This window comes from Kogia breviceps, chromosome 14, assembly GCF_026419965.1.
Source record: "Kogia breviceps isolate mKogBre1 chromosome 14, mKogBre1 haplotype 1, whole genome shotgun sequence".
Lineage (NCBI taxonomy): Eukaryota > Metazoa > Chordata > Mammalia > Artiodactyla > Physeteridae > Kogia > Kogia breviceps.
This window is the reverse complement of record NC_081323.1, coordinates 89,352,044-89,490,959: the sequence shown is the minus strand read 5'-3', so window position 1 is coordinate 89,490,959 and position 138,916 is coordinate 89,352,044. Positions and strand designations below refer to the sequence as shown.

The following is a 138,916-nucleotide window of genomic DNA, read 5'->3' as shown; positions in this document are numbered from 1 at the left end:
AGTCAGTCGGAGCCGGGCCGCCACACTTGCCGCCGCAGCCAGAGGGCTTGTAGGGTGGGGATCGGGTGGTACCGCTTCCCGACTCGGCGCCCACCCACTGCACTGCGGGACTAAAGCAGCTGCTCGCTGCGCGGCTCCCCCGTGGAGGGTGGGTCTCTTGGGGTTTGCGCGTGTTTTCCCAGCACAGTATTTCCCTCTTAAGGGGTTCCTGGTTCGGACTGTCGGTACTTGGTCGCCCGGTCGGTTAGCTCCTCTGTGCGGCGGCCTCGGACGGCAGCTGTGCGCGTTTCCCGAGCGCCCGTGCTTTGCTCCCGCCTCGTGGCCTTTGCGTGCGTCCCCTCCCTGCAGTGTCGTTCACGTGGGTGCTGTGCTTCCGGCCACGCGGGTGTCGTCAAGCCCGCACACGCAGGGGCCACCCTCCCCGCCCGGCCCCGCCCGCGTCCTCTCACCCGCTGCGTGTTTTCATGGTGCTCGACGATACGCGCTCACCTTAGCCGCTGTTGCGGGTCCCTTATCCCCTTTTACCGCTGGCGTGGAGCTTTGCAAGGACAAGGGCCTTCTCTCCCGTTCTGGGCTGTGCTCCCAGCATCTGAAACTGCTCAGCCTTCAGTCAGGATTTGCTGTCTGAATTGGGCTTTGGGAAAACATTTGCCGTTTCTGTTTTTAACTTCTTGAAAAGATCATCATCTCTGTCTTTAGCAAAAGATTTGAGGGTGTGTCAGTGGAGGTAGAAACAGGATTCTGCGATCGCAGGAGCAGGCGTGGCCCCGCCAGTGAGCGGGCTTCTCGGCCTGGGGCCTCCCTGAAAGGGCACGAAGCTGTGGCTGTGCACAGGCACTTTTCTGGGGAGAGGACCCATTTCCTCTGGGGTCTCGGGAGAGATCCATAGCCTGAGAAATTGGTGGGGCTCAGAACTTGTGTCTGTACAAATCACGCTCTGCAGTGTCTTGTTCACAAGTTCAGCATTCTCACACTCGTGGTAAAACTTGCTGAGGACGCTTCTCTCCCTTTACGGACTATTTTTATCGATTGAGGTATTGACGGTTGAACCAGCTCGTGCATGTTTACAGACCGATTAGGGCACTTCTGTTTAACGAAGTGATGAAGTTTTAGGAACGTGGGCTTTGCAGATGTCACTGGAAACAGTGTCTTGAGTAGTAACCCTTGCATTGGGATCAGGATCTGTTGACCGTGCCCGTGTCTAGTTTGTTCAGAGGCCACCTCGGTGAGGCGTGCCCTGACACCTGACAACCCTTTAGACGGCCGACCACGCGCTGTTAGCTGCTCCCCGGGTGCTGGTCTGCAGCGGGAGTTCACCAGGGCCTAGACGGTGGCACTGCTTCCTTTATCCAGCTGCGCCGGCTTTGGTGACGTGCTTGATTTCTGCTCTGGCACACGTGCTCTGTTAGCCCAGTTCCTAGCGGCTGCACACGCTGCGCTCTCCAGTCAGGTACATGATTTTAGGTGGCTCCCAAATACCAACGACGCTGTCTGGCAAATTATGGGCTCTCGAACGGTTGTTGAACGTAATGGTTAATTTTGTCACTTCTGCCAGCACTAAGGAATCCAGGGCCTCTGCCTCCGGGTGTGACCTGGTGCGGGGGTGCGCAGCTCAGCGAGGCCTCTGCTCTCTTCCAGGTGGACAACGCCTATTGGCTGTGGACTTTCCAAGGCCGCCTTCTGCAGAAGAACAGCAAAGACCGCTTCTGCCAGCTGCTGTGGAGGCCTCGGCCCCCCACCCTCCTGAGCCAGGATCAGGTCAAGGTCTGGTCCCCGTCAGGTGTAGGGCTGTGCGAGCGACTGACACTGAAAGAAGCAGCTGCTTCTTCCTGTTACCATTAGGGTGATGATGAGTGAGGAGTAGAGACGTGACATTTACGGGGGACCCTGGGAAGAGACGCAAAACAATTCAAGAACCCAAAGGAAAAAAGTAGTTTCACAGCAGAAACTTAGATTTTCAGGTTAAGGCCGTGTCAGTACCGTTCCAGGGAGTTTGCACGAACTCGGGGTGGGGGGGGGCGGTGGCGGGGAATGAAAAAGGTGGCAGGGGCAACTAAAAAGCCCTGATGGGATTTACACAGTTATGGAGAAACACGCTGGTGGCATCAGGACAGAGCTGAGGGGGCGTGTAAGTCCCAGGGGAGGAGGACAGGCCGCTGGCGCACGGACGCTGCGTTTGAGCCGCTCTCGGAGGCTGTGCTTTGCTCATCATTGAGGAAGTCGGTCCACGTTGGCAGCTCTGAGGATTACATTTGTGTTGCTTGCTTTGAATCTGTAAATCCTGAGTGACTTGTCTTTGTTTCAGCAAATTAAAAAGGATCTGAAGAAATACTCCAAGATCTTTGAACAGAAGGACCGTTTGAGCCAATCCAAAGCCTCAAAGGTTAGCCTTGTCCCCGGGCCTGAGGGAGGCGCCAAGGACAGTCCCCTCATGGCAGAGAAGGCCAGCAGCAGGCCATGGGGACAGACCGGCGGGGGCGGCTCTGTGCCGCTGGGGCCCGACCGTGGCCCTCGGGTGGCTGGCCCTTCAGACACGCAAGGCGGGTGGCACGGGCCGCATTAGAGGCAGAAGGCGGCGAGCAAAGGTCCCACCTTTCCTGCCCCGAGAGTGTCTGTAGAGTCCTTAGGTCGTCCCGTCAGGTGCACCTACTGCTGACCGTGTTTTCATTTTCATTTGGGTTGAGCAAAATTATGACAGTGATGAGAGTTGTTAGTTCTGTAAGTTCTCTGCAACTCTACCCACAGGAATTAGTGGAGAGAAGACGAACCATGATGGAAGATTTCCGAAAATACCGGAAAATGGCTCAAGAACTCTATATGGAGCAGAAAAACGCACGGCTAGAGTTGCGAGGAGGTAACTTTGTCAGCCAAAGACGCACTCTTCAAAGCTATGGTTAAAGTGTTTTTCCTTGTTTTCATCTTCATTTCCCAGAGTTTTCAGAAAACATCAAGTGTTGCCTGAAGATTCTTAAAAAGAATCTTTCAAAGAAGATTGTGGCTTGCGGTAACTTAGTTCCCTGCCCAGGGATCGAACCCAGGCCCTGGCAGTGAGAACGCCGAGTCCTAAACACCGGACGCCAGGGAATTCTCTCTTTCAAAGTGTCTTAAAGGGAATCTTTCAAAGACTCTTGAAAAGAACTGAGAGTTTCTTGCCGCCTGCAGGTCAAGGCCATAGTCCTTTGCAGGGGACCTTGCCGTGTTCCCATCGGCCTCTTGGCGTGCGTGTGTGAATGAGTTCCACATCTGCACGCGGTGTGACACACGCCCCCGCCGCCCCCTGCAGGTGTGGACACCGACGAGCTGGACAGCAACGTGGACGACTGGGAGGAGGAGACCATCGAGTTTTTTGTCACCGAAGAGATTATCCCTCTTGGAAACCAGGAGTGACCCGGGAGCGCTGCGGTAAGCCTGGGGACGGGGGCGCGCGGCGTCCTGTCTGCTCTTCCTTCCCGTCCGTTGTCCGCAAGTCAGAAGGCAGCCCGTGCGAGGCGGTGAGCGAAGCCCACTTCCAGCCCTCGGGTTAGCCACGCCCTTGCCCGCGAGCCGCGAGGAGTCCAGCGCAGACCCTGGCTGTCGGGGGCCTTTCATCCGAGAGCGCTGGGCCTCAGGCTCCCGTAAAACCCAGCAGGGCTTGGCCGTGGGTGAGAGGAGGGCCCGGGCAGGCACTGGCGGTTGATGCCTGGGGAAGAGGAGGGAGGCTTTGCTGGGAGCAGGCCTCGGGGTGTCCAGCAGAAAGGTGGGCCTCCCCAGCCGCAGCACCCGTTCTGGTCCGTCCCTGTCGGTCTGAGACGGGAGCCTCCAAAATCCCGTCAGGCGCAGCCGGAACGCAGGCGTCAATAACAGAAAAGCCGTGGCGGCTCTGGACCTCAGGCGGACGTGTGTCGGGGAGAGGGGGCCCGGGGCTTTGTGCCTCGGGGGTCGGGCCGTGCTGCCTCCGCGGCAGGGAGAGCGGGGGTGGCAGCTCCCGCATCCAGGCTGCTGCTGCTCATCCACAGGCGTCGCACCCGCGTGGTCCCTCCCGCTCGCCAAGGACGTGTGCCGTGCGCGCCCCACGCGTGCCCGCCCGGGGCCGAGGCCGCTGCTGACCGACCTGATGTAGTTCCCTTGTTACAGGACAGCGAGTGGACGGTGTCCCCTTGTTGCAGCGTCACCGTGCGTTGAGCTGGAACCGAGGTCACCCTCTTGTAGAAAGCCTGCCCGCGCCTGACTTTTCGCCTGCGCTTCCTCGCGCCCGGGACTCGCCGTCTCCACGCGTCGCTGTGCCTTTCAGCCCCTGGTACCCAGGGTGGGGGAGGTTTGCCGGCGCTGCTCTCGGTTTTCTCTCGCTGGGTTTCTCATCGCACCGAAGACTGGGTCCTGCCTCACGCAGCCAGCGCCGTCCACGGCCGCGCGGGGTCCCTCCAGGGCTCCCTGGCCACGAGCAGGGAAGCCGCTTGGGGCGCCAGCGCGTCCCCCGCCATTCAGGTTGTGACAGGTTCTCTCAACCGGCTGAACGTGGAAATAAAAGCAAACCTGTGTGAAAAAGCTGTCTTTCTCCTGTCTTTGAACGTAGATAGCGGCCTTGACCTTCATGCTTCTCCCGCCTGCCACAGTAGCAGCCGCCGCCGGGCTCAGTGCATCTAGCGCTGCGCTCGAGAGGCAAGGAGGGGCCGTCAGCCTCCCTCCGGGTTTCCTTCTGCTTTGCAGCCGAGCTTTGAAAAGTGATGCGTCAGCCCAAACACAGTTTCTTCTTTTTTAGTTTTCTGTTTCCTGTGCTTGTTGGTTCACCTGATGAGAAAGAACCCTTTAGCCTTTGTCTCAGTTACACAGGTCTGGAGACTTACATTGACAGTTTGTCACTTTAGCCACTAGTAGGTGGTCCTGTTTGAATATTTAACTCTTTCCCCGCGGAGGAGGGAGTGAGCAAATCCAGGTAACTCAGCTCGGCCTCACCTGCAGTGTCCTGCTGCCCTCGGTGCCTTGTGAAACGGCAGCTTCTTCCACCTCTGTCTCTTTCTCTCCTGGAACCTGAAGCTTAGATTAAAGAGCAGCGAAGCATGGAAGGACCAGGTGCACTTGGAGCTCACAGCCGCGGCCTCTGTGTACAGCGGACAGACCTAAGGCGACCTCGGGGGGCAGGAGACAGGCAAACGTCTGCCCCCGCAGCCCGGCCGGCTGGTGCGAAGCGGCCCCGCTACCTGGCCTCTCCCGTGTGAGCTGGCGCCTGGCGCTCTTCTCCTCTCCGGGCCGGGCCTTCCCCCGCGGCCCCGCGGCCCCGCAGCCCGCCGTGTAGCCGGCTCATCCCCGCGCCGCGACACCGCAGCCCCGCCGTGTAGCCAGCTCATCCCCGTGCCGCGGCCCCGCGACCCCCCGTGTGGCTCATCCCCGCGCTGCCTCGGGGTCACAGCCATCCCTGCTTCCTTTCACGTTCCTTCAGCTTCACTGTGTCGAGACCTGGTGGTTCTAATTTCATGGCGGTAAGAAGGAAAAGGCACGTGGTTCTATCGCATTAACAGATTTTTAACAGAGCTTTTGAAAGATTAACTTTTCACTGTTTTAAACTGGCTAGTTGTAACTTTTACATAGTTTGTGAATAAAAATTTCTTAAGCAATCGTGCTTGCATTGCCTCTCTTTTTCTGTGAACTGGGTGTCCCAGGGCCGGCCCTTTGTAGAAGAATTTCCCCACCCACCCTGGGGTGGGGGGCAGGCAGAGTGTCCCCAGCTCGGGCATCGGGGTGGGCGCTGGCCACCCGGCCACCCCCGCGGGCCTGCTCGCCGTCGTGTTCAGAGCAGTCAGGATGTGAGGGATCTGCCCTTGTGTCGGAACCCGGTGACGGGGGCTCTCCAGCAAGTTCCCGGTGGGTCAGAGGCCTGGCCTTTGGCAGGGAGCATGAATGTTAAAGGGGCGGCCCTTCCCCGGCCTCGTTCGTGTGGCCAAGAAGTCCTGGAGCCCAGCACTGACCAGGGTGCGGCCAGCACACTCCTGCCTGTGGACGACCTAGTGACGGGGTGTGGCCGTTCCCTGCTGCTGGGCTGGCCGGACTGAGCCGTGGCTGGGGTGAATGGGCTCCTGGGCCCCCTGGAGCTCAAGCCGTTAAGTTAGGTTTCTCAGATCCGAACTTCATGGATGTGGTCTCTCCGTGATTTATATGAAAATGCAGCAGCAATTTACTGCACCTACACCCACCGTGGCTCTCGCAGGCGGGAACAGTGCTGCTGTCCCCTGGCGCCCTGGTGAGCTGCGTGACTGGGCAGGTGCAGCGTGCTTGGTTCACGGTGCAATGACTTCCCTGGAGACTGCGAGGGAGAAGTTGAGCGCAGCACTTAAGCAGTAAATACGCCTGATGGTTAATGGGAGTCGGGCCCTGGGCTGTGGTGCAGACTGGCAGCGTGGGAAAGGGGCTTAAAAACCGTGTCCTAAAAATCAAGAAAAACCCGCAGGTCATTTCAAGTTTGCTTTAGAAATGTGTCTTTGGGGAGAAGTATTCCTAGGGGATTATTTCATCAAATGTTAGCTGGTGGCACGTGTCCTCCTTTGGTGGGGACAAGCCTCCAGGGCCAAGGGCCAAGCCTGGTGGGTGCAGATCTCAGGCAGGCGCACCTGCAGACCAGGTGAGGCATGTAGGAACCCTGGGGTTGCCGTGGCGTTAGGGGAGGGGCCCCACCCGAACCACGTGGGCAGTCCCTGACTTGCTGAGACACTTAAGGACCAGCTGGGCTCCCGGGGCCCTGCTGATGTCAGCCGGGCATGGTGGGGCTGACAGGCAGCCAGGTCTCTCCTGCCAGTATAGCAAGGAGCAAGGAGCTCGTGTCTCCAGCCAGCCAGCCCTCCCGCCGCACTGCCGGCCCCTCCCGGGCCCAGGGCAGCCCAGCCATAGGGAGGTGGGGCCCAGGGAGCTCAGGGCCTGGGCCACACCCCCCAGGTGGAGTGATGTAGACACCCCCTACCCCGGCCCCCGCAGGCCCCCCACCCAGGCCGGTCTCTTAGGTGACGTGGAAGCTCAGCCCATTAGACGGGGGTGAGCAGAGGCTAGGGACCTGCCCCTGACCTGTAGGCTGGTTGTTACAGAGAGACCCTGTCGTATCCCCGTCCCCGTTCAGGTAGAACTGGAAGCTACCGTTCCTGCCAGGAGGAACTTTCCCGTCTCACAGACGAGAAAGCAGAGGCCCAGAAGCATCGTGCTGGCTTGCTGGCGGCTCACAGCTCCTAGCGACTAAGGAGGATTCGAGGCCTGTGTCGGCGCGATCCCAGAGGGCCTCCCGTGGGACTCCCTGAGGACTGGGCTGGAGGTGGGGCAGAGAATGATGGGAAGCAGAGCCCCGGGATTTTCTACTGAGAAAACCAACTTTTGCTCTGCAAGTGCTCACAGCCTGCGTGAAGCTTTGGGTCCCTCGGGTGGTGGGGTAAAGAAGCCGGGGTGAGGTGGTAGGACTCCTTAGCCGCTGTGTGACCTTGGGCAAGTTACTTCACCTCTCTGTGCCTCAGTCTCCCCAGTTCAGACTAAGGAGGGTGACCTGATCACAGTGCTCGTCTCAGCACCATCGTGAGCCGTGAACTGGAAGTCAGCACCCGGTGGGGCCCGGGGGTTCAGCGGCCTTAACCGCTTCGCCAGGAGTGGGAGGCTCCTGGGAGGTGAGCGGGAGGTTGGGCCGGGGTCTCCGTGCTCTGGGAGGACCGGGAGGACCGGGAGGATCGAGAGGCAGCCGCCGCCGTGTCCCGCCAGCAGGTGGCGCTTCGGACCCGCCCGCTCAGCGACGCAGACCGCGAGGAAGGGGCCTCCGTCATCGCCCACAAGGCGGGGACCGGGTGGGGCTGTGTCACCGGTCGCGGGGCTCGCCCGCGTGTGATCGCCTCCCTCCCTCGCTCCCTTCCTTGCGGAAAACGTAACACCGGTGCTCACAGTGGCCGGCACGTTCCAGACACTGGGGTGGAGCCGGGGGGAGGGGGGCCCAAGGGCCTGCCCCCCACGGCCCCAGCTCCCTTCCTGGTAGGGGTGGGGTGGAGTGTAGGCGTCGGGCAAGAGAGAAAGTGTAATGTCGGGGAGCTGACTGCACGGAGAAGAATGGAGCGGACAGAGGCGGTCACTGACGACACGTTTGAGCAGCCTGGGTGGCGGCGCGGGGGGGGGGGGGGTCGGCGGTCTCTAGGGAGGGGCGGTCCGGAGGCCTCTCCAGGCCCTCGTGGCGGAGCGGGAGGGGACGCGGGCGGGGCCGGGTGGAGGGCGTGAGCCGGGACAGGGCGGGAGGGGCGGGCGGCGCTTCAGCAGGTGGGGGCTAGGTGTGCAGGACCCGGGCGGCACGCCGCCACGTCGCCAAGGATTCCTGCTCCTTGGGAACCGGCTCAGAAGCTGAGCTCTCAGCGCAGAAGTGTCGGTGCCCGTGCTCGTCACTTGCCAGCATAAATGCCAAATCTGGGGTAAAATAAAATGGAATCGCATTTCCCCGTTTGTCACTAGAGGGGCAGCTTTACCCAGGATGTGCGTTTGCACTCCAGGGCAAAGGACCCCGGGTCGGGGGATGGGGGCGCCAGGGGCGGAGCTCGGAGGTGACACTGCAGGAAGATGAGCGGACGGTTTGTCTGGGGAGTGTAAACGTGCCGACGCGGCTGGGCAGAGAGGCTGGTGTGGATTAGCGCTGAGCTCCCGGAGACCTAAGCGAGTAAAACCCGTTAGGACCGTTGTTATGTCGAGGGGAACAAAGTTTTGCAGGAAGGGATTTGGCTGAGCTTTGACGAGCGTTTACAGAGATAGTCTTGGCTCTAAGTAAATGCATGACATGACTGCACTGGGAGGCGGGGGGTAGGGGCCGGGGACGCAGGGGCCCGTGTTCTGTACAGACAGGGTGGAGACAGCCCGAATGTCAGCCTCAAGAGTCGGGCAGCTTGGGCGGGGCAGGAGCTGCTGTCCCACAGGCTGACAAGTCTTGAAACTGTGCACCTCACTCATTAAAACGACACAAGTTAGAGGAAGCAGGCAGTGCCCGTGGAATAACTGCTAAGGCAAATAATTTGCTGGAATCCATAGCGGCTCTCAAAGTCATCTCATCAGTCCCCAAATCTTGGCACGTCCCCCATCGTGGCGGGGGGACTGACCTCCCAGGGAGCTCTGGCAGCCCTGGGTGAAATGGGCGGGTGGCCAGGTGGTGGAGCTCTTGCCCGGCCCAGTCCTGCCCCTAAAACTCCCCGGTGCACCCCCAGGCCCCGCACCAGAGTAAACAGCTCCACTGGCCTCCAGCTGCCCCGCCCCTGCCCCCTGGGAAAGGCTCTTCTGAACCTCCCTGTCCCCAGAGGCGCTCATACACCTTACTGAATAATTACATATTTATGTGAGAAAGGAGAGGCCCTGGGGAGGGGGCACCCAAGGCGCTCAGAGAGACAGCGCGGAGCTGCAGAGCTGGATGGGTCCTGCCCCCTCCAGGCACCTGCGGCCCCCTGAGCAAGAGGTAGTAGGGCGGGGAAGGCCTATCCGTAGGGCACGTGCAGATATCGCGGTAGCCAGGCCTCTGGCTAGGTGCCTTTACCATCCGCAAAGCCCCTTTTGCCCACCTGCAGGTGCTACTCGGCGCTCTGGCTGGCGGGGCTCTTCACGGAGCCCTCGGCGCCCAGGCCGGCTGTTCATGGGCGTCTGGGCTGCCGTCCAGGCGGGGCCCGAGGGATTCGGCATCGGTTGGGCGCCGGTGTGTGAGGACTGGAAGCAAAGCCCAGCAGGCCTGGGGGCTCCCAGTCATGGCTTTGGGGCTGCAGCAGCCAGGAGTTGCTGCAGCCGCAGATGGAAGTGGAGAGGCTGCCTGGGGGTGAGCGCAGAGGCCCGCAGCCCTTCCCAGATCTGGGCCGAGCCCCTGGATGCCACGGGGGGTAGAGGCCAGGCCTGGGGTCCTCCCTCCGCCCTGATTCTGTGAGCGGCCGCTCCTCCGACCCCTGCCTCTCGCTGCTCCTACACGGTGGTGCTCATGGGCCCCGGCGAGGACCCTGAGGACACACTGCACACAGCCCGGTCCCGGGAGAAGACGTTCACCTTCGACCAGCACACCTCCCAGGTGCCCGGCCCTACCCACCACCCCACGGCCCCGCTGGGCCAGGCCCCCCAAGGGTGTCCCCATGTGGGAGGACTTGGCGGCCAGGTGACCTCATCCGTGACGTCTCATGGGGTCTCCCTGATGAACGAGGAAGCTGGTGCTCTGGGTCACTCCAGGGACAAGGAGCGGACCCCTTCCATGGATGCCGGGGGCCGCCAGGTGCCCGGGCTTTACACGCATTCTCATTTGTTCCTCCGTGTGTCCACGTGTCCGTCTGTCCACCCACCCATCCATCCAACAGAGCCGTGCCCTGTCTGCCACGGGGCTAGAACACACTCCCTGCCCACAGGGGCCCACACCCCAGCCCGGGAAACAGGCCCAGCTCTCTGAGCAGACAGGTTTCTTCTATTGCCAACATCTTAATGGCATCAAGTAGAAGGACCAGGTCATCGTCAATTATTGAGCAGCTGTTGCATGCCAGGTGCTGCGCTTAAGTGCTTGACACGCCTTGTCTACCAAGCGTCACAGCAACGCTGTAAAATACACGGCGATATTATCCCCACTTTACAGGTGAGGTGCTGGCTTAGGGAGGTCAGCAACTGGCCTGAGGTCACACAGCTAGAGAGCGGCGGAACCAGGACAAGGTCCCAGACAGTGTATGTCCGAGGCTGGAGGAAAGCAGCACCAGCTTTGGAGTCTGTCCAACCAGGGCTCAGATGCTTCTGACTCGTATCACCAGCCAGGGCTGCTGGGACAGTTAAGTGAGATGAAGAGCAGGCCCAGAGGGGGTTCAGGGAAGGCAAAGGAATGGGGACCGTCCTTTCTATCCAGTCCAGCCGGAGGCCCACGTCCCCAGACACCAGCCCTGGAGGTGTCCTTCCTTGAATACCCCTGTGGACAGGGAGCTCACTACGCGCACACTCCTACCGCTACGTACTGCTGCCCTAAATGAAATTCCACCAGCCCGAAACTTTCACTCCCCGGTCCTAGTTTTGTCCCGTAAGAGGAGTCATAATGCCCTTCCCAGATCTCCCAACCCCGTCACTACTTTCCAGTCCTTTGTATTCTTTTGGATTTCTCTCAATTCATGCAGAAGCCCTGGAAAGGACTCATACCTGTTTGGTACCAAACCGGTCAGGCCTCATGGTGGGAGTTTTCACTTACATTCCCGTGCGATCCTCCCTCACCGTGGTCTCGCCGTGGGGCTCGGCGTGGTCACTGTGGAGGTCCCTGTCCGTGTCCAGGGGGAGCAGGGCGTCGGCAGGCACCGCACACCTGTCCTCTCCAGACAGCCAGGTGCCCGGCTCTGGTCGGAGTGCACATTTGCCTGTCTTCCTTCTGTCTGCCCGCAGGAAGATGCGTACCTTGCCCCACCGCGGCACTTCGTGGAAGGCGTCATTTCTGGATACAACGTGACGGTGTTTGCCCACAGGCCCTCGGGTGCTGCCAGAGGCCAGTGTCCCGCGCAGGGAGTGAGGTTGGTGGCAGCGGAGCTCTTCGTAACAGCACGAAGCACCTCGTAGGTGCTGGCCTTGCGCTGGTCCCTCTGCGTCCGTTGGCTCCTTTGATTCTTTCAACAGCCCTGAAAGGCGGGTAGAACGATCCCCCTGTCACAGATGAGAAAACTGAGCCTCCGAGAGGTAAAGGGACTTCCCCAAGCTTACACAGCCGGTAGGAGTGAGTGTGGAACTCAACCCAAGCCTGCACTTTTCTGCCCACGAGAACCACAGATTTCTCCTCTGCAGTTACAAGTTGGCGTCGGCAAACACTCGCGAAGCCAAGCTACCTCTCCGCCTGAAAACTCGAATCCCAGAGGGGCAGAGCCGGACGGGCCTTAATCCCCTCCCTGTGCAGGTGGGGAAACTGAGGCCCTGAGAAGCCTGGTCCAAAGTCACAGCTTGTTGATGGCATTCAATCATTCATCCTTTCATTCAACAAACATTAGGAAGCGCCTGCTACGTGCTATGCTCTAGCAAAGGAAGAGGGCCATCTGGTCCTTCCGACCGGACGAACGGGTGAGGAGGAGGTGAGGATCCTGTGAAGAGGGACTGCTTAGAAAGTTTAACACGCACGTTAATTCTCCTATCATGAGAACAACACAAACACCTTAAAGCGAATTTGGAGAGAAGTACAGACATCCCTTGGGCTTCCCTCTGATACCGTCTGCACCTTCGCTTTGTATCCTCCCGCTTTCCCAGGTTTTCTTCCCCACAGTAGCCACCAGGCTGTTCAGACAGGGTTTTTTTTTTTATTCTTGTTTCCAAAATGGAAACTGAGCACGTCAGAGCAGCCAGGGCGGTTTGCACAGTACAGGCGGCAGGTGTGACCAGGCTCCGGGGGCCCGAGCCCAGATCAGAAGCCCTGCCTTGGTGGGCATCCCACGCCTCCCGCAGGTGCCAGCAAGACCCACACGACGCTGCGCACGGACACGGGGCCCGGCGTCCACCTGCAGATGCTCACTGACCCCTTCCAGGCCATCGAGGAGACCCGTGAGAGCTCGGACTGCAGCGTGGCCGTGTCTTACCTCGAGGTGAGCCGCCCACCCCCTCGGCTGCCCTGTCTGCAAAACGGGCCTGATCACGAGTGCAAAACCCCACGTGTTACCCCAAGGGCCCCCCAGCCTGTGGGAAACCTCGGGGCATCCCAGACTTCTCTGGAGATGCAAAGCCCCAGTGATAAGTAAGCCCCTGTGCTTCTTTTGCATCAGACCTACTGCTTCCAGCGTTTCTGTCTCATCCCAGATTTATAACAAAGCGATCTGGGATCTCCTGAACCCGTCCTCAGGGTTTCTGGACCTGCGGGAAGATTCTAGGGGCAGCATCCAGATCGCAGGCATCACGGAGGTCTCCACCTCAAACACCCAGGAGGTGAGGGCCACAGGGGCCCACAGAGGGACATGTGGCTCCTCCACGGCAGCCACGCTCACCAGCGCTCACAGAGCAGAGCCAGACACACAGCTCCAAAGCTGCTTTCGAGATAAGGGAACAGCAAACTTCTGCACCACGTCCCCGTTCTCCTCACCTGTGCTCAGGGCAGACATCACCAATGGATCATGCACTCTTCCCTCTGCGTCCAGATGCAGGTGGGGATTCTTTTTTTGCAGCACTCCAGGCAGTCGCAGTCAGAGTGGGCTTCAGGTCTGAAATCTCTTTGCCATCTTGATCCTAAGTATGGCTCCCATAACGAGGGTGAGCTGTAAACATTTCTACAGCCCTCTGTCTTTCTCTCTCCAGTCTCTCTCTGTGCAGCCCTTGGGGTGGTCCTCCTATCTGCTCAGAACATTTCAAAGGCTCCTGATTGCCTCTGGACAGCATGGACTCCTCGGCCCCCAGGCCCTGGATGACCGTGTGCTCTAGCCATGCTGGCATAGGCATGAGGCCACTTGCCCTTAGCACCATCCCTCATGGGTTCCAGGTGCAGGAGGGGAGACTTCTTGCCTATTCTTTAATAACAACAGCCATATGAGTCTCTCTCCACAACGCTCTGTGGCCCTAGCATGCCTGGCACACAGTAGGTGCCCAGCAGAGGCTCACTGGCTTGATTTCCACAGCTGCTCACGCACAAGTGGGTTTCAGGCCACCCGCCAACTCCAGAAAATCTGTACAACTGCCTGCAGTTCCATATGTAAAAGGGCTCAGTGGGGAAGAGATGGGTAATCCATTGGTGATGTCTGCCATGGGTAGAGGAGGCAGAAGTGGTGATACAAGTGTCAGCAATCTGCCATTCCTGCTGGATTAGTTGACTCGATTAATTAATCTCTTCACGCCACAAACCAGAAATTGCTGAACCGCTGGATGCGGTTCTGCCATCAGCATCCCAGCCGGGGAAGAGCTGCCCGAAGGAGCTCGGGAGGGCACCTCTCCTTCTCTTGTTCTGCGGGGAGCGTGTGGCCACTCAGGGGCCCTCGACCGTCTGCCCTCTTCTGCCTCTGTCCTCAGACCACGCAGCTCCTCACCAAAGGCAACTGGCAGCGCACACAGGAGTCCACCGCCACCAGCAGGATGTCGTCCCGCTCCCACGCCGTGCTGCAGGTCACCGTGCACCAGCGCGGCCAGGGCACAGACATGGCAGAGGAAGTGCACGTTGGGAGGCTCTCCATGGTGGACTGGCGGGCTTGGAGCTGGCGTCTCAGGTTCCTGTCCTCTTCGTCTCCGTTACTCGCCTTGTGTCCATCTGCCCTTGAGTCTGGGAGCAGGACCCTGTCCGTCCTTGTTGAACACTGTCTCCAGCACCTAGGACAGCACCCGGTCGAGGGGAGGTGCCCGCTACACGTTTGCGGAGTGAATGAATTCTCAGCAGTATTGGGGGTCACTCCGCGGAGCCAGTATTTACGGAGGGCTTCCTGTGTGGCGGGCTCTCCCGGGCACCAGAGACGTGAAGATGAGCAACTCCCAGACCCTCACCCTCGGGGAGCTCAGAGCCTCTGGGCGCGGGCGGGAGACAGACGTGTAGCTGGTAATTACAGCACGGGGAGTCCTGTGCCTTGAGATTCGGGGTCACACAGAGGCTGTGGAGCCCAGAGGAGGGTGGGGCCTCAGGGCTGAGCCTGAAAGGTCATCAGGAGTTAGGCGGGTGGAAGAAGCAGCGTGTGCCTCCTGCGCCCGCGCCCCGGCTCGCTGTTCTTTTTGGCACCCGTTGCTGGGAGTGAGGGCTGCTCGCCGTTGCCCCAGGGGCCGGAGCAGTCTTTGAGGACAGGACCCAGCCCAGCGCCAGGAACCGAGAAGGTGCCTGATGGAGGCCAAGTCAGAACGACAGTAATATTGTCGACCAGGGACCTTCTCACGGCCCTCTAGTGCACCAGGCACTTGGCGTTCACCATCCCCCTAACCCCCCGACACCTGTAGGGTAGGCGGCCTCACGCCCGGTTTACAAATGCACGGCTGAGACGCGGGGTGGTGTGACTTCGCCTGCACAAAGGTATCAGGTGGAGCCAGCCTTTGGACCTGGAGAGATCTGGCCCAAATCCGTGCCTTTCACTGATGATATTTGCCCTCCAGTTTGCAGGCTATGCGCTGAGTCCTTGGGGTTTGTCGGCCACTGCATTGCTTCATTCAGTCATTCAGTCATTCACCTGCCCTGCACCTGGCCCTGGCCTTGGTACCTGGGCTGCCGAAAGGAGCAGAGCCTGGCCCGCTGGCCCAGAGGCCGACAGGCTCAGTGTATTGTATTAATATGGTATGAAATTTGAGGTACGGTGAGGCCAACAGATCAGAAGACGACTGCCATTGAAGACGTAGTTTGCTACTCACAGGTTCCCAGAGGAGGGGGCCGGAGAGGCCAGGCCGGGCCACGTGGGGAAGCGGACACGGGCCACAGCCTCTCTCGTGACGTCCACGGGCAGGCAGGCCGAGCACTGGCCAGTCTGAATGATTCCAGCGGGCTCTGGGGCAGAGGATGTCTTTGGTTGTCTGGTACCTGCTCTGGGTGATGAGGGCAGGTAGACAGTGGCCCAGAGTGTGGCAGCCCCAAGGAGGAGGGGGTGGGGTGAGGGCTCTGGGTTGGCTGGTTTGCTTTGGAAAGGTGTGCTCACGGGTGACTTGTTTGTTATCAGAAAGAACTGGCAACCCTGGGAAGGGCAGCGGGGCCCCAAGATGACCAAACATTAGGAGACAGAAAATAAAAGACACGGTTCATACACAGATGGATGTGGGTTCAGCCGGGTTCACGTAGACCAAGCCGAGTGTGACGGAGCCCTGGGAGTCTGCCCGTGCCAGCTGGACTTGGCCATGTGCTCGGGGGCGAGGTGGAGACCAGCCTTCTCAGATGGTAGCTCTTGGAGAGGCCACTGGACAGGGGTTCAGGCCCGAGGTTCTTGCTCTCCCCCTGCTCCAAATCGCTGTGTGCCTTTGCTCAGGCCCCTGTCTCTCTCTGGGCCTTTTTTTGTTTGTTTGTGGTACGCGGGCCTCTCACCGCTGTGGCCTCTCCCGTTGCGGAGCACAGGCTCCGGACGCGCAGGCTCGGCGGCCACGGCTCACGGGCCCAGCCGCTCCGCGGCACGTGGGATCTTCCCGGACCGGAGCACGAACCCGCGTCCCCCGCGTTGGCAGGCGGATTCCCAACCGCTGCGCCACCAGGGAAGCCCGGTCGGTCCCATTATCATCCCATCTTACGGAGTGGGCAGCTGAAGCACAGAGAGATAAAGCAACTTCTCTAACCCACCACAGCGGGGGCAGAGCTGGCGTTGGGGCCCAGGGAGCCTGGCTCCGGAGTCCATGTGTCACCGCGCTGTGCTGTTCTGTCGGCACTGCTGTACTCAGTGTAAAGGATTCATCTCTTAACGCCGTGTGACAGTCAACGAGATAATGCACGTTAGCGACTTAGCACAGGAGTGGGTGGTGCGAGCAGATGATAGGTGTTATTTTATTATCATTATCACCATCTATCGACAGACAAGGCACGAGCCCCTCCCGATGTGCAGCTCTGAGCGAGGCGCCCCCACAAGCCGTCATCAGCATCCTCAGAGCTTCTGCTCTCACACGAACCCCGAGCTTAGCAGAGGAGAAGGCAGCTATGAGACACGAACCCACCCAGATGAGTGTTTCATTTCCAACGGTGGCAAGTGCCCTAAACGAAAGCCACAGGGCGCCGCAAGGAAGAAGCACAGAGAAGGCCGAGTTTAGCGGGGTCTTCCACCAAGGGGTACTGGCTCCTGCAACGCAGCTGAGCCCCCGGCGCTCAAGGGAGCGTGTCTGCGCAGGCTGAGGGCCGGCCTGCGCGCCTGGTGAAGCTTCAGGTGCGTGTGCCCTGTGGCCAGCAATGTGGCCTTCCACGTCCACCAAAGAGAAACTCAGAGCCACGCGCTCGGGGCAGCCGTGTCGCAGGAAAGCCCCAGAGTGCCCGTTGAAGAGGAGGGGACAGCTGCCTGCTGTGTCCCTGTTCCGGCCCGCTCTGCAGCTGTCACAGAGAGTGAGGCAGACCCATCTGTGCAGGCGGACAGCCTCTAAGACGCATCGTTGGACCAGAAAAGCAAGTTAAAGAACGGCAGCTGCAGTCGGATGTGATTTACGTAAACCCCCCAAAGCTGAACCCACACCCCCAAAACCCCCCACGTGTATCCCTCTAGATACATATGTACGTGTAAGACCGCACAGAGAACGATTCGGAAGGGCACACACCAGAATGGTAGCAGTGTTTACCCATGGGGAGGGTTTTTAAAAACCTCTTCGTGGATTGTTTGAATTTTGGTTTTTTTGTGGCAAAATATACATAACATAAAATTCACCCCTTGAACCATTTTAAACGGGCCAGTTCGGTGGCATTAAGCACATTCACAATTTTGTGCGACCGTCCCCACCGTCCGTCTCCAGAACTTTCATCTTCCCGAACTGAGATCCTGCCCCCATGAAACACGGACTCCCTCCCCTCCCCCACTCCTGGCCCCTACCCGCTACTTTCTGTCTCTGTGACCCTGACTCTCCCAGGGACCCCACATGTGGATCATATGGTTTTTGTCCTTCTGCATCTGGCTTATTTCACTCTTCCTCATGTCCACCCATGTTGCAGCAGGGGTCAGATTCTCCTTCCCTTTTAAGACAGAATAGTACTGATTTCAATTTTCCTGACAAAACGTGCTGGCGTCTTTCTGGCATAAATCCATTGGGTGACAGGTGTCCTTCGCGGGGCAGCCCACTGGCCCTGACCTTGGCCATGTCCCGCCACCAGGTCAGGAGCAACCTGCGGAACGTGTCCTACCACATGGTGCAGTACGCGGACGTCATCTCCGACCTGGGCAGGCAGATCAAGTACCCCAAGGCCAAGGTGGAGAAGCAGGAGAAAGAGAAGAGAAGGACCCCGGCCGGAATGCTCAAGGTAGGGCCGTACATGCACCCAGTGCCTCCTGCTGCTGGGCCGTCCGGGACACCAGAGGCCCGCCGTGTCCTGCCCTTCCTGGAGCGGTGTCTGCACTGAGCTCCCCACACGGGGTGACCGCCGAGCCCGGCCTGGCCTTTTTAAAAAATTTTTTAATTTATTTATTTTTTGACTGTGTCGGGTCTTAGTTGCTGCACGCGGGATCTTTCATTGTAGCACGCGGGCTTCTCTCTAGTTGTAAGGTGCAGGCTCAGTAGATGTGGCGCGCGGGTTTAGTTGCCCCGTGGGATGTGGGATCCTAGTTCCTTGACCAGGGATCCAACCTGCGTCCCCTGCATTGGAAGGTGGATTCTTAGCCGCTGGCCACCAGGGAAGCCCCCCCGTGGCCTCAGGGAGCAGGTGTCTCTCTGCTCTCGTCTAATCTCTTCCTTCTTATCTTTCTTCAGCTTTTCTTCTTGCTGCCTTTTCTTTTCCCCTCCCAAATCAGTTTTTTTAAAAAAATCTTTTCATTTTGGAATAATTTTAAATTTACAAAAAATTTGCAAAGATACTACAGAGTTCCCAGCTTCCCCTAATGTTACGTCTAGGGTCTTCCAGAAAAGTGCATTGAGGCAAAACTCACACAACATAAAATTCACCGTCTTAAAGCAAACACTTGGTTCAGCACAGCCACCGTGTCAGGCAGCAGCGGTTTCTGTCTCGCGCTGAAACGTTTCCACCCCAAAGTGAGACCCGTACCCGCTAGGCAGCTTCCCTCCATCCCTCCCTCCTCCCCAAATCGGTCTGATCTAGACCTCCTTCTGGGGTAGAGCACACCATAGTTTTACCCTAAAATTAATCAGTAAGTTTAAAAGGTGCCCATAAAAAATACCTGTAACGAAGTCAAGTAAACATATGTAAGTACACACACACGCACACGCACACGCACACACACACACGTCCTTTTGGCTTATTAAGATAAGTTTTGGCATAGTAAATAAAGGATTTTTGAAAATCAATAAGAAAGAACCAGCAGCCCAATTAAAAAATGAGGGTGAGGAAATGAATAGGCAATTCGGAGAGTTTCTAGTGGCCATAAACATAGGAAAAGATTCTCAATTGCGTTAGGAAACAGAGATCCAAACTGAAACAATTTTCACTTATTGGACTGGCTAAAATTAAAAGGTCAAGTAGTATTAAATGGATACTATAAAATAAAGTATGGAAGGCAGCCTTAACCACTATTATTGGGAGTCTAAATTAACACTTCTCTTTGGAGGCTGTTTTACCTGCATCTTTTCAAACTTTAAGTGTATGTGTTCCGTGCCCAGCAACTTCCCCCCGACCTACCGGGAGACACATGGGCTCACATGCCCATCAAAGGGGATGGGACAAGCTAACTGGTGGGTCCCTCCTATGGGTCACCCTGCAGGTGCTACAGAGAATGGGGCAGACCCATCTGTGCAGATGGACGGCCTCCAAGACCACTGCTAGATGCGAAAAGCAAGTTAAAGAATAACAACCATAGCCTGATGTAATTTACCCACCAGAAAACCCGTATAGCTCATTACATACAGATATATGTACAAAACTGCACAGAAAATGATCCGGAAGGGCACGTATCAAAACGATAGCAGTGGTTTCCTGTGGGTGGGGGACTGGGGTTGGGGGGAGGGCAGTCAGATAGATGATCGAGTCTTGATGTATTATTCGAATTTTTATCACAGAAACGTGTTCCTGTATTAGATGTGTAAATACATCCTATTTAAAACGTTTCCTGATTATTATAGTAATATGTGTTTATCATTCAAAACTAGGAGTACGCTTCAAAGTGTAAGAAGGAAATAGAACTCACTCATAATCCCACAACTTGGAGATACCATTGTTAGATTTAGCTATTTCCTTCCAGTCTCTTAAATAAATCCGTGCACACACGCACAGCAAAATTGGGAGCTGGGGGGACTTCCCTGGTGGTGCGGTGGTTAAGAATCCACCCGCCAATGCAGGGGACATGGGTTCGAGCCCTGATCCGGGAGGATCCCACATGCTGCAGAGCAGCTAAGCCCGTGCGTCACAACTACTGAGCCTGCACTCCAGAACCCACGAGACACAACTACTGAGCCCACGCACCACAAGTACTGAAGCCCACACGCCCAGTACTTGTTGCTCCACAACAAGAGAAGCTACCGCAATGAGAAGCCCGCGCACCACAATGAAGAGTAGCCCCCGCTCGCCGCAACTAGAGAAAGCCTGCCCGCAGCAACGAAGACCCAACACAGCCAAAAACAAATTTAAAAAACTAAGTTGAGAGTTGGGATCAGGCAACGTCACACATGTAACGAGTACCTACTATGTAACAGGTGCATATCAGTGTTGGGGACGCAGGGAGGGAGCGAGCCGTACACACACCTGGTTCAGAGTCGTCTAGCAGAGGAACTGCACGTGCAGGGGCCCTGGGGTGGGAGTGGGTTTGACGAGTTCAGGGGGCAGAGGGCCGCCCACGTGGCTGGCACCTGAGGAGAGGTGCGTGGTGGGAGCTGAGGCTGGAAGGCATTGAACAGGAGCCTGGGTTTATCCTGACTCTAACTGGAAGCCAAGGAGACCTGGAGCAGGACGGCAATGTGCCAGGAGCCCCCTTGAGCTGTCTATTCAAGAAGTGGAAGTGAGACGGCTCACAGGGCAGGTGGGGGCTTCTCCACGGCTGGGGTTCTGTGTGGAGACCGTGACGAGTTGAGGAGGAGGCCAGGAGTGACCACAGAGGTCAACTGTGAACCCCACGTAGAGGAGGGAAGTAGAAAATGCTCACGCTTTTGTTATGAGGATTTTCCAGCACTCACAGAAGGAGAAAGAACAGTAAAGCGAGCCCTCGTTACCCACTCTCCCCGCCTTTTTTCTTCCCACGCACTTCCCTCAGCCTATTATCTTGAAGCAAATTTCTGTCATCATATCATTTCATTCATAAATATTTCAGCCTATAATCCCTAAAAAATAAAGGCTCTTTACAAACACATAACTACAGTATCATTTCCACACCTTAAAAAATATCAACAGTAACGTGTTTGTATCACCGGAGAGCCAGCAGGTGTTCAACTTTCCAACAATCTCAGCGACGTCATAAATCTCTTTTGTTTTTGAACTAGGATCCCGAGAAAGTCCACATCTTGAATTTGGTTGATAAATCTTAATCTTTTAAGTCTCTTTTATTCTATGTGCTTTCCTGCTCCACTTCTTGGGGGTTTTCTTTTGATCGTTGTTGAAGAAACTGGGTTATTTGTCCCGCGGAGTTTCTTACGGTCTGGTTTTGCCAACAGCATGTTCCTCTGTGCTTCCTATATGTTGCTGTCTAAAGGCTTGAAAGAGGAAGTTTAGAGAACTTTTTTAAAAAACAGAATTGAGAGCACGTTGTTTTTGCAACGGCGGCGATGGTTCAAACACAGCGAAGTAGACGGACTGGAGAGTTGCTGGGGCTGGCGGGGCCGACAGAGCCTGGGGGCCGCAGCTGTGCCTACAGGTGGGACATTCGGGTCAGTGGAGGGTGAGATCTCCGGAGGACAGGAGGCCAAGGAATGAAGGCCCTTGGGTGGCGACTGGATAGTCTCTGAGGACTTTGTTGTCATCAGGAGTGATGAGCGAGAAGCGGTGAGGAGAGAGTCAGAGAGACGGATGAGAAAATTTTCCGTGGAGAGGGGAGTGTGGCCCCGGCATTGAGCAGGCACTGGTGATGGGGTGATAACACGCCCTTCAAAGGACTTGGAGAAAAACACGCGGAGGGAATACACGTCCGGAAGGAGCAGGAGGACGCCTACCTCAGCTCCAGCCCCAGTGGTCAGAGGGGGACAGGAGAAAAAACAGCCTCCCTGGGAGGGCTGCTTGGAGGTAGACACGCCATCATTTTTTTCCGGCTTTATTGAGATATAATTGACACATAACAGTGTGTGAGTTTAAGGGGTACACGACGATGCCTTGCTACCATATATTTCGCATTGATTGCCACGGTAAGGTCAGTAACACTTCCTTCTCTTCACACAATTACTATTTTTTTGTTGAGGTTGTGAGAACATTTAAGATCTATTCTCAGAAACTTCCAAGTAAACAATATTTTTAAGTAGTAGTCACCATTCCCCAGAACTTAGTCATCTGATAACTGGAACTTTGTACCCTTTGACCAGTGTCTCCCCATGTGCCCCACCCCCACCTCTGGCAATCACCCACCTGTTCTCTGTTTCGATGAGTTCAGCTTTTTTTATGTATATTTTAAAAATGTATTTACTTAATTAATTTATTTTTGGCTGCATTGGGTCTCTGTTGCTGTGCACGGGCTTTCTCTAGCTGCAGCGAGCAGGGGCTACTCTTCATTGCAGTGAGTGGGCTTCTTGTTGCAGTGGCTTCTCTTGTTGCAGAGCATGGGCTCTAGGCGCATGGGTTTCAGTAGTTGTGGCACGTGGGCTCAGTAGTTGTGGCACATGGGCTCAGTAGTTGTGGCTCACGAGCTCTAGGGCGCAGGCTCAGTAGTTGTGGCTCACGGGCTTAGTTGCTCCGCAGCATGTGGGATCTTCCCAGACCAGGGCTCGAACCTGTGTCCCCTGCATTGGCAGGCAGATTCTCAGCCACTGCACCACCAGGGAAGTCCCCATACTGTTTTGATTACTATAGCTTCATAAGATAGTTTGAAATCAGGATGTGTGTTGCTGTGTGCTTTGTTCTTTGTTTCTCAGGATTGCTTTTTCTACTCGGGGTCTTTTGGGATTTTTTTTTTTCGACTTCTATGAAAAATGCCATTGGAATTTTGATAGGCATTGCACTGAATCTACAGGTGGCTTTGATTAGTATGGATGTTTTAACTATATTAATCCTTGTGATCCATAAACAAAGGATATCTTCCAATTTATTTGTGTCTTCTTCAGTTTCTCTCATTGGGGTCTTACAGTTTTCAGTGTATAGCTCTTTCACCTCCCTGGTTAAATTTATTCTTAAGAGTTTTATTATTTTTGATGTAGTTATATATGGTATTGTTTTCTTTATTTCTTTATCAGATAGTTCATTGTTAGTGTTTAGAAATGCAACTTATTTTTGTATGTTGATTTTGTAACCTGCAACTTTACTGAATTCATTGATCAGTTCTAATGGTTTTCTCGTGGTATCTCTAGGGTTTTCTATATAAAATCATGTCATCTGCAAACAGACAGTTTTACTTCTTCCTGTCTGATTTGGATGACTTTTTTTTTCTTTTCTGATTGCTCTGGTTAGGACTTCTAGTACTTTAATAAATATGAGTGGTGAGAGTGGGCACCCTTGTCTTGTTCCTGATCTCAGAGAAAAAGCTTTCAACCTTTCACCATTCAGTATGTTATGTTAGCTGTAGGCTTGTTATTATGCTGAGGTGCATTCCTGTACCTACTTTGTTGACAGTTTTTATCATGAAAGATGTTGGATTTTGTCAAATACTTTTCCTGTATTATTGAGATGATCATATGATTTTTGTCTTTCATAATATTAATATGGTGTACCACAGTTACTGATTTGCATGTGTGGAACCATCCTTGCATCCCAGAGATAAATTCCACTTGATCATGGTGTATGAGCTTTCAAGGTGCCATGGATTTTGGGTTGTTAGTATTTTAATGAGAATATTTTCATCTATGTTCAACAGGGATATTGACCTGTAGCTTTCTTTTCCTGTAGTGTCCTTGTCTGGCTTTGGTATCAGGGTAATGCTGACCTCATGAAACGAGTTTGGGAGTGTTCCCTTCTCTTCAATTTTTTGAAAGAGTCTGAGGATTGGTGTTAATTCTTCTTTGAACGTTTGGTGGAATTCACCCCTGTGCTTTTCTTTGCTGGGATGGCTTCGATTACTGATTTAATCACCTTACTCATGATTGGTCTGCTTAGATTTTCTGTTTCTTCATGATAAAGGCTTGGTAGATTGTATGTTTCTAGTAATTTATCCATTTCTTCTAGATTAACCGATTTGTTGGCATATAATTGATCATACTAATTTTATGAGCCTTTGTATTTCTGTGGTACCAGTTGTAATATCTCCTCTGTCATTTATAATTTTATTTATTTGCATCTTCTCTCTCTCTCTTTTTTTTTCTTGGTAAGTCTAGCTAAAGGTTTGTCAATTTTGTTTATCTTTTCAAAAAAATAGCCCTTATTTGTGTTGATCTTTCCTGTTGTTTCCATGGATTTCTGCTCTCATCTTTGTTATCACTTTCCTTCTGCTAACTTTGGGTTTAGTGTGTTCTTCTTTTTCTAGTTCCTTGAGCTCACTGCTATTATTTCGAAGTATTCCTTCTTGGATCTTTTTCTGGGCAGTGCTGTAGACATAAATGTACCCAGAGAGGTATGTGGTATGTGTGCTGCCTCGGGGAGCAGTGGGCAGCTTGTGTCCATGGCTCTGCCAGGATCATTCCTTTCTGAGCATTTCCTAGGATATTACGTGTTCCCCAAAAGCTTTGTTTTAATGACCGCAATGATTTGGTCATCTGGATGCATCATGGTTTATTTAACCAAATCCCAGATGGCTTGATGTTTAGGGAAAAGGAATCCCTTGACCACTGCCCTCAAAGTCAGGGGAACCAGCTGCATGTGACCGGAGTGGAGATATCTACTGGGACAGGCAGGGAAAACCATCGATGAATCACTGGATAGCTGTTAGGTAGGAAGTGATCAGGGCAAACAAAAAGACTTATAAAGACTTATATTCGTGGAACTTATATTCCAGCAGGAAAGGCAGGTGTTGAACATTTACCACGAAATGTTACCAAATTATCGATATGCAGAAGACTGCCAAGGAGAAGGTAGGATGTTTTCAGAGCAAGTGGCACATGGACCCAGACTGAGAGTCTAGGAAGGTTCCCCTGAGGAAGTGAGGTCAGAGCTGAGACAGCTATAGCCCAGCCCCATTCTTCGTTGGATTCCTGAGACTCAAATCCACGCAACCCAAGCGCAAAACGGGCAAGCAGAGAGTCTAAATCCCTCTAAATTAACCATCCAAGTATCCACCCATCCACCCATCCATTCACCTGCCCATCCAGCCCTCCAGCCACCCCTCCAGCCATTACCCACCCACCCACACACTGTACGTAAAGCCTGTCCTTGGACCCGATCCTGGGAGGCCAGGCAGGCATGGATCCAACCCTGGCCTCGGGGGCACCGCTCCGGGTGCAGCTGGCTCTCTTCCTGCCCCCAGCCGCCCTCCCTCCGCCCGACACAGAGGAGGACAGCCGCCTGCCGATGAACGAGATCTGGGCGCGGCTCATCGGGGGGCTTCAAGGAGCAGCTGGAGATGTGACGCAGCCCGGCGGAGCTGGAGAACACCAGCCTGGAGCCGCACGTGGACGTGTCCCGCCACGTGCTGAGCATGGCGGCGTGAGTGCGCCCACCCTCCCAGGGACGGGCTGGGGAGGCCAGCAGGACCTGGGCACCCTGGGGTGGGGACCCCTTTTTCTGCTACCATCCAGCCTCCCTCTACGGCCAGTGGACTTCAGCCAAGGGCACCCTCGCTGCCCTGCTGCCCTGGCCTGTGGCTCACCTGGGCCAGTGGGAGAGGCTCCCAGGCCCCTTCGACCTCCTTCTACAGGTGGAGCCCAGGGCCAGCCCTGGCAGGTTCAGGTCAACCCCATTTTACAGCGAGGACGTTGAGGTCAGAGGGGATGTGGGTTTGCCCGAGGTTGCGCGTCCACTCGGCCAGGGTCTTCCTACCATTCCGCACGCACTCGCGGTTCGTACCTACTGTGAGTGACGGGCTGCCTGGAGAGGAGCTGGCCGTGCACTTTGCCATCCGGACCAGGACCAGCACAGGGTGAGGGGGTGCTGTTAGCAACCGTGCTGGGGTGACAGTGGACAGCCTAGGACACGTGTCCTCTCCGCTCACAGGCCCCGGCGCTGTGACTTGACTTGAGTCCATTTCTTCACCGGTCCTCCCCCACTTCTCCTCCTGCTCCTTCCTTCCTGTTTATTTTCTTAATCATGCGAACGGCAGGGCACCTGCACTCGAGGCATTCTATCTAGCAAAGGCAGCGCTCCCTCCATCCCATCCGCGGCTCCCAGCCCTCGCCCCCGGGTCCTCCTTCCTTGCAGTTTCCACGTGACCCTCGTCGTAGTTTCGGTTCCGTCGGGCGCCCTGCGTGCACCCTTGGAGGTCTCGCCCTGAGCCGGGTGCCCCCGGTCCGTCCTCATGGAGCCCCGGCTGTGCTGCTGTCTCCAAGGTTTACAGCTGAGGGAACCAAGGAGCGTTCCGCGGCAGGCGGCCCACGTCACCCAGACGGCCCTGGGTGGGTCTGGGATTGGAGGCAGGGCGGGCACTTTGTCACTCGGCCACCCTGCCACAAATGCTGACCGATTCTTTCCTTCCTTCCAGTTTTACTCGTGACCTCTTGTTCTTCAGAAGCATAGAAGGCATCAGATAGCAGACCCAGTTCTGCCCCGTTTTCACGCCCACGCCTGCCCGGAGACCAGCTGGGACCAACAGGAACCTGAGACAGGAGATGCCGGGGCGCCCCAGGCGCCCCGGGCGTGGCCTGCGCTCTGACCCCTGACCCCTCTGTTGTGGCTGCAGCTGCGAGCGGGAGAAGACCCACCACCTCGCGCACAGGGACGGGCCCCCTGAGAGGGACAAGGAGCCGGCGGAGGCCGACGGGGACGGGGACTCGGGCCGGTCCGCGCAGCCGCACGAGGTGGCCCTGGCCGAGGTGGGGGGGGGAGGTCCACGTGCTTCTGGCCGAGCAGCGGAAAACCGAGGCCCTCGAGGTGCGGGAGGGGCCGGGCGCGCCACGGTCACAGCCGCGCTGCTGAGAGCTGCTAACGCCTTCTGATGGCAGCCGGTGCGCCAGGGCCTCCTACTGTAGTCCCCCGGAGCAGGGCCGATCACGACCATTCTACAGATGTGAAAACTGAGGCTCAGAGACGAGAGAACTTGTCCCCAACCCCCAGAGAGCAGGACCCGACCTGAGCCTGACTCCAAAGTCCATGGCCCTTTGAGTTAGACTTATGGCTACACTGGGGGGGCGCAGGGGGCCGTGGAAATGGGGCACGAGTGGTGGCGTGGGGTCTCCCGAGACCCCCTGCCTGTCTGTGGGCGCCTGCAGTGGCCGCCCTGTGGGGAGCACTTTAGCTCCGCGCGGCTCTCCACCGGCGTCCCCTCACTCTCCCTGCGTCTGGGCTCAGGCGTGTGGCGCAGGAATAAGGAGCGTGGCCAGAGAAAGCCCAGACTCCAGGCTCCTCTCTGCAGAAAGAGCTCTTCTCACATTCCCGTCTTCGGAGAAGAGCTGGCTATTTACATGAGCTATGGATATAATAGCTGGTTATCTAATAGTCTCACTTCAGAAAAATGACAGAACTGGAGCTTGATGGAGACTTTGGGGAAAACGCCAGTAAAGCTGGCTACTATTTCAGCCCATTAGTTAAACGTTAGCAGGTGTATTTTCAGGCAAGTGGAGAAAACATCTGATGATGTCACGTTGCTAAAACAGGCAGCGTTTATTTCACTTAAAGGCTATTTGCCAAACCAAGAACCACTTAATATTATCGCATCTGCCTGCAGCAATCTGGAGATCACATGATCTCACTGGAAAAGTCTTCCAACATTTAAAAGTAAGAAAAACACCTTTTTCTTAAAGAGATAATGTGCATCGGCAGAGAGTACGGCCTTCGAGAGCCAAGGATAGATGTTGAGCTGTAGCATGTGAACCTGAGTCTATTAATGAATTAATGAGTTGACCAATCAGTCGATAACAAGTCAATGTTTTAAGTGTCCAGCTCAGTGCCAGGCCCTGAGGACATAAAGATGAACAAGATACTCTCTAAGACTTAAGCTGTCAATCTACTGGGAAGAGACACAAACTATGTACAACCCAGTGTGACAGCAGGATAACAGACATAGCAACAGGGTGCTGGGAGCTGGCGGAGGGGGCTGTTGATTCAGCCGGGGGGTCTGGGAGGACCTCAGAGAGGAGGGGAGGATCTTGCTGGGGAAGCTGAGCCAGCTCCGCCCACCGTGGTCCCCTCGGCCTTCCCTGGTGGCTCAGTGGTTGGGAATCTGCCTGCCTATGAAGAGGACACGGGTTCGAGCCCTGGTCCGGGAGGATCCCACGTGCCGCGGAGCAACTAAACCCGTGCGCCACAACTACTGAGCCTGCGCTCTAGAGCCCGCGAGCCACAACTACTGACCCCATGCGCCACAACTGCTGAAGCCTGCGTGCCTAGAGCCCGTGCTCCGCAACAAGAGGAGCCACCGCAGTGAGAAGCCCACGCACCGCAACGAAGAGCAGCCCCCGCTCGCCTCAACTAGAGAAAGTCCGCGCGCGGCAACAAAGACCCAACGCAGCCAAAGATAAATAAAATAAATGAATTTAGAAAAAAAAAACCAAAAACCAAAGTGGTCCTAGAGGATGAAGATACAAAAGGCTGGAGCACGTCCTCTTGGGCTGCTCTGGGGGCTGTTATCCGACCTGCTTCCAGGGACCGTGACTGGGGGAAGGGATGTCGGCAGCTGCGGCCCCAGGCGTCACTATCTGGGGGCCTAGATGGAGTTACACGGTGTGGTGGCGATTTTAGGCGTCAGCTTGGCCAGGCCATGAAATGCTAATCGAGGTGCCGCGGTGAAGGTCTTTGGTAGGTGAGCTGAACATCTACAATCAGTAAAGATGAGCCGGGATAGTGTGGCTGGGCCTCCTCTAGTCAGTCGAAAGGCCTTCCCAGCAGGAACTCGGTTTCCCAGAGAAGAGAAAATTCTGCCTCAAGACTGTGGCATCAGCTCCTGCCTGAGTTTCCAGCCTGCTGGCCTGCCTGACGAAGTTTAGACTCACCAGCCCCGAGTCTTTAAAGCAAATCTGTGTGTGAGTGTATGTATATGTGTGTGTGTGTGTGTGTGTGTGTGTGTGTGTGTGTATATACATGTACATGCAAACATATACATAAATGTGTATATGTGTATTTATATGCACACAAACATATATAAACACATATGTACACAAACACGGATAAATAGATATATGTATGTGTTTCTCTCTCTTATTGGTTCTGTTTCTCCAGTGCCCTGATTGACCCACAGAGTAAGGTAAAGGGTCCCAGGCAGACCTCACAGGCCCCCCAGCCGCTTTTCTGCAGGAGGGAAGCAGTTCCCAGTGGCTGCAGTGGACAAGCTGGGCCTCCTGTCTCCCTGCTCCTTCTCATGTCCTGCTTTGGCTCGGGAGAGCCAGGGCCTCCTTTGCAGACAGGAGGCCTGCAGTGTGGTGGCTGTGGAAGGCACCCCCTCCGAGAGCACTCTGTGAGGGCCCGGAGGGGCTCACGAAGTCCTCATGGTGTGAAAACGGGCGGCCCTGGCCTCCCGGAGCGGACACCGTGGCGAGGGACGAGCGCTGGGCCTGTGTTCTTGAACAGAAAAGGCGAAAGGGTACAGAGAGGCCAGCAGATCAGGAGACGACCGCCTTGGGAAGATCGTTCGTTACAGCTGCCAGGAGGAGGGAGCCTGTGCGGCCGGGCAGGGCCACACGGGGAAGCACCAGGGGTCAGAGGCCGGGGCAGTGTGGGTTCTGCGGAAGGAGCGGACAAGGCAGGGCGGGCAGGCGGAGGACCTGCTGGTCTGGATCATTCCAGCGGACTGTGGGGCGCAGGGCCCGTCCCCGGTTGCCTGGGACCTGCCCTGTGTGATGAGGGCAGGGGGGCAGTGGCCCAGAGTGGGGGAGCCCCGTGGAGGGGGTGTGGGGCCGGGGTGGGCTCTGGGCCGGCCGGTCTGCACTGGAAGGCGTGCCTGAGGGAGAGTGACTCACTCTCTGTAGGACTTGGCCTCCCCTCCTGGGAGGGGCCGTCCCTCCAGGGTCAGCGGGGTCCCCAGATGTGACGGCATCAGAACAGAAAACAAAGGACACGGTTAATGCAGCGTGGCGGCCACACACCCTCAGAGTCAATCCCGAGCATGCTCACGAGTACAGTTCGCAAAGCGGAGCCCGTAAGAGCAAAAGGAGGCGTGGGAGCAGAGAGCCACGTTTGCCCTGAGCCCTTGGTCCCTCCGCCAGGCCGGGCTGCAGCGGCGCCTGGCCCACGCCGAGAGGAAGGCGTCGCAGGTAGAGCGGCGGCAGCCCACGCAGGTCACGGGCGAGGACTGGCGGGAGCTGCTGCGACTGCTGTGCAGGGCCCACGAGCTGAGGTGGAGAACACGGAGCTGCAGGCCAACAGCCTGTGCAGGAGGAACCCGCGGCGCCGGGAGGGCTCCGTGATCCAGCGCCGCCAGCAGCGCCGGCGGCCCTGCGAGCGTGTCGTCCGGGACCAGCGGCAGCTGATTCAGGGTGAGGCCAGCCGCCCCGCCCACCCGAGGCTCTGATCTCTACTGGCGTTACTTTCTGGAAAGAGGAGGCAGCGCGCACGGTCCCCAAAAAAGTCACATCCCGCACGGCGGGCCAGGAGACGTCAGTGTCCCCGCCCACCGCTCCCGGCCACCTGCCAAGTCCCCCAGGCAGGGTCTGTGCGGTGCATGTGTGTGTAAACAGACTTGTTACACCAACAGGAGCGCACCACGCATTCCACGCTGTGCTTTTCCTCACTTACTCGTCCGCCCTAGAAATTGTGTTAAGAGTGAAATCTGCCTCATCTGCAGACATGTGCATGATTTATTTAACCGTCTCTGTTGACAAATACTGCGAATTTTTGCAGCCTTCTGTTGCTACGAGCCTCCCCTCCTCCACCGCCTCTCCAGTGTTCAGACCCCATGCTCCAGGTCAGCACCTGTGCAGGTGGCAAACCCCCTACCTGTCCTATTGCCTCTTAGCTCTGCCCCATCATCACCATCATCACCATCATGACGATGTTTTTACGGTCAACACTGATTTAGGCTGAATCACGAGTGTCCCTTCGGGGAGGCATCTCACAGTTCCTCTTACAATGGGGAAAAGGCACTTAAAAGAAAAACCAATGACAAGGGCTTCCCTGGTGGCGCAGTGGTCGGGAGTCCGCCTGTCGATGCAGGGGACGCGGGTTCGTGCCCCGGTCCGGGAGGATCCCACGTGCCGCGGAGCGGCTGGGCCCGTGAGCCGTGGCCGCTGAGCCTGCGCGTCCGGAGCCTGTGCTCCGCAACGGGAAGAGGCCACAGTGGTAAGAGGCCCACGTACCGCAAAAAAACAAAACAACCAATGACAACATTAAAGAATGTTCTGGAAAAGAAATCAGGTTTACTTATAACCTAAGCCCTTACCAGTCCCTGCCTGTGAGCAGTCAAATTTTGTCAGAGCCATAATTATGCCGGCTTTTAATGTCTTACTTTTTTTTGAGGTAAAATTTACATACCATAAAATTCACCGTTTTAACCATTATAAAGTGTGCGATTCAGCGGCATTTAGTTCGTTTGCAGCGTTGTGCACCCATGACCTCTAGGTTCTCAGCATTCCCACTAGTCCCCAGAGAACCCAGTCCCATCAGCAGCCACTCCATCCCCTCGCACCCCAGCCCCGGGCAACCATTCACCTACTTTCTGTTTCTGTGGATTCACCTCTTTAGGACATTTCCTATAAATGGACTCCTAGAATACGTGGCCTTCAGTGTCTGGCTTCTTTGGCTTAGCATAATATTTTTGAGGTCCATTCACATTTTAGCAGGTGTTCGGGCTTCTTTCCTTTTAGTGGCTGAATAAAATTCCGTTGATATGTCACACTTCGTTTCTCTGTCATCAGTGGGTGGACACCTGGGTTGTTTCCACCCTCTGGCTGTCGTGAACCGTGCTGCTGTGACCATTCATGTACAAGTCTGCACATGTTTGAACACCTGTTTTCAATTCTTTTGGGTATACACCTAGGAGTGGTTCTTTAACTCTTTTTTTCTGGCCTCACCCCGCGGCTTGCAGATTCCCCGACCAGCGACTGAACTCGGGCGAAAGCGCCGAATCTCAACCACTAGGCCACCAGGGAACTCCCGTTCTTTAACTTTTAAATTAAATTTTACTTATCCTTTAGAATTGTTAATAATTTTTTTTTTTTATGATTAGAAGGCAATACATGAACATAACAGAAAACCTTAACGATAGGAACATAAAGAAGATGATCTACAGGTGCTGGAGGAAGAGCTTGCAGTGGGAGGAGGGGGTGCAGCACAGGCAAAGGCCCTGGGGCAGGGACCCACGGTCGTACTACTGTATCGTGAAAAGAACAGGGCCTTTCTAGCAGAAAGATCTACACTTTTTAGAAAAATCTTTTATCAGGGTGGAGCATTTGCCTTTGAGCTTCCAAAAAAGATATTGTCTTTTTAACAAGCGGCAGATGTTTCGCCCCATCGCTGCTTCCCGGACTCCCGCAGACGGTGGCCCTGCGCGGTGCCGGAAGCCCCGGAGCAGCGCGGTGCGGCCTATGCTCCCGGGAGCTGGGTGCAGACACGCGGAACCGCCTGCTACAGCTGCACTCTGTGATGTCCAGCTCCCTGTACGTGACCTCCTGCCCGGCCTGTGCGCCAGCCCTGGGGTCGGGGGGCGGGGGGACACCGGCCCTTGTAAAGGGGAGAGGAGACTTGGAAAGCCCATGAATCAGGCTGCCCGGAGCCAGAGGTAATGGGGGCCGGACGGGGCCGTGCCGTGGGCCGGGGTCCAGGCAGGTTTCCGGTGAGGCATCCCTGGTGGGGCGGTGGGAGTGCGCTGCGTGCTGCTCTCACGGCGGGTCTGTGCACTTGGCTGCCGTAAGGATCCCTCGTGGTGAACGAAAGCCGACGGGAAGGAAGCCTGGGTGCCGGTGGACCTTGCTGCTCCGCGATCCAGGAGAGGTGTCTTCCCGGGGACCTCGGAGGATTCGTAGGGCTTTTCCTGGGCTTGTTGATTCCCCACGGGGCGCCTCCGGGCTCCCGCGCGAGGATGATTCTGGGGACTCACTAGGGAAGAAGGCTGGGGGCGCGGGGCTCTGCGTTCATCATTTAGACAAATGCTGCTGTCAAAGCCCTGCCTGCGCCCTCAACCAGGCCTGGTGCCCCCAGTCCACCCTCTCGGGAGAACAGAGGAGACACTCCCAGGCTTTGGCCAGAGTGGGTGAGGGCAGCTGCCTCGAGGTGTGCTGTGAGGGAGGGGTCCGTGGGTCCCACAGCATCCAGAGCCCCCCCCGCCCCCAGTCACCGAGGACCAGGTGCCGGCAGCGTCTGGAACTTCGGGCGCGGAGCCGAGTGGGTCTGGAGAGCTCTCAGCCGCCGCCGCCGCGTGGCTGCCTCTCCCGGGCGAGCTGGTGTGGTCACCACTGACACGCCCGCTGTCCCGCTTGCGGAATGTTCTTGCTGCGGGGTGTGCCCTCCCGTTCTTCCCACACGCGCGTGTCCCTCTTAAAACCACCCTTTCCTATGGTAAGTGTAGGGGTCCCCAAGACCACCCTCGGGCTCAGGTCGCTAGAAGGACTCACAGAATTCAGAAAGGCAGTTGTACCAGCTGAGACCCTGTCCCCGGTCCACGCGGATGGCCCTCCCCCTCCCCCTCCTTTCTGTCTCTGCGGCCCCTCCGGGGACCCCGTAGGGGTGGAATCACAGCGCCTGTCCTTCTGCGTCTGGCTTATTGCACTGAGCATTGTGTCCTCGAGGTCCGTCCACGTGGCAGCAGGCGTCCGAGCTTCCTCCCTCTTGAGGGCTGAGTGACAGGCCATTGCGCGGATGGAGCGCCTTGTGCCCACCCAGCGTCCCTCGATGGGCACCTGGGCGGCTTCCACCCCTTTGGCTGCCGTGAGCCACGCTGCTGTGACCGTGGGGGTACCCACGTGCCTCTGTGCCCCGCTTCCGATTCGTCCGGGTGCAGACCCAGAGTGGGACTGCTGGATGCTATGGCGGTTCTGTGTTTGACCTCTCGATGCCCCGTCAGCTTTCAAGGGGGCTCTGACAACACGCATCTCCTTCACGCGTCATTTTGCTCAGGTCCAGGCCGCGCGCGGTGGTCCCCGGGCTCTCGCCCTTGCACAGAGCCTGCCTTCTGTCCATGATGGGACGTGTAGTGGAAGAGCTCACGATTCCTTCCGGCGGCGGTGGCCGCTCAGGGGCCCTGCCTGACGACGACACAGCTCACGCGGGTCCGCGGTCCCTGCCGCCTCACTCCGCCCTCTGTCTGGCCCCAGGACGGCTCTGTTCGCAACATCTCTCCCCCGCCGGAGGCGCCCGGCTGAGACCAGCGGGACAACGGGAGGACCTCCCGTGGCCCGGTTTGAGCTGCCGCCCATGCTGCTGGATCCGGACAGGTAAGGGGCTCCTTGCTCTTGGCCGAGGGCATCACCTAGGTTCCCAGAGTGAGGCGGAGCCAGCTGGGGAGCTGGAAGCCCGCAGGTGAGCCCGGGCGCGTCTCGTGAAGTGCAGCTAACGTCCCGGTCCTTGCAGGATTGTTTAAGGAGAATAAACACATCCTAGGAGTTGCTCGCCACACGGAGCAATTGTGAGGTTCGGGAGTTTGATGCTACAAAGACCGGCTTCACTTCACATGTGGTTTCTGTTCACCGTCTGCCACCTACTCCCAACCTCAGTGCTTTTCTCCCCTTTTCTCTTCTTCTTACTTTTCCTTTGGTGTTTTGAACATACTCAGATTTAGACTAGTTAACTGAACACCACAGACTCATCACCTAGATTTCATAGTTAACATTTTCCCAATTTCTGTCACTAGCCTAGCTTGGGCTGCTATCACAAAATACCACAGACCAGGTGCTGTAAACAACAGAAATTATTTTCTCATAGCCCTGGAGGCTTGACATCTGAAATCGAGGTGCCAGCAGGTGGTCTGTTCAAACCAGGATGAGGTGAAGGCCTGGACACGGCATGTGGCTGCAAAATGCCCAGGCCTGATCCATGCCCTTTGGGGTAATGAAAACACCAGGGCTCCAGGCAGACGGAAGGCTGATTCCCTTAGCGCATTCATGCATGTGTATGTGTTTGTGTGCACATGTGTATGCTTGTGTGCACGTGTTTATGCGTGCATGTATACATGCATGTTTTCCTGTGTGCATGTGTGTGCGCATGCGTTCGTGTTTTTACATGGATGTGTGTACATGTTTGTACACGTGTGCTTGTGTGTGTCTATAAACAAAGTGTCCCCATCTCCTTTGATCCAGACCAGATGCCTCTCCCACCTAGTCCTGCCCTGCTGCCTTCCTGCTCTAGGGGATAAGCCCCAGGCCACTTGGCAGGGAGCCTGCGTTGGATGCCTGATGCTTTGTTCTTACACAGTCACTATGACCTGACTTGAAGGAAGGCTGCTAGAAAGGCCCTGTTCTTTTCACGATACAGTAGTACGACCGTGGGTCCCTGCCCCAGGGCCTTTGCCTGTGCTGCACCCCCTCCTCCCACCGCAAGCTCTTCCTCCAGCACCTGACAGGGCTCTGTCACTCTCATTCTTTGGGTCTCAGCTGAAATGTTCCTTCCTCTTCTGTTTTCACCACAACTGGTCTAACACCACTTGGTAGGGTGCAATTCAGTTCTGGCACCAACCCCCCAGAACTGACGTCAGATGCCACCAGTTAAGGGCTCCGTTCTCCATGGAGACACGAGGGGATCCTCGCCTCTGTGCCGTGTCAGATGCCAGCTGCAAGTGGGGTCCCTAGGCCACCTGCGCTTCTGTCCAGCAAGTTACAGCTCTGGGGGTTCCTACGACCCCATCTTATTTCATAATTCACTAGAGTGACTCACAGAGGTCACTGAAACCCCACAGTTAGGATTACAGTTTTACTAGAAAGTGTACACGTTGGACAAAGTCTGGAGGGGTTCAGGATACAAAGTGTCCACCCTCGCTCCCCGTGGAATCAGGGCACATCAGCCTCACGGCGCAGCCCACGTTCGCTGGCGGGCAGCTCCACCGAGGCGCGGTGTCCGGAGTTTTTATCGGGTTTCATTACGCAGCATGATTGACTACATCATTGTCCACGTGGTTGACCCGAAAGTTCCCGCCCTCAAGCCACGAGCCACTGGGTTGGTCTTTATGGGGAGCAGCCCCCATCCTGACATCTACGGAAACTCATTAGCAAAACAAAGACACTCCTGTCCATCAGGAAATTCCAAGGGTACTTCAAGGTCGGTGCCAGGACTGCGAACGAAGACTGTGAGGTCTGCCCTGGCCGCCTGCCCGTCTAAGGAAGTCTGCTGCTCTCCTCTCCTTCTTCGAGTGTCCCCACTGGTCCCATCGCCCACATGTCTGCTGGCTTATTTGGAGTGTCCCTCCCCTCAGAGCGCAGTGCGGTCAGGGCAGGGCCGCGTCTGCTGTGAACTGGTGCAGAGCTGGCTCTGGGTTCCGGGTGGCTCACGGCAGGTGACCGGCGTGCATGTGTTGCATGCGTGAGGGGGCGGATGAATGAGCCGGCCTGGCCCCAGACCACAGCAGCGTGACCTGTCGTGTGGGCCGCAGCTCTGCTCTCCCCCTGGCTGTGACGAAGGACCCAGGGGGCCCCGGCGGCTGCTCTGCTGAGACCTCTGTGTTTTATCTGCAGTGATGGTTACAAGTCATCGAAAACCACGCCATCGAAAAAGCTGGGGAAGCAAGACCCTCTTCTCCCTCTGTCGTCCCTCCGCCTCCTGCTGACGCCCGCAGTTCGCGAGGTTGGTGTGTGCGGCGCTAACTGGGACCCCGGGCTCTGCTGAGGCCTCCCCTGCCCAACGGGGTCGTGGGGCCCCGTCAGAGCTGTGCTGGGCCAGGGTCGAGCACGAGAGAAGCTTCTGGAAGGAGGACTCTCCTTAAGCAGCCGTCACAACGGGGGTGACCACGTACTGAGGCCGGCTAGTGTGACCACGTTAGAGTCCAGGGGCAGCTGGGCTGAAGCACTACAGACCAGGCGGCTTCGAGCTCAGAGGTTCATTCTCTCCCAGTTCTGGGGGCCAGAAGTCTGAGATCAGGTGTCCCGGGGCCGCGCTCCCTCCAAAGGCTCCAGGGGAGGGTCCCTCCGGCCTCTTCCAGCTCCTGGGGGCCCCGGGCTCCTGGGCCGCATCCTCCACCTCTGCTCAGCCTTCACGGGCCTCCTTCCCATGGGGCTCTGCGTCACCCTCCTTGTAAGGACACCCATCGTGGGACTCAGGGCTCACCCTGCATCCAAAGGTCACACTCGGAGGTCCCGGGTGGACTTGGATCTGGGGACACCATTCACCCCACTACAGACACTCCCCCAGCCACGCATGGGCAGGGGTGCTTATTACCCTCGATTTAGAAATAGGAAATGAGACTCATAGAAGCCAGGTGGTCTGGTCGCAGCGTGACCCCTACAGCTGGTCCGCTTCTGGGGCCCAACCTGGGGCCGCAGGGGTGGCCCGGGGACATCTGACCGTCCGCTGCTGCCACTTTCCCACAGAAGCCAAGCTCCCTGAGTGTGAAGAATCGGGTCCCCCAGCCGTGCTCCCCAGCCGGCCTGGAGCTGGGCACTCCCACCCGAGGATGGCAGCAGAGGCCAGGCTGAGCGCCCAGGCCCTCAAGGAACACCAAGAGCATTGCCCTCACTGCGGCCACCCGGTGCTCCAAGGCACGGGACTCCCTCCCCCGTCCGGAGGACGTGGCCCCGGACTTCGGGGACCCCAAGCCCGGCGTCACCCCGGAGGCCAGCCCAGCCGACAGGAGGTGGCCGCGTGCCAGCCCAGGCAAGGACCGCTCCGTGGAGAGGAAGGCCGGGGGAAGCGGTCTCCCTCCCTCACCTGGAGCGTCCAGCTGGTGGGTGCTCTGGTCCCAGGGGTCCAGCCAGAGCAGCAGAGGGGAAGGTCCTGGACTGACCTCAACAAAGTTACGGTGAGTGCGGGAGGACCAGGATGCAAGGGAGAGAGAGGAGAGCCAGGGCCCCCACCTGCACCTTCACTGTGACCGCTTCCCCTGCCGTGTGACCTGAAGCCACATGTGTACAGCTTGGGTGTGGTCAGCATCCCGGGGGAAATACAGTTTTGTGATCTGGGTCTTTTCCCTTAGCATCATTTCATAAATATCCATGCACCTACGTAGTATTTGCATTTTAACTTCAAAAAAGGCACATTACTTGACTCTGAAACACGTCAGCTAAGTAATAGTTGTGTGAGAGGTGAGTTGTCAGGCGCTGACAACGAGATGTGCCTTTCCTCCCCGTGTCCGGCACCGGGCCCTCCGTCATATCTGCAGACCCGACACACGCGATTCCATTCGTGGCCACCTTGCGGGTTTCTGTTTCCCGTTAAATGGCCACGTAGGTTATCTTTCATTTTTGACTATCACACACGATGCTCACGCATCTCTGTGGCAACAGTTTTCATTTTGAGTTACCTTCTTGGGCTATTAGACAGTGTCGACCTGTGGAAAAGGCTCTGCAAAAGCAGAGAGCACGTGGCAGAGAGTCAGAGTGACCACAGCGGTGTGGAACGCCGTTTGCCGTGGGGAGGGGCCCCTTTCGGACGGAGATGGTCTTCGCTGGGAGGGGTTTCTTTCTCACTGTCTGCTTGGTTAAATAAACTGGGAGTAAAGGAGCAGCCTTGGCTGGTGGCCAGGGGGCTGACAGAGCTCCACTCTGCCTCTGCTGGCCACACCCCGAGCCCTACTGGACACAGAGTGGGCACTTGCTGATTCAAATAGAAATGACTCTGGCGAAATCTCAGTGGAACCGAAGGTGGGACAGTACCAGAAGGTGGGTGTACTGGCCGGGGGTCTCCCGAGAAACAGGACCAAAAGAATATGTGTGCATCTGCGTACACACACACACACACACACACACGCGCCAGCCAGCAGAGCTGACGTTTCCGTTCGAGTCCGGAGGCGGGAGAAAGCTGCTGCCCCAGCTAAAGGCAGTCCGCGGGGGCAGGTCTCCCGGACTCAAGGGGAGAGTCAGCCGTTTTGTTGCATTCAGGCCCTCAGCGGACTGCATGAGACCCACCTCACTGGAGAGCGCAACCTGCTTTACTCGGTCTACAGGTTGAAATGGAAACCATCACAGGGGGTTTAGATGAGAACTCCCTCCATGGGGGCGGGTGGTTGAGGAGGGAAAAGTGGGGGGACGAAAACCCAGAAGAGCGTCCTTCATTCATTCTCCTTTGGGGCTTGAAGGAGGACGTTAGCAGTGGTTCTGCCCACGGTACTCACTGAGGTACCCACGTACCCGGCACACAGTAGGGGTTTAATCAGTGCATGGCTGCAGCTCAGAATGACCCTGACATGTCCCTCCTTGCCTACCTGCTCCCCATGCCCTGTGAGCTTCCCCGCAGTCAACAGAAACACCTCAGCCACCCTCCGGGGAGCACGTGACTGAGAGCCAACCGCTCCCCGCGCTCCCTCAGCTGTCAAAGTCGCGGGGAAGCAGCTGCCTCCCTGCCATCCCTTCAGCCTCTAAGATGAAACCCAGCCTCAGTCTCCATGCGGGTACAGGATCGATAAAGGAAAATAGCAAGTTGGGGTTTCTCTGTATTTTAAGCGTCTGCCCCTCCTCTCAAAAGTAAATCCTCGGAAGGCGTGACAGTCTGGGCTGTTATCCGTTTTCTGCTCCTTGGTGTGAGTGAATTTCAGGTTTTCTTAGGCAGCGAGGTAACTGGTGTGGTGCCCAGAGAGAGGACTTGTTACCACTGCTTAACCAGGAGGTTAAGTCTGCCGTGATCACCCCTCCCTAACTCCAATCACTGAAGTCGATATTTCTATCTCCTCTAGAGATAAGCCCCATGGAAAGTGTCTGTATCGATGATTTTAAAAGGAGTTTGGGGCTTCCCTGGTGGCGCAGTGGTTAAGAATCCGCCTGCCAGTGCAGGGGACACGGGTTCGAGCCTTGGTCCGGGAAGATCCCACATGCCGCGGAGCAACTGAGCCCGTGCGCCACAACTACTGAGCCTGCGCTCTAGAGCCCACGAGCCGCAACTACTGAAGCCTGTGTGCCGCAACTACTGAAGCCCACGCGCCTACAGCCTATGCTCCGCAACGAGAGAAGCCACCGCAACGAGAAGCCTGCACAATGCAACAAAGAGTAGCCCCTGCTCGCCGCAACTAGAGAAAGCCCACGTGCAGCAAAGAAGACCCAACACAGCCAAAACTAAAATACATAAAATACATAAATTTTAAAAAGGAGTTTGCCTTCCCCTGCATTTTGTTATGAAATTCCTGACACTCAGAAGCAGAGTTAGCATTGCGGCCTCCAAGGCAGCAGCCATCACCTGAGATACTCTGGCAGTTTTGTTTTGTGGTCTCTGCACATTCTCATTTGGTCATTTGTCATTGGTTTTCCTGGAGGTGTTTCGAGAAAATCCCAGATCTTTTCATTTCACCCATAAGTATTTCAAGAGCTCTCTCTAAGGGATAGTAGAGTATTTGTTACATGTCACAGCTAGAAAAATTAAGGCAATTCCCTAGTATCATCTGATGTCTCATCCACGTACAGAAGAAATCAGCCTTTTCCGACGAGAGGGAGCAGCCTGTAAGTGGCCCTCTCAGTTGTTAGGAGAGGGTACACGTCTTCACTGGGACCAGGCTGAGCCCTGGCCCCTGGCAGTTGCCGAGCCTTCCTTGGCGGGGCCCCCTTCCCTCTGTCTGCCCCGTGGGGGGCAGAGCTCTCAGCTCCACAACCGTGTGTCCCTGTGATGGCAAAGTCGATGGTCCTTGCAGATCCACAGCCCAGTTCAGACGGATAAACTGAGGCCCCGAGAGGGGAGGTGGCATCTCTGCGGGCACCGTGTGTGGCGGCGGCACAGCCGGGCTTGCTGGCCCGCGCCTCCCTCTCCCGGAGCCCGCCACCTCTGTGAGCAGAAAGGACACGTTTGGACTTGGCAGGTGTGCAGTGGGGCCTGCAGGTCAGTGTGAAAACAGGCCTCCCCGGGAGCCCGAGAACCATGCGCTCACGGTGTCTGCACAGAGGCCTGGGCTCCCTGGGCAGAGACGCTGGCGCTCCGATCTGACGGCTTGTTCACGGCGAGGGTCACGGTGTGGTGAGCCCCGCAGCCTCGCCCTGGGGGGTGTCGCGTCTGGGGGTGCAGAGATGAGCCGCGGCCCGGGCGCGGCTGAGAGAGGGCGGAGCAGCCGGTGGATGCTGGGGCGGGGCATGTGCGTGGCCTCACTTATCACCCTCAACAACCCTACGGAACAGGTGCCCATTTCACAGAAGGGTAAACACGGAGCAGAGAGGAGGACAGAGCTCGCGGGCCACGCGCACGCGTTTGGGGGCCGCGCGGCCCTGCCCTCCGCGCCCTGACACCCCAGGAGCTCGCGCACCTTTGCTCTGGCTCCCGTCCCGGGCCGGCCGTGAGGCAGGTCTCCCCTGAGGCCCACCCAGCTCGTGTGGGGAGGGCAAACGTTCTAAAACCCTTCCGAGGAGAGGTTCCATTCCTCTACCCGAGGAACCCTTGTCCCCCCAGTTATCTAAGGGCAACTGAATTAACAGCTAGAGCAGCTTAGAATTGTCCCCCCTAAAGCAGAGGTTGCAGACGGGCAAGTCCCAGACCCAGCCCAGCCGCCCGAGCTGGGGGGCGCCTGGTTGACCAGCAGCTCGTCCCAAGATACCGCGAAATAAAGCGCAGGCGCACTCAGCCGGCGCGCTCCTCGCCGCCTTCAGATCCGACTCAGCGAGGCCCCCGCCGCCGACGGCAGGAGGAGCTTCCGGTTTTGTTCATCGTCTCCCCCCCCCGCGCCCGGGTCTATAGGTCTGTGAGCGCAGGGCTGTTTGTTGGTCTCAGTCACCGCTTCGTGCCCAGTAATTCCAGCAGACGCCCAGTAAGGAGCAGTCGAGTGGACGGACGAATGAACGGGGGGAGTGGCCCCGAGCAGAGACCCGCGGAAGCGGGCACCCGGCCCAGCCCGGGCACAGACCCCCTTGTCCCCCCGCCGCCCCGCCCCTGCTTCCTTCCTGCTCACGCTGGCGGCTGATTAAACTGTTCAGGGAACCCGGAAAATCCTCTCACCGCCATGTCAAGGCCCCCTCAGAGCAAGGAGGGAATGGAGGGAGGAAGGAGGGAAGAGCACGGCTGAGGAGAAGGGAGACGGGCCCAAGGCCAGAGGGGGAACGTTCCAGAAGGGCCCGAGCTCAGGAGTTCACAGGGGACACGACCCCTCACAGCGCTGTGGCAGAACAAAGGGGTAACTTCGGGAAAGAGCCGGCACGTAGCAGGTCCGAACACGGTGCATCCAACACTCATTATCCAGTTTACCTCCAGGCCTCACGGGGTGCTCCCCGAAAGTCATAATACTCTCTTCCCTCCGCTTCTCTGTTTGCTGCAAACGCGCTCCACGGGCCGGGGGTCCGCTGCACCTTCCCCAGCGCCGCCAGGCAGAGCGGCTGGGGCCCGAGCAGGGCGCCCCTCCTGCCCCGGGACGTCCGGGGTCACCGCCTGCCTCCCCCAGACACACTCGCCCTCCCCTGTCAGGGCAGCGAAAGCAGAGCATGAGCGCCTCACACGTGACCGTCACCGCGCGCCCCGTCGCCGGGGGAGCTGTGACGTCACGGCATGCGCTCCTCCCGCGGAGGAGGCTGCGGTGGCCGCGCGCGTGCGCCTGCCACGCGACTGGCGCCGCCGGCCCCTTCACGCGGGGAGGTGTGGGTGCCTGAGACGTGAGTGCTCAGCACGTGTCCCCTCACCTGAGGGGGACGGGAGAACACATATGTGTCCCTTACACGGGACAGTTCACCACGCGCCCCCTCGTCTGAGGCGGCTCAGACGACAGCGCACGTGTGCCTCAGACGTGACCGACGGCAGAAACTTCGACATCTGGGCTTCCCCGGTGGCGCCGCGGTGGAGAGTCCGCCTGCCGATGCGGGGGACGCGGGTTCGAGCCCCGGTCCGGGAGGATCCCACGTGCCGCGGAGCGGCTGGGCCCGTGAGCCGTGGCCGCTGCGCCTGCGCGTCCGGAGCCTGTGCTCCGCGACGGGAGAGGCCGCGGCAGTGAGAGGCCCGCGCACCGCGATGAAGGGTGGCCCCCGCTCGCCGCAACTGGAGGAAGCCCTCGCGCAGCAACGAAGACCCAACACAGCCCAAAATAAATAAATTAATTAATAAACTCCTACCCCCAACATCTTCTTTCAAAACAACAACAACAGCAACTTCGACACCTGAGGAGACTGTAGGAGCGCGCAGCGTCCCTCAGGCGTGACCAGTCACCACGTGTACCTTAGTTTGGGCTGATACCACACGTCCCTCACCAGTGGAGCCGTGAGCTCGGCGCATGAGCACCTCAGACGTGACAGTTCAGACAAGTCCCCTCACCCGAGGTGGCGTGACCCCAGACACCCGTCCATCAGACGCGACGGATACGACACAACCCTTCACCGGTGAAGGTGGTGACAGCAGCGAGTGTGCCCACAGACGTGGCCCCTTAACCAAAGGCTTCCCACCCGGAAAGGCTGGGACAGAGTGCGGCTGTAGCTCAGACGTGACCGACACCACAGGGCCCATCACCTGAGGAGGCTGTGACAGCACGCACGCGTCCTTCAGAAGTGACCGGTCACCACGTGGTTCCTCATTTGAGGAGGGTACGGCAGCAGCCATGGGTACCTCAGACGTGACCGATATCAAAAGCTTCTTCACCTGACGAGGCCGTTACGGCGTTGCACGTGACTCTCAGACATGACCAGTCACCGTACGTCTCCTCCCCTGGCCAGGCTGCTACGGCACTGCAGGAGAAGCTCACACGTGACGGGTCAACTGTGTCTCCTGCTTGAGGACGCTGTGACAGTATGCACGTTTACCCCAGACGTGACGGATATAAACGGCTTCTTCACCTGAGGAGTCTGTCACAGCAGGCACCTTTACCTCAGATACGACCGAGCCCACAGCTCTCCTCACCTGAGGAGGCTATTAACTGAATTGTATGTGTTCCTCACACATGACCAGTCACCACGTGTCTCCTCACCTGAGGAGGCTGAGAGAGAGCCTGCACATTTACCTCAGATGGGACAGATATCAAAAGCTTCCTCACTTGATGAGGCTGCTACATCATTGCGCGTGGGTCTCAGACATGACCAGTCAACATGTCTCCTCACCCGAGGAGGCTGTTACAGCATCGCCTGTGCAGACACCACATGACGAGTCACCAGTGTCTCCTCGCTGAACGAGGCTGTGGCAGCGTGCGCCTTTACCTCAGGCCTGACCGATGTAGAAGGCTTTTCACCTGAGGAGGCTGTGAGGGCAGTGCACATATCCCTCAAATGTGCCCAGTCACCTCGTGTCTCCTCACAGGAGGACCTGAGACAGCACGCACATTTACCTCAGATAGGACCGTTACCACAGTTCCCCTCACCTGAGGCTATTACTGAAATGCACGTGTTCCTCAAATGTGACCAGTCACCAGGTGTCTCCTCACTTCAAGAAGCTGAGAGAGCCTGCACTTTACCAATACCACAGGTCCCATAACTCGAGGAGGCTGTTACTGAATTGGACGTGTTCCTGAAACGTGACTAGTCACCACGTTCTCCTCACCTAAGGAGGCTGTGACAGAATCGCACATGTTCTTCAAACATGACCCGTCACCACGTTGGTCCTCACTTGAGGAATCTGAGAGAGTGTGTACATTTATCTCAGATGGACCCATACCAAAGGCCCCTCACCTGAGGAAGCTGTGACAGCATGCACATTCACCTCAGACGGGACCTTTACGAAAAGCTTCCTCACTTGAAGAGGCTGTTACGGCACTGCACGTGACTCTCAGACATGACCAGTCACCGAACATCTCCTCCCCTGAGCAGGCTGTTACAGTATTGCAGGAGTAGCTCACACGTGACGGGTCAACTGTGTCTCCTACTCGAGACTGTCACAGCATGGACACATATGACGAGGCACCACTTGTCTCCTCCCTTAAGGAGGCTGTGGCAGCATGCCCATTTACCTCATACCTAACTGATATAAAAGGCTTTTCACCTGAGGAGGCTGTGAGAACAGTGCACATATCCCTCAAATGTGACCATTCAGAACATGACTCCTCACCTGAGGAGTCTGTGACAGCATGCACATTTACCTCAGAACTGACCAGTCACCACACCTCTCCTCACCTCTGGATTCTGTGACAGCATGCGTATCTACCTCAAACATTACTGTTACTACAGGTCCCCTCACCTGAGAAGGCTATTACTGAATAGCAAGTGTTCTAAAAAAACGTGACCAGTTACCACAGGTCTCCTCACTTGAGGAGGCTGTGACAGTATGCACGTTTACCCCAGACCTCATAGACATAAACGTCTTCACCTGAGGAGTCTGTCACAGCAGGCACCTTTACCTCAGATACGACCGATCCCACAGCTCTCCTCACCTGAGGAGGCTATTAACTGAATTACACATGTTCCTCACACGTGACCAATCACCACGTGTGTCCTCACTTAAGCAAGCTGAGAGGGCTGGCACATTTACCTCAGACCTGGCAAATCACCACATGTCTCCTCACTTAAGGAGGCTGTGGCAGCATGCACCTGTACCTCAGACCTGACCGATATGAAAGGCATTTCACCTGAGGAGGCAGTCAGAGTAGTGCACATATCCCTCAAATGTGCCCACTCACCACAGGTGCCCTTACCTGAGGAGGTTACTACTGAGTCCTCACACGTAAGCAGTCACCTCGTGTCTCTTCACTTGAGGAAACTGAGAGGACTTGTACATTTACCTTAGACGGGCTGATACCACAGGTTCCCTCACCTGAGGAGGCTGTGAACAACATGCACTTTGACCTCAGTCCTCACTGATATAAAAGGCTTTTCACCTGAGGAGGCTATGAGAGCAGTGCACGTATCCCTCAAATGTGCCCAGTCACCAGGCCTCTCCTCATCTGAGGAGTCTGTGACAGTATGCACATTTACCTCAGATAGGCACTATACCACAGGTCCACTCACCTATTGACGAATAGGATGTGTTCCTCAAACGGGACCAGTCACTAAGTGTCTCCTCACTTGAGGAGACTGAGAGAACATGCACATTTACCTCAGACGTGACCCATATCAAAAGATTCCTCACCTGCTGAGGCTGTCACAGCACTGCACATAGCTCACACACGGTGAGTCACTACGTGTCTCCTCACTTAAGGAGGCTGTGACACTATGCACATTTACCTCACAACTGATATAAAAGGCTTCTTCACCCAAGGAGTCGGTTGCAGCATGTACATTTATTTACCTCAGACCTGACCAGTCACCACGTGTGTTCTCACCTGAGGAGGCTGTGAGAGAATTGCACATGTTCTTCACATGTGACCAGTCACCATGTGTGGCTGAAGAGGCTAAGAGAACTTGCACATCTACCTTAGTCGGACCGATACCACAGTTTCCCTCACCTGAGGAGGCTGTGAACAGCATGCACATTTACCTCAGACCTGATGAATATAAAAGGCTTCTTGGGCTTCCCCGGTGGCGCAGTGGTTGGGAGTCCGCCCGCCGATGCAGGGGACGCGGGTTCGTGCTCCGCTCTGGGAGGGTCCCACGTGCCGCGGAGCGGCTGGGCCCGTGAGCCACGGCCGCTGCGCCTGCGCGTCCGAAGCCTGCGCTCCGCAATGGGAGGGGCCGCGGCAGTGAGAGGCCCACGTACCGCAAAAAAAAAAAAAAAGTTTCTTCACCTGAGGAGGCTGTGAACAGCATGCACATTTACCTCAGACCTGATGAATATAAAAGGCTTCTTGGGCTTCCCTGGTGGCGCAGCGGTTGGGAGTCCGCCCGCCGATGTAGGGGACGCGGGTTCGTGCCCCGGTCCGGGAGGATCCCACGTGCCGCGGAGCGGCTGGGCCCGTGAGCCACGGCCGCTGCGCCTGCGCGTCCGGAGCCTGCGCTCCGCGATGGGAGGGGCCGCGGCAGTGAGAGGCCCGCGTACCGCCAAAAAAAAAAAAAAAAAGTTTCTTCCCCTGAGGAGGCTGTGACAGTATGCACATTTACCTCAGACAGACAGACACCACGGGCACCTTCCCGCGTGAAGGCTGGGACAACAGTGTACATGTCCCTCAGACTGCGCAGCCGTCATGTGTCTCCTCACCTGAGGAGGCTGTGACAGCATGCATATCTATCTCAGAATTGTCTGGCACCACACTCCCCGTAAACTGCGAGTCTGTCATATCAGTGTACACGTCCCTGCGTCACGACCAGTCACCACGTGTCTCCTCGCTTGTGGAGGCTGCACAGTATATGCCCGTGGACCTCACAGGTAACTAGCCGCTCACCGCGCTCCTGCCGACGGTGGAGCTGTGGCAGCAGCGCACGCGGACTCCAGGCGTGACAGGTCACCGCACGTCTCCTCACCTGACGCGGTGGACGGCACGCCGCTGTAGCTCAGAGTGCAGCGGCGCCGCACGCCCCTTCCGCTGAGGAGGCCGAGACGGCAGTCCCCGTGTCTCTCGGACCTGAGCGCTCGTCGCACGTCCTCTCGTCTGTCACCGGAAGGGCAGCAGAGCGTGTACCCCCCACGTGACTTAGCGCGCCTCAGTAGCCTTTTTGGCCACCGCCTGCTTAAGTGGACAGCACAGGCCTAGAACCTGATGAAAATCATGCACCCTTGTTCTTTCACTCCAAAGCAGGCTTGCTTGTTTTATGTAACTTCTAGCCAAACCCCTTCCTAGCAGATCTGTAATTTTCCACATTTGCTAGCCCTGTCATGAAATTACGAGTTTACCATAGTATTGGGTGTCCTGCGTGTTAACCTTAAAACACGAGACACGCGTCTGTCACTGTGCCAGTGGCCCCTCCATTTCTTCCTCTTCCCCCTCCTTTTATTGTCCTGTTTTTGTATCTTGAAGCAAGAACACCCATCTGTCTGGGTATCTGATCAATCCCAGTGACAGTTGAAGTCACATTAGCACCCACGTTCATGTCATCCTCGCCCGTGTTGCCTTATGAGGCCCGTGTTGCCTGAGTCATTTCTGGGAATAGGAAACTCCCTCTGACATCGTGGCACCATTTCCTCACTACCGACCCAGCATACAACCGAGCTGTCTGTAAGGATGTGCATAAATCAACATTCTGCTTAAAGACCACCAGGAATTGCTGGCCCTATGCGGGAAGTTCTTCCTTAAGTCTAACCCTGGTCCCTCTTGCTGTACCTTTAAGCCATTCCTTTATGTTACTGTTTCAGAAAAGGTTAAGAGTCTCCCATTTCATGCCCTCCTTTTTAAGGGTTCTTGGGGAAACGGTGTCAAAGGTGTTTACAAAGGTTGTGGCCAGAAGCTCCCAGACCAGAGCAGGATGAGTAACAGCCAATGGTGCATATAGCTGATCTGAACAATGTTTCTTTAAACGTGAGCGATGGGAAACATTCCACTAGGGTTCCCTCGTCCTAACGGCATGTGTTCGCCACACTGGAGACCTTGGCTGAAGGGGTCCTGGGGGACAGGCCTGGTGTTACGAGAGGAGCAAAGGCCAGGGCCGACTCGGAAGCAAGGCCCCAGGTCGGGAATGTGAAGTCCCGCAGGGCCCAGAAGGTTGCCGGGCCGTGGGCAGGCCTGGAAGGGGCAGGAGTCCACACCGGGCTTGAACTGAGTCTGGCAGGAGACTGAGGCCCAAGGCCCGGGCGTCCACGCCAGGCAGGGACCGGCCAGCCGCCCTAACTGGGACTCTGGCTTCGCTCTAAGCTCTTCCCATCTCCCCCGGGGTCTACAGACAGCGGAGGCCGACGTCCCAGCCCACTGCCCCCCAGCCACCCCCGCAAGCACCGGGGCGGCAGCGCCACGAGGCCAGGAAGACCAGTGTAAAGACGGCGGCAGGCAGAGCGGGCTGCAGAGGTTAATCTTGGGGACCGGGGTCTCTCTGCCCCGAAGCTGGCATTTGAGAGACAGGGGCTCTGGCAGGGACGCTTCGGGGGCAGCCCGCCCCAAGGCCCTCCGCTCCCCATCCCGCAGCTGCTCCTAACTGTCTCGCCGGCCCCCTTCAGCGGAGGGAAGCCTTGCCAAAGGCCTCAGGCCTTTCTTGGGGCCATTCCCGGTCATGGGTGCTCTTCCCAGGATCACCCCACGCCATGGTTTCTGCTCTGGGAGCACCTCGTCTACGGGCTGGGACACCAGGGTATCGCCCCGCAGGTCAGGCTCAGGCTGCGGAAGCCACTGGGGTGGCTGCTGGTGAGAGGCAGGGGAGACTGTCCCAACCCCCAGGTAACAGCTGAGGTTCTCCAGAGAAAGAGAACCGGGGGGTGGGGGGAGGTGCGTGTGCGTGGACACACAACGGGGGGGGGGAAACAGAGAGAGAGACTGAGAGGCACCTGAGGAAACCGGCTCACACAGTCGTAGGAGGAGGCAGGTCTGCAATCTGCAGGGCTGGCGGGAGACCCAGGGGAGAGCTGACGCCGCAGCCTGGAGTAGGAAGGCCAGCCACACGCAGCAGAGCTCCCTCTTCAGGGGCTCCCCCGGGGACCTCGGGCTTTTTCCTCTTTCCACACCCAGCTGATTGCACGAGGCCCACGCACATCATGGAGGGTCATCTGCTGCCCTCAAAGTCTACTGATCTGAAAGTTGATCTCATCTACAAAATACCCTCCCAGCGGCATGGAGACTGGCGTCGGACCAAACATCTGGATACCGTGGGCCTGGCCGGGTTCATGCGCACAATTAACGCCCTCGCTCCACAAACCCTGGCCAGCCTGAAGAGGGACACTGGTCACTGCACACAGGGGCTCCCAGGGAAACAGCGGAACGTCCTCCCATCCCCCACTGCGGTCTCAGGTCCCTCTCAACACCCCAGGAATGCAGACAGGAAAATGCTGCTAATTGTTGGGAACGAGATAGAATTGTCAGGGTACGTGAAACCAGCCATGTAAATGGGGAACCCAAAAGCAGAGGTGCCATTTGCATTAGGATTGAATAAGCTTCAGTCATTTTTTCAAGGCAGAAAAAAAAAAATCAAAACACAAAACCAGAAAATCTCTGAGTGCCACCCTGGGTGAGCTGGCTCGTCACCTTCTTTGGTTGTGCTTTTGGCACTTGAGGCAGTTTTCAAACTGGTGGCCTCATCCCTCACTTTCAGGAGCCGCCTTGTTTGGAGGTCGTGGGGTCAGCCACACCCCCTGGTGGCAGGAGCCACCCTGGGCGGAGCACGTCACAGAAGGGGGGTGGCGGCCTTCATGTCTCGTCGCACTAGTGGGAGGTGGGGAGTCTTTGCCCTTGTGGGTGCCTGGCACGTGGCAGGCACCCCACGAGTGTGTGAACTGCACCCAGAAGGCCGTGGCCTGGCCACCTCCTCGTAATGCCTGCTGTCAAGGAAGACATGTTAGGGGCTTCCTCGAAGCCATGTTTTCCTCTCTGGCGGAGTGTGTGGGGGTGGAAACGTGGGTCCCATTTATCTGCAGGGCCTCTGCTGGCTGCTTTCTGCAGATCTGCTGTGTGGGCACCGTCCACTGCCCACTTCCCTCACCTGGAGGGAAGTGCCGAGGCCACAGTGGAGAGAGATGCCTTCTGCTTTCCTGTCCTGGCCCCAGAGTGTGGGAAAGGCAGAAATTGCTGATTGCTCCCTTTTATCTGCTCTCTTTCTTCTGTGATAATAGAACCCCAACTTTTAGCTGGCCACAGCTCCCAAAATACTCTGTCTCCCAGCTTCCTTTGCAGCTGTGCATGGCCCCATGACTCAGTTCTGATCAACGGGATATAAACCAGAAGTGGCTGCTTCCAGGACTCTTTATCATAAAGGATAATAAGCATGTTCCTCTTACCTCTTTTCTTCTTCACTTCCTGAGTCCTGCTGCCTGGAATTTGACTGTGATGGTTGGAACTCTAGCCACCATCTTGGGGCCATGAGGGCAGAGGCCACACCCTACAGAGGATGGAGTGGGAAGTTGGAAGGAGACTGGGTCCTCAGGGAGCAGAGATGTCTCTCAGCATGGTTATTACATCCTACCACCAGACTTTAACCTGAGAGAGAAATAAACATCCATCCAAAGAGGGGACTGGAAGAGGGGAGGCGAAAGTCACAGTGGACAGGAGCTGGTCTGCTCACAAATCTCTCACAGCAGGTGCCCTTTCGTCAAGGTGGTCACTGGGGTGCAGTGGAGCTCTGGCTCTGGAGCCCCAAATTTGGCTTCCAGTCCCAACTCTGTCACTTACGCAGCTGTGTGTCTTTGGCTACTTGGTTAACTTCACTGAGCCTAGGCTACCCTCTAGGTAAATGAGGAGGTAATATGTAGCTATTTCAGAGAGGGTAAGTAAAAATGTAGGTTGTTAATGTAAGAACTGGTTTTTCTTTTAATTGAGGTGAAATTGACTTAAGATAAAACCCACCGTTTTAAAGTGAACACTTCAGTGGCATCTAGTACTTTCACAGTGTTGTGCAACCACCGACTCTATCTGGTTCTAAAACATTTCATCACCCCAAAACGGGGCCTGGCCCCATTCTGAACTTGCTCCGCCTTCCTTCTCCCCACTCCCAGGGAAGGGTGGTGTTTATCTCAGCTCCAGGTCCAGTCCGCTGAGACCCTCCCCCGGCTTCCTGACCCTGAGTCCTGGCGCCACCCAAACAAACTTGGTGCTCTGTTCACATTCCCAAGAAGGCTTCTGCAGGGTGCGATTCTGGCTCCTGGGCACCTGAACATCTACTTCATTCAGAGAAGCCTTCACCAACACCCCCAGGGCCTGGGCCTGGGGAATTCATTACAGTTCACAACATGCTTTATCCTGGCAAAGGGTCTGAGAAGTCTGGCTGCAATTAAACATTTAAAACTTTATTTCCTGTGCCCTGCTCTTATTTGACCAGAGAACCCTTTCATCTTATCAAGGGGGCGCCCAGAACCTTCTCTGCAGGCCCCCGTTTCAGGGGACACGTTGGGAATGGCTGGCCTGGTGGGAACATTAATTGAGCGCCTCTGAGCGCAGCCCTCGGGGTAACTGAGTTCATCTTCATTACGCACCACTTCTTCATAATTAGCACAATCGTGGCTGGAGGAAATTACGTTTTAAAAGTTTTTTTTAAATGGAGGTATAATTTATATATAAGCAAAATGCATCCTTTGGAGTGTAGAGTTTTAAGACTTTTTTTTTTTTTTTTTTTTTTTTGGTGGTACGCGGGCCTCTCACTGTCGTGGCCTCTCCCGTTGCGGAGCACAGGCTCCGGACGCGCAGGCGCAGCGGCCACGGCTCACAGGCCCAGCCGCTCCGCGGCACGTGGGATCTTCCCAGACCGGGGCACGAACCCGCGTTCCCTGCATCGGCAGGCGGATTCTCAACCACTGCGCCACCAGGGAAGCCCGAGTTTTGGGAGTTTTGACAAACATATACAGTCATGTAACCACCACCAACACCACAATCAAGATACCGAACAGTTCAATCACAACTAAAATTTCCTCATGGCCCTTGTTAGCTTTCCCTCGGAACGCAGCCCACCCACTGGGAGGAACCATGAACAACTCCACTGACAGAAAAAGTTCTGTGGACAAACAGTGGAAACGGCTGCACAAAATGTGAATGTATTTAATGCCCCTCGGCACACTTAAAAATGGTTAAGATGGCAATATGTTATGGGTAATTTACCACAATTTTAAAAATCGGTAAGAACCACGATGGGAGTGCTGACGAGGCATCAGGCATCTTGCTCAGCGCTTTACACGCACCCTCTCATCTGGTGTCACTAGCTACCTGCAGGCTGAAGTCACGACCCTACTGACTAGGACACAACCTCAGGGAGGTTCAGTCACTTGCCCAAGGCCACACAGGGTCCGGCAGCAGGATCCTCAGCAGGCAGTTGGTGCTCGCGAACAGGTCCTGTAGACAGCAGGTGCTGCCTAAGTGCTGGCCCGCCGGACCCGAGAGGCTGCAAAGCCTCGCTGGCCTCGGGCGACGGGCAGCACAGGATTGGCTACTGGGAGGGGGCGGGGCTCCCCGAGGCCGGGGGCGGGGCCGCTCCCGGCCGTAAATACGGCGCCACATGGCACTGGTTGGGGAGGCCCGGGGCGGTGCGGAGGGCGCAGGCGCACTGAGGGGGTGATCCTCGGCCTCCGTGGCCTCTCCGTGGACCGCGATTTCTCGCGAGAAGAGGGGCGAGGGGCGGGGCCGGTGGAGGGGCGGCCTTGAGAGGGTCCGCTGTTCGCGAGGCGGTGGATGCGCGAGCGGCAGCGCGAGGTGAGGTGAGGGGAGATGAGGCGAGGGGCGCGCGAGGTGATGCGAGGGACGCGGGGCGGGATGAGGGGCGCGCGGTGAGGTGAGGTGAGGGGCGCGGGGCGGGGGTCCTGGCGGCGCAGCGGGTCCTGCCCCCTCAGCCGCCAGGGCGGGTCCGGCGCGGCTCCGGGCCGAGCCCCCGCGCCGTCGCTGTGTGACCTTGGCCGGGCTCGCACCGTCTCTGAGCCCCGGTCCTGTGGGGATGAGGGAGACCTGGACGGGGCGTGGGGCGCCCGGCACGCCGCCCATCCGCGGTGGGGCTCGCGGCTGTGGTCAGCTGCCTCCGTCGGGGCTGGTCCCCGCCCGTTTCTGGCCGCCCGGCATCTGCCCTGCAGGGGCGGCGGCAGCGGGGGGGAAATCTTCCTTGCACGCTTGTCAGCTTCCCCCATGGGCTGGTTGGGAGGAGCAGGCGCGCGGGGTTCCAGGGAGCCCTGGTGGGGGGGTGTCTCCGTGCGCGGGGACCGAGAGTGGACGCCCGGGCGCACGGGTCCCTCCACCAGCCTCGTGCAGGGGGGAACCCCCGCCCCGGTGCCCTGGCTCGCCCGAGGCCGTGGGCACTTCCCCGTCCCGCTGACCGCGGACCTGTGACTGCAGACCCGGCGGATGCGGGCGCGTCCTGGAAGAGTACCACTCGAATGACCCTTTGCTCCAGAAGCAGCGAAAGGAAGTCATGTATTAGTCGCTAACAGTAGGACTTATATCTTCCATTTGGGCTCCTAGCCACCAAGACATGTCCCGCAAGCTGTTGGCTGGAGCCGAGGTTCCGTCTGGCGCGGAGCGCGACAAGCCATAGTGTTCCCGTGATTATTGAATTATTTATGTTATAATTCGACGCCGGAGAGACTCGGGAGGCCCGGGATGAATGACAATGTGGGTTGGGGGCAGAGCGGATGCGAGCGCATCTTTAAGGGTACTGTCCCCACACGTGTGGGTCCGGGCAGGGGGCAGCTGGGAAACAGCTCAGCTGGTCCTCCTCACCTGCCCCCAAACTAGGACACAGTTTAGCCCTTCTCTGTGAACACCTGGCTTTGGGAAGGTGACTCAGGGCTTGTGTCAGTGTGAAAAAGGAGATATTAGGAAAACTTTCTTTTTTTTTTTTTTTTAGTGGTTTGAGAGGTGGCAATTTTATTTATTTATTTGTCTGCCTTGGGCCTTCGTTACTGCGTGCGGGCTTACTCTAGTTGTAGCGAGCACTCTTCATTGTGGTGCGCGGGCTTCTCATTGCGGTGGCTTCTCTAGTTGCGCAGCACGGGCTCTAGGCGTGCAGGCTTCAGTAGTTGTGGCGCGTGGGCTTCAGTAGTTGTGGCACATGGGCTTCAGTAGTTGTGGCTCGCGGGCTGTAGAGCACAGGCTCAGTAGTTGTGGTGCACGGACTTAGTTGCTCTGCAGCATGTGGGATCTTCCCCGACCAGGGCTCGAACCCGTGTTCCCTGCATCGGCAGGGGGATTCTTAACCACTGCGCCACCAGGGAAGTCTGGGAAAACTTAAAAATTGAAGTATAATTGATTAACGTTGTATAAGTTTAAGGTGTGCAAAGTGTTGATTTGATACACATATATTGCAACATAATTACCACCAAAGTGTCAGCTGACACCAAGGAAAGTGTTACCTGAAGGTAGCACTATGGAGAATTTAGAGGGTGCCTGCATGGACATGCATGGATGTTTATTTTTCTTGCCAGATGGTTTATAAGACTTTGGGCTGTTATTTTCAGGCCAGCGGTGTACTGTTCACCGTTACTCAGTGTGCACCTACTTCACTATCTGAGCAAACGTTGAGCCTCTCATCATTTGTAGGATGCTACGTCGGGCTAGATGCTGGTAATATGATTAACCTGACTATAATACCATGTGATTTGTGCTGTCATCCAGGTGTTTACAAAGTGTGAAGAAAGAGGGAGCAGCTAAACTTGTTTCTTGGTGTTGTAGAAGTTTCCCATAGTGGAGATGACATATGAGTTGGACCTTGAGAGACGAGTGAAGTTTGGGGAGAACATTCCAAGTGGGGGCAGCAGGGTATGTGGAGGCGTGGAAGTGAATGGGACGTTTGCGGGGAGGGAGCAGTGAGTGCCTGTGTTCGTTGTGGGATGGGGTTTGAGGATTGAAATGGAGGCTCAGACCAGAAAGAGGTTTCTGACCAAAGGGCCTTGAATGCTGTGCGGGGGAGTTTGGACTTCTGTCCTTTTGGTGAGGAGTGGTCAAGGTTTTGGGTGGGCTGTGAGAGATGCGTTTTAGAAGAGTAACGCTAGTGAGAACAGAGGATAGAGCCAGGATATCAGGAGGTGGAGACTGAGTTGGGTACATTTGAAGAGAGTGTGGGTCAGGACAGTGGCTGAGAGTTGAGAAGGGCGTCAGCTTGAAACAAGCAGGAGAATCCACAGTGCGATGGCACTCTGTGGGATGTGGTGAAAGGGAAAAGAAAAAGGCAAAAGTAACCAAGGTTTCTCACTTGGGTGCTGAGGACGGGGCTGGTACCTGAGATAAGGAATACTGGAGCAGGTTTGGAGAAGGGAGGGGCTAAAATGCATTTGATTTTTAGACTTGTAGAATATGCAGTATTTGTGGGCCATCCTGGATGAGATGTGCTCTTGGAGAGAAAGAATGTGTCCGGGGATGGAATCCTGGGGAATCCAGCCAGAAAGGGATAGATGGCAGAAGAGAAGCATGTTGGATGGCTGACAGGGGAAATGCAGTTTACTGTCATTACCATACAGTCACCAAGGCTAGTGGGTGATTCTATTCTAGAAGGGTCGCAAGGCTGAAGTGCCATTCCTGGATAAGAGACTGGTTATTGATAATACTGAAACAAATGCTGCTAGTTTATAATTTTTTTTTTAACTTACATCTTTAGTTTCAATTTTTAGATTGTTTCTTTATCTTTTTCTTCAGAAAGTCGTGGTTAGTTTCACGCTTACTTAGTGGGTCTGTGGCCGCAGCCAGGGCTGATGGTTCTCCAGTCATTTGCCAACACATGTGCTTAATGATAACTGACTTAGTAACTCAATACTTCCTGTAGTTAACCAAGGTGGTGGTTTCTGTAACTGTTTAGAGAACTTTAAAAGTATTTCAAAGAGGAATAGGAAGCACCTGGTGCAGCTGAGTGGGGCAGAGGGGCTGGACTGCTGTACGAAACCCAAGAGGATGAAGGGAATGGAGCCTGCTTGGCTCCCAGAACACTCTCAGTCGGTACTTTTCCTTACAAGAAGGAGAATGGAAGAGTCTTTGGGGAAAGTGAGTAGCCTGAGAAAGGACCTAAAAATAGTGACATCAGGGGGTCCACAGTAAAGATGCCCAGTTGGATCACTCACTAATGAAGCTCATAATTAATAACCCCTTTCTAGGGTCCAGAGCTTCCAAGTTCTTTTAATCCCCTACCCCTTCAATAGGAATAGATAACCAAAGACAAGTGAAGACACCTCTGATTTGGAAGATAGAGATCATAACACACACTTGGAAGCAATAGAGAGTGTGCAGGAAGCACACTTAAAAAGCATACTGTCACTAATACACACATGGAGATAGAAAATATTGCATGCCAGAGACAAGAACAGGATGCTCTTTTTTTTTTAAAGGAGCATTCAGAAATCCAAAAAGATAACTCATGGATATAAAAAATACAGTGGAAAAGAAAAAACTTAGTAGATGAAACGTTGAGAACTCAGGAAATAGAACAGAAAAACAAAGAGGGGGAAAATGAGAGAAAAAAGAAAATTAAAGCATCAGATTAGGCAATTGACAGCTGAATAATAACAGTTTCAGCAAGAAATAAAATGGGATAAAATCATCCACAAAATGATAAGGTAAATCCTAGAACCAAAACTTTCTGCACTGAAGGGGCCCACTGAGTACCGGCACCATGGATGAAAATGCAGGTGTCCTTCACCTACCTGTCTATTCAGTTTCCAGTGTGGATATTCAGAGTGTGGGGTGCTCCCTCACACTCTTTTGTATAGGGAGGGAGGGATACCGAGTTTCTGGTAGTGACTAGTAGGAGTTTGGAAGGCAGGTTTATTTGGAAGTGCATCTGAAGCTGTTTCAGAATTTGAATAGTGAGAGTTCACATGGAGAGAGAGACGTGCACACTCACTCCGAGACACGTTGTTGTGAGATTTCAGAACTCTGGGCAAAGAAGATCATGCTAGCTTCTGAGAAAGAATAAAGACAGGCCACCAGCAGGTCATCACGGAGTGAAGCAGAATGGCTCCGAACCCATCTTTAGGAACATTGGAAGCTGGGAGACAAGAGAGCATTACTTTCAAAATTCTGAAGGAAAATATTTTCCACCTTGAATTCTAAACTCAGGCAAAGGAGGATATAATAAAGATATTTTCACAAATGCTTCAAAGATTTGTCTCATGTATTTTAAAGAAGTGACTGGCGGGCATACTCTCCCAAAATGAGGTGGTGAATCTGGAAAGACAGGCTAGAGGAGACAGGGTTAGCCTCAGAGGAGAGGTGAAAAGAATCTGCTGGATGAGATGGAGAGGCTAGGATGCCAGCCAGGCCAGGGACCAGGCATGAGAGCAGGTATCTTGTGACCTGAGCCTCGAAGTTTCCTCAAAGAGATTTTTTGGGGAATGTGAAATTGATGGGGCACCTGATGCTCTGGAACATCTGGAGAGGAGATTTAGGCAGTTGGCAGAGTTGGGGCTGTAGTAGTGACTAAGTACGTAGAAAGCAAAGCAAGCGAAAACACAAGACTGTTAACTAGTTCCAGGGAAAATAAGCCGTTGTGCAGGAAAGAAAGATAATTACCGTGTACTGCAAGGCTCAGCTGTGAATAGCCTTTGTGCAATGATAATAATTTATGTAAACATCGAATATTGCTCTAATTAAAATGATGATATGCCTGTCTGGAGGAGCCGTGGAGATGAGAAGGGCATGGTTGTTTGGAGGGCCCAGGGGAGGAAAGAGACTACCTTTCTGCCAGCTGCCTGCCACTGTTTGGGGAAGTCAGTAGATGATGCTCAAGCTGAACCATCGGTTATCGCCCAGGGCTATTGCTTAGAGGTAGGTGTGACACCAAAAGATTCAGCTAATAAGAATGAGAGGGCTTCGGGCCCGTGAGCCATGGCCGCTGCGCCTCCGTGTCTGGAGCCTGTGCTCCACAACCGGAGAGGCCACAACAGTGAGAGGCCCGCGTACCAAAAAAATGAGAGAGAAAGATGGAGGTGGGTAATGAGAAAGAAAGGGACTGGGGACTGTGTGTGTAGTAAACCCCTGGGACAGTTTAATCCTTTAGCATACATGCATAGTGTTGGTCAAAATAAAGACAAAGCAGTAAGCTTCCAACTCTGATGAAAGAAGAGGCTAGACTCTTGCCTGTTTGGTGTGCAGCTAGGTCACTCACCAGGCTGTCTTTCTTATCAGGGAGACTTTACTTGTTCTTATTTCCTCTCCATTATTAGCATTGTTCTCTGCATCCTGTCTCTTGCCTGTGGTCACATATCAGAGATTTGGTGCTTCCTTTAGCTTTTTACTTTTAACTTGTTATAAAGGAATTGTATCCAAAGGTAGAGATAATAGGGACTTCTCTGGTGGTGCAGTGGTTAAGAATCTGCCTGCCGATGCAGGGGACACAGGTTTGAGCCCTGGCCTGCGAAGATCCCACATGCTGCGGAGCAACTAAGCCCGTGCGCCACAGCTACTGAGCCCGCGCTCTAGAGCCCGAGAACCACAACTACTGAGCCCATGCGCCTAGAGCCCGTGCTCCGCAACAAGAGACGCCACTGCAATGAGAAGCCCGCGCACCACGACAAAGAGTAGCCCCTGCTTGCCACAAATAGAGAAAGCTCTCGCGCAGCAACAAAGACCCAACACAGCCAAAAATAAATAAATAAATAATATTTTTTAAAAAGTAGAGATAATAGTTTTATGAACTCTTCTTTACCTATCACCCAGTTTCAGAAATTATGAAATCAGGGTCAGTCATGTTTATCTGTTTTTGTTAGCATAACAACTCTTTATTTAGAGTACCTACTGTATGCCAAGCACTATTCATAGCCTTGAGGCTACAGCTATGACAGACTTTGAAGGGTCAAGTACCTCCCTTCTAAAGTTGATATTCTAGTGCAGATAGACCATAAGCAAATAAACCAGTGAATATATAATATTGGAGGTAATGACAAATGACGTGGAGAAAAAGCAGGTACGGAGGTTGGGGCATGCAGGGTGTGGAGGGATCAGGGAAGCCCTCATGATGAGGTGAGCTTCAGGCGTAGATCAGAAGGAGGTGCCAGGTGGAGCCACAGGATCCCTGGGGGTGTGCAGGCCAGGTAGTGGGAGCCTGCTTGGTGTAGCGGATGAACAGCAAGGAGGCCATGGTGGCTAGAGTGGGGCCGGTGATGGGGAGTAAAGGGGGTGAGAGCGTGGGATCCCAGTCATATAGGGCTTGTCATGGGCCATTGTAAGGACTGGAAAAATGGGAAGCTGTTGGACTCCAAAGACTGGAGGGTTTTGAGCAGAGCCATGACATGATCTGACTTTTAGCAGAATAACCATGGCTACTGGGTTTAAAGGGGATAGTATGGGCCGGAGAGCGAAGGCAGGAGAACAAGTCGGACACTGTCGCAGTAACGCGGGTGAGAGCTGGTGGTGGCCTGGGGGGCGTGGTGCACAGGAGGTAGGGCGGTAGAGGGGTTAGGGTCTGCATATATTTGAAGGTAAAGCCCTAATCAGGTTCTTAAGTGAATCATAGTGAAATTTATTATCTATTTTCCCTTGAAATAATTTCTTTGATTTGACTTAACTCTGGGAAATTAGTTATTTGGATTCCAGAGTCAAATACCATGCAAGAAATATTTGAGTGTTGTGAGGAATATAGAAGATATAGTAGACATCCCTGTCTCCTAAGAACTTGAAATCTAGTTTGGGAATATGGGACCGGTGTGCCTACACTAATACCCTGCCTACTTGTGAGGTACCGACGGGGCTTAGAGACCAGGGACAAAGACACCAATGTGAGCAGATAGCCAAGTGTGCTGTGGGCCACCTCTGTGGGAAGTTACTTTATTTCAAAGGCCAAGTTTGGGCTCAGTTTTCATTCAGGTCTTCTGGGACGGACATCAACCTTTCATTCTCATCAGTGTGCCCATTTATTACTTATTTTTATTTGGATACACTGTCAGATTTCGTTCTCAGGGTTAACCGAATACAAGTGAAGTAATTTTATGAGCAAACAACCCCCCAGTGCTGGTGACACGGAAGTGAAAATATACCTTACAGTGGGGGTTTTAATCCAACACCAAAGCATCAGTTGCAGGGCTGGGCCATACAGGGTGCAGAGAGTAAAATGTTGCAACCACTAACAAACTTTCCAAATTTCTGTTGACTACAGTGATGAGAACGTCAGTGAATTATTTGCCTTTGCAAAGCTGGAAAAGAAGTAGGTAGTTTCTGGTCTCTTTGCCAGTAGCATAAATGAATAAAACTTGAAACATTCTTGGACTTCTTAATGAAGGTCATGTCACTTGATTTAATGCTCGGAAGTTGGCTATTTGGACAAGGAAAAACAAATTTTCTCAGAAATAAAGGTAATACAAATTTAAGTGTCTAGAAAAACCAACCAATTCTGCATTCAATATTTACTGTAGAGGCTGGTAGACTGTAGTGGTTGGGAAGGTAGGCTCTCAAATCAGTTGTTCAAATTCCAGCTCTGAGCAGTTGTAGCTGCGTGCACTCGGGTCAGTTGCCTGCCTGTTTTGCCCTAACTTTATCGCAATTACTGTGAGGATTAAATAAGTTAAGATATGCAAGGCCTATAATAGCACTTTGGAAAACATATTAGCTATTGTTGTTATTATTATTATTTTTCTTTTGTGGTACGCGGGCCTCTCACAGTCGTGGCCTCTCCCGTTGCGGAGCACAGGCTCCGGACGCGCAGGCTCATAGGCCACGGCTCACGGGCCCAGCCGCTCTGCGGCATGTGGGATCTTCCCGGACCGGGACACAAACCCGTGTCCCCTGCATCAGCAGGCGGACTCTCAACCACTGCGCCACCAGGGAAGCCCCCTGTTATTATTATAAAATTCATTGAAATCATAACATTCTTCTTTGCTGATAACTGACTATTGGTAGAAAGCATGAGTAATAATAAAAATGTTATATTTATATGATACAAATATTTGAGGGCCAGATGAAACAAAGATAAATAAGGCCAGTGGGATAGTCTAAAGAACATGCTTTACTATTTTACAAAACACTTAGCTGGTATGTTCTCATTTTCCTCCTCTCAGTAGCTCCAGTTAGCAGAAAGACCTTGATTGTTCTTGTTTTATAGGTGAAGAATTGAAACTCACACTTCAAGAGATATCCCAGGCCACTCAGCAGAGACTGGACTTGGCCTCAGAATTCCTTTCCTTTTCTTCCCTATCTCCAAATGTCTGTGTAGGACTTCAGTGCTGGTGTTTTCATCCTGTGTTGTAGAAATCAGTGACAGCTGGTTAGTTCATAGTGTTTGTGCTGAAGAGAAAAGTTTTAGCTTCTGGTGATTGACTTAATAAGACTGCTCACATTTTTTTCCCCTTGAAATCAAATGTATCGAGGTATAATTTACATGCAATAAAATGCACACATTTTAAGTGTAAAGTTCCATGATTGTGGACAGATATATCTACCTGTGTAACTGCCACTACAAACAATATAATAGAACATTTCCATCCCCCAGGTTTCCTCCTGTCCCTTTGCAGTCTATGATTTCTGTCACTATTTTTGCCTTTTATAACCTTTGCATAAATGAAATCATGTGGTATGTACGCTTTTGTTTAGTGTAAGGTCTGCAGGATTCATCCATGTCGTCGCATGCACTGATGTGTGAGTCCATGGTTCACTCTTTTTTGTTGTTGAGTAGTTTTCCACTGAATGAGTACACCACAGCTTGTTTATTCATTCACTTGTTGATGGACCTCTGGGTGCTTTTCAGTTTGTAGCTATTTTGAGTAAAGCCACAATGAGCATTCTTGTACAGATCTTTGTGTGGACAGTTATTTCATTCGTGGATATTGTCTTTGATGTTGTATCGAAAAGGCATCACAATGCGCAAGATCATTTAGGTTATCTCCTGTGTGACCTTCTAGGAGTTTTACAGTTTTGCATTTTACATTTAGGTCTATTATCCATTTGGGGTTAGTTTTTTTGAAGGTCTGTGTCTAGATTCTTTTTTTTAATTTTTTTTACACGTGATATCCAGTTGTTCCAGTACCATTTGTTGCAGAAACAGACTGTCTTTGCTCCCTTGTATTGCCTTTGCTCCTTTTTTGAAAATAAGTTGACTCTATGGGGGTCTATTTCCGAGCTATCTGTTCGGTTCCAGTGATCTACTTCTCCATTCTTTTGCCAATACCACAACATTTTGATTACTGTAGCTTTATGGTAAATCTTGAAGTCGGGCAGCATCAGTCTTCCAGCTTTGTTCTTCTCCGTCAATATTGTGTTGGCTATTCTGGGTCTTTGGCTCCTACATATAAACTTTAGAAACAGTTTGTTGATATCCACAAAATAACTTGCTGGGATTTTGGTTGGGATTAATCTATAGATTAAGTTGGGAAGAACGGACATCTTGGCAATATTGAGTCTTCCTATCCTTTAGCACTTTGAACATGGAATATCTCTTCATTTCCTTAGTTCTTCTGATGATTTCATTCATCAGAATTTTGTAGTTTTCCTCATATAGATCTTGTACATATTTTGTTAGATTTATACTAAGTGTTTTACTTTGGGGGGTGCTAATAAATGGAATTGTGTTTTTAATTTCAAGTTCCACTTGTTCATTGCTGATATATAGGAAAGTGGTTGACTTTTGTTTATTAACCTTGTGTCCTGCAAACTTGCTATAATCACTTGAGCCCGTAAAATTTTATAATTGAAAAAGTATTGATAATCTAAGATTTGTATATCATATTTGATGGTCAGTTTGGTCTTTAAATAGAGTCCCTAAGCTTTATTACAGAACATCTACTGTTATGGATCTTACAGAACCTTCCAGGAGATTAAAAATCTGCTTGATATTTTTTAATACAATCTTTTTGACTTTTTGAGAGTCTCAGCATAAAAAAAAAAAACTAGTCTGTATGCAAAAAAAGTTGACATCAATTTTTTTCATAATAGCCAAAAAAGAAAGCTAACTCCAAAGTTCATCAGTTGGTAAATGGATAAACAGATAGTGGTATATCCATATAGTGGGGTACTGCCCAGCAGTGACACAAGCAACAACTTGGACAAATCTCAAAACATCTTCCTGGGCTTCCCTGGTGGCGCAGTGGTTGAGAGTCCGCCTGCCGATGCAGGGGACGCGGGTTCAAGGTGTCCGGGAAGATCCCACATGCCGCGGAGCAACTAGGCCCGTGAACCACAACTACTGAGCCTGCACGTCCGGAGCCTGTGCTCCGCAACGAGAGGCCGCAACAGTGAGAGGGGCCCACGTACCACAAAAAAAAAAAAAAAAAATCAACAAAAAAAAGCATCTTCCTAAGTGAAGGAAGCCAAATACAAGAGGCTACTTCCTGTATAATTGCATTTGTGTGACATTCTAGAAAGGGCAGAACTATAGAACAGAAAACAGATTGGTAGCTGCCTAGAGCTGGGTGTTGGGGGAGGATGAAGGAACTTTGGGGGATGATGAAGATGTTCTATATCTTAATTATAGTGTACATTTGCCCAAACTCATCAGACTGTACAGTTAAAAAGTGCGTCTTATTGTGTATAAATCATACCGCAGTAAACCTGACTTAAAAAGGAAAAAAACCGAGATGCTGAAAAGTGACTTAATCAGGAAAGAACCGCCTTTTAAACAAATGATGCTGGAGTAACAGGATATCTCTATCGGGAAAAAATGAATCTCAGCCTCTCCCTCTGGAATACTTGTATTGGATAGTGGCTGAAATTCTCTGCATTTAACATTCCTTTCCACAGTGGCAGATACATTAATTTCCATTTATTACCACCCAGTTTAATTCTCACTGGTTTGATCACTTGTATCTATAATACGTAGTAAATACACACACACACACACACACACACACACACACACACACACACACACACACACACACACACACACACACACACACCCCAGTCCATATGACAAAATAAATATTGATGTATTAGTGAAGGTTCTCCAAGGAAACAGAACCAATAAGGGGGGGGTGTGTGTGGGTGTGTGGGTGGGTGTGTGTGTGTGTGTGTAAAGAGATTTATCATGAGGAATTGGCTCACAGGGTTATGGAAGCTGAGCAGTTCAGGCCCAGGAGAGCTGATGGTGTGATCCAGTCTGAGTCTGAAGGCCTGAGAACCGGGAAGACCGCTGGTGAGAGTTCTAGTACTCGCCCAAGTCTGAAGGCATGAGACCAGTGTCCCAGCTCAAAGACAGTCAGGTGGAGAGGGGGAATTCTCTCTTCCTCGGCCTTTTTGTTCTATTCAGGCTTTCAGCAAATTGGATGAGGCTAACCCACACTGGGGAGGGCCACCTGCTTTATTCAGTCTGCCGACTCAAACATTAAAATCCTCCAGAAACACCCTCACAGACACACCCAGAATGTGTGACCAGCTACCTGGGCAGCCATAGCTCAGTCAAGGTGACACGTAAAACTAACCAGCATATACCACCTGACTTCTCTGTACGGTCGTGGTCAGTTCTGCTGCCAAATTTTGGGAAGTGCCCTTATACGGGTCTTAGTATGGGTCTGGCCTTGTGGCCCTCTAATCTAGATATGTTAGGACGACACACATCTGAGTGTGACGGAGGTCAGCCCTCAGCTTTCTGCTGCACACCACCCCATCTTCCCGGATTCTTGCCTGCTATTGGTGTGAAGGCTCCTTGAGACCAGCAGCCTTATGTGGGCGGCCAGCACGGGGTGCTTGCTTCCTGGGGCTGCCAAGCTGCCCCTGGCATCATACCCTGCCATGTGTGAGAAGAAATGTTTAACCCCACCTTGAGCTAAGAAACAACTCTGCCTAGCCACAGTGTTTTGGTTTAAACCCAACCTAATTCTTTCATCAGTAGTGTTTACAAGGGCCTTTGACAAAACCCTTGTAGAAAACCAGCCCCTCAAAGATGAAACTTCTGGATAGACTTTGCTGTCAGTTCTGTTGCTGCGGGCAGAAGCCTGAGACTGATATGCAGCAGCCAATCGAAGATCACTTCCTCTGTGAAGGTTCTTCTTGCTCTGCTTCTTCAAAACTTGTGGGACTTTTTTTTTTTTTTTTTTGCGGTACGCGGGCCTCTCACCGTCGCGGCCTCTCCCGTCGCGGAGCACAGGCTCCGGACGCGCAGGCTCAGCGGCCATGGCTCACGGGCCCAGCCGCTCCGCGGCACGTGGGATCCTCCCGGACCGGGGCACGAACCCGTGTCCCCTGAATCGGCAGGCGGACTCTCGACCACGGCGCCACCAGGAAAGCCCATGTGGGGCTTTTTGTTGACTGCGTTTTGAAATGGTGGGAGATTTATTATGTTCGGAACCAATGCTCTATTTTTGAATGAAAAATTACCTTATGAGGTCATCGTTGTTCCCTGACATGTTTTTGAAGCAGAGTCTTCGGTTCACAGCCTGGCTTTCCCCACTGTGCTGCTCTCACCCCCAGAAGACAAGGACGTGTTACCCAGATTGTCCAGCTGGAGCTGCCCAGGCACCTGGGCCAGAAATTCCTAGATGTCCTACTCCCTTTTCAAAAGTAAAACTTGTTGCTGGCGATGCTGTGTGGTAGTCTTGACTCTATTCTCCACTCTTCCGAGAAGCTGGGAACTTGTGCTCCATGCATATTTTAAAGTAGCCACAGTCCTTTCTTCTCCAAGGACTGCTCTCACAGGCCATTTAATACACTCAGCCAGTCTTGTTTCCATGCTGTTATTGTGGCATGTTTGAGGTTAGAAATGACAACACAAAGGACTGCCCTGTTCCTTGATGTTAAAAATGAACCATGGCCTCAGCTTCATCGGTAAACGCTGCCTCAGCTTGGTGTGTAGGCGCTCATCCCCTTGATTTAGAAAGGCCTGGAAGGGGCTGTGACGTGGCAGGACTCCAGGGCAAGACAAGGCTCTTGGGACCAGTCTCCCCACTGAATAACCAGACAGGGTTTTGGCTGTCCCAGGGGAAGACCTGTCTTGCTTTTGTGCAACAGCCCCCCAATTATAAATTTTTAAAACTTTGTTTGCTTAATAAGCAAATTGCAGGTAAAGTCGGCTTGTGGAGCTTTTGCACAAGGTTGTAAGCATAGCTTGTGGCTTCGGCAGCAGGCTCCAAGTTTAGCCTCTGTTACAGCTCTCTACCATATTTAGCTTTGTTTAGTTTTTGCACACTATCCTACATTTGCCTTATTCATTCAACAATACCTCTTGGAAATTCCTCCAAGTCCACTGTTACAGCTCTAATTCATTTTTTTCCCTCCAATTTGTTTTTATTGTGGTAAAATACACTTAACATAAAATTTACCACCTTAACCATTTTTAAGTGTACAGTTCAGTGACATCAAGCATATTCATATTGTTGTGCAACCATCACCATCATCCATTTCCAGAGCTCATTTTATCTTCCCAGACTGAGACTCTGTCCCCATTAAACACTAACTCCCCATCCCCCTCCACAGCCCCTGGCCCCCACCTTCTACTTTCTGTCTCTATGAATTTGACTCCTCCAGGGACCTCATATAAGTGGAATCACACAGTATTTGTCCTTTTCTGTGACTGGCTTATTTCACTGAACATCATGTCTTCAAGGTTCATCTATGTTGTAGCAGGCGCCAGAATTTCCTTCCTTTTTGAGACTGAATAATAATCTATTGTATGGATGGACCACATTTTGTTTATCCATTCACCCACTGATGGACATGGGTTGCTTCCACCTTTTGGCTACTGTGAGTAATGCTGCTGCGAACATGGGTGTACAAATATCTCTTCAAGACCCTGCTTTCAGTTCTTGTGGGTATAGACCCAGAAGTGGAATTGCTGGATCACATGGTAACTTGATGTGGCAATTCTATTTCTAATTTTTTGAGGAACCTCTATACTATTTTCGCAGTGACTGCACCATTTTACATTCCCATTAACAGTGTACAAGGGTTTCACCTTCTCATCCTCACCGGTACTTGTTATTTTCTGGTTTGGGTTTTTTTGTTTTTGTTTTCAGTAGCCATCTTGGTGGGTGTGAGGTGGTGTCTCCTGTGGTCTTGATTTGCATTTTTCTAATGATTAGTGACATTGAGCATCTTTTCATGCGCTGATTGGCCTCAGTTTCTCAACTGTAAGAGGATTATGCTGCACCGCCACCGCAGATTGTGTGCAGAGGGCCTGCAGTAACATACGTGTGTAAAATGCGCATCTTAGTGCCTGACACACAGTAAGAGGTCGACAAATGGCAGCTGCTATTAAGAAGATATTATCAATATATAGCAATTATCCGAAAAATATTTGACCATGTCTTTTCCTTGCAATTAAATTGAAGTCTTATTAAATTATTAGTAAAGAGAGTCAGAGTTTTTACAAAATGTTGTAGGCGCTGGCATTTATTAACGTGCATATGCTACTTCTTGGCTGAAAAATAAGTCAAGGTATTTAGGTTATCAGGCCAGGTGGTTCTGGTACTTAGCATAAGTATGTGGCCGATAGCACGATCCTTGATCTGTGGCTATGCCTGTGTCCACAAGATGTAACTGTGATGCTGCATCATCTCTACTCTCTTTATTAGTCTTGATCTTAAAATTGAAAACTGATCTCTTAAATCACTTGACTTTTTTTGTGTGTGTGTGTGTGTGTGGTATGCGGGCCTCTCACTGTTGTGGCCTCTCCCGTTGCGGAGCACAGGCTCCGGACGCGCAGGCGCAGCGGCCACGGCTCACGGGTCCAGCCGCTCTGTGGCATGTGGGATCTTCCCGGACCGGGGCACGGACCCGTGTCCCCTCCATCGGCAGGTGGACTCTCAACCACTGCGCCAGCCGGGAAGCCCTCACTTGACATTTTAAGTTACTTTTTCCCTTTGCTGCTTTCTCAGCCTTTGGCAAACTTTTTTTTTTTTTTTTTAATATGGTTTCACCTTCATCTTTATAAACTGTTCGCCCTTGCACATCCTTGAGAAGGGATGGTCTTGAAAACTTTAATGACATGGGTGCTTATGATCTAGTTTTAGAAACAGGCTGTAAAATTGTGTGATCCTAACCATTACCATTAAAAGCGTATTAAAAGCTGTTGCAGTGTTGCTTGTTCTTATTGCACTCACACCCACGACCCACTCGAAGGGAATGAGCTAAAGTACCAGCAGCAGTTGTGCAAGAGACAGCAGGACATTTCACCTGTAATCCTGTTTCCTGTTTCCTGATGTTTGTAGCATGGTTATTACCTTTAAAATGTGTAACAATTACGTAATAAATATATAACATATAATAAATATCTAGCTGTGTGACTCTGGCACATGGCCGACAGCCCTGAGTGGGTGTGTGTAGGAGGTGCGATCGCCACCCCTCAGGGTAGGGGTCACCAGAGTTTTCTGCTCTTCCTGTTTCTGTGGGAGCTCATGACGAGCTCTTAGGGCTCAGGAAACACTGCTTGAGGTGATGGTGACCCGAGAATGTGCTCTTCTCTGTCAGATGGTCGCTTCAGCTCCTTATGTGTAAAAGCCCACACCACCCTTTGTCTGCTGACCTGTTTACCCTAAGTATGTATTACTTTTTCCATTTAAAAAAAGTGAATTAAGAGTAAACAACAGCTGCAGAGGTGGATAGAGATTGCACCCAAATTTCTGCCTAATGAACTTTTAGGTTCATTTTATGAAAATGTATTAGATACCAGGTACATAGTCGAATGTATACGCGGAATATAGACTCAGAAGTGTACACTGGGAGATGTGTCAGAGGGTGCACAGTGCGGGACCCTCCCCTAGAACACCCCAAGACGCGCTCTGTCTGTCTGTGCCCTGATGCCTGCAGTGATAGAAGTCCTAGTATGGCTTAAAAAACAGCCCGTTCTGGGTTTTGGCCCACTTATAATTACTAGTGTTCTTTCCTTAGGCTCGACTCAGTTTCTGAGTTGTATCTTCTGAAGCTGCTCTCTCTCCCATGTGACAGCCTTCCAGATAGCTGAAGCCCCGACACGAATCTCACTTCCAGCCTGCACAGCCCCCCCTCGTACAGGTACTGTGGACCAGGAGGCTGAGAGCCGGCCGAAGCCTGCACTGCTCACAGCACGCTGTCGGCCTCATACGGGGGCCCGTCTCAGGTGTTTGTTTGGATGACGTGTGCACAGAAGAAGGGGTTTGGGCGGGAGAAGGGGTGAGTTCAGCATTGCACTGAGCTTTAACTTTCTTGTTACCATGTTTTGTTTCCCTCCGCCTCTCCTTTCATTCTCACACCCACTCTTCACGAGGGTCTGTGTTCCCGCCCGGGGGCTGGTCTGGGTCCGGCCTCCCCCTTTCAGTGCGGTGTAAGGGATCTCCAGTCACCTCTCCAGTCGCACTCACCCTCTAGGCCTTCCTAAGCATCATGGCTCACATCACCTGGAGAAGCTGCAGCCCCGCAAAGTCCACCTCACGGAGGGTGGAGGAGGGACGGACAAGCAGGGCCACTGGGTCTGAGACGGCAGCAGGCACCATCCTATAAGGACCACAGGCTGCGAGAAGACCTTAACCTTTAACTTGGTTTCTGTTGCCTTCCAGCTTCCTCAGAGGGCAGCGTCCAGTCTCTACAGGAAGCTGAAGTGAAAGGATCCGGGGAAGAGGCCCCCGCATCCATGGACACAATGACCAAAAGCCGGTTCTTCCGCCTGTGGCTGGTCTTGGGGTCCGTCTTCATGATCCTCCTGATCATCGTGTACTGGGACAACATGGGCCCCGCCCACTTCTACCTGCACGCTTCCCTCTCCAGGCCTCATATCCTGGAGCCCTTCCCCAGCCCCAAGCCAGGGGACGAGAGGTATTTCACCGCCAGCATTGAGGAGATTTTGGAGAAGCTCCTCAGTGCTCATGCGAAGCAGAACAGCCTTCTGGGTAAAAAGGTGGAGCAGCCCTCCCCGCTGGCCTCCAGTAGGCCTGTGCTCAGCAACCTGGAAGAGAGCGTGAGGGGCTACGACTGGTCCAGCCACGGCGCCCCGCAGAGCCCGGACCCGGACAGGCGGCAGGCCGAACGGAGGAGCGTGCTGAGGGGCTTCTGTGCCAACGCCAGTTTTGTGTTCCCCACCAAGGAGCGCTCTTTTGATGACATTCCCAACTACGAGCTGAACCACCTCATCGTGGACGACCGCCACGGCGTCATCTACTGCTATGTGCCCAAGGTGGCCTGCACCAACTGGAAGCGTGTGATGATCGTCCTGAGCCAGAGCCTCTCGGACCAGGGCACGCCCTACCGTGACCCCCTGGACATCCCCCGGGAGTACGTCCACAACTCCAGCACCCACCTGACTTTCAACAAGTTTTGGCGCCGCTACGGGAAGTTCTCCCGCCACCTCATGAAGGTTAAGCTGAAAAAGTACACCAAGTTCCTGTTCGTGCGGGACCCCTTCGTCCGCCTCATCTCGGCCTTCCGCAGCAAGTTCGAGCTGGAGAACGAAGAGTTCTACCAGAAGTTCGCCGTCCCCATGCTGAAGATGTACTCCAACCACACCAGCCTGCCCAAGTCGGTCAGCGAGGCCTTCAGTGCGGGCCTCAGGGTGTCCTTCGCCAACTTCATCCAGTACCTGCTGGACCCCCACACCGAGAAGCTGGCGCCCTTCAACGAGCACTGGAGGCAGGTGCACCGCCTCTGCCACCCCTGCCAGATAGACTATGACTTTGTGGGGAAACTGGAGACCCTGGACCAGGATGCCACCCAGCTGCTTCGGCTTCTCAAGGTGGACAAGCTGCTCCAGTTCCCCCCGAGTTACCGGAACAGAACTGCCAGCAGCTGGGAGGAAGGCTGGTTTGCCAAAATTCCCCTGGCCTGGAGGCAGCAGCTTTACAAACTCTACGAAGCAGATTTTGTCCTCTTTGGCTACCCCAAGCCTGAAAATCTACTTAGAGACTGAAGGCGTTAGGGGAAAATCCTGAACACCAAAAAAAAAAAAAGTGCTTTTGTGTTGTTACTTTAAACCTGAATGAAGGGCCTGTGGTACCGCGACCATCTCCCGGAGGATGGAGCCGTGCGTTGCCGCATATATTTTTATATGGCTTTGTTTCTCTCCTGGTGTGACACGTCGCAGAATTCCACAGTGCTCCTGTTGGCCAGTCAGCTGGAAACACCTGGAATTGACCACACCCACACTCTCGTTTGTAAAATACCCCACGATTTTGCAGTCTAGACTTGCTGTTTACTCCCTCCCTGTATTCACTGAGTACTGTGTTAATATTGTTTTCTAAGATTAATATATTTCAGATATTTAATATGCAAAGTGGAGAAGGAAATGGTGGAGTAAAAGGTTTCATCTGCCCCGTCCGCCTGCGCTCGTGGTTATTTCGTTGGAGCAACAGAGGCTCATTAAGGGGCTCCAAGCGACGTAATGGCTGACGCTTAGGCCTCAGAATCTCGATTTCAGGAAGGCAGGGTTCATGGTTGTCTTCAGCAAAAAGGAGGAACTTGAATTTGAGATCCGGCGTCACTGTGTTTGTGCAAGGGTGGCAGACAAATCCTTCAAAAGTGAAAGCTCTCTTATTAGATGATACATGTGAAAAGGGAAGGCTGTTAGGAAGGGTTTCATACTTGAGATCCTATCGAAGGTAAATCAGACATCCAGGTCACTGTCACAGAGGCTGGATTTTAACTCCAGCTGCCTCCTTTAATTTGTCAGTCACGGACGTAAGGAGTTGCAGTAGCAGGGGCGGTGTGGTAGGAGTTTATCCCTAGATTGCGTCCCCAGCATCAGCAGGGCGACGCTCAGGTGGGAGTCTCATTGCCAAGCTGGCTGGTTCGATTCAGCTTCAGGGACGTTCCCTCGAGGACATAAATGACACAGGAGTCTTCATGTTCGATGGCCCTGCCTTGGTGAGGGTGTGTGCTAGTCCAGGAAGGCTCTTCTTGAACATCTGGTTCAAATTCCTTTGCAGGTTTTGCTCTGAACCCGTAATTGGTGAGAAGCGTGCGGTCATTTCGTGGCGTTTGGGCATCACATTCGACCGTGTCTTCTTAATCTGTAGCATTTGGTCCTAGACGCCCAGTTCCTGACGAGCTGGCAGAACGCGTGGAAGACGCCCCCCCCCCCCCCGGGTGTCCTTGGCGGGTGGTGGCCCTGCTTTTCCCAGCTGCGAGGTGCTGCTGTGTGTGGCTGGAGCCCGGGCCTCCGGTGCTCACCTTGCAGCTTGGGGCTCCACAGTATTAGAAACCACCACTTCCTTTGGAAGCTTCCCTTCTCTCCGTAAGACAGTCGGCAGCCGGTACACGAACTTGAGGAGTCCAGTCTCAGAGTACTTGTCTGAAGAGGCACCTGCCTCTGTTGGGCGTTTTTCACTGAAGTGTGTTCATTTCGAGAATATTCAGACGGATGTCAAAGCTCAATGGGTTGTGAGCTTTTTAAGGACAGGGCCACATCCCCTTCTTTCTATATTCCTGCTTCTTTGCATAGTTACCCAGGAGGTCGGTTTCTCTGGGTGTCGGGGGCATGTTTGCAGGGATGTTGAGGCCCAGGGACTGTTGGGGTGGATGCCAGCTGCACCCACACAGCCACCCGGATTCCTGTGCCAGGGGCCCAGCTGCTGCCTGCGCCGGAGGCACGACTCAGGATGTGATGGCAGAGAAGGTCCTCCTGGTCTGGGTGTGGGGGGCGGTGAGACAGGCTCCAGGAAGAGAGGGGAAGCCCGCACCTCGCCTTTTTCCGGGGCGTGAGCCTGACAACTCGTTCCTTTTATTCTGTGCCATTTCCCTGACCCACACGGTAGTATCTTGTAGAGGAATTTGGCTCCGTGTTTTTTTCAGCTAAGATACTATAAAATTTTTTAAATTGATGCTGTACAATTAGACAATTTAACCAAACAATTCCATAAACTTAAAATTCTTTATTTTGCCTCCGTCTTCCAGCCCTCATCAACACATTTACCCCCAGTCCTAATAACACTGTGATTTGTGGTACAAAATCCTTTCTCGTGTCATCTCTGAGCCTCCAGGGCGCTGTGCCTGTTCACAGTCAGGGAGAGGGTGCAGGAGAGACTCGCCCAGCACGCAAGGCTGTGGGCGTCCGAGCCTGCCCTGGACTTGGGCCTCCTGACCCCGGTGCTGTGCGTTTTCCACCTCGCCCAGGTGTTTAGCACACTTGTTGGGGCCCGAGGGGGGGGCGGGGAGGGTCAGTGAGAGAGAGATACTGCTGGTCCTCTTGGCTCTGAAAGCGTCTGGTACACTTTTTCACGCATTGATACGGCGTATCCACTTGTGGCTTCTAATGAGTATTTAGGCAGTGTTCTGCTGTATTGCTTTTCCCATCCATTTGTAAGGAATTTCTACTATTTGGAGAATTTTAAGCTTGTTTCTCCGCAAGGGCTGGGGTCTCACTTCTCTCCCCAGTGCGGTGAGTGTGCACCTGCATCCATACTTTGGTGAAGGTGGGACTCTAACCCAGCTCTGCTGCTGACGGGCAGTGAGAGGGGCTGCCCTGGCCTCCCCACTGCAGGGGCTGCCCTTGAGCCGCTGAGCAGGGAGCACGGGGCTGGAAGGGGCAGGGCAGGCATTGCCATCCTTGGGATGGGACAGGAGCCTAAGGGAAGAAGGCCAGGCGTTTTGGGGACAGAGCAAAGCAGAAGCTGTGAGAAGCATGCCTGTCTGACCTGCCTGCCCTGGGAAGCTCCCTCCCGAAGCACATGGGGCCCACCTGAGGTTTCCAGGACTGTGCTTCCCCGGGTTTTATTAGAGGCGAATCTCTGCACTCAAACACGGACACTGATAACCCCTATCACAGTTTGAGTCTCCTTCCCATTCATCCCGTGCCTGGAGCAGGGCCTGGCACGCCGTGGGCACACGGTAACTGTTTATTGAGTGAGTGAGGAGATGATTGATGCTGTTTGAGCCTCGTTCCGGGCTGTGAGCCAGGACGGCTGCCGTCATTCTCCCCGCGTGTTTAATAATAAGGTGGCCAGGGCTGGTGGAGGTTCGGTGACTGACCCTGGGTGGGCTTAGAGCTCACTCCCTGTGACTTCTGGCACTTTCTAAGCACCGTGTTGTCTGTGGGGCTCATGAGGACAACTTGCACTATTTCTGGGGAACTAAGTGTTCACCTCTGTTTCAGAGAATAATAACGTGTTTATATCCCCTTCCTGTATTCTCTCTTCCCTTTGGAGGATGCTGTCGCGTCCTTTTCCTCTCAGAGAGAACGAGGATTGCTGTGTTCATGCTTGGCTCCCACGGCCCTTTGCTGAGGGAGGCCTGTGTCCATCAGGAGCTGGCCAGGCTGCCCTGTCCCTTCCCTGCCCTTCATCCCCCCACCCCCTTGTCACCTCGAGAGCCTTCGTGGGCTGGAGACCAGAGTGGAGGAGAGAAGCAGGCTGGTCCGCCACTGGCGGTGGCTGGGAGCTCATGGATGTCTCCCTCTTGTGGTTCCAAGGCCCCACAGGTGAAGTGTGCAGTCTGTGAACATGCTGTTTCCTTCCCCAACAGGCACGTGGCCCCAGACATCTGCTGCCTTGGCTGCACCTTTGTGGGGGGGGGGGACCTAGCTCTGGACCAGCTGTGCCGGCCCTGTTTATTAAACGTGGCACCAAATGGGTTCCCAGCAGCAGGATTTCAGGGGATGTGCTGACATCCCCAGAGCCGCCTTCTTAAGTTTCTCTGGAAGAAGTTCGGTTTCTGGTGGGATTTGCTCCTCAGCCTGTGCTCTCCCCACCTGGACAGGAGAGCGTCTCAGAGGGGTGGTGTAATGCTCTTGACAGAAGGTCCAGGATGGTCTGTTCTCCTCAACGGCCCCATCCTGCAGAGGAACAGGCTCCCAGATATCATGCAGACCCGAGGGGGTCAACTCACCCGAGCAAATTATCCGGGGGTAATTATTGCCTATTTATTGATCAACTACACTTCCTTTTCTGCCCACCCCACACTCCAAAACCTAAAAATATGAACAGATAAAACTTAGACAGCACAGACATAATTCATCTAAAAATGTGAAGTGCTTCTCCCAAAGGGAAGTTTGGGAGGACTATTTCTGGTCGACTTCTGTTGTTTTTTGCCGACACAGTTTCCTCCTTCTGGTCAAAGAGCCCATCACTGTCTCCCTCACTCTTAGCCCAGGAGACTTGAGCAAGGCCATCCCCAGCCATGCCTTAGCGCTGGCTAGGCTGCCAATGCATTCTGGACCCATCAGTCCCAGTGCCTCTGCTGGAAACCTCTGGGTGGGGGCTTTACCAGACTGGAGGGACAGAAGCCACTCCTAGAAGAGCTGCACCGAGACTCAGACCGCACGGTGAGGGCACAGGGCTGGGAGGAGTGCAGACGGCCTGGGGGACGTGCGCTGAAGCTGGTCCACCTGCGCTTTGCAGGTGTTGGGGGCCAGTCGTTTCCACTCGCTTAAGCTCACTTGAGCCGGATTTCTGGCATTTAGCATACGGGATCCTGACTCGCTATTTAATCTCTACCCTGGATCCGACAAACTAGGGTTAAAGAGGGCCCGTTAGTGAAGAGAAACCATTGACCTTCTGAGCATACTGGCTGTTGTTCATGTCGGTGTGAACAGTTTATCAGCATCACGAAACTTTCTAGACACTCCCTTACTCTACCAAGGCCCAGTGGCTGGCAAAGGGGCCCCCTGGGATGCCAGTTCAAACCAGCAGAGAGATTAAGGGACTGCGGGATACTTTTTCTTCAGGGAATTATTTCATCATGCATCATCCAGAGGGAAGCTAATGAGGAAGACACCTGCTTTGAACCCATCTCTGCCTTTGCCCTTGGGTACTTCAGATGCAAACCAAATGTCATCCCTCGGGCCTGCCCGAAATGATTCAACTTGGCTGTCCTGGTCACCATCTGGAGGGTATTTGCTCACGGTGATGGCACCATCACGCTGGCGGACAAGGATCTGTTGGATGACTTGGGTCGGTGACGAATGAACATGGCCTGTCTTACTGCGTCTGCACCTGACAGCGTCTGAGTGTGCGAGCTTGCAGTCCTGGTTGGAGGCTGGCAGGGCCGTGAGCGTGCGTGCTGGGTCTGAAGTGTATAGCTCAGATCTCTGGGGAGTGCTTGACCCAGCTCAGAGCCTGGGCATCCAGAACTTTCCTGCTGCTTCGGGGACTAAGCACACTTAGGCTGGGTGCAGGTTTGAGCGGGATGCTGCTGACCTTTGAAGGGAAGAAGGCTTCCTCGGAGGGGCAAGGGGCACGTGCTGGCCCTGGTGGCCAGCAGAGGTCCCTGGAGCAGAGGGATCTGCAGACTGGTCTGCGAGTGGCCTTCTTATCGGCCGTTTTGTGTGTGTGGTGATGCATCGACACACGAATAGAAGGTTTTTGTGTAATCAAAACGCAAAAGAAGACCACTTACGCTCAGGTAGATCTGATAGAATACGCCATTTGACAGAGGCCTGGAGACTGTGCTGCAGTTCTGTGTCTCTTTGTGGCTTTGTCTTGGGCCGGGGGAGCTAACAATACATTTTGTGCTTTCATTGCTACTATCGTGTGAAACTACCACCTCTGAAGTGGTACTGAGTCTAAACCGCTCTGAATCCTTGCATGAAAGAAGGTGAGGCTCCGCCTCTTTCCCTCTCTAAGCACCTTCCAAAACAGGAGGTGGGTTAGCAGAGACATGGCTGCCCTTCCTGGATTCTGGGGCAGTAGTCTGCTCGTGTCTCAAGAGCTTCCAAGTGCGAGGGCCTGTGCTCAGTGAGTGCCCTGGGCTGGGTCAGCAGAGGCCGCTGGCCGTGCTCATCTCAAGAATTCCCGCGGGCCCAGAGGGAAGACCAGAGAAGGAGGGGCAGAGCGTGTGATGGCTGGATCAGCGTCCAGACCTTCCCAGATGCGAGAGGCGGGCTAGCTGCCATGGCTAGCATGCTCACCCTCGCGGCCGAGCTCAGGTCCCAGCCCTGCAGGACCCAGAAGCCACGTCCAGGGGGCAAGCGAGGGGAATGGCAGAGACTTTCAGTCTTAGGGCTTCTGCCCTGAACAAGAGTACATCTTTTAAGCAGATTTGGAGGAGGAACCTTTAAAATGCTTTTTTCACCCGGTAAAATAATAATGATGATGATAAAGCTGTTTCGTTTAGCATTAGATGGCTGGCCATCCTATTTAGGAAAATGGGTTTCTCAAAAGAAAAGAGAAAGTTGACCTTGTGAATACCTTTTCTTGGATGAATTGGGGTGTTGATGTGATGGTTTCAACTGGTGTTTAAATCTTTGAAAAATTGTGGTAAAATACACATAGCATAGTATTTACCTTTTTAAAACCACTTTTAAGTGTCCAGTTCAGGGGCATGAAGTTCGTCCATATTATTGTGCAGCCATCACCACCATCGTCTCCAGAACACATTGCACCTTCCCAAACTGAGGCTCTGTCCCCACTAAACCCAACCCCCCCTCCGCCTCCCCCAGCCCCGGGCACCCACCCTTCTACTTTCTGTCTCTCTGAATCTGGCTCCTCCAGGGACCCCATATGAGCAGAATCCTACAGTGTCCGTCCTGCCGTGTCTGGCTTTAGTTCACTGAGCATCATGTCCTCCAGGTTCATCCATGTGTCAGAATTTCCTTCCGTTACAAGGCTGAATCGTATTTCCTTGTATGGCTGGACCACATTTTGTCCATCATTTGTCCATGGAAACTAGAGTTGCTTCTACCTTTTGGCTGCTATGAGTAATGCAGCTATGAATGTAGTTGTGCAAGTAGCTGTTTGAGTCCTGCTTTTAATTCTTTGGAGTATCATCCAGAAATGGTAAGTCTGTATTTAATTTCTTACAGAACTGCATTCCAATTCTTTTTATTGCCAGAAATGCTTACAGTTGATAATACATGCGAGTAGCACCCAGGAGGTACTCCACAGCTGGCTTTGCTTCCTTAAGTCCACGTAAAATTATAGTAATGAAGGCAGAGCCGCTGCCGCCGGCCTTGCGTTAGCCCTGATGGGGCGGCCCCCCTGCTCACTGCCCCTGGCGGGCGGGCGGGCCGGTGTGGTGCCGTGAGCGAAACACCGGTCCCGTGGCCCAAACCAGGGTGGCTTCTGGTGGTTCGTGCAGAGCTCTCGTCTCTTACCCATCGAACTGCAGGCCGTACGTCTCCTCTGAAGGTGGCACCTTAGCTGCCTCGTGGGGGAGAGGCCACTCCTGACACTCAGATGGCTTTGGGAGACCCGAGCCCCTGGGTGATGCTGCCACCAGGCTGGGAGTGCCTGGCGTGCCGGAGGTCGCGAACACGGAGGGTCAACTGCAGCCTGAAGAGAACCATAAGGAACGTGGTGTAACGTAAAACCCAGGATGGCGCCGACCCTCGGGCCGCAGACTGTTGCCCTCGCTAAGCAGGGCTTCCACGCGGCCCCCGTACTTCTGTGTGTCCTTCACCGCACCTCACTCTCCATCTGCCTCGGTACCGCGAGCCAGGGGAGTGGTGGCAGCACAGGGCGGAAAGTGCAGTCCCCCCAGACCCAGGACACCGTAGTGTTTACTGGGCCTGTCGGAGAGAGAAAAACGGTGACGATGAGAAATCAAGTGACAGGTTCAAGTGTGGGGAGATCGGATTTCTACTACTCATCTCTGCACTGCCCACCTGGGACCCGTGGTCACTGAGTTCTGGTACTCTGTGCCCCTTCATCTGGCACCGAGGCTGAACAGCCCACTGGGACACCAGAAGGGACAAGCTGCGGGTTCGTCGAGACAGATTCTGACGCGTGGTTCCGGGATGGGTTTTCCGCCCCAGTCACTAGAGGACAACGGTATTAAGCGGAAGATTGCTGGGTGGCGAGTTGGAGAGAGAAGCGGGTAAAGCAGAAGATCCAAGACTCCTCCCAAGATCCGGACACAACCCTCTTTACAACTTGATGTGTGTCCTTAAGGAACAAGCAAGCACTGCTGGGAACTCAGTTCAAACCTCTGAGCTTCTTCCCAGGAAAATTCTAGCGGAGACTCTGGCTTTGACAAAACCGCTTTTGCTTCAAAGCAGTTTACAAAAACTGGGGGCTTAAAAACAATCCAGATGAAGCCGTTTTTTGCCATTTTCCATTGGTTTTCTTCCAGCGTATCTTGCTTCCAGGAGGTTTCCAGAATATTTTGGTTTCAAAACTTTGGGGCACAAATTCGAAAAGTGGATTTAAAGTGTCGGGTTTCAAAGTAGGTTGGCTTTGAAAGTGGTCTGGGTTTCTGAAAGGTTTGGTTGAAAGACGTTTGGGTTCTAAAATCTTCCAGAAATGTTTCCCAGGGCACAGCGCTCTCACAGCGCTTGGGGAGAGGGCAGGGGTGTGGAGTGGGGAGTGTCGTGGGGCGTCGTGGTGGGGGGCCAAGGTGAGCGGGGCCATCGCGGCCTTGGGAAGCTCTGCTGCTCAGCCCTCAGTCAGGTGGTGGAAGGGGCTGGGCCCCCCTGGTCTCACGTCTGGCTCACAAATCCACTCCTGTGTGTCGTTTCTCCTCCAGCTGTCCCCTGCGGGGCACTTTGCTGATGAGTGATTGTCTCTCTGTGAGGGCCCCCCTTTCATCCTGACCTTAGGTGGTCCATGGGCATCACACTCCGAGGAGAGCGTTGCCGTGAGACTAGACTTTCCAAGGAAGGAGGGCTAATTTGGGCAAAGCCATATTGCTGGAAGTGCTGGGGCTTCGTGCAAGGGTCTTGTAAAGTCGTGGGCTGAACCAGGACCCATAATCATATGGATTATTGGCACCGCTTTCCAGATGGGGAAATGGGGACCCAGCGAGGCTGTGATGACCCGTTCAGGTCCCACAGTTCTCAAGAGCCCCGGCGTTGTGCCCCTAAGGCCCTGCTGAGCCCAGCCTTTCCGTGCGCTGCTTAGGAGCGCTGCCTGCCATCGAGGCATTTGGCCCAGGCCCTCCCCCACCTGCCCTGTCCACATCAGCCACGTGTCGGTCCAGCAGGCCTTGGGGGCTTTGGTGTCAGGCCCAGCCTTTTAAAGAAGGCCAACCTAGGATGAGACAGTGGCTGGAGGAAGGTGACAGGCAGGGCCTTGGGGTGCCTTGGCCCTCAGCCTGGTGACGACAGAAGCGTGGGGAGTGGGTGGGAAGGGCACAGGGCTGACGGCCAGCCGCAGGTCCTGGAGGTGGGGCGACGTGGGCGACCGAGGGTTGGCAGAGAGGCCCAGGGCAGAGCGGAGGAGAGGACAAACCCAGCGAGCGGCCCCACCCCCGGGCAACAGCGCCTGTCTGGGGAGCCCAGGAAGTCTTGCTTGAAATGTGTTAATTAATTCTGGGGCCCCTTCCCCTCCAGCAGAGCGCACACCACTTGGGTGGCAGCCAGGGAGAGCCAGGCGCGCCGTGCTCAGTGTCGCCGGTTCCTTATCTGCCGAGATGACAGGGCTGTCTGAGGCTCTACCTGTGGCCGTGAGCTCCCCCCAGAGCCAGTTCTGATGCCCCTTGAGAGACAGACCTCAGGGGCATGATCAAAAGGAAGGCGCTCCAGTACAAAGATCTTGGGGCAACGCCAACCAAGGGAACAGTGGGTGCCCCGCCATGTCCGCTGCACCCTTACATCCTCCTGGGAAGTGTGGGACCCTGTGCCCACAGCCGATGAGAAACCAGGCCACCCAGACTCTCCATCCCCAGCCCTCCCCGCTCCGAGCTGAACTTCTTCCAGCCTGGCTGATGGACCCACGTGGCATGGTAGTTACCTGGCCTGGCCTGGAGACGGGCCCAGGTGCCAGGTAGAGGTGAGATGCAAGCCTTGAGTCGTGCTGCTAAGACGGCCCAGAGACATGGACTTCCTGAGTTCCTCTAGGCTTCGGCCACGGGGCCAAGAGGGTCCCCACAGAGCCTCGCTGCCGCGGCCCCAAGTGCTGTGGGTCTGGGGCTCGGCCCTGGGCCTGCCTCCCCAGGGCTCCTAGGAATCGGCTGAGCAAGTCCAGGAGACAGACGGCACCTTACGTTGCTTGTGATCAAGGAAGCAGGGAGAGAGGGAGCAGATCCTTTCCTCCGGTATATGGACAGAGGCTTGGGGAGTCCATGTGCAAGGAGAGTGCAGAGCATCGAGAGACACTGTCGGGCTTCCCTGGTGGCGCAGTGGTTGAGGGTCCGCCTGCCGATGAAGGGGACGCGGGTTCGTGCCCCGGTCCGGGAGGATCCCACGTGCCGCGGAGCGGCTGGACCCGTGAGCCGTGGCCGCTGAGCCTGCGTGTCCGGAGCCTGTGCTCCTCAACGGGAGAGGCCGCAGCAGTGAGAGGCCCGCGTACCACAAAAAAAAAAAAAGAGACACTGTCACCTGAGTGAAAAGGCAGCCCACAGAATGCAAGAAAATATTGCAAATCATATATCTGATAAGGGAATAATATACAGAATATATAGAGAACTAAAATTCAACATTAAAAAATGATCTCATTCAAAAGTGGGCCAATGACTTGAATTGCCATTTCTCCAAAGAAGACACAGGAATGGCCAATAAGCACATGGAAGCTGCTCAACATCACCAGCTGTCAGGGACGTGCAAACCAAGACCACGGTGAGGTACCATCTCACACCCAGTCGGGTGGCCGTCGTCATGACAACAGTGTTGGCGAGGATGTGGCGAAGTCGGCCCCGTGTGAGCGGTCAGCGGCAGCGTAAGACGGAGCTGGTGGATCCACGGGTGCTGAGCCCAGCAGCCTGGCATCCAGGGCTCAGGAGAGGTGGGCTTCCTGCTCCCCACAGCTCAGCCCTCAGTGGTCGGGGAGGAGGTTTGTCTCTGGCTTCGCCTGTGCCCAGCCCCGCTCTGGAGTGTCTGTGGAGGCTGGCAGGGAGCCGGCGGGGGGCCCCGAGGGGGACTTCATCCCCACGCCTGCCTCCAGTAACTCCACCTGGGGGCCCAGTGCCACCCACACTCTCCAGGACGTTGTCACCAGGCTGGCTGTACTCGCACTGCCGTGTGCAGCGAGGCCAAGAGTGTGTCCAGGGCGTGTGCCCGGGGGGTAGGGTGAGCGCTGCCACGGAACGCAGGCTTCCTCTCTAGCACTGGCTTGGCCTCCGGCGGACTCTGTGGTCTCATGTGAGGAGACCCTCAAGCCCCAGCTTCTTCACCCGCGAGCTGGCTGTCACAGCACGGCCCAAATCCCTAGCAGGAGGGGAGGAGGGGAAGAGCTCTGCTGGCACAAGGGGAATTGTGGCTCTAACGCCTTCTGGGAGGGGGCACCTCTAGTGCAATGTTGTGTCCGCCTGGAGCGACTCTGCCCCCCCCACCCTCCGGGGTAGCCAAGCTCTCCCCCCAACTGGCATCAGCTCCCAAGAGTTTGAGTGACGGTGCTGGGATATGGGAGACCGCTGCTGAAACCTGCTGCGAGGAAGGGGTCTGGGAGCTGCCCTGGCCTTCTCTAGATCCTGGCCTTCAAGATGGCACCACCTCCTCCTAGAAGCCTCCCCTGGTTTCTCTCCCTATTTCCCTGACAGCTGGGACCTCGCCTTTCCTCGAATCTCCCCACACGTGATCTCCACTCCTCCCTGGCTTCAACTTCCACCTGTGGCTTGCCTGCCCTCGTGATGGGCGGTTCCAGAACTCCCCCAGGCCCAGGCTCTCATGGGGCTCCATCACGTACTTTCTGCCTGTGAGGAAGGCCACTCCCTGCTCTGGCCCCTCCTGGGTGATTGCAGGAGATGTGTGGCTCAGTCTCCTCCAGCTCCTTCCGAGCAATGAAAGCAGCATACAGTTCTTTCTCTCTTTGTGTTCCCCGGAGCGTGGGGCCAGCAAGATGGGGCTGGACAGGTGGGCTGTGAGAGCAGTGGGGCTGGGCCTCCTGCTCTCGGCAGTGTGGCCGTGAGGTGTGCCCAGCCCTCCCTGCTTCCCTTGGGCACAATCCCTGCTGCGCTGGGCCCGGGGGCACAGGGCCCCGCTGACTCACAGGACGAAAGGAGGCACATCTTCCTCAACTGGTGACTTTGATACAAGTTTTGTTAAAAAAATGTTTTCATGGAAAGAAGCACAAGAATAGAATTCAGAGTTCCTCTGAGTTTTTCAGGTGCAACACAAGATTTTGAAGAAATTCCTCCGTTTAGCGGCCACTCTGTGCTAATAGGAACAGGATTGGCCACCTTTTATCAAGGTTTACTAGTCACCAGGTGCCATCTCGTTGAATCTTTCCAACAATCCTTTGGACCTCATGTTAATTTAAAATTTTCTGGTAACCTCCCTAGAAACGAAACAAACAAGAAGCAAAATTAATTTTAATAATATGTTTGACTCAATATATCCAAAATATTATCATTTCAACTTGTGAATCATATAAAAATGACTTGTAAGATACTTTACAGTCTGAGTGACTGGGTGTTTGGTTTTTTGTTTGTTTTGGGGGGGGGGGGTTTGTACTAAGACTTCAAAATCCAGTGTCTATTTTACACTTACCGCACGTCCCAATTCCGACTAGCCGGCTTTCCCGTGTGCTCAGAGAGCCACAACTGGCCACTGGCCGCCATAATGGGCCGCGTACCTTTGAGGAGCGGGTTCCGTAGCTATTCCAGTTTTACTTTTTCAGATAAGGAAACTGAGGCTAGAGAGAGGTTTGACCAAGGCCGCACGTCCTCGAGGACTCTGCCCAGCACCTACTCCAGGATCTCGGCTCTGTCCCAGGCAGGGGCCTTCCCAGGGGCACTGTCCTGGCCCCTTTGATTTGGGGCCAGACGCTGAGCCTGCCCTGCAGCCCTGGGAGTGGCCCCCAGTGCTTCCCCTGCCCCTGGGGTGGGGACCGGGCTGGTGCCCCCTGTCCCGCTGCCGTGGGAACAAGGAAGTTCCCCTCTGGGGAGGGGTCCAGTTCTAAATCGGGGCAGCAGCCAAGGCAGCTGGGGTTCCCAGAGGGTCAGCACGGGGCTGGGCTGGTCCTCGGCGCCTCCCACTAGGGGGCAGCCTCGGGTCAGGAATACCGCCTACTGGCGGGGCCTTTGCTCGGGAATCCTAGGGCCTTTCCGCAAGCGGGTCTGTGCCCAGGACTCACTGGTCAAAGGGCACGGGCAATTCCACGGCCTGGTCAATCTTCCTGCAGTGATGGGCCCAGGCCTTAGGCCGCCCACAATGAGCAGACGATCTTGAAGTCCTCTGATTGGCCAAGTCTCTATCAGGGGTGGGTGGGATGTGCCCTGCCCAGAAGCCAGGTAAGGAACTGGCCGGTAGTGGGCACGGGAAGCTCAGAGCCCTGGCTGGCTTTACCACGAAAGCCCGCAGGGATCCAGCGGCCCCACTGAGGGGTAGGGGGCTGGTCGCCCAGCCCTCTGATGCCCATACATCCCCCATCTTCACGGTGGCTGCTCCGGGGTCCCCCACACCCAGAGCAGAAGCTGGCAGGAGGTGGCCTCCCCGAGGCTGGCTGGAGGGTTGGGGTGGCCCTCACCAGGCCCAAGTTCACGTTCAGCTCCACGACTTGTCTCTCTGAGGAAGGTCACTCCCCATCCTGGGCCCCTCTTGGAGGATCCTGGAGATGTGTGGCTGGGCCTGGCATGTCCCCAGGACCACCAGGCCCAAGCCTGTCCTTTGGGCCTCCTCTATTCTAGGGGTGACCCAGAATACAGATGTGCGCACACGTACACGATGCTGCCGGGGTGGGGCAGGACGGGGCTCCATCCCACCCTGGGTTGGGGGCCTGGGGCCACCCTCCAGCACACAGTTGTCCACCTGTGGGGCCTCAAGAGAAGCATCTCTTTGTGTCTTTTGCCCAACTTCTAAGTAGATTTTTTGACGTAGAGCTTTGAGAGTTCTTGCACACTCTAGACGTGAGTCCGTTGTCAGATATGTGGTTTGCAAGTATTTGCTCCTATCCTGCTGCCTTTGTCTTTTTGTCCTTTAAGAGGGTCTTTTACAGAGCAGAAGTTTCTTTATTTTGATGAGATTCAACTTACTGATTGTTTTCTTTTAGGGACCATGACTTTGGTGTCCAGTCTAAGAACTCTTCCCCAAGCCCTGGGTCCTGAAGATTTTCTCCTAAACTATCTTCTAAAAGTTTTGTATTTTACATTTAAATCCATGCTTAATTTTGAGTTGATTTTTAAAAAATAAGTTGTGACGTTTAGATTGAAGTTTGCTTTTTTGCCTGTGGATATTCAATTGATCCAACGTTGTTTGTTGAAAAGGCCATCTTTCCCCCACTGAGCTGCTTTTGCGCTCTTGTCAAAGCCGGCGGTTCTTAGGCAGGGCTTCTTCCAGGTTCTCTGTTGTTTCCTCAGTCTCCGCCCACACCACACAGCACTGGTCACGACCGCTGCCTAATAAGGCTTGCAACTCAGCAGAGTAAGTCTTCTCGCTTTATTCTTCTTTAAAATTGTTTTTGGGCTTCCCTGGTGGCGCAGTGGTTGAGAATCCGCCTGCCAATGCAGGGGATACGGGTTCGTGCCCCGGTCCGGGAAGATCCCACATGCCGCGGAGCGGCTGGGCCCGTGAGCCGTGGCCGCTGAGCCTGCGCGTCCGGGGCCTGTGCTCCGCAACGGGAGAGGCCACAACAGTGAGAGGCCCACATACCACAAAAAAAAAAAAAAAAAAAAAAAAAAAATTAGTGAGTAATTCTTCTCGCTTTATTCTTCTTTAAAATTTGAGTTTGTCTTTCCACATAAATTTTAGCATAATCTTGTCTATTTCTACAAAAAAATATTGCTGGGATTTTTACAGGAATTGGATTAAGTTTGTATATCAGTTTGGGGAGAAATGACATCTTTACTATGTTGAGCTTTATAATCCATGAACAAGGTCTGTCTCTCCATTATTTAAGTCTTTGATTTCTTTCTTTGGCGTTTTGTAGTTTGCAGTATAAAAATCCCATACATGTTTTGTTGATTTGCACCTAGATTTTTTTGTTTTAGTTTTTAGTGATTATAAATGGTATTGTGTTTTTAACACAATAAAATAATACAACAAACACAGATACAATAATACCACAAAAATAATAAATGTTAAAAATAATAATAATAAATGTTTGTTTCATTAAAAACATCTTTGTTGATGAAGTAAAATTAACATCACAGAAAAATTTACCCTTTGTAAGTGATTTCTAGTAAATTTACAGGGCTATGCAACCATCACCGCAATCCAATTTTAGAATATTTCCGTCATGCCAAAAGTTCCCTCGAGCCCATTTAGCCAATCCCTGCTTCCACTGGAGCCCCAGGCAACTAACTACTGGCCCGCTTTCTCTCTCTATTAATCTACCTTTTCTGAACACTTACATAGACGGACTCGTGCAGTATGTAGTCCTGTGTGTCCGGCTCCACTTAGCATCATGTTTTTGAGATTCATTCTTTTTTTTTTTTTTTTTGCGGTACGCGGGCCTCTCACCTCCGTGGCCCCTCCCGTTGGGGAGCACAGGCTCCGGACGCGCAGGCTCAGCGGCCGTGGCTCACGGGCCCAGCCGCTCCGCGGCATGTGGGATCTTCCCGGACCGGGGCTCGAACCCGCATCCCCTGCATCGGCAGGCGGACTCTCAACCACTGCGCCACCAGGGAAGCCCGAGATTCATTCTTTTATTCCATTGTCTGGATGGACCTCGTCTTGCTATTCCATTCCCCAGCTGCTGGACATTTAGATGGTTTCCAGTTGGAGACTATTATGGAGATACTGCTATGAACATTCATGTTCTTCTGTGTGTGGACATATGTTTTCATTTCTCTTGGGTAGATTCCTGGCAGTGAAAATTCTGGGTCGTATGGAAGTTTATGTTTAAACTTTTTAAAGAAACTGCCCGACCGTTTTACAAAGTGGCTGCACCATTTTGCATTGTCTGCAGCTATGCGTGAGGGTTTCAGTTTCCCCACATCCTTACCTACGCTTGTTATGTCTTTCTGATTCTAACCAGCCTAGTAGGTGTGAAATGGTATCTCAGTGTGGCTTTAATTTGCATTTTCCTAATGACTAATGATGTCGCGCAACCTTTTATGTACCTATTATCAATTCATATATCTTTGAGGAACTGTCTGTGCAGATCTTTTGTCCATTTTAAAATTAGGTTGTCTTCTTATTGAACTGTGTTTGTTATATATTCTGGATACTAGACCTTTATCAGATATACGCTCTGCAAACACTTTTTTCCCAGTCTACGGCTTGTCTTCTCGTTTTCTTAATGGTGTCTTTTGAAGAGCAGATTTTATTTATGATGAAGTCCAGTTTTCAATTTTTCTGTTACGGATTGTGCTTTTGGTGTCATATCTAACCCAAGATCACAGGGATTTTCTCCTAACAGTTTTAGCTGTTACAGGGAGTCATCTGATGCATTTTGAGTTAATTTTTGTATTGGGTTGGCCAGAAAGTTCGTTCAGTTAGTGAATACCTCGTTCAATACAGTTCTTGGTGAAAACGAAAAATGTCTTTTATTTTTACTTAAAACCAAACGAGCTTTTTGGCCAACGCAATACGTGGTGTGAGGTTTTATTGCTTGTTCGTTTTTGCAAAATCCGATTGTCCTAGCACCATTTGTTGAAGACTGTCCCTTCGCCATTGAACTGTCTTTGTACTTTCATTGAAAGTCATTCGACCATAAGCACGATGCTGATTTCTGGAGTCTCGGTTCTGTTCCGTTGATCTCTATTCCTATATGCCGCTGTCTTAGTTACTGTGGCTTTATCGTAAGTTTGAAATTGGGTCGTATATGTTCTTTTGTTCTTCTCTTTCAAAACTGTTTTGGCTATTCTAAGTCCTTTGACTTTCCATATAAATTTGGGACTGTCAATTTCTACCCAAAAGAGCCTACCGGGATTTTGATAGAGATTGTATTGAATATACAGATCAATTTGGGTAGAGCTGAACGTGGACTGTCTCTCCATTTACTTAAATCTTCTTTAATGTGTCTCAATAATGTATTGTCATTTTCAATATACAAGCCTTGCACTTCTTTTGTTACATATATTCTTAAGCATTTTGTTATTCTTTATGCTACTGTGAATGGAGTTGTTTTCTTAATTTCATTTTCAGTATGTTCCTTGCTAGTATATAGAAATACAACTGATTTTTGGATCTTAAATCCTGCTACCTTGCTAAACTCATTTATTAGCTCTAATAGCTTTGGGGGGAGATTCCTTAGGATTTTATACATACAGGACTGTGTCATCTGTGAACAATGATAGCCTTACTTCTTCCTTTGCAACCTGAATGCCTTTCATTTATTTCTTTTGTTTTATCTCATTTTATTTTTGCTTATTCCACTGGCTAGAGCCTTCAGTATAATGTTGGATAACAGTGGCAAGAGCAGATATCCTTCTTTTGTTCTCGTTGTTAGAGGGGAAAATGTAGTCTTTCGCCATTGAGCATGGTATTAGCTGTAGCTTTTCATAGATGCCTTTATCAGTTTGAGGAAATTCCCTTCTATTTCTAGTCTGTTGTGAGTTTTTATGTTAGGTTTAACATTTTAGACTCTGTCAAATGCTTTTCCTGTATCTATTGAGGCAATCCTGTGGTTTTTGTCTTTTATTCTGTTAATGTGGTATATTACATTAATTGATTTGTGAATGTTAAACCAACTTTGCTTTCCTGGAATAAATCCCACTTGGTCGTGGTGTATGATCCTTTTTACATGGCACTGTATTCAGTTTGCAGTATTTTTTTTTTTTTTTTTTTTTTTTTTGGTGGTACGCGGGCGTCTCACTGCTGTGGCCTCTCCCGTTGCAGAGCACAGGCTCCGGACGCACAGGCCCAGCGGCCACGGCTCACGGTTCCAGCCGCTCCGCGGCATGTGGGATCTTCCCGGACCGGGGCACGAACCCGTGTCCCCTGCATCTGCAGGCGGATTCTCAACCACTGCGCCACCAGGGAAGCCCTGCAGTATTTTGTTAAGGATTTTTGCATCTGTGTCCATGAGGGTATCGGTCTGTAGTTTTCTTGTGATGCCTTTGCTTTGGTATAGGGTAATGCTGTCCTCATAGAATGAGTTGGAAAATGTTTCCTCCTTCTTTATATTGTGAAAGATTTGGTTTTATTTCTTCTTTAAATGTTTGGTAGAATTTATCAGTAAGGCCATCTGGGATGGACTTTTATTTGTGGGAAGATTTTAAGTTACTAACTCAATTTCCTTGCTACAGGTCTTTTCCAATTTTCAATTTATTCTTGTCAGTTTTAAAATTTTTAGTCTTTATGAGAATTTGTCCATTTCATCTAAGTTGTTTATTTTGTTATCATAAAGTTGTTCATAATATTCTCTGATAAACCTGTATTTCTGTAGGATTGGTGATATCTCCTCTTTTATTCCTGAATTTGATAGTTTATGTCTTCTGTCCTTGTTTTTGGTCAGTCCAGCTGGAGGTTTATTTTTTTAATTGATATTTTCAAAGAATCAATTTTGGCTTCATTGCTTTTCTTTTTAAAAAAAATTTTTTTTTAATATTTATTTATTTTTGGCTGCATCAGGTCTTAGTTGTGGCATGCAGGATCTTTCGTTGCGGTGTGCGGGCTTCTCTCTAGTTGTGGTGTGCAGGCTCTCCAGTTGTGGCACACGGGCTTCTCTCTAGCTGTGACGCGCGGGCTCAGTAGTTGGGGGGCGTGGGCTTAGTTGCCCCGTGGCATGTGGAATCTTAGTTCCTTAACCAGGGATCGAACCCACGTCCCCTGCATTGGAAGGTGGATTCTCAACCAGTGGACCACCAGGGAAGTCCCTTCATTGATTTTCTCTTCTGTTTTTCTGCTTTCTATCATTGATTTCTGCATTAGTCTTTATTATTTCCTTTCTTCTGCTTTTGCTATGGGTTTAATTTACTCTTCTCTCTCCAGCTTTTTTGTTGTTGTTGTATGCGGGCCTCTCACTGTTGTGGCCTCTCCCACTGTGGAGCACAGGCTCCGGACGTGCAGGCTCAGCCGCCACGGCTCACGGGCCTAGCCGCTGCGCGGCATGTGGGATCTTCCCAGACCGGGGCATGAACCCGTGTCCCCTGCATCGGCAGGCAGACTCTCAACCACTGCGCCACCAGGGAAGCCCTCTCTCTCCAGCTTTTAAGGTGTTTTCTGATCTAGGTGTTCAGAGCTATAATTTTCCTCTAAGCACTGCTTTAGTTGCAATGCTTGATATGCTGTGTTTTAATTTTCATTCGGTTTAAAATATTCCCTGTTTTCTCTAGCGATTTCTTCTTTGGCTATGTTTTCTTGAAACATGTTGTTTATTTTTCAAGTATTTGAGGATCTCCCAGATTGTTTTCTGTTGTTTGTTTCTGACTTAATTCCACTGTGGCTGGAGAACATGCTTTGTGTGTTTTCAGTCCTCTGAAGCATATTGAGACTTGATTTGTGGCCAAGCACATAGTCTATCCTGAGACTGTTCCAGGTGCACTTGGGAGAGATGTGCTTCTGCCGTTGCTGGGTGGAGTGTCTGTACGTGTCAGGTCTAGTTGGCTGCTGTGTTGTTCAAGTCTTCTCTGCCTTTCCTGATTTTCTGACTAGTTGTTCTATCGGTTTTCAAGTGTAGGGTATTGAAATCTCCAACTGCATTGTTTAATTTTTTCCTTCCTGTTCTGTCAGTTTTTGCTTCATGAATTTTGAGGCTCTTACGTTAGAGATGCATGCACTTTTAATTGCTATATTATTATGAAATGTCTCTGGTATTATGCCTTATCTTATTGTCTATTTTGTCTGATATTAATACAGCCACCTCAGCTCTTTTATGGCCAGATGTTTGTGTGTGTACCTTTTTCTGCCCATTTTCTTTCATCTATTTGTGTCTGTGAATCTAAGGTTTAGACAGTATAGCGTTGAATCTTGATTTTTAACAGTTTTTTTTTGTAATACAGTCTGAAAACATCTGCCTTTTTAAAAAATATTTATTTATTTATTTGGCTGAGCCAGGTCTTAGCTGCAGCATGTGGGACCTTTAGTTGCGGCATGTGAGACCTTTAGTTGCGGCATGTGGGACCTTTAGTTGCGCACGTGGGACCTTTAGTTGCGGCATGTGAGACCTTTAGTTGCGGCACGTGGGACCTTTAGTTGCGGCATGTGGGACCTTTAGTTGCGGCATGTGGGATCTAGTTCCCTGACCAGGGATCGAACCCGGGCCCCTTGCATTGGGAGTGTGGAGTCTTAGCCACTGGACCACCAGGAAAGTCCCTGAAAGCATCTGCCATTTGATTGGGGTGTTTAGACCCAAATTCACATTTAATGTAATTATTGACACATTTAGTGTCTATCAACCTAATTCTCTCATTCTCCTACTCCAGTGGGGCGTGTACCAAATTCAATTCGATCCTGACACGAACCACCTGGAGTCACAGACCCACAGGTGAGGCCGACTCCATCGCATGAGGCTGCCCCCACTTCAGACACCAGGGGCAAGCTCTGGGTCCCCAGACTTCTGTCTGACTTAGCTACCCGTTCAGAGGTTCCCACAACCCCTGTCTCAGGTTCAGTAATTCACGAGAATGACTCACAGTAGTCAAAAAAGCGCAACACTCGGGATTACGGTCATACTACAGAGGCTGCGACTCAGGAGCAGCCAGATGGAAGGACGCACAGGGCAACATACAAAAAGAGCGGGGATGGGGGTGCAGAGCTTCCTGCCTTCTCTGGGCGCACCATCCTCCAGGCACATCGACGTGCCCACCAGCCTGGAAGCTCCCAAACCCCGCTGTTCGGGCTTTTTAGATGGTGTTCCATTACCTAGGCATGGTTGATTAAATCACTGGCCGTCAGCGACTGCACTCAATCTGCAGCCCTTTTCCCCTCCCTGGAGGCTGTGGGGAGGTGGCCGAAAGTTCCAACCCTCTGGTCGTGCGCTCGGTTCCTTGGGGGCCCAGCCCCCAGCCTGGAGCTGTCCAGGGCACCGCCCATCAAGATCCACCTCATTAGCATAAACTCGGATCTGGCCCCAGAGAGCTTATTATGAATAACAAAAGGCACTCTTAACACTCAGGAAATTCCGAGGGTTTCAGGAGCTCTGCGCCAGGAACCAGGGACACAAAACAAGTATGTGTTTTAGTATTCTGCAATTAGGTTTACGTTTTTAATTTTGCTATTTATTTTCTATATTTTCCTGACTGTTTTCTTCTTCGGTTCCTCCCTTATTAACTTCTTTTATGTTAAATAAATATTCTTTTAGTGCACCACTTTAATTTCTCTGCTGCTTTTTTTAAACTAGATGTTGAGTTATTTTCTTAGTGGTTTTGCCCTGGGGATTACATATGCATCTTATCAGCATCTCCTTCTGATTAATACGGACTTAATTCCATAAAACTTAGAACTCCATCTTGCCCCATTTTTTGTGCTATTATTGTCATATGTGTTACATCTATATACGTCATAAGTACAGTGGTAAAATCATTTATTATATTAAAAAATAGTGTTATACTTACTTAGTTATACAATCTTATGTCTTTTAAAGAAGTTAAGAAATCAAAATATATGTACATGGTCTTTTACCTTAATACACAGACTTACCATCTCAGTGCTTTTCATTTATTTCTATAGATTCGAGTTACCATTTTCTGTCATTTCTTCTCACCCTGAAGGACTTCTTTTAGTATTTATTGTGAGACAGGTCTGCTAGCAGTGCTTTTCCTAAGGCTTTTTAAACCTGGAAATGTTTTTATTGCACCTTTTTTTTTTTTTTTTTTTTTGCGGTACGCGGGCCTCTCACTGCTGTGGCCTCTCCCGTTGCGGAGCACAGGCTCCAGACACGCAGGCTCGACGGCCACGGCTCACGGGTCCAGCAGCTCCGCAGCATGTGGGATCCTCCCGGACCGGGGCACGAACCCGCGTCCCCCGCATCAGCAGGCGGACTCCCAACCACTGCGCCACCAGGGAAGCCCTGGATTTTATTTTTATTTTATTTTATTTTTTGGCCACACCGCACAGCATGTGGCATCTTAGTTCCCTGACAGGGACCCAACCCGTGCCCCCTGCAGTAGAAGCTCAGAGTCTTAACCACTGGACCGCCAGGGAGAGCCCTGCTTTCCTATTTTTCTCTTAGTGTTTGATTTAACCTTGTGGCCGCCACAGGATGGCCGGTGCAAGCAGCAGACCCGTCCTCGCATCCTTCGTTCAAGACCCAAGTGCCAGCGGACAGCGCCAACCGGCCCATCCTTGGCTGACCCAAGGGACGAAGAGGGGTCCAGCCAGAAGAGCCTCCAGATACCTTCAGCCTCTGAGGTGGGATCTTCTGCACCCCGAGACCACACTGCACAGGGGAGGGACAGGTCTCCAAAGAGAAGTTGGTGTGTGTCTGGAAAGGAACAAGCGAGGCTTTGTCCCTTCCGGCTGCGCGGGCAGGAGTTAAGGAAGGTGACAACTTACAGGGAAGATTTGTGCCCAGGGACAGACTTGGTAGAAGGACATTTAGACAGAGCGGTCGCGAAAGCCTGGAGACTTGAGGGTGTGCGAGCAGCACGCGTTCCTGTCCGCCTGGGAACAGGAACCGGTGAAGCCGCCGGCTCCGGCTTGGATGTGTCCGTGCTCCGAGTCACGGCAATACAGTCATTTTGCTGACGCCCCCTTGCAAAGCCGGGGCACCCCGCTCATGGTCTGCCCACCTCAGGCCCTGACTCAGAGCCTCAGCCAAGGCCGGCCCCGACTCCCCAGCGCCCGTCTTCCCCAGGCCTCAGTCGCCCCATCTACCGCGGCCAGGGCCCGCTCGCGCCGCAGGGCCGCTGAGACGCGGCGGCGTGGGAAAGCGCTTGTCGCCGCGCCAGCCCTGGCCCTTGCGTGCTCGCCGCACTCTGACTCCCGGACAATGCCGGCCTCTGAGCGGAGCCATGGGTGGGCCGTAACCATGGCGAGGGCCCTGCCAGGCAGCAGAGCCAACTGCCCGTCCAGGGTCAGCCGGGCCTGTGGCCCTGGTTACCGCTTTGTCCCGCAGGCTGGAACTGGTCCCGGCCAGCAGGCTCTGAGTGGCTGGCTGTCAGGGAGGGCCGTGCTTACTGCAGGGAACGAAGCTCTTGGCTGGAGACAGGGTTGGGCTTGAGGTGAGGGGAGCTGAGCTGCCTCCGGGGTCCTGAGACCACAGCCAGATTCAGGTCGGAGCACGGCCGGGTCAGGGTGCTACGGGCAGTGCCTTCCCACAGGCCCCAGGAACACCTCCACCCCCCCCTCCGCCACCACCCTCTGTGCTGCCCCCTCCACAGGCGCAGAGCCCGGCGCCCCCGGAAGGGGGGGGCACCCTTCTCCAAATTCCGGGATGTGCCAGGCAGCTGGCCAGAGTACGCAGGGCCCCCTCCAGCCTTCCCCTGGGCGCCTGCACAGCCTGGATGCGCCACGGCCACTGGCTCTGCCCACTTCCCACTACCTGCCTGTCCCAGTGGCTCCCCTCTCAGCCTGGCAGGAACTGGGCACGAGTGTGTGACTTCTTCCAGGGCCCAGAGAGATCAACTCCTCTCCAGCTGTGGGGGTCAGAGTCACCCTCCCCAAACTGTGTTTACAAAACCCACGTTTGCAAACTCAAGGCCTCATTTTTTAAAAAGGAGTAAGGAGAAAAGCAATACAAATAGCACTGAATATATATATATATATATATTTTTTTTCCCCAACTATGCCCACACAAATATCTAAAAGACTTGGGGACCAGGCTGCCTGGGTTCAAATCCCAGCTCTGCCAAGGACATGGTGTGTGACCTCAGGCCGATGTCTTCCCCTCTCTGTGTCTGAGATCCCTCATCTATAAAAATCAACAACGGGACCCACCTCATAGGGCTCTTGTGAAGATGAGGGGGGTCAACCTCTAAGCGTTTAGAAAGAACATCTGCTCTGCTGAGTCCCTGGAGGCCTGGCCCCATGACCCAACCTGCACAGTTTTCATATTTTTCAGGAGTGAGCCCCCTCTCAGCAAGGTCAGCGCCCGGAGCTGGGCTTCCTTTAACCCCTGAAGTCATCGCTAAGACCCCAAGTGGGGAGGGACAGTGAACAGAGAGGGAAAGAGTGTCGGGGGTTGGGAGTGTAGCCCAGACTCGGGAGGAGAGCTGCCCCTCCCCCAGGGAACAGGACGTAACTGTCAGAGGTGCCACCCACCCCCCCAAGCTGGGAATGGGACCCTGCCCCACTGGAGGGGCCTCAGAGGAGGGGGGAGGGAGGGCAGGCAGGGCCTCAGGGGGAGGGTTGGGGGGTATCCCTTGCCTGTCCCAGTTTATCCGCTCTCAGCCGTCCTCTCCGCTACTTGGAGCCTTCTCAGCCCCCCACCCAGGTGCTCTAGGCTGCTTTGCCCCTCCTGGGGAGGGGGGCTGGGACCCAGGCCCTGCCGGAGGGCCAGGGAGGTCTGGGCAGGTGACTTTCCTCCCATCTGGTCTCCCTCCCCACGGGCACCGAAAATGGGGCTGCGGGGTGAGGGTTGTAGCACGGTGAGGCCAGCAGGACCCCCATCTGCAAAACGGAGGCACTGACCCCCACCCAAAACCTAGGCCACGACCCAGACAGGAGGCTGAGCCCCCTTCTCCGTAGGACCCCACCCGCCATGGGCCTCCCAGGCCTGGACAAGCCAAGCCCCCAGGACTTGCCAGGCTACCTGCCAGAGTGGACTCTCCCAGGGTCAGGCGCGCACACCAGCACCCGTTCGACCTCCCACAGGGGAACCAGTGGGCCCGGAGGACAGGGCTGTGGGCTCAGTGCCCACTTGAGGAGCCCCACCTGCTACGAGGCGGCTGACGTCCGTGGGACGCCCTTCAAGGAAGGGCTGCTGCTCACGGGACTGGGGTGGGGGCCTGACCTTGCCTGGGACCCTCACCCAGGGGGCTGGAGCCGAGGGCCTCTCGGTGCTGAAAAGACAGCTCCAGCCGACGGGGTGGGGAGCGGGTAAGCCCGGGAGGGACACGCCCCTTACCCGAGGCGGTGATGCACGGGGACTGAGGGCGTCAGGGGCCCCGGCCAGGGTGGGGAGGGGAGCTGGGACGAACAACAGGTCTGACCACAGCCTCTCACCAGCATTAATCCCTTGCCCTGCTTCGCCACTCTCCAGGGGCCCAGTGTCCTCTGCCCGGCAGCCCTGGGGCCCCCACAGGCATACGGGGATGGGCGGTTACCCCGTTTTGCAGAAGGCAAAACTGAGGCTTCAAAAGAGCAGAGCCCTAAACAAGTAGTGAACTTTAGTTACGGGTGTTCGTGCTGAAGTATCCGGGGCGAAGGGCCGATGTCACCCCTTATTCTGAGATGTATGCGAATCCAGGACGGATCCATATGCGATGGAGCCATGGAACAAAACGTTAACTGTTGATTCCAGATAGCGGGTGCTTGGGTGTTTGCCAAAAGTTGTTTCAACTTTTCCACGTGTTTGAAAATTTTCACAACAAAGTGTTGGGGGGAATTAAAAATGAATATTTAAGACGGGTGCTCCAGCCTACTACAGCCCAGCAGGTCCCGGTCACCTGCAACCAGATTTCCCAAATCCTTCCAGAGACGGTCAGCGCGTGTTGAGCGTCTACGTAGCTATTCTTCTTGTTCCACTGATGTAGCAGACCTTGCCGCATATGGGCTGGGCAGGAGGGCAGCTCCCCGCCCAGGGTGACCCGTAACCCCGTCCTGATGGCAAAAGTGTTGAACTAGTCACCCCCAGGGCAGCTCGGAGGTTGATACCTTGTTCAGTATACATAGTGGCCAGTATTTAGAAACAGGTTATCGGACAGCAACTTAACTTCAGTTTTTTTTTTTTAAATCAGAATATCTGCCCACTCTGGACCCACGTTTTCCTGTGCGTAACTGGAAGAAGCTGAACACGATGGGGTAAGTCCTTTCCTGTTAGCCACAGGCCCCACCAGTTCCTATTGCCCTATCGGCCTCATTCAGTCACGTGGCGCCGTGGGCATTTGAACTCTCTCCTTGACCATCAGAGAGCCTGGCTCCTTTGGTGGCGTTAGAAGCCTGTAGACCTAACTCTCCAAGGCCCAAGCCTTCTCACAAGGCAACCGTGTCTCCCCAGACAGGCCCGGCTCAGTGGATCTACCCCTCACACACACCACCCAGAGAACTGAGGGGAGGACAGGTCCTCTGAGAGATTTTATTTGGCTTGCTAGGAGCAGGGGCTGTCTGGGTGCACCTCTTACAGCTCCTTTTGCTGGAACACAGCACCCTGATGATGTCCTTGGATCTCTGTAGGGTGTCAAGGAATGTGGGGGCTCCTTCCGAGGGGCCTCTGCCATGGCACAGGGGAGGGACGGGAAATGCGTGGGGGGAGGAGGAGAATTTGCTTCCAATCAGCAGGGAAATGGGCTACTATGGTAGGTAGTGAGCTGCCTGTCCCTAGAAGGGTTCAAGCAGGGTGTGGTTCCATTAATTTTTTTTTTTTTTTTTTTTTTTTGCGGTACGCGGGCCTCTCACTGTTGTGGCCTCTCCCTTTGCGGAGCACAGGTTCCGGACGCACAGGCTTAGCGGCCATGGCTCACGGGCCCAGCCGCTCCATGGCATGTGGGATCTTCCCGGACCGGGGCACGAACCCGTGTCCCCCACATCGGCAGGCAGACTCTCAACCACTGCGCCACCAGGGAAACCCCATTAATTTAATAGATACTTATTGGTGCCTCCAGTGTGCCAGGCTCTGTTCCAGGCATGAGAAGTCCAATGGTGAGCACATAGGCCAGCCAGCCCATGTCCAGGAGCTGACTGTCCAGCTGGCAAACCTGTGAGCAGGTAGATCTGTGAACCATAATTTGCTGCTTGGGAGCAAATGCAACAGCGATGGAGAATAAATTCAGCCAGATGCTAAAGGACCCTCTGAGGAGGCAGCATCTAGAAGAGAGGCCTGCGTAATGAGAAGGAGCCGGCCAGGCTGAGCGCTGGGGAAGTGTCCAGGGGAGGTGCCAGTGCAAAGGCCCTGGGGCAGAGACGGCTCAGTGTGTTCCAGGATTGGAGGGAGGCGGACAAACGGGGAGAGATGGAGCCGGAGGTGCGAGGCCTTCGGGCGTGGAGGGGAGGGGTTGCGTTTGTTCTCATCTCCCAAGTGTGGGGACCACCTTAAATAAGACGGGAGCCTGCAGTAGAGGCCTTATAGGTCCACAGCCCCTGTTGGGAGGGCCATCGCTAACTTGTTCAAGGCTCTAAGTGGTTTTGGCCACGTCAATCATTCATTTATTCACTTACTCGTTCAGCAAACATTTCCAGAGCTAGATGTGTTCTGGAGCAGCTGGGGCCGGGGGGGCTGGAGTGAGACCTGGTCCCCAACCTCCAGAAGAGGCAGGGTGATGAGGGCAGGAGGTAGAGGGAAGCAGAGGTCAAGGAGGGCTTCCCAGAGGAAGTGTCCTCTGAGCCGAGGGAGGAGCCGATGGTTCTGTCCAAGGGGCTGTGGTGCTGAGACGGGGCACAGTTACAGATGGGCGCCTCCACTGTGTGCTGAGAGCAGCGGGGTCACGGAAGGGTTACCACATGGCACATAGCCCCTGCAGCAGGACCTTCTGAGACCGTAACTGCCTGCACCCCATTTTGTAGCTGGGGAGACTGAGGCTCAAGGACGCAGTGGGTCTGCGGCCCCTGAGGTCTGATTTGCCCCACAGAAGGGCTGATTCGAAGCTGACTCAGCTCAGGGCCAACATGGAGGGAAGGGGTGTGTGTGTGTGTGTGTGTGTCCGTGTGTGTGTGTGTGCGCGCGCGTGCTTGAAGCCTGTCAGGTCTGGATATTTGAGCTCCATCCCTCATCTGCTGAGCAACCCTAGGCAAGTCACTTAACCTCTCTAAGCTTATTTCACATCTGTAAAAGGAGCATGGCTCTCCATACCTGGCCAAGTTCTTGGGAGATGGTGCTGACCTGGCCCTTGGGTGCAGCCCAGCAAAATTCGGAGTCAGTGTGTCTGCCTCTGAACCCAGGCTGTCCGCAGGCTCAGCAGCCACCCCAAACTGAAGAAGATAAAACCCGGCCTATTCTGTCCTTCCCCCCCGTCCCACCTTGCACTGCTATTGGGGAGGCAGAGTTTCACCAGGAAGGGAGCCTTTTGTACGCAGGGAGACGGGGCCCAGAGGGGGCGAGCAGCCAGCTCAGGTCGCAAAGCGGGGGGCCTGCACCACGAGCAGGGAAGCCCCGTCGGTGCGCTCCGCGTCCCCAGGATCAGGAGAGGCCTCACCCCTTCCCCGCCAACCCAGTCCTTCCCAGGGCCTGGTTGGCTAGCCGTCCACCAGCCCACCGGCCCCCAGCCCCTCCCGGCTGACACAAAAGGCCAGGCCTCCTGCAGGAGGGGGCGGGAAGGGGCTCCTGGGCCAGCTGGGCCACGGACACAGATGGGGAAGTGAGCGGAGACAGGAAGGAAGCTGCACTGCTGGAGTCTGGGGCCACCATTGTCTCACCTGGGGGCGGGGGCACCGCCGGCTCCCCTCCGCCCTGGATGGTTCCTCAGCTCCAGAGGGCACTGGGTCGCTGGGCCCTCCCCTCTGTGGGCCCCACCCTGCTGCTGACTTCTTCCCCGACCCAGCCTCAGTTTCCCCAGCTGTAAAACTTAGAGGGCAAGATGCTCGGGGGCAGGTCTGTGTCCTGCCAGGAATCCCACAGCAGGTGATGTCATGACGAGCGCCAGCCGTTTCTCTAGTGCTTCTCCTGAATCAGCTGGTGGAGCCTCACCATTCCCGATGACTTGAGGGCTCTCTTCGCGCCCAGAAATTCAGGAACTTGGCCAAGGTCGCATATCGGGGCAGCAGAGCTGCAACTCAGACCCAGACAGCCGGTTCTACACCCCACCCTCCTGTCTGTGATATCACCGACCTGCGCCTTTTCTTTAAATAATTCACTTGTGAAGGCTGAACACCGGCTAAGCCTCATCCTAAACTGTGACGTCACCATTTTAATTGAGATGGACGGAGAGATGGATGGGTGAGCTGGGCTCAGAAGGCAGGGGCCGGCTGGGGGGACCCCCAGCTGTGCTCACTCTCCAGGGCTCCCTCCTCCCCCACCACACGCACAGAAGGGGGCAGGGACAGGACTTGCAGGAGGGACCCTTCCGTGCACCCTACAGGAAGTAGGGCAAAGAGGAAGCTTTGGGACCTCTCAGTAGACTGCCCTGGGCTGGGGGCTGAGGGCGGAGCCGGAGGGGGTGAGTGTCCTGGGTGAGGACAGCTGGGACCTTCTGGCCCATGGCCAGGAGCCCTCCCCTCCTCGGATCTCACCACCACTCCCCACCCCCAGATAGGGGCCTCCCCACAAGCCTGCGTCCATCCCAGCACCCCCCAGACCCTCAGTGTCCTGGGGGTGAGGTAAGGGGCTGGACCACCCCCAGGACATAGGTCTCAGGGACCCCTAGACCTGGGGAGGGTGTCCAGGGCTGCTTCCAATGGCCCCACCCCACCCCAGCCCATGCCCCTCTCCAAGTAGCCAAGCTCCTGCAGCCTGCTTAAATTTTATTGAAGGTGGAGCTGGAGTGGGGGGGCCCAGAACCACAGGGCCCTCCCCCCAGCTTCCCCGGCGTGGGTTTCACCGGACGTGGGATGGCCAATGGCCAAGGCTCGATCCTGGGACTTCGGACACAGCTCAGTAGCCCACGTCCCTGCAAGCATCCAAGACACCCGCCTCAGCTCCAGCCCCACCCCGGCACAGACTCAGCAGATGGGGACAGGGCCAGCCCACAGCCCCCTCCCAGGCAAATGGGGTACCGGGATAAAGATGCTCTGTGGGCGGGGAGGGAACATTACCCCCAGCTCAGGCCTCTCCTGGCCAGCTCCACCTGGGCCAGGCGGTGGTCACTCAGCACCTGCACCCGCGTGATGGCGGCCAGTGGCCTGTGGCGGTGGGAGAACTGTAGCACCTTGCGCTCCTGGGCGTGGACATGGAAGTGCTCCGCATCTGAGCTGACCTCCATCTGTGAGCGGGAGGCCAGTGACCCACGGCCCACTGAGCCTGCGTCCTGCTCCTGCATTGAGCTCCGAGAGCTCCGAGTCCAGGAAGCGTAGCCGGGGGGCCCAGGGTTCCCTCAGCACGTGGAACCCCCGTCATGCAGGCCCGCCCCATGGGAGTTCTGAGCTCCCAGCTGGGAGTCTCTCCCTCTCTCCTCGGAGGGGTGGCTGGCGGCCAGGGGGTGGGCATCCTGTTGCACCCCCCAGACCCAGCAGTGAGACTCCCGCACTGGCCCTTTTACCCGTAAGCATCTCTAATAAGCCCCCTCCCCCAGGGGCTCCCGGTGGGGACAGCAGTGCTGCTGGAAGCCAGGGATACAGGGAGCCCTAGATGCTACACAGCATCCTTCCCACAAAGCAGCAGGTGGCCCTGATGTGTCCACAGGCACCCCAACCCCCGCCTCCCTGCCCCTCCCCCAAGGGCCTCGCCCACCCCACCCCATGGGCTCCCCTGCCTCCCAAGGGCCTCGCCCCACTCCCGTCACCTCAAAGGGCTCCCCGAGCACCAGCGGGAAGATATTGGACACCTCCTCCTGGCCCCAGTGGCCGCCCTGAAAGGTGTTGGCCACGATGGTGGCGCTGGAGAACCGGGGCTTGATGTGGAAGACGATGTCCCCTGCCTCAGACAGGAAGTTGATCTCAAACCTGGGGGCATCACGAGGTTCGTGAGAGCAGCAGACAGCCGGGCAGTCACCCACCCAAGGCCAAGGAGGGGACCCTGGGGAGGGCGACGACCCTTACTTGTCCTCTCCAGAGTCAGAGTGTCCCTGGACTAGCAGGTTCCAGCCCGGGGCCAGGCCCCCTGCATAGAAGGCTTCAAACTGCAGGCAACAGAGGGGACAGAGGGCCCTGTGTCTGTGGCCTCCTTTCCCTCCAATACCCACTTGCCCAGGAGTCCCCCGAAGTGCACGCGCTTTGCCGGGCCCTGGGCCCTGTGAGCAGCATTCCCTCTCAGCGTGGGGGTCTCGTGGGAGGGCAGCTCTGTGGGGAAGGCGCACAGCTGACTGCGGGACCCTCCCCGCTGGCCCTGCTCCCCTCTCCCCAAGCCCAGGTCTCACCCACCTGCAGCGCCATCTCTCCAGCTTCTGCTGGGAGCAGGGCCAGCCTGGGGATATAGGCGGGCTGGGCTGGGCGGGGGCTCGGGAGCCGCACCCCAGGGGTGGCTGATGAGGTCACTGTGCCTTTCCCTGCCCAGCCCCCACCTCCATCCTCAGCCTCTCGCCCTCCCCCAGCAGCAGGTCCTCCATTCAAGCTCCAGGGACAGGGTGGCCCGCCGGCCCCTCCCCACCCCCATTGCCTCGGTGCCTGTCTGCCTGTCAAAGTTCACCTCGCTTCTGATCCTTCAGGCACCTGGGAGAGCAGCTTCCCCTCCGTTCTTGCGGGAAGGGCGTGGCCGAGGCAGCCCCCCACTTCCAGGATCTCAGGGACCCACACCCTCCCATGTGGTCAAGCAAGGAGCCGGCCCGGCCTTCGGGGCGTCAGACCACCTGGTGCCTCCAGCCTGTGCCCCCCGGCCCAGCGCAGCCCAGCCCCCACCCCCGCTGCCCTGCTCCAGAGGCTCAGCCGGCCCCGAGGGGCCGAGCTGGGATTAGGCTGGGCCGCTGCGGTCAGCGCATTCCAGGACGCTGGCGGGCGGACAAGATGGGGGAGGGCCTTTCCCACAGCCCCTCTCCTCTCCTGCCTCCTGGGCCCTGGCGCGGGGGAGGGGGCCAGGCCGGGGCCCTCGGGGAGCGTGTGGCGGAGACAGGCAGAGTCTCCCCAGGCTTTGGGGGCAGCCGCGGGGGCCTCTTGGCTGGGCTGTCCGGGGGGGCCGACCCAGAGAGGAGCCAGGGCGGGCTCAGGGAGCACCTGGGCTGCTGGCGCGGCGAGCGTGCGGCGTGCGGCGCGTGCGCGGCGAGCAGGTGGGTGAGGGTGTAAGGGTGCAGGTGACGGGGTGGGGGGGCGCGGGGCGGTGCGCGTGGGGCCGGGCGGCTGGGGAGACGCAGCGTGTGCGACAGCGCGCCCGTGGCCGTGGGAGGCGTCACGTCCGAGGTAAGCGCGTGCGTGAGCTGCCCTTTCCCCGCCCAGCGCCCAGCGAGCCTCGGCGGGGCGGGCGTGCATCTGGCCCCCCGGGGCCTGAGGGGCGCCCGGCCAGGACTGCCAGCCCTGCGTAACCCCACCACTCCTCTCGGGCCAGTCTCCCCTCCAGCCCCTGGTGCGTCCGCCTGGCCTCTCCGCCTGTGCTGGTGACGGGCGTGTGCCTGTCATGTTTGGTGCGGGGGTTGATGCGAAGGCCAAGGCCGGGAAGGGCAGTTTTGTCCTCCCGGCAGGCACGGGACAGGGCCGGCCGGGCCTGCAGGGGGCAGCCCCGGGCGGCGGAGGCGAGGCTGCCTGCATGGCTTCCTGCCTCAGACACCAGACTGCCTGCACGCACCTCCCTGTCCCAACCCAGCGAGGCCGTCCTGGGGACTGAAGGCTGCAGACCCCTCCCCCCCTCCTCCCCCCAGGGATCACAGAGAGGGGAGCCCCTGCCACAGTGGCCCAGCAGGAGGGTGAGGCCCCTTGCTGTCTCTGCACCTCCCTGTCCCATCTCCTGTCCAGCTGCTAGGTGGGGACGTGGAGCCTGTTCTCTGGGTACAGCACTGGCCGGTGCCCAGAGCCCAGTGAGGGTCAGGGCACACGGTCGGGGGAGCAGAGCAGGCTTCCAACCGGCTGGGCGACCTGGGGCTATAGCAGCCTGTGGGCCGCAGTCTTCCCAGCTGCACGCGGCAGTTCTCTTCCCCGCGCCTGTCTCCTGGGCAGGGGAGGGTGGCCCGGGGTGGCCTCGGCCCTGGCTAGATGCAGCAACCTGGGCTGCGGTCTCCTGGCTTTGAGGTCATCGGGGGTTCTGGTGGAGCGTCCTTGGGAGTCAGGGGCCTGGAGCCCTAGCTGGGTGTCGGGGGCGGGGCCCTGGCCTGGGGGGAGGAGCCTGAGGGCCCCTGATTGGGGCAGGCCTGTCCCGCTCTAAGCCTCAGCCTCCCCATCGATGGGGGACAATGGGGGCTGTGTTGAGGTAGCCCACTGGGCCTGAAGGGGGCCAGGGTGTGAGCCTGCCTGGAGGCCTCAGAAAGCCCAAGTGGGATGACGCAGCTCTGGGCCCCCCCCCACCCCGTGACACCTGTGCCCGGCACGAGCCTACACCTGGCCGGGGCTGTGGCCTCCCCACCCCCCGGCTGTGGCGTGGGAGCCAGGGGCAGCCGAAGCTCTCAGCCGTGGGGATGGCCAAGGGCCCAGAAGGCCCCAGCAGGGCTGGCGGGGTGGAGAGCGGGACACCGAGGCCGCACTTGGCTGGCCCAGCCCTGCAGGCACACTCCAGCCAGTCCTCGGGCCCCTGAGGCGGGGGCAGTGGGCAGTGCCCCCACCTGGAATTGTTGGCCAGCCGGGGCTGGGTGCTACGGCTTGGGGCCTGGGAGCAAACAGACCTGCCCGGCCAGACGGTGCCCCTCTTCCTTCCGGATGTGCGATTTTGCCTTGGACTGTTGGTTTCCATAGGCTCCAGAGGAGGTAGCAGGGTCTCCACCCAGCTCCACAGAGATCTTCACCAGGATGGCGGCCTGGGCTCAGAGGCCCGCCCTCAGCCCCGGGGCCACCATCGCCAGGTGGCGCGAGGCGTGGGGCTGGTGCTCAGAGGTACCCGGAAGAGAAATCCTGCCCTGTGGCATAGTGATAACCACCGTCTACCCGGAGCTCACGCTGCCAGGCACTCAGCTAAGCTCTTTATGTGCAGCATCACATGTCCTGCACCGGGTATAAGGGCACAGAGAAGTTAAGCAACTTGCCCAAGGTCACAGAGCCAGATTTTGAACCCAGCAGCCTGCCCCTGCATGTGAAGCCCTTCACCAGACCAGGATGGGAGGTTATCAGGGTCAGCTTCCTGGAGGAGGAGGCAGCTGAAGCGGGTCCTAGAGAATGAGTAACAATGAGAAGGTGGTAGGGAAGAGTGAGAGCAGAACACCGGGAGGCAGGGCTGTGCAGGAGGCCTGTCGACGCCAGGCAGGGTCTGACACACCTCGGTGCCCCACAGACCTCGGGCACAAGTCCCCCGGGACACTTTGACGAGGACTGCCTCATCTTTTGGGGAGACCAGCACAGCTTTCGTGGGCTTCGTGGAGTCAGGCGTCATTGCGCAGACTTGAGCAACGAGGAAACAGACAGGGAAACCTCCCCAGAGCACCGTGGCAAAGGGTGGCAGCATCAGGACGCGAGGGCCGCCTCCGGACCCCAGCCCCGCGCTCTTTCCAGCCCCCATCCTTTCTTGTCGTGAGTGACCCGCCTGGCCTACCAACGACCGATTCCGGGTCTGGGGGGGTCTCAGGCCGGGCCAGGCTGCCCCAGGAGCCCTCTTCAGATTCCAAGACCATCCCAGGACCTCCCCTCCGCCCCGTCCCCAGCCCACATCTGGAACCACTTGCTGACAGATCAGCATGGAGATTCCCAGCCCTCACTTGTCAGGGAGGCACCAGCAGCTTCCACGCAGGGGCCACACCTGGCCCGGGACACACAGCTTCGGGCCAGCTCTCCCCCTGGATGGGTGCTTGGTGGCCTTTGCACTTAGTGGTTCACCTCCTCTCCCCCCTGCTGGGGCCACGGTGTGAGTGTGCCCTCTGGGTCAACAGGGAGAGTGAGGGCAGTTTGAAAACACCGTCCCACACAGGTGGGGAAACCGAGGCCCGGGAGGCGAGGGCTTGCTGAGAGGCAGCCTAGGCAGCAGCAGCGCCACTGAGCTCTAGCCTCTGCTGCCCCTTTGAGGCCCCTCGTAGGACCTTGGCTGTAAGGCCTGTTAAAGGCTGGAGCAGCCCAGTGCCGCTCCTGGGAGAGGGCAGCAAGGTCCCCCCTCCTGATGCTCCCTCACCTGTCCACTCTGAATCCTCTAGCAGCTTCCCAGCCACCACCTGTCCCCAGTCCTGTTCTCTCAAAGCTTAGTCGAGTCGTTCATAAAAGCTTCCCGGGTCTCTCCCTCCTCTGAGCTGTACTCGCTCACTCAGGACAGAAGTCATTTCCAACCCAAGCCATTCACTGAGGCCCTACTACGTGCCAGGAGCTGCCTCAGACCCTCAGAGATCTATAGGGAAGGAGGCAGGTCTGAGCCTGTTACACGTGGGCACCTCCTCTCCCACCTCCTCCCACCCGCCTGCCGGTACCCATGCAGCTCCTGGCACACAGTAGGTGCTCAAGAAAATGCCATGACCATGCCACTCGGGGCAGACAGAGGCCCCAGACTCAGGGAAGGGAGATATGAGAGTGACCAAGGGAACTCAGCTCATCCTGGACACTATCGCTATCACTTATCAGCTGAGCCCCTACTGTGTGCTCAGTGCTATGCCAGGTGCTTGTCATGAATTCGTCTGCTGGCTGGGTTACCATCTCCACATCACAACCAGCTGCCCATTCAGTTACTGAGCTAATGTTAGCTGAATCCTGCTCTCTGCCAGGCCCTGTGCTATGGTTCACAAGACAGACAGACAGACAGTCTTTGCCCTCATGGAGCTTCCAGTGTCTGAGGAAGGGAGCAAACATTAAATGACAAATCCAACATCACGTTACTGAGTTATTATTATGATAAAAGCTCTGACGGGAAAATATGGGGAGTGATGATCGTGTACAGGGGGGACTTGTATGTGATATGAGCTGGTCAGGGCAGACTTCCTGGAGGAGGTGACATTAGAGCTGAGCCCAGAAGAGAAGGAACTAGCCAGAAGAAGGGGTAGGGGGAAGAGTGTTGCTGGCAAAGGGAACAGCATGTGCTAAGGCCCTGGGGAGGGAAAGGCCAGGATGGGGAAGACAACTCCCCAGCCGACCTCTGAGGCTGAAGTCCAGCCCTTCCTGGCCTTCCCTGCCAGGCACCACCGTCCCCTCCCTAATTTGGCCCAGTATTGTTCCTGGCCAAGCCGCCCACCCAATGCCTGGCCATTGTCCGCGTCTTAGTCTTTCTGCCCCCGCATCTCTTATCATCCAGAGAATCTACTCACTTGGGGACACATGGGGGCTGATAAGGTTTCACTGGAGCCAGTGCTAAGCAGGTGCTGCCAGATCTGACGCCGCCCCTCTCCCGGGCATGGGGGGTCCAGTGGCGGCCCAAAGGACGCTCGGCGTCGGCTTGGCCTCCCTCCCGCGCGGACCCCGCAGGGCTCACCTCCTGGGGCTGCGCCTCCTGCTCCATACCTTTCCCTCCATGCCCGTGCAGACCAAAGCAGGCCCACCTGCCCCTGACAGGCAGAGCACCCTTGCCCCTCCCTGGGCTTCAGTCTCTCCATCTGAGGTTGCCAAGTGAGACGATGAGCGTTGCCTGTGAGCTCAGCTGGGGACAGAAGCAAAGTTGGACTTGGCCCAGAGAAGGGACGTGGAGATGGGGCTCTGGGTGGGCCGGGCCACGGAGACGCCACGCAGGTGGGGGTAAGGCTGGTGTTTCTCCCTCCCTGGCAGGCCTGGGCCTGAGGCAGCAAATGGGGCTCCTGCCCAGACAGAGGCAGGAGCCCTGAGGGAGTGCAGAACCCACCCCGGGGCCAGGCCTTAGCTCCAGTTGGGCAGGGGGAGGGCTCTACCCCCATTCTATTTTACCAGGCATTTTATAGATGCGGCAACCAAGGCTCACGAGGAGATAGAGCTGGCCCGGGTCCACGCAGCCAGTCGCTGGTGGAGCTGCCGTTCTTAGTCACAACCCTGCAGAAGTGGGGCCAGGGTCTTGGGGGCAGGATAGAGGCGCCCCAGCTTCCCTCTGTCATTTCCTGGCTCCCACAGCGACGCTCCTTGGCTCAGCATGTGTGTCAGCAAGAGCCCCTCCCTTTGCAGTCCTCCAAGTGAGTTCATGTGTGCTCGTAGCCCTGCTGGGTGAGGGCTTCCCTCCCCACCTTACAGATGGAGAGACCGAGGCCGCTGGGGGCAGTGTGACCACCAGTTTCCCTGGTGAGGCGTTGCCGTGAACGACCCTCGAGGGGTCACTCGGAGCCCTTCAAAAGGATGTGCTTGAGAGACTCCAAAAGCCCTTGGTGGTGCTGCTCGGGGGGTTGGGGGGGAGAGGGCTCCCTAATGGCCCTGGTGGGTTGGGACCTGGATGGACTGTGGGACCTCTTGGGCCTTGGGCCAGTACCAGCCATGAGTTTTCCCACGGTGGCAGCCATCATGGAGGAAGCTCAACTAGCCCAGACAGGCCTATCAGAAAGGGGGCCACTGGCTGGGCACAATAGCCAATGAGAGGGGCTGGGGGCCAGCCGGGCTGGTCAGGGCAGGGTGGAGCAGCCCGGCTGACATCTGGCCTGGAGGGGGAACTGTAAGCGTTCCTCCAGATGGGCCCTGTGCTCCGGCAGCCTCCAGGGAAGCAGCCTGCGCCAGGTTTATAAACACACGCAGCAGCAGCCCGGATCTGAGGGCGGAGGGGCTGGGAATCCCATTAGATGAGACGGTGGCTGGGGGATCCTAGAGCTGGCCTGAAGATGGGGCTGCCAGAGCCTCGAGGACCCAGAGAGCCCCGCCCCCAGCACCGGGCCAGACGTGGGGACACAGGACAGCAGGCGTGGGTTCAGGCCCCACTCTGTAGAGAGTGGACCTCCACGTGCTGCTCTGTGACCCAGGGCCATGACCCCTCCCCAGTGAGGGGTGAGGTAAGGGGAGGGGAACCAGACCCAGGCAGCCCTCCATCACTCGCTCCCAAGCATTTACAGAGCGCCTGCTGCATGGAGTTGTGGGGAGCACGGCAGAACATGCATTGCGGTGGGAGAGACAGATGATAAACAGCTCAACAAATATTATACGTGGAATATTCTAGATGGTGATTTGTGCTAGGAAGAAAGTAAAATAGGACAGTAGCGTTAAAACAGAAAGCTGTACCATCCAGTTCAATAGCCCCGGACTGTACTTAGATGTTGAGCACCTGAAATGTGTGAATTGAGATGTGAGTGTAAAAAAGAAACTGGATTGGGAGTTCCCTGGTGGCTTAGTGGTTAGGATTCTGGGCTTTCGTTGCCATGGCCCGGGTTCATTCAGTCCCTGGTTGGGGAACAGAGATCTGGCAAGCCATGCGGCGCGGCCAAAAAACCCCAGAAAGCAAAAAACCCCACTAGATTTACAAGACTTAGTGCAGAAAAATGAGGTAAAATATCTCATTAATAATCTCATATTGATTACTTGTTAAAATGGTACTATTTTGGATATACTGGGTTAAATGTGTAAGATATTATTAAAATTAATTCTACCTGTTTTAAAAACTTTTTTAACGTGGCCACTAGAAAATTCTTAAGTTGCATCTGTGCCTGCATTATGCTTCTCTGGGATGGCTCAGGCTGAGATGGTAGGAGGGGAGGGCTGGGGGCTATTTCAGCTGGAGCAGGAAGGAAACTCTCAGGGGAGGTGACCACTGCCTTGAGACCTCATTTTGAGAAAGACCCAGCCTGGGAGACCCAGAAAGAATGACCCAGGCAGAGGGAACTGTAGGTGCAAAGGCCCTGAGGTCAGCGCAGCAAGGGGGCTGGCATGGCCGGGGTGTCGGGGGCTGGGGCAGTGTGAGGTGACATTGTGGAGATGAGCTGAGGCTACACCTGTGAGAGGGACCGGCTGGGGCCGGACCACGTGAGGAACCTCCGGCGGCCCCCTAAACGCTGGGGGCAGCAGCGTGGGGAATGAGCTGGTCCGGGTCTGCCCCCTCCCCAGAATCCTCCCGGGGCAGCTCTGGCCCAGCACAGCCAGGGAGCCCCAGCCAGTGCCCCCGCCCAGGACACCCGGAGGTCAGTGCGGTCACTGTGTCCCCACACCACGCTCCCTGCAGCCCCCCGGGGCCAGCCGCCACATGCCCCCCACCCGCTCAGGCTGACCCCCTCAAACGCTCTCGCCAAGATCTTGGGGAAAGGCCCAGGGGAGCCGCCAGCTCCCAAAATAACCTCCCACCAGTTCCAGGACATCTGTGGGGGGCGGAGTCCCAGAACCCCAGGCTGAGAGCCCCATGCGGGGTGGAGGCTGGGAATGGGGACGGGCTGGGGGCGGGGAGGGAGGGAGAGAAGACGAGATGGCCAGAGACCAGTAGAGGCGCATGGAGAACCGGGGCCAGGGAAGGGGGCAGAGGCGACGGGTGGAGCACGGGGCCCCGGGCAGCACTCGTGTCAGGCTGGGCGGCCCCCAGCCCCTTCCGAAGGGCAGGCCAGGTGGGCCTCCGGGGGAGGGAGCGGGCTGCGCCCCTGAGATGAGGTCTGGCTGGGTGGGCAGCTGAGCAGGTGGGCGTTAGATGGCCGGTCGGTGCCGGGAACGGGGCCCTCACAGCACAGCCCAGCAGCCCCATCTGACCAGGCTGGGCTCCACCGGGCCTCAGAGGCTCCGAAGAAATCCTCTCTTAGGCTCCCTAGTTTCCCGGGGGGAAACCGAGGCTCAGAGAGGCCGAGTATCTTGTCTGAGGATCACAGCTCGTGAGAGGCAGGCGAGGACTCTTTCCCCTCTGTGTCCTTCACGGACTGGGCCCCCACTCGCCCAGCTGGCAAGCTCCCCTGCCCTGGGTTGCCCGGGGTTGGGAACTGTCCCCTGAACGGTGTGGCCAGCACTGGCCGAACTTGTGGAAGCCCCAGCCCAAGGAGCAACGAGGCAGGCAGGAGCCACCGTGGGCCGCCACCCGGGGCTGGGGGAGAAACTGGCGGAGAGGGGCTGCCTAGGGGCCCGACCCTCCCCACCCCAGGGCGCAGCCTGGAATTCTGGGAAGTGGGAGCTGCGTGGTGGTTCCCTGACATTAAAGGGGCTTTACTGCAAGACCCCTAGCCCTGTCCGCACGGTCCATCTCCATCCATCCATCCATCATTCATTCAACAAACATTTAGTACAGGCTCATGGTGTCGGGGGCGCTGGGCGGCCGCCGTGGGGTGAGGTAAACAGTCTCAGTGGAAGACTAAGACCCAGAGCAGGTGGAGGCCGCCTGAGGCGACCTGGACGTGGTGGGGGCCCGTGTGGGCACACGGGGAGGTGGGCAGCCTTGGACTGGTCTGGGGTCTGCAAGGTAAGGTCCGGGTCGGGACCCTGCAGGGTCTGGGGTGCCCCCAGCCCGCACATCCCGGAGAGGGGTCGAGGCGTTTCCTACCCCAAACCAAGACCGTCCATTAAATGACCCCACCTCCACTCCACGCCATCAAGGTCCTGCTTGTTTTGTGATGGTGGGAATTTTACAACGTGTTTCTTGGGCTAGAAAAGAAAAGAAAAACCACTTGTGTGTTTAACTCCGGTGGTGCCGGAGGGCCTTCTGTGTGACGGGGAAGCCCTGCAAGGGTCAAGTTCAAGAAGTGAGTGCCTGCCAGGTACCTGAGAGAGCAGCGGGCCGGGGGAGGGGGAGGGGAGGGGTAGGTCGAGTCGAAGCAGGTGCCCACCTGGCTGGGGGGTGCCTGTCCCTCAGGCCACAGCAGGATGCTCTGGAGGAGGGCCAGGTGGGCGGGACTCCGGGGCCCCAGGACAGAGGCCAGGCCACCCTCAGGGGACGGGAGAGGGCCCAGGGGATGGTGCACAGCGGAGGGCACGGTCGGCCGATCTCCCCATTGAAATGCTGGGAGAGGCCCCTGAGAGGGGCCCCAGCTTGAGCTTAGCCACAGGAGGCCTGGGGGAGGCAGAGGGCAAGGCCGAGTGGGTGGGGAGGAAGTGGAGACCCTTGCACCCCCCTCGCCTCCTTTCACTTCCTTGGCCTCTCCCCTCCCCCGGCCCTCCCTGCCCCAGACGGCGGCTGGGGCCTGGGCGCAGCGTGCCGGCCCACCCCAGCTGCCTGGCCACCGGGCCCTCCACCCCTGTCCCCTCTCTGACTGCTGTCCCACTTCCCCAGGCTGGGACGGGACACGAGAGTCTTTCAAAAACATTTCCTTTGCAAAATAATCCTTCGAAATATGTTTTTGGAAACAAACTCCTGATCAGAACAGGAAGAAGTTAATTACAGCCCCTCCCCAGAGGGGTGCGGGGAAGGAAACCTGGTGCTCAGAAACACGAGTGAGGGCCAGGTTGGCGGCTCTGGCGCCCCACCCGCGCGTGGCCTCAGGCCCCCTTCCCCGTACCCTGCTGGCCCCTGGCCCCCCTCCCCCCTCAGGGCCCAGATGGGGAGCCGGAGACCCAGAGAGGCCCGGGGGCGTGGCCAGGGTCACAGGTTCCAGGCAGAGCAGGGCAGAGCGGCCTCCCCTTGCTCCCACGAGGCGTCCATGTGAGCGCGTGTGCATACGCGTGTGCCTGTGCGTGTGGACGGGAAGGTGAGCCGGGGCGTGTCTCACTGAGGTGGGCTGAGGAAAGCCTGCGGGCCTGCAGTGCTGGCTTAGCTGGAGCTGGGCCTCTGCGGGCCGACTTCCTCATGGCCCCAGGCCCCCTTTCCAGGTGCAGAGGTGCTGGACTAGGACCACAGGAGGGAGATGGGGGCCCCTCTTCCGTGCTCCTGACCTCAAACCCCGAGCACCTTCCAAACAAGGCCCATCTGGGTTCCCCGAGGACCTAGACCAGGGCCCACTATGGACTGCCTTCTGGGTGTTGCTACGTCCATCTCCCTGAGCTCTGATACTCGTGTTCTGGGTTATGTCTTACGGGTAGTAGCGCTCTGGTTATCTTGGACGTTTGGGGCGTCTAAACCCTAACTCTTGCTTCGCCATTCGGCCAGGGGTCTTACCGCCCAGCCCTCAGCACCAGGGTTCATTTAAGTGGAAATCTAAGGAATGAGCCCTGGGGGCCATTCTCCCACACACCTGTCCTTCTGGTCATCCTGTCCGTCCATTTATCTCATGTCCTTCTGTCCATCTGTATTAGCTGCCTGTTGCTGTTGTAATAAATTACAGCAAACTTAGTGGCTTGAAACAAACAACACGGTTTATCATCTTACTGTTCTGTGGGTCAGAGCTGGGTCTCGCGGGTTAAAATCAAGGTGTGGGCAGGGCCGCGTCCCTTCTGGAGGCTCTACGAGAGAATCAGTTTTCTGGCCTTTTCCAGTTTCCAGAGGCGGCCTGCATTCCTTGGCTGGAGGCCGCGGCCCCAGGCTTCAGAGCCAGCAGCGATGTCACTCGGCCTCTACTTCAATCTTCACAGCACCTCCGCCTCCCCTTTTCATTTATAAAACCCTGGTGATTACACCTGCGTGGCCCAGGCTAATCTCTCGGAGGCGCAGTTCTACCTGCCGTCTCATCCTGCCATGTATCTGAGCAGCTGTTCAGCCATCCATTCATTCTCCTGCCATCTACCCACCTATGCACCACCTCTCCATCGGTCCAGCCAGCCAGCCAGCCCGGCGTTTATCTACCTGTCCTTCTATCCTTCTTTCTACCCACCTATCTATCCTTTTGTCTGTCCGCCCCCCCCATCCATGCATGTGATCATTCATCCACCATCCCATCTCTCCGTCCCTCAGTGCTAACTTCGGTCTTTCCGTCCTGTGTCCGTCCGTCCATCCACTCACATGCACATCTGTCCATCTGTCTGTCCAGATGGGGCAGGATGCCAAAGGAGGGTCAGAGAATCACAGAGGATGTGGTGGGGACAAAGGGTGGGGCCCCAACCCTCCCAGACTCTGCCTGGCTCGGTTTTCCTCTCGCTCGCAGCTCAGCTCCTTCCTGGAACCACCAGTTGTCACCACCGCCCCCCAGATGAATGGCTTCCTCTGCCACACCCACCTGCCCAGAGTGGGGCCTCTCGGAAGACGGAGGCCATAGCTGACCCTCCTGGCCTCTGACCCAGGCCCCAGGGAGCCGGTGGGTGTTTGCTGAGTGGATTTGGACCTGTTGTTGTCAGCAGGGTGGGCGCCACCCCCTCCCATCTTCAGGCACAGCCCCCGGGGGCCACGGAGGGGGCCCCCTGCCTGAATGGACAGCCAGATGCAGGGATGAGCCGGTCCTCCCTGCCTCCAGGCCCCCTGTTTCCCCTCCTGAGCTCAGCGCGGGGTGAGCCCTGGGTTCCGGGAGAGGCTGTGGGAAAGGCCCCTTGCAGACCCTTCTCTGGCCTCAGGGTGTCTTGCGGGGGAGTGTTGGTCAGCCCAGGGCTTGGGGAGAGGGCCCTGGACCAAGCCCAGGATGACTTGATGGGGAAAAAATGCCCCCAAGAGGAGTATCAGGCTTTGACCTGCCAAGACAACCCGTGCTGGTCACAGCCTTATCCTCCTTATCTCCCTGCTGGGACAAGGGGGAGGGGGCTCTGGGCTCGCTGGGCCCTTGTCCGGGACTCCGAACCAGGGGGTGGGACCCTGGTCAGCCTCACCCTGCTTTCTCTGAATCTCGTTGTCTCCGTGTCTCACTGTGTCTGTCTCTCGCTGTCTCTGTATCTTTATCTCTGACTCCCTCTGTCTCCAAGCACATCCTTCCCCTGGGGGCTGGGGACCTCACTCTGCAACACAGCCCCTGCCCTAGTCTCACAGCCCCGGGCTCCGCCCTCGTGGCTCCCCCAGCCCTGGCCGTGGAGACCTCCTCCCCAGGATGGCCTCCTAGTGGCTTCTGCGGGTGACCTTGGTCTGGGCAGTGACCCCCCCGCATGCTCCCCCAGGCCCCGCGTCCCCTGCCTGCCCCGGTCTGCCTGCCGGATGCTGAGGTGTGGCCAGCCTGGGGTCCTGGAACAGGACACTGTGTGGTCAGCCTCTCCCGGGGTCTGCGGCAGGCGCTCAGGTAGGAGCGCTGAGTGGGTGGGTGGGTGGGTGCATGGAGGGTACGTGGGTGGGTGGGTGGGTGGGCGTGTGAGTAGTTGGCTGGGCTCAGACAGAACGATGACGGACAGACAGCCCATCCCGCGGCCGGCAATGGCCATCATCTGTGTCCAGCGCCGGTCTGCTCCCGCCGGCCGGCTCAGCGCCCCAAGCTCCCCGCGTGACCTCCAGGGGCGCAGGCCGGAGAGGCTGCCGCGGGTTCCTGGCACGTGCCCTCCGGAGAAGCAGGCAGGAACGGGTGTGCCTGCCTCGTGGGCCAGCGCCCCGCGGAGGGGGGCAGGAAGGGAGGCGGGCTGTGCCGGCCGGCACCCCAGAGGCCGACCGGGAGGCAGGGCTGGGCGGGGCCGACAGCAGCTCGAGACCTCTCGTTCACCCCAGACCGCCTCCAGCCGTGCCCGGGCCCCTGGTCCTCCCAGCCGCCTCCCCCAGGGCCAGCCACCCTGCTGTCGGGGACGCAGCCACGCGCTGGTCACATCCCTGAGCTGCCCTGCTCCGGGGGGACCTCCAGCAGCGTCACAGACGCCGTGGGGGAAGGAGCTGGACTCCGGGGGATACACACGGTGTCAGGATCTGAGCCTCCGAGCCCCCCGTCTGCGTGAGCCTGAGTCAGACGACGAAGCAGGGCTGCAGCATCCTGAGCTGCAACAGGGGCCTGTGGCCGCCCTGCCTTCCAGACAGGCAGGTCTCTCGCCCCCCCCGCCCCCCAGGGCTCCAGGCTCAGGCGGATGGGGCCTGAGAGCTCCAACTCCCGATGGTACAAGACCTCGAGTCCCATCATTGTCACCCCTGGGGAGAAGCACGGTCTCCTGAGACCCCTCAGCAGGGCCCCCCAGGCTAGCGGCCCTGGCGAGGCCAGAGAAGCAGCGGTTTAATGAGGAAGGGGAGTGACACGGCTGCCCTGAGTCTGAGGCCACACATCCCTGCAGCGCCCAGAGGAGCTGTGAGGTCTCCTCCTCCTGCTGCACCTGCGAGGCTGGGGGCTGGGGCGGGGGTCTGGCCGGGAGGGTTGCGGGCCCCTCCCCTGTCCCCAGGCTGCTCACACGTGGCCCTGCGGCTGGGCGGGGGGGGGGGGGGTAAACCCCGGGCTGGCGGGGCACCCTCTGCCCCCCTTCCTCCCCCAGGCACCAGCCCCGCTCTGCCCACGGCCCACAGTGTGCGTGGGCCTGCCTGGACCTCAGTCTCCTCCTCCGGGGTGGGGGCGGGTTGGGCTCCCCTCCGCCCACCGCACCCCCATTCTCCCTGTGGCGGGAGGAGGGGAAGTGGAGGTGCGGGGGGGCTGCTCCTGGCCGGAGGCGGGGCTGTACCGCAGGCCAGGCCTCCTCTCACCCGCTCAGGCTCTGCACAGGGTGAGGGCTGCGTCCTGTCAGCCTGTCCACGGCTCCTAGGCCAACAGGGCCTGGCCATCCCAGCCCCACTGCAGAGAGGAGGAGTGGGTGGGGGAGGGGGAAGGAGGGCCAGACCTGTTAACAAGCTTCTTCCCAGCCCCCACCCGCCTTAACTCCCCAGGCCCTTCCCAGGCGGAAAATTCAATTAGTTTCGAGCAACTGCTTTGCTGAAGAACCAGAGAAAAGGGGCAGGAGAGAAAGCGGATCCGCCTGCGGCTGGTGTGTGTGTCAGGGGGGTGGGGGAGGGGGGACATGGGCGGCAAACAGCCTGCTTAGGTGTTTCTGCTGAGCCTCCGTGCTGTGTGTCTCTAAATGCGACTCTCTGTGTGATCATGGGTCCCTGGGTCCCAGCGTGCCCACGTCTGCTCCCTGCGCAAACACGGCCCTCAGAGCCCTCGGCACCCCGACGTGTGCCCCCTGCCTCAGGCATGACTGCAGACCCCCACCCTGTGTCCGCTCCAGGCTCTGGGTTCTTGAGGGAGGAGGCCTGGGGAGCGGTGCAAGGGTAAGAGGCCACCCTGGCCCCCACAAACTGCATCATGCTCACCTCCCACTCACAGCGTATGGTGTGCCCCCACTTCCGTCTCCACACTGACCTCTTGTCCTGTCCTCAGATGCTCTAGCCTCCTAGCCACAGGGCCTTTGCACATACCATCCTCCCATTCCTGGCAAGCCTCCCCTGCAAGAAGCTTGCCCCAGTGTGGGTCAGTCCTTTTCACTCTCCCATCGTCCCTGGCTTCACAGCAAGCAGCCAAAAGACTCCCTCTGCAAGGGAGTGGGGAGCGGTCCTGTTTGGATCTTTCTCTGTCCTGGTGCTCAGCATGGGGCCTAGCACACAGCAGGTGGTCAGGTAAGGTTGGCTGAGTGAATGAAGTACCAGGCCCACACAGGAGTTTAGAGAACAGCGAGTCCTGCAGCAGACACACCCGTCTCTGCTGGTGAACTCCTATGCACCCTGCTATGGCCTGGCTTCCAGGACCCCCTCCTCCAGGATGTCCAGAGTGCTCTGAGGATCAACAAGAAGGAGTATCGCATCTTAGCCCTCAGCCTGGGACCCACTATTCCTTGTCTCTGGCCCACGGCCTCCCTTTACCCACCCAGGTAGCCCTTCATGGCAGGCCTCCAACGTCACCAGAGTGCACGATGGGGGTGGGGTGGCCCCTCATCCTGACACCCCTGTCCCCACTGTCCAGCTGGACTTCTCCCTTCTGCCTCCCTCCTGCTCCCCGCTCAGTGCCAGGGCCTCCCCGAGCCCTGCGTGGGGGGTGGAGAGGTGCCCACCTGAGCCGGGGGCACAGTGTGTAGGCAGGGCGTGGAGCTGCTGGGGGACGCGGGTAGACACACACACACAGGGGGACCGGATGGGGGAAGGGGGCGCTGCCCCTCTGAGCACTTCCTCGTGGGGACCCCTAGATACTGCCAGGGGAGGGGTCCCTGCTGCAGGTCCGCGGTGGGGCGCGGGCCCCAGGGCCTGCTAGGGAACAAGGGAGGTTTGGGAAGGCAGATGTGTGGAGGGGCCCGTGTGGAGGAATGTGGGCTGGCCCCTCCTGGTTGCCCCGAGGAGGAACAGAGGCAGGTGGCAGCTGGGGGCCTGAGAAAGGAGGGGGAGGCCCGGCCAGCCCGGCCTGAGTCTCTGATGGGCGCTATGGCCCCTCCTTGGGATCTGTGGGGGACGCAGCGCAGCCTTCTCAAGTTCCCGGCCCCCCGCCCTTTGCCAGCTGTGTGCAGCTGGGGCCTCGCCCGGAGAAAGCCAATGCTGGTGGGGGGGCAGGGGACCCAGGGCTGCACACGGGCTTCCCCATCAGGGCCTCGGGCCATTTGTGACCTAACGTGTCTGTCATCGGTAAAAGGGGTGACCTGTGAGCCAAGCCCAGGGCTAAGCGGGGCTGAGGCTTGGGTCCAGCGGAGCAAGGCCCTGAGCCTCAGTTTCCCCGCGATTGTACCTCCAGCTCCTTTCCCCCCGAGGGCACCTCACCACCTCCCTGAGGGGGCAGGGCGAAGCCCTCGACCCTCTCCCCGTGCTGGGCTGCGGGGCCGAGGCTTGGGACACACCCAGTGCTGGGGAAGCAGGCTTTGCCTGCAGAGGCCGATGCGGAGGCCCAGCCTTCTCCTGAGCCCCACCCTCAGGCTCCCCACGCCCCCAGCGCCCTTGCCCCCCCCACCAGCCCACTTTGCAGACAGGGAGACTGAGGCCCCAAGGTGCCCGCTGCCCAGAGCCACCCTGCCCCAGCGCCCTGGGTCCTGCCCAGAGCCTGGAGGGAGGGGGCCAAGAGGGGAGGGGCTGCCAGATGCCTGTACTCCCCCGTCGACAGGGGCTTAGACACCTGTCGAGCCCCCGTGCCACTGCGCGCGGGCCGCCCCAGCATTTCTGCACATCTCCACGTGCAAGGGGCTTTCCCTCGCTCAGTGAGTGGGGGGAGGGCCGTTTCTCCCCCACCCCACCCCCACCCCCACCCCCACCCCCACCCCCGACATGGTTCCCGCCAGATTTCCTCCAGTCCGACCTCACAGACCGAGCGCCGTCCTGGGAACGGGCTGGGTTCCGTGGCAGGTCACTCGAGTGCATTTTCTGGACTGGCTCAGGGCTGGAGATGCTCCGGCCTTTGGAGCCGGCAGCCTGGGGTGGGGTGTGGGAGAGGCTGAGAGATAGAGGACGGAGCCCTGCCGAGGAGCCACGGCAGGGCATGCCCCAGGGGAAAGGGCCAGGGTGGCGGGAGGGCAGGAGGGCACAGTGCTCCCAGGGGCCAGGGCCAGCCCCGAGACGGCCTCCCAGTGAGGGGACAGGTCACTTCTGAGCTGGAGGCAGAGCTGGAGTGAGGGCCAGCCCAGGGTGGGGGTCAGGCAGCCACGGCCCACACCTGTGCCCACTGCTCGGTCCGGCGTCCCCTCCAGCCCCGAAGTCTGCGGCTCAGGCCAGCCCCTCAGACCGTGTGGCGCCCTCTGACTCCCATCAGCCAAGGCCCCGCAGACCCTGTCCGGTGGGTCTGGCTAGGGAACTCTTAGCCCTCCCAAGGCCGGGCGTTCCCGCCAGGACGGTGCGCGCGCGGCAGGGCTCCGCTGTGGAGGAGGCAGGGCAGGAAGGTGGGAGCTCATCCTCGCTGGCCCGGCACCTGCCCCCGCCTGGCCGCCCCACCGGCTCAAGGGGCCCCCCTCCTCCCTGGCTGCCTCCTTTAAGGGTCCGACAGGCCTTTTCAGGGCTGACTGATGGCAGGTCTGGATTTCCATGTCAATGGGCCGCCTGGTAAGCTGGTTAACAAGCCCCCAGCCCCATTGAGGAGTCTGTGGGGAGGTGTTAACACAAGCTCCATTCTCCGGGGCTCCGTGGCCCTGTGGTTGCCATGGCGCCCTGCGTGGCCTTTTGGGCCACGGCTAATCCTTTCTCTGGGCCTTTCATCCTGGCCGTCCCACCCCCAGGCTGGTCGCTGGTGACTCGGCCATGCCCAACAAGGCCGGTTTCTCTGCCGGGGTCAGAGGAGGCCATAAATCCAGCCCCCTGCCCCCCAGCCGCCTGGCATTGTCTCTAAGTCCCCAGCCCTCCCGCTCTGGGAACTCCAGTGGCGGGAAGGGAGCGCGTGCCAAGTGGTCAGCTCCTGTCGGGGGAGCGGAGGGTCCCCAGGCCTGTCCTTGGCCCTGCCCTCTGCTTGTCCAGCCTCCCACCCGCATCCTCATCTCTGTGTTCCCTTCCCCGGGTTCTCTCCCCTTCAGCCCGGCCTCCCTGCTGCTCCTGGGATGTGCCAGGCCTGCTCCTGCCTCAGGCCCTTTGCTCCAGCTCTTTGTTTCCTCGTCTGGAATGCTCTTCCCTGGACGTCTGCGTCTGCGAGGCTCCTTCTCTGCCCCTCACCTTCTCCGTGAGGCCACAGGCCCTGGCCCTCCCTATCCCTGCACCAGCTCTGTTTTCCCTGGAGCCTCGTCCCTTCCAGCACGCCCTGAGCCACCCCCCTCCAGAGTGCCGGCCCCGTGAGGGCGGCGACCCAGCGCCACGGACCTGGTGGCTCGTGGCAGGGGGTGGGTGCTCTGCAGGAAAGGACGGGGAGCTCTCAGCTCAGAGAGGGCGAGTCTGAGCCCCAGGGAGGCAGAGCATCGGGAGGCAGACGAGGCCCCAGGTCTGGGCCGGTCTGGGCCGGGCTGACGGCCACTGGAGGGCTTCGCTGCGCCGTCTGCCTCCCGGACGCAGAACCTCTCCACAGAGACCTCCCTGCGGCATCCTCTGTCCCCAGCAGACGGAATCCTGGAGCCCTGCGATTCCAGGATGCAAGCAGCCTGGCCACCAGTCCCTGGCTTGTCTCCTCACCGCCCCTCTCCTGCCTAGCTTCTGCTTACATGCGTCCAGCGATGGGAAGCTCACCACCTGGGCGGCGCCGCTGGGGAGAAAGCGCCTCTTTGCACAGGTATGCTCCCAGTTCTGGGTTCCAGCTCAGACGGCAGGGAAGCTCAGCCTGGATGGACCTTGCCAGGGGCTCCTGTCTTGTGGTACACGGGTGACCGCTCCCTGGCTGGGCCGTGGGTGAGTGGCTATCAGCAAGGATTCAGGCCTGATGGGTCCTGAGCATCCCCTGAAATTGGCCCATCTCTCGTCACCCTTCCTTCCACAGCCGGGCCCTGGGCCTCTGTCGCGCTCTGAACCTCACGACAGTCATGTGAGGCAGGAAGGACTGGGAATGGCTCCATTTGACAGCTGAGAAAACTGAGTCTTAGGAGGAAAGGTCTGGAGCCTCCTGTGGGGAGGCAGAGCCTGCCTTCTGACCCCAGGGCCTCTCCCTAGGTCATGTGGCAAATGGGGGCGACAGCCGAGTCTCCGCGTCTCTCGCTGAGGGACCTCACGGGACGAGACCGCTTCCCGAGCCCCCACGTACTTGCTGAGTGTGAGATGCGTGCAACCCAGGCCCGGGCCCTACTCCCACTCCACCCTCGCAGGGCTCTCGGCTCCCGGGGGCCACACGGCTGACAAGGGGCTGCCGACCCAGATTCCTGCCCCGCACCAGCCTGGCTGAGGGCAGCCGCAAAGGTGGAAGCCGTCCGTAGGAGGCCCAGGCGGCGCTGGGGCTGAGCGGACGGCTCTGCAAAGACGGGGGTGAGGGTGTCAGCTGGGCAGGGGCCCCAGGAAGGCAGGCAGTAGCGACGGAGGCCGAAGCTCGGAGCGTGTAGTTGGTCAAGGGGTTCAGTGAGGAAAGCCAGCTGCGGGAAGGCTTGGGGGCCTTGAGAGCCTCTGGCCCACGTGGGAGATGCCCCGTCCGCCTCAGTTTCCTCACCTGTTGCAGGGACTGCGGAGGGGAAATCTCCCCCCCGTCCCCCAAAGGTGGGAGCGGGTGTCGGGGCCCCGAGAGGAGGGGAAGGAGGAGGGGGGGGAGCACGGCCGGGGAGCCTCCGTCCGCAGCGTGTAGGCGGGAGCCGGATTCCGGAACTCCCCAGGGAGACTGAGGAAGCTCCAGCTCTGCAGCTGCCATTGGCTGCGCTGCCGGGGCCGGGGCTGTCCCCACCCTGCACTTCCTGCCCCGCGCTCCTCCCGGAGGCCCTCGGCGGACAGGTCGTGGGGGTCAGCGCCTCTTGGCGGGCGGGCGACGTCTCAGCCCGGAGAGGACCAGGGGCCCGCGGGAGAGAACCGGACTGTCCGGGGGACGCATGAGTGAACCAGGGTCCCGGCGGGGTGCAGGACACAGCGACAGCCCCGAGGGAGGCGCGGGGTGTGGGCGTGGGCTGCACCTGGGGGCAGACTCCAGCTTCCGGGCCTCCCCCGCCCCCCGCCAAGGGCAGCCTTGGGGTGGAGGTGGCAGAGCCAGCAGCCCTCACCGCAGGCCCCTGGACGCTGGCGCTCACAGAGGATGTCACAGGCCCCGGTGAGGGGCACGGGGGCACATGGGTCTTCTGCTGTGTGGGCGCCCGCAGCCCGGAGCAGTGCTGGTCGCCGAGCCGCAGCGGGCCCGGCCTCCCGGGACCCCACCCAGCTTCGCGCCTGCAGGGGCCCGAGACCCCCACCAGCCAGCTCTGCTTTCCTCCATCCCCCCAACTCCGGGCCAAGCCCCCAGCCCAGGCCACCCCGCGGCTCCCCGGCACCAACGCAAACCGGGGTGCTCTGGCTGAGAGGGTCCGCCTTCTCTGGCCTCAGTCTCCTGACTTGCAGCACGTACGTAAAGGCAGCCGCTGTGCGGGGCCCAGAGAAACCCCACGAGGGCTCGGGCAGAGGGGGTCTCCTTGGAGAGCCAGGCGGGACGGGGGAGGCCGCGGTCTCTGGGGTGAGGCGGATTCGGGGTCACGCTGCTCTCGCAGCTTAAAAACGTTCCCTGAGCGTAACCTCTGGCCCGGGCCCAGCGGTTCCGCAGTGACCAAGACAGGACCAGGCTCTGAAGTTCGCAGCGCAGCAGAGCCAGCCTGACAGTGGCCGTGGTGACAGTAGCAATGGCAGCGTGGCCCTGCTACCGCCCTCGCCGCGTGCCAGGCCTGCGGTCAGCTCACGGGGGCCCCGCGACACCCCTTGAAGCGGGCTTTCTCGTTGCTCCCATTCTACAAGCTGAAGAAACTGAGGCACGGAGAAGTTGAGGGACTCGCCTGAGGTCACCCAGCTAATAAGTAGCAGAGCCAAGACTGAAAGCCCTGCAGCGCGACTCGAAGAGACAGGTAAGCTGGGTGACCTGGAGCAAAGCACCTAGTCCCCTCTCAGCCTCAGTTTCCCCAAACTCCCTGGCTTGAGGTGAGGTCCCGCCCGTCAAACCCAGGGCAGGTCTGGCCCAGTCAGAAGGAGGAAGTGGCCGGCAGGGCGTCCCGGGTGCAGGCTCGGATGGCTCTCAGGCTGTGGGACCCCCTCCGCCCCGAGCCTCCCTTTCGGTACCTATCAGAGGAGATCCTGACCCTGACCCCCCAGGAAGGACCGGGCGGCTGAGGCGTGCAAGCCCCTCATCAGGGGAGGTTTCCAGCACTCCATCTGGCCATCTGTAGCCGGCAGCCCACCCCGCTCCCCTGAGCCGCTGAACCCCGCGTGGGCCCTGCACCCCCAGCCAGAGCAGCCTAGGGCTGCAGAGCCGGCAGCGGGCGTGGACTCTGCCCCGGGGGACGGCACAGAGGTCGTGGGAAGGGGCGGCGAGGGAGGTCCCTGTGGACACACCTGGGCGGCCCAGCCTCCGGGGGGACATGGGAGATGGCATCGGAGCCGGCCTGGCCCCCCCGAAGCCAGACGGCCCCCCCGCCCGCCGTCCTTGCTGGCGCCCCTGGGGAGTGACCCTCCCCCCGGCTCCACAGAGGCGAGGATGGGACGAGGCAGAGGAACCGGCTGTGCGGGACACCTGAGCCCGTTGACCAGGCCTCCCAGGGGGCGGCCGCCGGGGGGCTGGGAGGCCGAGACGGGGCCCGTTCCCACCGCCTGCCCCCAGAGGGCCTGGGAGGAAGCCGGTCAGCAGGTGGCGGGCCAGCTGGGACCTAGGCCTGCCTCGACCCACTTCTGCGGGGCAGGGGAGACCAGGCCAGGCCCCTCCTGGCCTCCGTTTCTGTATCTGTGACCAGGGGCATTGTCCCGGCCCTCCCCGGCCCCTGGGGGCAATACAGGTGTGCAGGACCCTTACCCACGTTCCACTTGGAGGCTGAGACCGGAGCAGGGCGTCTCCAGGGGGGCCCGTGGATCTCCCAGCTCTGCTGCTGCAGGGCCAGCGCCCAGGGCCAAGGAAGCCACCCTCGGCCCACAGACCCCGCTTCAGTGCCGGCTGGGTGAGCTCAGAGCCAGGCGTCCACTTGTTGTAAAAGGCACGTTGGAAGATCAACTGAGCCTGCATCCCGGCACGGTGATTACAGGTGGGCGGCGCCTTCCGCCCGTGGGGCCATCGCAGGGGCCGAGCTCTGGGCCTCAGTGGCCCAGGGCCTGGTGGCCACTCACCCAGCGCTCATGCCCAGACCTGAGGCTGAAAGAGAAACGTCCTGCTAGGGAGAGGCCCAGCAGAGCGCCGGCCGTTACGGGGCGTCGGCCCGTCTGCACGTGCCCCCCTGTCCTCATGTGGGGCAGGTGCCCGGGGCCCCCAGGGCCAGCCGGGCGCACAGGGGCGAGGCGCCTGTCTGTGCACCCATCCTGTGTGCAGGTGGGGCCCGCAGGCCAGTTCCCGGTGGGAAGGCCTGGCCCTGCCCACTCTCCAAGCCGCCATCCCCGCTTCCATCAGCTGGGCTCTCGGTCCCTACTGACCCACACGTGTCCGACGGCGCCCTCCATGGCCCCGAGGCTGCCGTGAAGAAGTGCAGGGGCGCTGGCGTGGCAGTGAGGGAAAATGCAGCCTCCCACATCCTTGGCATCTAAGGGTATACTGGGTCGCATGGTAGCCCCTCGGAAAGATAGGTCCAACTCCTAACCCGCAGAACCTGTGCAGGTGACCTTACTTGGAGAACGGGTCTTTGCAGATGTAATGAAGTGAAGGACATCTGGGACGAAGTCATCCTGGATTTAGTGGGTCCTAAACCCCAATGACGAGCATCCTTCAAAGAAGAGGAGAGAACACAGAAACACAGAGGGAAGACGGCCCGCGTGATGACAGAGGCAGAGAAGCCGCGGGACGCCAGGGGCCGTGAGCGTCCACCACAGCTGGGAGAGAGGCCTGGGGCAGAGTCCCCCTGAGCCTCCAGAGGGAACCAACCCCGCCACACCTTGACCTCGGACTTCTGGCCTCCAGAACTGGGAGACAATAAGTACTTGTTGTTTTAAGCCAAGTTCATGGTCCTTTATTACAGCAGCCCTAGGACACTAATACAGGAGAAAGGGGGTCTGAAAAGGCTTATCTCCCAGAACCTGGGTGGGCGCGGACAGTGGTAAGGGCCTGGGAGAAGGCCCGGCCGGCGGACCGCTTGGGCAAGCCCTCCCTGACACCTTCCACTGACATGAAGGGCTGCTCCACAGACCCCTGAACCCTGGCTTGGGTTTTCAGCTCAGGTGGGCTGTAGGGTGATGTGGGGTCAGCTGTCCAGGTACGAGTGTGACCTGCCACCGTCCCAAGTGCCCTGAACTGGGAGGTGGGCTCCCCAGGGCCCAGCTGCATCCTTCCAGAGCTGCTGTGTGCCCATAAGCAAATTCTGCCCGTCTCGGGGTCCCCTTAGGGCAATAAGAACTTGGGGAGTATGTCTCCTGCGGCCCCCGGGCTCTCAGGGAAGCGGCGGTTCAGCCCAGGAGGTGCTGGGGGGACGCCGAGAGGGCCGAGTGTCCGCCTTCCCCGAGGTACCGCGCTCAGGCCCACAGGGCAGATGAAGGAGTATCCCCACTCGCCCTGGGGAGAAGGCAGCTGGGTGACAGCCTGGAGGAAGAAATGGTAGAGGATTAGGATGAACTCTGGGGGAAGCTGACTCAGCCTCCAGAAGCCCCACTTCTCCAAGCAGCGCCTTCCTGATGGGAGCCAACCTTCCGTCCAAAGCCGTCGCCACCGGCAGGACAGGAAGCACGTGGTGCAGGCCACACCCCAGCCCAGGCCCTGCCCGGCCCTCTGGCCCGGCCTCGGCCCCCCACCTTGGCCTGGCCACCTCTCTGGGGAACACGGCTGAGGCCGGCCCAGCCCGTCTCCTCCTTCCCGAGTCTGCAGCTGCGCCGGAGGAAGGAGGCCACGCAGGCTGCCGGGGCCAGCTCTGGGCGCGTGTACACGCGGACACACGTGTCCCCCGTGCCCGGCCATACGCTGGCCAGCTGGCACGTGCAAACCTGGAGCCTCCACGGCCCCCACCCCCAGCCAGGGCACACAGGCCCACGTGTGAAGGCACGCACACATCGGCACACGTGTGTCTGGGGCACTCAGAGGAGTACAGCTGGGCCTCTCTCTGCCAAACTGGGCACCATGGCTCCTCAGGACCACAGCTGGGGAAGGGTGATGGTGACGGAGATGGGGCGCGTTGGGGCCCGGCGGCTGAGGCATCTCACTCGTTTCGGCCCTACTCAGTCCCACACTTGATTCTTCCAGGAGGAAACACGAGACCTTGCAGTTAGGACCTGAAGTTGTCAGCCTGGGGTCCCCTGCTTCCTCCTCACCACCAGCAGGGACTGACCTGTGACTGTGTCAGCCGAGGATGAGCCTTGCAATCTGAGCAGGGGGCTGGGGGAGGACATCTGGTGAGAAGAGGCTGAAGACAGCCTTGGGAGAGGTAGGGAGGGCCTGGGGACGGTGCCACAGCTGCTGTGCACATGTGTGCAGGTCGTGCACCGAGCAAGGGTAAACGACTGAAATCCAGCTCATGCTCTGCTCACCAAGCTGCAGAGAAGAAGCACCTTTTCCCATGCAGTGGCCCTAAGGTTCGAAGGACCCAGCGTGTACACGTCTCAGCCTGCATGGCCGGGTCCGTGTTTCCCCAAGACCCCGTGTTGACGCAGGGCTGTGTGTACATGTGTATATGTGCCGGCATGTGCTCCTGGCCTGGAGGATGCCCAGTCAGCCCCCAGGCCGGGCTCCCATGGGCAGGGCGGCACATCCCTGTCTGGCCCAGGATGCTGCAGTTCCCACGCTGTCACAATGGCCACACAACCGGGTCCCCCCCACCCCCCCCCCGGGGGACGGAACCTAATCTCAGCCCATTGAAGACCTGAAAGCCGTGGCCCCTGCCCTGAGCCAGCAGACGGCCCCGCCCGGGACACCTGATCCGCCACTGCCCTCGCCTCAAAGGGGGACACTGCCCCCCCAGGGTCCCCCGCCCCACCAGCATAGACGGGGAGAAAAACTGGGTCGCTGGGATAGAGTGACAGCAATGGCAGGCAGGGACAGGGCGGGGGTGGGGGGGCGGCCACCCCCCACGCGCAGCCAGTCCCAGAGGATGCTCCGGGTCTGAGGAAGATCTGCCCCAGAGCGCCCAGCCCAGCCAGGGCGGGGAACCGGCCTCAGATCGCCAAGGAGGGGTTCAAGTTCGGCAGCCAGCTGAGAAGAGAGAGAAGCCACCCGCCTAAGACCCCACACTGGGTTGCGGACAGAGCCAAGGCTGGGGACCCTCCCTCGTCCCACCTAGAGGGGTGCCCCTAGGCCATGCTGCAGGCCGGGGGTCTGGGCATACATAGCTCAGGCCACCTACCCCCGCACCTCCTGGGCCAGGCCAGCCAGCAGCGTGGGCCTGGGTATGTCCACCTCCTATTAGGTTTCCTGGCGGGACAGAGCTACCCTGGGGCAGCCAGGGAGAGTCAGGCCTGGCCAGGAGCTCCTTCTGGGAGCAGCGTCTCAGACCGTCTCTGACCAAGGTCCGTTCACCACTGCCACCCTGTCTGTGCTCTGAGTACTGGGCCCTCCTGTAGGCCCGTGCAGGGGAGGGGACCCTGGAGCCTCAGCCCCACTGGACTGCAGGATGTCCTGGGGTGCAGGAGACACACAGGAAGCGAAGCCCACAGATACTCACTCTCACGGGGTGGCTGGAGATGCGAGCTGACTGCTCTGTGACTCTCAGGGCCTCCGTCTCCGCACCTGTGAAACGAGACTTAGCTCTTCCAGGCTCTTCCAGCTCTTGGTACACCCAGCAAACTCAGCTCTGCCTGCTCGCCGCTGTCACGTGCTCTGCGGGTGCCACGATGTGTGCTGGGGCTGGAGGGGACCCAGGATCGACAAGAAGGGAGTCGACCTGGAAGATTTCCCCAAGGAGGGGGCAGCTGAGCAGGGAGGCTGAGCTGGAGGTGGGCTGGGACACAGGCAAAGGTGCCGGCTGGGAAGGAACGTGCGTTGCCTGAGCCCCGGGGTGGGTAGGGGGCAGGCCGAGATGCTGGGATGTGGGCAGGCCGGCCCTCCCGAGAGGGTAGTGAATGGGGAACCGAGGAGGGTGCCGGGCCAGAGCACCATTTCTAGGGTTCAGGGGCCAACCGAGGCCACCGCCACTCTGCCCCAGCTCCGCCCGAGGACTCAGCGTCGGGGGCTTGGAACTGGCCTGGAGTTATGACCCAGCTCCCACCCCAGGTGGCCAGGGAACCTGTGGGCCAGAGAGGTGCGTGGGCTCTGCAACATGGTCCACAGGGTGGGCTGGCTTCAGCCCTGCCCCCGCACCTTGGTCCCACCGAGTCAGGTGCTTGAGAGGAGAAAGGGGCCATGGGGCCATTGCAGGGCTGACATCACCGTCAAGCTAAGTGGCCCTCCAGCAGACCCCAGAGGTTGCCCATGGGCCACCTACGGGCTCGTTCCTTCCTGCAGCTTCCTCTGGCAGTGGGAGATTCCTGACGTCCGCAGTGGTTGCTTGGCAAACGTTCATGGTCACTGCAGCTGTGCCGAGCCGGGAGCCAGACCCTCCTCTCCGGGTGCACCAGGGAGGGGGTGTCGGACAGGAGGGCACTCCGGGAGCCGATCGGACCCTCCTTTCCTGCTTGTCAGACGGCGGTGGTATGCAGCACCACACCCGAGTGCGTTCTAGAACTCGGGAGGGTGGGGGCCCCGGGGCACAGACCACCGCACCCCACCACTGTGTGATGCAGGTCAGCTCACTTCCCTCTCTGAGCCTCAGCTTCCTCATTTGCAAAATGAGACCGGGAGACACGCCCTACTAAGCCTGTGACCCTGCAGCCCCTCCACTTTCCTGCCTGCCCGCCTCCGCCGGCTCCCACCCTCCCTGCAGCTGGCAGAGTGGACCAAGGCGCCCTCTCCTCAGGGCCTGGTTGGCAGCAAGTGGCACAGCCGAGGGGCTGTGGGAGGGGGTCGGAGCACTTGCATTTGAGGGCAGGGTCAGTGAGAAGCCCCCGGCGGCCCAGGGGCAGGAGCCGGGGCCCCAGAAGCTTCACCTGGCAGGCATGTACATCGGCAGTTCTGCCTGCTGCTTCTGTCAATACGAGCCTTCCTGTTTTGGAGATTAAACCTCGGCTGAGCAAACAGCTTGCAAGGAGGCCCCTCCCGGCCACCTCCCCATTCCCCCCCCCCACCCCCCCACCCCCCATCCCGAGGCTGGAGCCACCTGGAGGCTGGGAGGGGTGGCAAGGCTGGGAGGGAGCCCCCTTCCCCGCGCCGGGCCCTGTACCACAGCCCCAGCCCCGCCCCCCCTGCCCCCTGCCCAGGCCTCCACCGGAAGCCCCCTGTGTAATCCTGCTGCCCCGGGGCGGGCGCACTGCCGCAGCGGCCCGACCGCCGCACCCTCTGCCCTCGTATCACCTCCTACAGGCAAGGGGGAGCAGGCGGCTCCTTGAAGCCTCGCTGGCAGGCACATGCCCACCTGGGGGGGGCCCGGGCCCGGCAGGAGGGCCGCCCCCCGAGTGCCCCGCGGAGGCCCGAGCCTGGAGAGAGACCTGTCATTTCACTGGTGGTCGCTCCCCCTCAGCCTCTTGGCACTGTGGGTTGGAAAATTCTTTGTTCAGGGCCTGTCTGGCATGTGGCAGGACGTTTAGTATCATCCCTGGCTTCTCCTGACGAGATCCACTAGTACAGCCGGACGCCAGGGGCGTGACAACCCAGAATGTGTCCAGGCATTGCCAGCTACCCCTGGGGGCCGAAATCACCCCTCGATGAGAACCCAGGGGCAAGCCCTGCAGACAGTGTACAGACAGCGAAACTGGGGTTGCAGAGGGAGGGCAGAGCCTGGGCCTCCCTCTGATGCTGGCCTCGGCCCAGTCTTTGTCCGCTGCCCCCAGCGACCCGGCCCCGCCCTCTTCCGAAAATCCTCCCCAGACTCAGCTGAACTGTTGGCAAAGGCTCCCAAGGAAGGGAGGAGGAAGCACAAAGGCCGATGTCGCCCCCAGACCCCTCCCAGCTTCCTCCCTCTCTGGCCGCGAGGACACAAGGCCCGGAGGGACAGACAGACAGGTAGGGAGGCTCAGGGTTGACTCCTGGTGTCTGCGCTGAACCGAGGTTGCTTCTCCTCCTTTGATAAAGCAACCTGGACCACACACCCCTCTTGCTCACAAAACTTCTGAGGCCCTCCGCAGTGCCTCCCCAGCCTGACCTCCTGAGCCTGGATCCTGGGGCCCCTGCTCACCTCTCCAGCCTCATCTCCCACAGCCCCCCTCCCCGCACCCCCCACCGAAACACACAGCCTCTCCAGGCACCCCCTACTGCCTTCCCAGCCGCCTCTGCCTGCCCAAACCTTCAAGCTACAGGGTGACAGCTGCCACCTTTTCCTGGAAGCCTCTCCTGAAGCCTTGTGTCCCCAGCCCCGGCACAAGGTGGATTCTCCCTTGCCCAGACCCCTGGCACACTTGGACTTGACCCATCTTCCAGCCCCTGCCACCCTCTGCCTGTTTGGGGAACATCTGGGTGCTGGAAGAATCCTCCCCAGGAGACTGTGAGCCCGCCGGAACCAGGGGCTGTGTCTGAGTCACCTCCTACACTCCCCTGGAGCCAGAGCTGGGAATGGAGAAAGCGCCCAGGGATGCTACTGGATGGGTGGGGGAACGGACAGCTGGATGGACAGACAGACAGATGGGGAGATGGGTCCATGGTGGTGGCTTATCTCTCTGGGGCTGTGACTGCGGCTCCTGGGCGCGTACCGCCCCCCCCCCCCCAGCTTCCAGGGCAGCCCAGAATATCAAGGGATGCCACGCCCTCCCCCATGCGGGTGAGCAAGAGGGAGGGCAACGCCATCCCGTGTTCCAGACGGAGGAGGGGCCTGAGGTCAGGGAGAGAGAGGCGTTTGGGATCACGTAGGAAGCAGGGCTCCCTGGGAGCCGAGACCCCGACCCCGACTACCCCGCTCGGCCCGGAGCCCCTCCCCCCCCCCGCTCCCGGGGTCTGGTCCCATCCACTTGGGCACAGGGTCGTGACTGGGGCAGGGGATCACGCCTGGAGCCTGGCAGGCACCAGCACAGCCACGGCTCGCCCCTGCCCAGCACAAGCCAGCCATTCTTGGGAAGACAGAGGCCAGCTGGGGCAGAGGGGCTCTGGTGTCTCCCTGGTGGGAGTCTGGCCCCTGCAGGACGTCAGTAATGGGTTCCGGCGCTGGGGCTCTGCCACTGGGGGCTGCAAATCAGATTAGCTCCATCCAGCCCCGCGGCCCAGATGGCCCCAGCGTAGCCACCAGGAGGAAGCACAGCTGCCAGCTCTAGGCCTGCCGCCCTCACTGTGGTCCCAGGGCTGAGACACCCTGACCTTCCCGTGGGGTCAAGGGCATCCTTTTCCCCCTCTCTGGACCCCTGTGTCCCATGTGTAAGACCAGTGGTTTGAGGGGGACCTTTTGAGGCCTTCCTGAGGCGGCACAGTGGGAAATGCCCATTTCCCAGTGCGGGGCAGACACATAGCATGTGGTCATTTTAATGGGGCTCAGCTCTGCCCTGAGGCCGCATCCCCACTGCCAGCTCAGGGTTCAGTGGGCAGCCCTGCCAGGCCTCCTTTTATCCTGAGACCCATGCTCCTCTGAGCAGGAGGGGGCCGGGGGCGAAGAAGTGCTCTCTTGAGTTTCTGTATGTCCTCATCCATCCGTCCGTCCGTCCGTCCGTCCGTCCATCCATCCACGCTCCGCAAAGCCTTGTTCAGCCACCCAGGCCAAGTCGGCCTGGCTGCTCTGACCACACCAGGCCCCAAGGTTCAGGCCAAGGGGCCAGGCCACCAGTGCTAACTGGCGCCTTACATCTTCAGGGTACCAGCCCCTAGCCAGCCCGGGGATGTCAGGGCGGGGCAGGTACCAGCTGTATCCCTATTACAGATACCTCAGGACTGTAAAATCCTGAGACCTACAGAGAGAAGGGAACTGGCCCAAGACCACACAGACCGTGGGCTGGGGGTGAGGGGCTCCAGGCAGAGAGAGCCGGCAGGCAGGCGGAACTGGGCCGGGGGCTCCTTTGCAGCTGTAGGCTGTCTGTTCTCACGGGTGCACTGCCACCCAGACCATCAGTAATGCGGATCAGCTGCCGTCGCCTGCTGTGCCCCCTCCCTCCTGCACCGAGCTTCTAAGCCAAACCCTCTCCATTACCTCCCCTCCTGCCAGCACTGACTCTTCGTCCAGAAGCTTCTGGGCCACCGCGGGCATGCCACTCACTGCCCCTGAGGAAGCCCGTGGGCACCCTGGCATCTGGGGCTCCCAGGCTGTCAGTTTTCCTCGGACGCCCTGACGGCAGCCTTGAGGACAGGCCTCTCATGTCTGTGTCAGACGGGACAGCGTGAGGCCCCTGCCCGGTTCCACCTGCCGGCCACCACCTCGTGGAGGTGGGGACTGCGCCTTCCTTCCCTCTCTGGGCTCTGCCGCCGGGCTGGGAAAGGCTGTTCCCGGGACACTGGGCAGGGCTGCCTTGGATGACTCCCTTCGAGTTAATGGGTCAACCATTACGTCTCCTGGATGGATCTTCCCAGGAAAGAGACCCTCAGGGGAGGCCAGCCCCGAGGCTCCAGGAGCCGGTGGGGAAGGGGCTTCTAGAACCCGCTGGGACTGATTCCATTTGCAGGAGGCCCCAGGCTTGAGCCCCAGCCCGGAAAGGGGGCCTGAGCTCGGACGGGCACACAGCACCTCCTCTGAGCTGATAGGGAAGCAAGAGAGTCCCCTGGGGCCTCGCTGGTCCTGTGGGCCTCCTGTCCTCGGCCACCTCTCCGCCCAGCCTCGTTCGGCAGTTCTGAAGCCATTATGCCACCCGGCTGCCCAGGAGCCCCACTCGGGGACTGGTGGAGGGGCCGTGCCCTGCTGAGCGGAGGTCAGCCGCCCAAGAGGCGCACGCACCCACGTCCCTGAGCCAGAGGGCCAGTCCGCCTGCTGTGCTCTGACTTCTTGCCCGTCGGCACCTTATAAGATGAACCACAATGGCGTCCTCGCGTTGTGGGTGGCGAAACAGGCTCAGGGGAGGAATGTCCCAGGTCCAAGGTCATAAAGCTGAGAAGCGGCCCCTCTGGGATTGGAAAGCAAGTCGTCTGGCTCCAGAAGTCCCTAACCCCGGGGCTGTGTCCCGTACCTGGGGAGGACCCTGACACAGCCTCTCCCCCATCCCCCTTCCCAAGGACCCTAAAGCCCCAAGGGGTTTCCTGGCAACCTGGTCAGCCCTCCCCATCCCTTCCCTGGGTCCCCATTTCCTGTCCTGGGCCCAGCACCTCCTCCTCTCACAACCCCCTCAGAGCTGTTTGGCCCAGTGGGTCCCTGGAGGGAGCCTTTGGGTCTCGGGTGAGGGCAGGGGAGGGGAGTGCCTCAGGCTGGAGCTGAGCCTAGGGAAGGGGGCGGGGGTGGCTAGGCGGCCACCCCGCGCTACGGTTTTCAGACCTCAAGGAGTCACCACGAAATTCCATTCTCCTGACAGCAAAGAAATGGAATCACTCTTGCCAAAGCCCATGGCCCCCACAAGAATGCTGCAAAGCTTTGTCCTGCTGTTCCCAGACAGGAACTCACACCCAGGTCCCCCCCCACCCCCCACCCCCCCCCCTCCCACCAAGCCTGGCTTCAGAGAGGTGTAGAAAACCCCCTGCTGGCCTCTACACCGTGCCCCTGCCAGGCCGCGCCCCTCCCCCTCTCTACAGTTGCTCCTCCTCCGTGCTCCCCGAGTACAATGCAGCAGTGCTTCTGGAGCCTCAGCTTGCTTTCTGTACAATGGGTACATCACGTCTGCTGTCTGGTGTGTCAAAGGCACAGCAGCCAGGACTATGTAGCACGAACAGGGGGACACGAGTCGGAGGAAGCAGGGATGCTCTGGGGTGCGGAGCAGGGGGTCCCGCCCCTTGGGTAGGGGCCATGGAGGGGTTGGCTCCCAGGACCTCCTCAGGTGGGAGTATGGGGTGGCATGGCTTCACGCTGCTGTCCCTCCTCCCTCTTGCAGAATGCTCAGCACCTAGTGGGTACCACTTAACATGGGTGCCACTGACGGAATCCCAGGTACAGGGCTCAGTTCATGCAAAGATTTGGGGGCTGGACGTTTTGGGGGCTGTTAGAGAATGGGGAGGCATTGCAGGGAGTAGCAAGAAATGGAGCTGGGACCCATTTGGGAGGTACGTGGACACGAGGCTAGGACTTGAACTCAGGGGCCATGAGAAATCATCAAAGATTTTGACCTGTGAGAGTGTGTGTGTGTGTGTGTGTGTGTGTGTGTGTGTGTCAGGGGCATGGGGGTCTGATTAAGCTGTGTGGTTTCTGAGTGGAGAATCAATAGAGCAGGTAGACTGGGGGCAGGGAGAGCAGGGTGGAGGCTGCTCAAGAGGTCCAGCGGGGAGAAGAAGGCCATGGAGGAGGCTCCCTCTCAAAATAGCCCAGAAATAGGATAGATAAGCATGGGTGGTGGGGCGAGGGAAAGGGGGCACAGAGACCCTTCAGCCAGGAGGCTGGATCTATGCTGGGGCTCTCCTGACTGTTTGGGGGGTGGCCCACCCCGCCATCGGGTCCATTTCCCCCCTGCCCACCCCCGCCTCTCCAGCTGACTAGAGCCTCCAAGGCTGGGCTCTGGCTGATGGGGGAGGGGTTTATGGCAGGAGGTGACCCCGTGGGAGTCTTGTCACTTGGTCACAGCTAGCACCATCTGCTCAGGCATCTGCCTGCCTGAGGTGGCGCCTGCTAATTACCTTGGGGGTGGGTACAGGAAGAGGCCTGGGAACTCCCATCCTCCAGCGCACCCCATCCCAGAGGGGCAAGCGGTGGGGCCCCGGGGCCCTGAGAACAAATGGGCCGGGCGAGAGTCTGGAACCCGGGCCGGGCATCTACACAGTAAATCTTTATAGAGCACCTACTACACTCCACGCCCTGTTCTCCGCAGTTGACATTCAAGTGGAGGGAAAGGGACCGTGAAGGCGCGTCATCGAGGAGAGGTAAAAGCGCTATGGAGGGGATGCGGAGGAACTGAGGAGGGAGGGGCAGGAGGCAGCCAAGCGGAGAGCCGCCCCTAGCCGCGCTTCCGGAAGATGCTGCGGGCGGGCGACTCAGACTTTTGATTTCGCCACGGGGAGCCCTTGGCCACTTCCTCGCCCCTCGTCCCTAACCCTCAACCCAGGCTGTCGGCGCACATTCCTGCCGCCCCTGCTCGTGCGGTGGGCTGGCCCAGCCCGTGGGAAGGGCCGGGGGTGGAAGCCGCCGTGTGCCGGGGAGGCGGGGCGGGGGCACAGCTGGGCCACATCTGGCCCCAGAGCAGAGGGCCCAAATGGGACAGAAGGCGGCCTTTCATCCCGCGCGGGGAGGGGCGATCTCGGTTTCTTCTCGGGCCGCCGCGGGGCGCCTGAGGATTTCGGGGAACCAATCCTCTGCCCTCCGACGTTGGGCAGAGACGAGGAAATTCGCTCGGGGGCTAGGGATGGAATCTGGTAAGGTGCTTTCTCGCTGGAACCTCGTGTCCCTACCTGTGGCTCAGGTGGCTAAGCACCTCCTCGATATTAATAAAGGGTACTCTGGACCGAGCGGGCAGGTCCACCCAGGCACCAGCCCTGTTGCAAGGCCCGCGCCGTCCCTAGGGCAGGAAGCCGGGCTCGGGAGGGGAAGTGTGGAGCGAGGAAGGAAGGACGTCCCCCGCGGGACGACTGAGCCCGAAGTCCCTGTCCCAGAATCCCCGCCACAGCGCCAAGGGCGCGCCCCTCCGCAAGTCAGACGCCGGGTATAGGTCCAGCCGGCGCTGGCCAGCCCGGGTTTCCCCTTCAGGGCCACTGGGGCGGGGCGGGGCGGACCCACATCCCCACGCCGCCCCGCTACCCGCGGGGGCGAGCCGGACGGGGCGGGGCGGGGCGGGGCGGGGCGTGCACGTGCGGACCGGGGGCGGGAGCCCGCGACGCCTGCTCGGCAGTTCCCAGACCCCCGCCGCGGCCCCACGTGGGCTCTGCCGAGCATCTGGGGCAACCTGCAGAGGCCCCGCCCCAGGGCCTGGGAGCCAGTGAGCTCGTGCTGAAGGCGGGCCCTCGCGGAGGGCCCCGCCCTCGGGGGGGCGGAGCCAGGCTGGGGAGGTTTAAGAGTGCGGGACGCGGGCGGCGCACTGTCGGACCTGCTGCGGGACGCCAGATCTTCGGCGCTGGCGTGAGGGGCAGGGCGCACCGGGCAGGGCGCGCGGGGCTGGGCGCACCGCGCGGCCGCCACCCCACCATGCTCAAGCGCTGCGGCCGCCGCCTGCTGCTGGCGCTGGCGGGCGCGCTGCTCGCCTGCCTGCTGGTGCTCACGGCCGACCCGCCGCCGCCCCCGGTGCCCGCTGAGCGCGGTCGGCGCGCGCTGCGCAGCCTGACGGGCCCCTCGGGGGCGGCCCCAGCTCCTGGGCTGGAGGCGGCGGCGGCCCCCGGGGCGCTAGTCCGCGAGGTGCACAGTCTGTCCGAGTACTTCAGCCTGCTGACCCGCTCTCGTAGAGACGCGGGCCCACCGCCCGGCAGCGACCCCCGCCCCGCAGACGGCCATCCGCGGTCCCCGGCCGAGCCACTCACGCCGCACGACGTCTTCATCGCGGTCAAGACCACCAAAAAGTTTCACCGCGCGCGCCTCGACTTGCTGCTGGAGACGTGGATCTCGCGCCACAAGGAGATGGTGAGCCCCCGCAGTCTGGGCAAGTGGGCAGGGGAGAAGGTGCCCTCTTGTCCAGCTGGTGGCAGCATCCGATGGGCGCCAGGCTGCATCTCTGTACAGCCACTGGGAATATCAGGGGGTAGCGATGCCAGTCCACCCCCTTCCAGCCCAGTTTTCCTGGTGGGGCCACTCTCCCCATAAGGTTGTGGAAGTGCGTGCTGGGGACCCATATCCAGCCAGCTTCCAGGGCCCTGGGTGGCCTGCACTGACCCTACACCAGCCGCCAGTGCCTGGGGTTGGTGCCCTGTGATGCTTCTCGCCCCTCAAACACTGGGACTCATTAACGGGGCATTATTGTCCCCGAACCTCCCCAAGGCATATTCTGCGTGGGGCATCACGCTGGGCTCACACCCTTCCCTGGGAAGAAGACTCTTTCCTTAGAGGCGGAGTGGGGGGGTTAGGACCCCTGGGCACCGGGCCAGTCCCACCCCCATCCCAGTCTTTGCAATGGGACAAGTCACTGTAGAAAATATTCTGAAGTTGGGGGTGGGCGTTAGTGGGCCCTGGGGAGTCCATCTCAAAAGAAAGCGAGCACTGGGTTTCAGAGTCTGTTCGGTGGTCCTCTCTCCACAGTGCAGAAGTCTCTGGAGCCTGGAACCTTGTGCTCAGTACATCCTAGCTGAGCATCGACTTCCTCCACACACATAATAAAGACACACCCCACTTTGAAAATCTCCCTCCAGGCTGCAGCAGGACGGCTGGGTTGGGGCGGGAGGAGGGCAGAATGTGAGCCCTGCCGGGGTGTGAGGTGGGGGGATATCCCTGAGCTGGGAAACTCAAGGGACAGACTGGGTATCTGGGGTGAGGGTGAAGGACCCTTGACCGGGCTGGGGGCTCAGAGAAGAGCCCACACCGCTTCCTCCCTGTTTCAGCCCTCGAGGTCTGGGGGCCCTCTGGCTTGGCTGAGCCCTGTTTGGGGGCAGGGCCATGGTGGGGTCCTGATGGGACCTTGGGGGGGGGCAGGGTCCTATCTGGTCCAAGCATGGGGAGGGGGCCCTGGGAACCCCATGGCAGCCTCCTGGGAACACAGTGTCCCTTTCCCAGGGGCTCAGCAGGCCGGCAGGAGGGGGCGGCGGGGGCTGCGGGTTTTGTCTGGCTGCTGGGCCGTTAGGATTCCCGGCTCTCACGCCGGCCGCTTGGGCAAGGTAACAAAGCCCCTTTCTCCAGTGGAGAAAGGCGTCCGGCCTCTTGTGTGCAGCTATGTGCTCCATGGGAACCGCCGCCGGCGTGCTGGCCACTCAGGTTGCCTGGCGATGAGGGCCTGTGGGGTCCCCCACATCCCTGAGTGACAGCCCTTGTGGGGCACCACCCCTGAGCCGGGCACCATCCCCCAGGACTCTGCCTCCCTGCTGTGTGACCTTTGGCTGCGTTCAGCCCCCTCTGGGCTGCCACCAACTCTGAGCACCCCTCGGCTAGGACTTTGGGGGCTTTTTCTCCAGCAGAGGGAATATGGTCAGGGGGCCTCAGGTACCAGCCCCAGCCAGGCTAGGTGACCTTGGGCAAGACCAGGGGCCTCTCTGACCCTCAGTCGCCTCATCTCTGACACAGGGAAAGCATTGCCCTTCCAGGAGGGTGTCGTGAAGGAGGACTGGCGAAGCCTAGAGATGTAGGGAATGAGCCCAGGGAGTACTGAGTCGGGGTGGAGGCCGTCCCTCCCCTGGACCCTTTGCTCCCCGTTGAGGGGCCACCTGGGTTTCCTTCTCACCCCAGGGCCCACACCCAGGAGAGGCTGAATCTGTCCCCAACAGTCGGTTCATGTGTCACAGCAAGCAGGAACCCCTCTTACGGTGTCCTGTGGGGGAGGGGTCCTTGAAACTGTTTCAACAGAGAGACCTCCTTTCCCAGCCCTGTGAGGGGTGATTCAGACCCAGTCTGTGGGGGAGACTCAAGGAAGTCAGGGCCGCAGCGGGGGAAACCCAGAGAGGCTGTGTGAGCTGCAAGTGGGCATCTGACCCGTGTTGGGGAGGGAGGGACTTCCTGGAGGAGGTGCCCTTTGAGCTAGACTGAGAGAAGAAAATGCCCTGAAAGGGCAACTGGGCATCTTGAGCACAAGCTTGGGGGTGTGCAAGAAACTTCCAGCCATTGGAGTGACTTGGGTGGGGGGGGGGTCCATAGAGACCACACTGATGGGCCTGGAAGTCCAGGATGAGGGGCTGGGCCTTTGGCCCACACTTTCCTCCCCCATCCCTCCCAGAGTGGGCCAGGCTGCAGCGGCTGCCACCGCGGCAGCCACAATTGTTGGGGGGAGAGCTTGGCATCCTGTGTTTCTTTGAATCGCAGCTCCAGGAACAATGCTGCTTCCTGTGGGTGTCCCCCCCACCCCCGCCCACCCAACAGCCAGCCCTGCGGCCCGCGCTGCCCTGCTCTTCCTCCTCCAGCCCCGTCGTTATGGGGGAAGTGGGGAGGGGTCTGGGCGGTGTGTGTGTGTGTGTGTGTGTGTGTGTGTGTGTCTGTGTGGTGTGTGTGTGTGTGTGTGTGGTGTGTGTGTGGTGTGTGGTGTGTGTGTGTGTGTGGTGTGTGTGTGTGTGTTTGGTGTGTGTGTGGTGTGTGTGTGTGTGTGTGTGTGTGTCTTGGTCCCCGGAAGGCATGGCTGGGGTTGGACCAGCACCGCCTCTTCCCCCGGCGTGTGACCGCAGACTGGGGGCTGCCCCTCCCTGGGCCTCAGTTTCCCCACTTGTACACTCGGGTCGGAGTGGTGCCCTCCCAGGGCCATTAGGGAGATGAAAGAAGAGAAGGCATCGGAGCACTCTGCTCTGGGCACCCCTGAGCTCTGGTTCCGCCCATTGCCCAGAGGGCGGAAACTGAGGGTCTGAGCAGTGGGTGAGGCCCACGGCCGGGCAGCCCGCCCCTCCCCTCCTGATTGCTCTGATGTGGGGAGACCGGAGGCCCGGCACCCGCACACCCCACACCCCACGCCTCCGAGCACTCCCCTCTGAACAAAGGTGACTTTAATCTCCGTAGCGCGGGAGAACAGGCCTCCCTTGATCTCATTAAGAAAGCATTTTCCTTTTAATCCAGTGGCGGCAACGGCGCGTCTGCACTGGCCGGCCTCGTCCTCCCACGGCATTCCTGGGCTGAGATGGTGGGGAGCAGGCGGGCGGGGTGGGGGGCTGGATGCGAGCGAGTCTGTGCGTGCGGGCTGCCCTGGGGTGTCTGCTCTGGAAGGAGGGGGTGCGTGCGTGGAGAGGGTGTAGAAGGAGCCCGCCAC

At 57.1% G+C, this 138,916-nt stretch overlaps 4 protein-coding genes and 1 long non-coding RNA gene across 17 annotated transcripts in view; 4 read left to right on the top strand and 1 right to left on the bottom strand.

Annotated features, from left to right (window-relative positions):
* EIF3B (eukaryotic translation initiation factor 3 subunit B) overlaps window positions 1-4,524 on the top strand; it is a 21,340-nt gene extending 16,816 nt beyond the window's left edge. Inside the window, exons 15-19 of one of the 4 annotated variants that reach the window (XM_067012788.1) lie at window positions 1,639-1,758; window positions 2,306-2,383; window positions 2,746-2,854; window positions 3,284-3,402; window positions 4,114-4,524. In XM_067012788.1, the coding sequence (XP_066868889.1) occupies window positions 1,639-1,758; window positions 2,306-2,383; window positions 2,746-2,854; window positions 3,284-3,387 (411 nt within the window). In that variant the 3' untranslated portion in view covers window positions 3,388-3,402; window positions 4,114-4,524. Of the gene's footprint in view, window positions 1-1,638; window positions 1,765-2,305; window positions 2,384-2,745; window positions 2,855-3,283; window positions 3,403-4,099 lie in introns of all 4 variants that reach the window. The other 3 variants (XM_059038553.2, XM_059038554.2, XM_067012787.1) reach the window with 3 other exon arrangements.
* A 47,956-nt stretch (window positions 4,525-52,480) lies between these two features.
* Window positions 52,481-119,759, top strand: CHST12 (carbohydrate sulfotransferase 12). Of its 9 annotated transcripts, none has more exons than XR_010836462.1 (4): window positions 52,598-52,661; window positions 92,596-92,745; window positions 96,234-96,297; window positions 119,610-119,759. XR_010836462.1 is itself a non-coding variant. In XM_067012746.1 (3 exons), exon 3 carries the CDS (start codon window positions 69,406-69,408, stop codon window positions 70,672-70,674), a length of 1,269 nt encoding a protein of 422 aa, XP_066868847.1. In that variant the 5' UTR covers window positions 52,571-52,666; window positions 68,745-68,948; window positions 69,332-69,405; the 3' UTR covers window positions 70,675-71,459. The 9 variants fall into 9 exon arrangements, 7 of the variants coding, with proteins under 7 accessions (XP_058894544.1, XP_066868847.1, XP_066868846.1 ...); XR_010836461.1 differs by having other exon boundaries at window positions 119,098-119,759; XM_067012746.1 differs by lacking the exons at window positions 92,596-92,745; window positions 96,234-96,297; window positions 119,610-119,759 and adding exons at window positions 68,745-68,948; window positions 69,332-71,459 and having other exon boundaries at window positions 52,571-52,666.
* GRIFIN (galectin-related inter-fiber protein) lies at window positions 99,872-101,676 on the bottom strand. The gene is given in 6 exon segments (XM_059038569.2): window positions 99,872-100,034; window positions 100,180-100,346; window positions 100,866-101,025; window positions 101,122-101,201; window positions 101,443-101,570; window positions 101,573-101,676. Coding segments are annotated over 6 exon segments (606 nt in total). The 5' UTR covers window positions 101,628-101,676; the 3' UTR covers window positions 99,872-100,018.
* Window positions 119,759-124,068, top strand: LOC136792535 (uncharacterized). Of its 2 annotated transcripts, XR_010836464.1 has the most exons (3): window positions 119,759-119,780; window positions 121,898-122,004; window positions 123,763-124,068. It is a non-coding gene; the product is annotated as an uncharacterized lncRNA (long non-coding RNA). The 2 variants fall into 2 exon arrangements; XR_010836463.1 differs by lacking the exon at window positions 119,759-119,780 and having other exon boundaries at window positions 120,807-122,004.
* Window positions 124,069-135,162: 11,094 nt separating this feature from the next.
* The window catches only part of LFNG (LFNG O-fucosylpeptide 3-beta-N-acetylglucosaminyltransferase), an 8,195-nt gene continuing 4,441 nt past the window's right edge, over window positions 135,163-138,916 (top strand). Inside the window, exon 1 of the mRNA XM_059038564.2 lies at window positions 135,163-135,669. Coding sequence (XP_058894547.1) covers window positions 135,241-135,669 — 429 coding nt within the window. The 5' untranslated portion in view covers window positions 135,163-135,240. The remainder of the gene's footprint in view (window positions 135,670-138,916) is intronic.

Coding starts and splice junctions, on each gene's coding strand:
- CHST12 (XM_059038561.2), top strand. CDS start 69,406: ATGGACACAATGACCAAAAGCCGGTTCTTCCGCCTGTGGCTGGTCTTG.